Source organism: Schistocerca cancellata, chromosome 2 (assembly GCF_023864275.1).
Source record: "Schistocerca cancellata isolate TAMUIC-IGC-003103 chromosome 2, iqSchCanc2.1, whole genome shotgun sequence".
NCBI classification, from domain to species: domain Eukaryota; kingdom Metazoa; phylum Arthropoda; class Insecta; order Orthoptera; family Acrididae; genus Schistocerca; species Schistocerca cancellata.
The window spans coordinates 1,152,040,783-1,152,184,961 of NC_064627.1; the positions used below are offsets into that span (position 1 = coordinate 1,152,040,783).

Genomic DNA, 144,179 nt, shown 5'->3' on the forward strand with positions numbered 1-144,179 from the left:
CTCATTGTAAAAATCTGTTCAAAACATTGGGGATTTTAACTGCTCCATGTGAATACATTTACCAGCCAGTTGTGAACATCAGAAATAAGATTGGTAATTACTGCACAAACAGCTCTTTTCCATGACCATGCAACAAGAGACAGACTCAACTTACTTTTACCCAGAAAAAATAAACATAAAACTCAAAACAACATTTTCTACCAAGGAATAAAACTGTATAATAAATTACCAAAAGAGAAATTGGAAAAATACAGTTATTTAAAAAGGCAGCTAAAAAGTCCTGTTATGCAATACATTTTATACATTGAAGGATTACTTAGATAAAACAGAGTAGGGGTTTGATAAGAAAAGTTATACAAATAAATAATAATAATAATAATAATTATAAAACATCCAACATTCCACATAACACCTTCACTTCATGTTTCTTTCTTCTTTCTTCCTTTCTAGAAATACTTACCCCCAAGCTATGCATAGCACAATACTAACACCTTTTCCTCTTCCTGAGCTCAACATCTCACTCATTATGGAGGGATACTGACTCATTTTTTCAGGATAGCAAATGGGAAGTTGCTGTACAGAAAATGGCCCAGAGATCACCAGTGTGTGTGTGTGTGTGTGTGTGTGTGTGTGTGTGTGTGTGTGTGTGTGTGTGTGTGTAGTTAGTGAAGTGTTATGGAACAATGTGTGTATAGTGTGTGCAGTGACTGATAGTGAGATATGAGTGAACAGTGTGTCATTACATTATTTAATGAGTTATTTCTAAACAAATTATTGTATGCCTGGAGTAAGTCTAATGACTGTCTCTAACTATAAGTCTGTAAATATATGTGTATATGAATTAGCTTATTTTAAATTGATCTAAACCCATAAAAACTTTGATATGTCGTACATGCTTGTAAAAAGAGATCTATGGATTAATAAAGCTACTACTAGTAATATTACTACTACTATGCCTTGTAATGTAGTATCTGATTTTGAAATCTGTCTGACCATGGTGGAATCTAACTGACCTTATCCAAGTATACCTCCTCCTCATGTGATTCTTGAACAAAGTATTCGCTATTACTAGCTGAAATTTACCGCAGAACTCAATTAGTCTTTCTCCTCTCTTGTTCCTAGTACCAAGCCCATATTCGCCGTAACACTTTCTTCCAATCCCTCCCCCACAAATGCATTCCAGTACCCCATGACTATAAGATTTTCATCTCCGTTTACTTTCTCTAGCTCTTCATCATCGGCTTTTGACGTCAGGATTATACCTGAACAGTCGTCGGTGTTGGTTTGCTGTCGATTCTGACAAGAATAACCTTACGAACTAAACTGTTCATAGTATCTGACTCTCTGGCCTACTTACCCATTCATAACGAATCCTACTCCCGTTATACCATTTCTGTTGCTGTTGGTATTACCCTATACTCATCTGACCAGAAATCATTTCCATTTCACTTCAATGACCCTTACTATATCTAGATTGAGCCTTTGCATTTCCCTGTACACATTTTCTAGCTTCCCTGCCACGTTCAGACATTCCACATTTTGACATTCCACTCGTAGAACGTTATTCTTTCCTTTGTTATTATTCAAGCTTTTTCTCGTGGTAATTTCCCCCTTGGCAACCGCCTCTCGAAGACCCGAATGGGGGACTATACCGGAATCTTTTGCCAATGGAGAGATCATCATTACACTTTTTCATTTACAGGTCACATGTTTCTTTAATGCAGCGTTTTCCATTTCCTTTTGCATCTTCATGCCGTTTATCGTTGCTGATTCTTCCGCTTGCAGGGGCAGTTTCCCACCCCAAGGGAAAAGTAGTGCCCTGAACCTCTGTCCACTCCTCCGCCCTCTTTGACAAGGGCGTTGGTAGAATGAGGGTGACTCCTGAAGCTGGAAGTCTTCGGCCACCAATGCTGATGATTTTTATTCAAAATCTAAACGGGGCGTGGCTACAAATCTGAACCGGGGTTGTTTCAATTACTAACCCCTAGGCCAATGGTGCAAACACTTAGCCAGTGTGTTTTATAAGCTCGAGGGAACCTAGGATAGCACTTGGCTTCTGTCAAAGCCAACTTACGCCATATTTTCGACTACGCAGAATTGTATAGAGTTTCTAAAGAAATACCTTAGGTGTACAAGATGTGTAAAGGAAGCAATCACTTGAAACATAGAATTCTGTGTAGAGCAACGATGTTTGATCAAAGTTTGTTTAATGATTGGTGAACCCAAAGTGAATACTTTGCTGAAAGTCAGCAGGCATTCAAGGTATAGTTCAGGAATACCTGCGGGAACATCATGGGACGAATTTCATGTTCGACCTAATGAAGCACTTGTGCCATTTATCGTGTATTAAGAAACCACAAACCTGTGCTTTGCACCCACATGCGAATGGCCGTACTGGCAAGGAACCCCTTGAGTGAGAGATTGCAAAATGCCTATGATGTTTACGGTTTTCGACGCCCCACATATTGTCGCCCACGCAACCACAATATTGACCACTAATCGCAACAGGGGCCAGGACCGGAGGTATTCAGTGGTGAGCGTAGCGTGAGGCTGCAGAGAGCAGCTGACGTGTTTCGTCGACGAGTAACTCACAACAGTGCTGCAGTGCTAGTGGTGTCGATGTAAAGCAGAGCAATGGCAACGATAAACAATGGGAACGTTGCCTTATATATATATAGAATAATAATATCCAAAGTTGACATTTCGTAAGAAAAAAACGAAGGAATTTCGCAAAATGAGAAAGACGTGGGAGATGAAATACTAATAAAATTATGAGCAGCCGACCAGTTGCAATGGATAAAGAAATTCTTTACCTAGGTTTCGACAAATATAAATTTGTCTTCCTCAGAAGGTAGCAATTTTACATTAGTAAGGACTAATGTACCATCGCCGTTTTTACAATTGTCGGCATAGATCCATTTGTCAAAAATGAAAGATAGCCCTAAAATTAGGGTTTGTCACGTAGATACAAAATAGTTCATGGATATTGCAGAGTCGGTTGTGAGCCATCCTCCACCTTTTATTATCAATCATTGAATTCCTTGTGTTTATTGATGAAGTTCAACCAGCGATATTTTTCTGCCTAGTGGCCGCTAACGCCCCAGTTACCTGCCCTGATGTTAGTGTATTTTCGCAGCAGTGTACCTTTCCTCGCCTTGCTGCTGGTGTCCGGTAAGGCGTGTAGTCCGACACCCTCCTTGATTGTGGTTCGGACGTTTGCATCTTTTGCACTACTTTGGTCGTAATGGCTCCTTCTGCTTCTGGATGTTCTAACATCAGATTCAGAAGACGCAGTGCTGTCCGCCACTTCCGCCTTCCCTGGGTTATTCCATCGATGTGTTGGTTATCAGACGTTAGGTAGATGTTGCAAGAGTTTAAACTGTCACTAGTTTGAGTTGCCATCCTGTTAAGTGAATAAAACTCTTGGCTGCCTGTCTCATCGTTTACGAAACTGAGCGACTTTACGAGGTCGACCCTTGAAGCGCTGTCTGAGGCCCACTCCTCTCTTGATTTGATCAGATTGTGATGATTGTCAATAAGGCCTTCAGTCGTGAGTGGAATTTGTCTTAAGAACTTTTAAGTAGATAGTCTTAACAGTCAAATTTGATAATTGTTCCTTATTGTAAACCTTATATGCAATTTGTTCCAAATAAAGTGTACGTGATTGAAAAAGAAATAAACCTGAGCAAGTAACGGTAACTGAGTAAGGCCCTGTGCACACCTTTTCCTGCCTTCCCTGAGTAAACACGTCTCTAGTGTGTTCCTTTTCTGATGTAAATGGATAATCATCCATCTTTTGAAGTAGTCCTTCCATATAGCGATAATATTACATGATGGATTTCTGTGTTTCTATACCAGCGTTCTGTGACACAAACCACTGTGTACTTTAAAGATTGGAGCTCCACTTCAAGTTACTGTATTTTAATTATCTGTTGATTGCATATTTCGATGAAGGATTGTTAAGTCTGTCAAGCTTTCTCCGATGGTATCTTTTCTTTATACGTAGTAAGCGTGCAGTTTGGAATGTCAGAATTTGCGTTGTGAGTGCTTAGCACAAAATTTTTTAGACTGTGGTGGAAACTGTTTAGGCAGGGGAACATGTCCGGATTCATCCTAAACAGGACCTACTTATAGTACCCACGATGCACGCCTCATATTTTCCTGAATAAGTTGTACCAAACGTCGCTGCCCAGTCTTAATTACGTGACGGCCATACTTAATGGAACGTCATCTATCAGTGGTCTCGACTGGTATCGGAGCAGCATGCTCCAAATCGACAGCCAATCGAGCATTGATGATTCTTTTTACAAATCTATGCCCAAAATATTAAATTTATTTACGTTTATGGCCAACTACCAATCCCTGCATCAATCCTCTATCCTATACATGTCTTTCTCCATTTCGCTACAGTTTTCAGGCGTTGAAACTTTCTCGTAGGCAAGAGAATCGCTTCCAAACATCCTCAAGCAACTTCCTTTTGGCACTTTTCATTATTTTGGGTCGATTGCCAATTTTTCACCATGTAGATGTCTTATAAAATCGATTTGCATTTGGTTTCGATCTTCTGATGACCTCACTAGAAGATAAAACGACAGCATTATCTGCAAGCAAAATAAGACTATTCTCAGATCGTCGCATAATTCTTTTATGTACATAAGAAATAGTAGAGGGTCTGTAAGACTACCTTGGGGAACGCCAGAAATAAATTCTGTTTTACTCGATGACTTTCCTTCAATTGCTACGAACTGTGGCCTCTGCGACAGGAAATCACGAATCAAGTCGCATAACTGAGATGATATTCCATAAGCAGCCAATTTGATTACAAGCCGCTTATGAACAACGCTGTCAAAAGCCGTCTGGAAATCTGAAAATACAGAATCGATTTAAGATCCCCCTTTTTACTTCTTGCGAATAAAGAGTTCATTGTCTGTCACAAGAACGATGTTTCCTAAATCAGTGTTGACTGTGTCTCAACGCACCGTTCTCTTCAGGTAATTCACAAAGTTCGAACATCCTCAAGGAGCATCTGACGTGTTCCACTGGATCATCTATGTACTATTATCTGGTCGATTGCAGCTATTTTAATTCTCTACGCTCGTCGAATTATATCTCTTCCGGTGAATTTTCCGAGAAGAGGAAAAAAATTAGCATGGACTTACATTTTGAGAAATGATGCAGGGAGGGAAAGCCTAGGAAACACAGAAACACTTTCATTCATTACTCTTTTCCAGAGAAGGAACTGTCATAGGATGCATTGGCGGCACAAACCAACCACTCATGCTAAGGTGAAAAAAATCATGGGATACCTTCTAATATCGTGTAGGACCTCCCTTTGAACGGTTGTTGTTGTTGTGGTCTTCAGTCCTGAGACTGGTTTGATGCAGCTCTCCATGCTACTCTATCCTGTGCAATCTTCTTCATATACCAGTACATACTGCAACCTACATCCTTCTGAATCTGCTTAGTGTATTCATATCTTGGTCTCCCTGTATGATTTTTACCCTCCACGCTGCCCTCCAATGCTAAATTTGTGATCCCTTGATGCCTCAGAACATGTCCTACCAACCGGTCCCTTCTTCTTGTGAAATTGTGCCACAAACTCCTCTTCTCCCCAATCCTATTCAATACCTCCTCATTAGTTATGTGATCTATCCATCTAATCTTCAGCATTCTTCTGTAGCGCCACATTTCAAAAGCTTCTATTCTCTTCTTGTATAAATTATTTATCGTCCATGTTTCACTTCCATACATGGCTACACTCCATACAGATACTTTCAGAAACGACTTCCTGACACTTAAATCTATACTCGATGCTAACAAATTTCTCTTCTTCAGAAACGCTTTTCTTGCCATTGCCAGTCTACATTTTATATCCTCTCTACTTCGACCATCATCAGTTATTTTGCTACCCAAATACCAAAACTCCTTTACGACTTTAAGTGTCTCATTTCCTAATCTAATTCACTCAGCATCACCAGACTTAATTCGACTACATTCCATTATCCTCGTTTTGCTTTTGTTGATGTTCATCTTATATCCTCCTTTCAAGACACTGTCCATTCCATTCAACTGCTCTTCCAAGTCCTTTGCTGTCTCTGACAGAATTACAATGTCATCGGCGAACCTCAAAGTTTTTATTTCTTCTCCATGGATTTTAATACCTACTCCGAATTTTACTTTTGTTTCCTTTACTGCTTGCTCAATATACAGATTGAATAACATCGGGGACAGGCTACAACCCTGTCTCACTCCTTTCCCAACCAGTTTCCCTTTCATGCCCCTCGACTCTTATAACTGCCATCTGCTTTCTGTGCAAATTGAAAATAGCCTTTCTGTATTTTACCCCTGACACCTTTAAAATTTGAAAGAGAGTATTCCAGTCAACATTGTCAAAAGCTTTCTCTATGTCTACAAATGCTAGAAACGTAGGTTTGCCTTTCCTTAATCTTTCTTCTAAGATAAGTCGTAAGGTCAGTATTGCCTCACGTGTTCTAATATTTCTATGGAATCCAAACTGATCTTTCCCAAGGTTGGCGTCTACTAGTTTTTCCATTCGTCTGTACAGAATCCGTGTTAGTATTTTGCGGCTGTGGCTTATTAAACTTAAGTTCGGTAATTTTCACATCTGTCAATACCTGCTTTCTTTGGCATTGGAATTATTATATTCTTCTTGAAGTCTGAGGGTATTGTGCCTGTCTCATACGTCTTGCTCACCAGATGGTAGAGTTTTGTCAGGACTGGCTCTCCCAAGGCCGTCAGTAGTTCTAATGGAATGTTGTCTACTCCCGGGGCCTTGTTTCGACTCAGGTCTTTCAGTGCTCTGTTAAACTCTTCACGCAGTATCGTATCTCCCATTTCATCTTCATCTACACCCTCTTCCATTTCCAGAATATTGTCCTCAAGTACATTGCCCTTGTATAGACCCTCTATATACTCCTTCCACCTTTCTGCTTTCCCTTCTTTGCTTAGAACTGGGTTTCCACCAGAGCTCCTGATATTCATAAAAGTGGTTCTCTTTTCTCCAAAGGTTTCTTTAATTTTTCTGTAGGCAGTATCTATCTTACCCCTAGTGAGATAAGCCTCTACATCCTTACATTTGTCCTCTAGCCATCCTTGCTTAGCCATTTTGCACTTCCCGTCGATCTCATTTTTGAGACGTTTGTATTCCTTTTTGCCTGCTTCGTTTACTGCATTTTTATATTTTCTCCTTTCATCAATTAAATTCGATATTTCTTCTGTTACCCAAGGATTTCTATTAGCCCTTGTCTTTTTACCTACTTGATCCTCTGATGCCTTCACTAATTCATCCCTCAGAGCTACCCCTTCTTCTTCTACTGTATTTCTTTCCTCCATTTGTGACAATTGTTCCCTTATGCTCTCCCTGAAACTCTGTACAACCTCTGGTTTAATCAGTTTATCCAGATCCCATCTCCTTAAATTCCCACCTTTTTGCAGTTTCTTCAGTTTTAATCTACAGTTCATAACCAATAGATTGTGGTCAGAGTCCACATCTGCCCCTGGAAATGTCTTACAATTTAATACCTGGGTCCTAAATCTCTGTCTTACCATTATATAATCTATCTGATACCTTCTAGTATTTCCAGGATTCTTCCATGTATACAACCTTCTTTTATGATTCTTGAACCAAGTGTTAGCTATGATTAAGTTATGCTCTGTGCAAAATTCTACCAGATGGCTTCCTCTTTCATTTCTTTCCCCCAATCCATATTCACCTATGTTTCCTTCTCTCCCTTTTCCTACTCTCGAATTCCAGTCACCCATGACTATTAAATTTTCGTCTCCCTTCACTACCTGAATAATTTCTTTTATCTCATTATGCATTTCATCAATTTCTTCATCATCTGCAGAGCTAGTTGGCATATAAACTTGTACTGTTGTAGTAGGTGTGGGCTTCGTGTCTATCTTGGCCACAATAATGCGTTCACTATGCTGTTTGTAGTAGCTTACCCGCACTCCTATTTTCCTATCCATTATTAAAGCTACTCCTGCATTATCCCTATTTGATTTTGTATTTATAACCCATTTGCTACTGAGCATCTCTCTTGCAGAGTCTTCCACTGGAGTTTATTTCTCATCTCCGTAACGCTTTCACGATTACCAAATGATCAAGTAACGAAGCACGCTGCTCTCCGTTGGATCTCTTCTATCAACCCTATCTGGTACGGATCCCACACCATTAAGCAGTATTCAAGCAGTGGGCCAACAAGTGTACTGTAACCTACTTCCTTTGTTTTCGGACTGCCTTTCCTTAGGGTACTTCCAATGAATCTCAGTCTGGCATCTGCTTTACCGACGATCAACTTTATATGATCATTCCATTTTAATTCGCTCCTAATGCCTACTCCCAGATAATTTTATGGAATTAACTGCTTCCAGTTGCTGACCTGCTATATTGTAGCTAAATGATAAAGGATCTTTCTTTCTACGTATTCGCAGCACATTACACTTGTCTTCATTGAGATTCAATTGCCATTCCCTGCATCATGCGTCAATTCGTTGCACATCCTCCTGCATTACAGTACAATTTTCCATTGTTAAAACCTCTCGATATACTACAGCATCATCCGTAAACTGCGTCGGTGAACTTCCGATGTTATCCACAAGGTCATTTATATATATTTTGAATAGCAACGGTTCTACGACACTCCCCTGTGGCACACCTGAAATCGCTCTTACTTCGGAAGACTTTTTTCCTTTGAGAATGACATGCTGCGTTTTGTTATCTAGGAACTCTTCAATCCAATTACACAATTGGTCTGATAGTCCTTATGCTCTTACTTTATTCATTAAACGACTGTGGGGAACTGTATCAAACGCCTTGCGGAAGTCAAGAAAAACGGCACCGAGCTGGGAACCCGTGTCTATTGCCCTGTGAGTCTCATGGACAAATAGCGTGAGCTGGGTTCCACACGATCGTCTTTTTCGAATTCCATGCTGATTCCTACAGAGTAGATTTCTAGTCTCCATAAAAGTCATTGTACTCGAACATAATACGTGTTCCAAAATTCTACAACTGATCGACGTTAGAGATACAGGTCTGTAGTTCTGCAGATCTGTTCGACGTCCCTTCTTGAAAACGTGGATGACCTGTGTCCTTTTCCAATTTTTTGGAACGCTACGCTCTTCTAGAGACCTACGGTACACCGCTACAAGAAGGGGGTCAAGTTCCTTCGCATACTCTGTTTTAAATCGAACTGGTATCCGATCAGGTCCAGCGGCCTTTCCTCTTTTGAGCGATTTTAATTGTTTTTCCATCCCTCTGTCATTTATTTCGATATCTACCATTTTGTCATCTGTGCGACAATCTAGAGAAGCAACTACAGTGCAGTCTTCCCCTGTGAAAGAGCTTTGGAAAAAGACCTTTAGTATTTCGGCCTTTAGTCTGTCATCCTCTGTTTCAGTACCATTTTGGTCACAGAGTGTCTGGGCATTTTGGTTTGATCCACCTACCGTTTTGACATTAGACCAAAATTTCTTAGGATTTTCTGCCAAGTCAGTACATAGAACTTTACTTTCGGATTCGTCGAACGTCTCTCGCATAGCCCTCCTCACACTACATTTTGCATCGTTAAATTTTTGTTTGATTGCAAGGCTTTGGTAATGTTTATGTTTGCTGTGAAGTTCCCTTTGCTTCCGTAGCAGTTTTCTAACTCGGTTGTTGCACCACGGTGGCTCTTTTCCATCTCTTACGATCTTGCTTGGCACACACTCACCTAATGCATATTGTACGATGGTTTTGAACTTTGTCCACTGATCCTCAACACTATCTGTGCTTAAGATAAAACTCTCCTACATTTTTTAATATTTCTGTGTACGGTTGAAATCACCGATGGTGTAACCGCTTTTTGATCGCTGATTCCGTGTTCTGCGTTAACTGTTTCAAATAGTTCGGGTCTGTTTGTCACCAGAAGGTCTAATACGTTATCGCCACGAGTCGGTTCTCTGTTTAACTGCTCAAGGTAGTTTTCAGATAATGCACTTAAGAAAATTTCACTGGAGTCTTTGTGCCTGCCACCTGTTATAAACGTTTGAATCTCCCAGTCTATATCTGGTAAATTAAAATCTCCACCCAAAACTATAACATGGTCGGGAAATCTACTCGAAATATTTTCCAAATTTTCTTACAGGTGTTCTGCCACAACAGCTGCTGAGCCAGGGGGTCTATACAGACATATAATCACCATGTTTGAGCCAGCATTAACCATGACCTTCACCCAAATTATTTCACATTTCGGATCTCCGTCAATTTCTTTCGATACTATTGCACTTTTTATCGCTATGAAAACGCCTCCCCCTTCACTCTCCAGCCTGTCTCTGCGGTATACATTCCAGTCTAAGTTTAGTATTTCATTACTGTTTACATCTGGTTTCAGCCAAATTTCCGTCCATACTACTATGTGGTTTATTAATGAGAGCAGTTCTGGGACCTTTCTATAGACGCTCCTGCAGTTTACTATTACCACATTAATATTGTCGGGCCTATGGAGGGAATTCTCTAACCTAACAACCCACATGTGCACTCCACATGTACTCCACTACCCTTGTAGCCGCTTCCGGCGTGTAGTGCACGCCTGATCTATTCAGGAAGACCCTAGATTTCTCCACCCGATAGCGGAGGTCGAGAAATTTGCACTCCAGATCTGCGCAGAATCGTCTGAGCCTCTGGTTTAAGCCTTTCATTTGGCTTCAAACCAGAGGACCTCGATTGGTTCTAGGAACGAGCTCAGATTCCACCCCATGAGCGAGGCGTTCCGCCAACTCCGCCAAACACCTGTATGAACTGAGGATGATCTCTGAACCCAGACAGCAGGAGTCATTGGTGCCGACATGAACAACAATTTGCAGTCGGTTGCACCCAGTGCTCTCTATCGCCGCTGGCAGGGCCTCCTCCATTTCTCGGATGAGACCTCCTGGCGAGCAGACAGAGTGAACGCTGGCCTTCTTCCCCGACCTTCCCGCTATTTCCCTAAGGGGCTCCATCACCAACCTAACAGTGGAGCTCCCTATCACTAATAAACCCCTCCCCCCGTGTGCCTGCTCAGGAGTGGCCACATGTCCACTCACAGGCAGAGTGGCCATCCCACACAGCCAGCCTCCACATTGACCCTCCGCCTCGTGCGACGCGAACGCCATTGAATCCGCCATTGCCCTGGGGAGAGGGTAGCCTAATTGCGCCCGGTACCCACGGTTAATTAATCTTGTAAAAGTTTGCATTAAGAAAAAGGATTCCTTATACGATGTACTATGATGTTGTGAATTGTAAAATAGATAACTGTGTTATATGCTATAATGGATCATTGACCCTTAGATTATTTATGACAAATAAAAATAATAAAATCACACATCCAAAAAGTCTCTGTACAGTGCTGACCTATTATTTATTTAGCGTATGGCAAGTACAAATCACGTTTATAGAGAAATAAGCTGCTACAATAACTTTATAACTTTGGCACTAAAAAACAAGACATAAAGAATTAAATACAGTTATGTCATGAATAACATATATATGTAATTACAAATCAACATTTAGGTTTTTAATATATTGAACTGCACTTCGAGTCGCATCCAGGATGTCCGTTGTTTGACCTGAGTAGGCTCTCAGAGGGCACTCTGCAATGATGTGCCGGATCGTCTGCTTCTCAGCGCCGCAGTCGCACTTTGGGGATGGTGCTCTTCCCCGTTTGTGTAGAGAGTCCGCACATTGGCCATGGCCCGTCCAGATCCTGTTGAGGATGGTCGAGGTTTTACGTGGTAAGCCAAAGCCTGGAGGTCTGTTCGACGGTTTCAGTAAGGTGTTCACCTGTGGTGGTGCCGATTCTTCCCATTCCACTTTCCAGCGTTCTTCAAGACAGAAACCATTTTCCTCCAGATCTTTAGCCCTTATAAGAGGTGGATGTCTAGAGCGCAATCTATCTCTGTCAATGCCATTGCTCAAAGCGTGAATCGGAAGTTGCGGGTTGTCTTGTATTTTTATAAATTCTCTGAGAAGCGCATGTTCTCTTCGTAAGTGAGGTCGTGGTATGTGGCTCAGTACAGGTAGCCAGTGAATGGGGGTTCATTTTATTGTACCTGAAATAATCCTAGTAGTATGGTTCAGTACTGTGTCCACCATCTTGGTGTGAGCGCTCTGTTGCCAAACAGGGGAACAGTACTCTGCCGCAGAGTAGACAAGTCCCAAAGCAGAGCATCGCAAGGTAGATGCGAAGGAGCCCCAGCTGGTACCACGTAGTTTCTGAATGATATTGTTCCTAGTACGGATTTTTGCAGCAGTGTTGATGAGGTTTTGTTTGTAGCTCAGGGTTCTATCTAATGTCACTCCCACGTATTTTGGATTTTTATTATAAGGCAGAATATTGTTATCAAAATATATCTTAAGACGTCTGTTAGCCAATTTATTATTCAGGTGGAAACACGTAGCCTCAGTTTTAGTTGGACTAGGTTGTAGTCTCCATTCACGAAAGTACGTTCCCAGCAAGGACACGTCGCTTGTCAGGACAGTCTCAGTATGCTCCATCATCTCGATGTTGTGTAGCTATGGCCCAGTCATCTGCATATCCAAACTTCTCAGATTTAGTATTAGGCATATCGGCTATATACATGCTGAAAAGTAGCGGTGCCAGGACTGATCCTTGGGGCAAGCCATTATTGAGCTTCATTGTTTTGCTCCTATAATTTCCAAGTATCACCTGGAATGGTCTGTTGCAGAGCATCTCGTTGGTAAGGTTAGCCATTTTCAAACATGGCACGATGCGGAGTAGTTTGTAAATCAGGCCTTGCCGCTGTCAGGTCTATAAATACCACGGATGTTTTTTCTTGTCTTTGGAAGCCTGCCTCGATGTAGGAAGTTAGTGAGAGGACTTGATCCGTGCAGCTCCTGTTTGGCCGGAAGCCTGCTTGTTCCACAGGGATACACATCAGGATATCTGGACTTATTCTGTTACATATGTATCTCCAGTAGTTTGTAGATCATGCTAAGAAGGGCAATTGGGCGGTAGCTGTTTGGTTGGTCATTCGGTTTACCTGGTTTCAGTATCGCTATGATTTTTGCTTTCTTAAGGGTATTTGGTATTCTTCCAGTTTCCATCATGCTGGAGAAGAACTGTGCAAGCCATAATATTGCAAATTTACCGCAGTGAATCAGAAAATCTGAATGAATTCCATCAAAACCTGGGGCTTTCCGTGGCTTGATGTCTCTCAGAGCCAGTGTTATCTCTTCGATTGAGAAGGGCTGCGAGTGTAGTGAATTGTTTCCTACTAAAGATTTCAACTTTTTAAGCTCCTTTTTAACTTTTATGGTATGAGCTCGATCCCCTGGAGCACTAGAGGTTTTACTGATGTGCGCCGCAACTGAGTTTGGAGAAATAGAGCTGGTTGGTCGTTGGTTCCTGCTACTGCCACCAAGCTTCCGAAGTAGCGACCATGCCTTTCTGCTTGATTTTGTGAAGTCCATTTCCTCAACAGTCTCTATCCATTTAGTGCGCCTGGCAGCGTCCAGACTGTGCAATAAGTCATCTGCAATCTCACTATGCCCATGCTCTAGGAACTGTTTATAGAGGCGCTCACTCTCTTCATTCCACGCCGGCACGTATTCTTTTCTAAATCCCCGGGGACTGCTGTTCTTAGCTGAGCTGATGACTGCTCCCACAAATCTTTTGTAATTTTTATAAGTTGGAGGTATCCATCCAAGGTTTTTATCAAGTTTTTCTGAGAAAGTAGCCCAGTCCGCTTTCCCTAAGTTCCATCTGGGCCGAGGATACGAGGAAATTAGGGGGATAGTAAGGCCTATTTCTATGAGCACCGGACGATGTTGGGAGTGAGGGAAGTCCCCAAGTATTCTGCGGGAGGCTGGTATAGGTTTGTTATTGGTGTCAGCCGTAACAAAGCATAGATCAGGGTGGGTTTCAGTTCCCCATGCAGCTGACTTAAATGTACCTTGGTCTTTGGCGTCAAAGATTAGCTGTGTATTGCAATCTTCAGCCCATTTCACCAAGTCTTCACCATTCTGGTCAGATGTGCGGTATTTCCACAGTTCGTGGTGGCTGTTGAAGTCACCCACATATATTGTGGGGTGAGGCAGGGGTTGTAGAATTTGTGGAGGCCACGAGTGGCCTGGAGGTTTGTAGATGTTGTTTACTGTTAGTTCACCTACTTTTACAGTAACTTCATGGATATCACACGTGGTAGATGTAGAAATAAGGACTGCATCCTCTATGTCCTTTCTAACGTACGTTGCTGTACCATAATGCCTGTGGTGTGTAGCACCTATCAGGTCATAGCCCGTTATTTTACCTCTTGATCTTAGCTGCTCATCGTTTTCTGTATGGGTCTCCTGGATTGCAACTATATCAATGTTGTACAATGTTAAAATTTTATGCATGTATTGGCATTTGGCTTTACTTATGCCTTCAATATTAAGTTGGCAAACTCGTACGATCGGTCCGAGCTGCCTAGTCAAGTTGCCCTCAGAAGGACACTCAGCATTCCGTTTTCTGTGCGTCACCATGATTTGATTATGACCAGGAGATCGTTTACCGATTGTCTGGTCGCCAGTATGGTGCTAGTTCATTTAGCGTTACCCAGGCTGCATGTGTAGTTTTCAACTACGGACGCGAACTAGCTTTACACCCCTGCTGACCTATTAAATATATTTATCAGAAATCAGAATACAATATATTAAGAGAAGTAGCAAATCAAAGATGGGGTGAAGTGTGTAGAGAAACTAGAGTAAATTCGAAATTCTCTAAACTCTCACAAATGAGTAACAGCCAGTGTTAAGAAGCCCTCCCAAACCGTTAAGTAGCTCAGTTCCATGGCAAAGTGTCATAATGAAAGAGGGTGCTTAAAATTTTATCATAGGTACACAAAGATTTAGAGGAAGGCGTTGTTCGCTGCAAAAATATCGTTTAATGGGAAAAAAAGTATAAAATGCAGAGACTATATGCAAAGCACTCTGTGACGTCATTAAACAGGAAACAGGAAGAGACAAACGCATATTAACATGCCATTAAGTGGAGGGTTAGAGTTACAAGTGATCCACACCACTTACCAAATTATATGGATGAACATATTTCAAGTTATGTAGAGAAATTACAGTAAAAATTCCGAAAAAATACGTAGCACCTGTTAACAATTATGCACTAAGTGTAGTGAGGTTTCTACCGGCCATAGAATAGAAAGGCAGTAAAACTGTGCAATATCTAAAAATAAAAACGTTTGTAGGTTTAAATAAAGTACCAATATGTGTGTCGATACAAGGTTCCTTCACAAGCATAATAAATGAGTCACTTCTGTCTGGGGAATTTCCAGAATATTTAAAATAGGCAACAGCTGTTACCCCGCCAAAGAAATGTCATGCAGAAGACACACATAGCTACTGGCTTGCCCATATCCATGCTGTCATCATTCTCAAAAATAATAGAATTAGTTATGATAGCTTAAAGAATTATTTGTACAAATGCAATCTTCCATGTGAATCACAGTTTATATTCAGAATGGTAGAAGTATGGAATCGGCCACTGTGGACTTCAGAAAAGTGGTAGCTGATTCTTGTGACAAGGATAACTGCTTCATAGCCATAGTCTTTGACGTTCTTAAGGCTTTTGTTGCTGTTGACCACAAAATTCTATTAAATAAGTTAGAATCATTAGGAATAAAAGGAATAGGTAATGATTGATTATAATTATACACCCAGCAGATAAGGTACAAAGAGTACACACACCTATCACAAGGAAAATACATTAAATTTCCTCAGGGTAGAGTATTAGGACCAATACTGTTCGCGATATACATTAGTGAGTTTCCCAGTAGTTTTAGTTACGGGATAAAAATTCCATTTGTTGGTAACAGTAATATTATAATCACTTAAAAAGAAGAGAACTCCTAGCAGAGTAAGCAGATGAAACCCTCAAGAAGTTTACAACAGGTCAATATGAAATAATGCGACAGTGAACATAAGGAAAACAAATGCCACGAATTTTAGTTTGAAGAGGAAAAAAAGACACTTAAACTAAATATAGGCGGCATCTCTACAGACTGAATAACAAACACAGAATTTCTGCGGTTGAATACTGATTCTCAGTTTAAGTGGTTGAACAGACAAAGTTACCTGAAACAGGATGTCATCAGTATTTTATATTCTTAGAATCCTGTCATAATTATGTAACAGCCAGTATCTTTAAGTTACAGACTATTCAAACGTACACTCAGTTCTTAACTATGGAATTCGTTTCTGAACAATAAAGACACACAAAAAAAGAACAGTTTTCGAACGACAGAAAAGGGCCATAGTAGCAGAGTTTATTTTAAAGATATGTAAGAAACAGTGGAGATTTTAAAGACAGCGTGTGAGTACATAATCAGTTAGTTGCATGCATCACAAATAAACTCATTCATGATAATTACTGCACAAACAGCTCTGTCATGACCATGGAACGAGATCTACACTGAATTTACAATTACAAAAAGCCAATAGAAACCAGAAAACAGTTTTCTACATACGAATAAAATTGCACAATAGATTGACCAAGGAGATTAAAGAGATTACTAAGACTAACTTATTTAAAAAGGAGGTTAAAACACCTGTTAAGCAATGCATTTTATACAATGAAGGATTACTTAAATAACTCTGGTTAGGGATTTGACAAAAAATATAACACAAGTAGACAATTATAACGATAATAATACTAAAACCTGATTTCAAATAACACTTATACACTAACTTTGTTTTCTTTCGTTCTTCTTTTTCTTACCTGGAAATACTTGCTCTCAAAGGTGAACACTGTATAATACTAGTATTTCGTCCTCTTTCTAAGTTGAACATCTGACCCCATATAGAAGGACAGTGAGTCGGTTTTTGAGGCTAGCAAACGAGCTGTGGTACACAAAATGGAAACAAACATCATCACTAATGTCATGATGTCAGCTGATACTGTGTACATTGTTAGGAAATAATGTGTAGGTATTATATGTAGTGTGTGAAGTGTGTAAGTGTGTACAGTCAATGAGAGTGAGAAGTAGTGTTGTACAATGTGTAAATTATTAAATATCTTCTTTGAGAAATAGCATTTGTTCTAGGGATAAACCGAATAAGATAGCACTGCTTTAAACAATGTTTTGTCGACCACTTCTTTTCTGCATGAATTATACTTCCTAATTATTATTCCAATGAGTCTGAGCCAGTCTTGTACGCGGGAGAGTAAAAGAGTAAGTCTTAATATTACCATCCAGACTTTGTTTGTCCTTGTTTCCTCCAAACCACTTCAAGAAAATATTGCAATAGTTCCTGCTCTCAGTCCACGACCAACCACTCGTCCCATCCCTGTCAAACCAGATCTGTAATTAAATATAAATGTCTATACATATAAATCTTCTTATTTCTTAAATTGTAATGCCACAATATGTCCAATACCCTTGTACAGGTGATCTAATACTACTACTACAATATCGATGGTAAACCGCTGGAAACAGTACCAGCTGTAAGATACCAAGGAGTAACTGTCCGACCGGACAGACGTAAGTGGAACGGCCGCATAAAACAAACAGTAGAGGAAACAGTTGCCAAGCTGAGAGTCACTGGAATAAAAATTTGGAAATAGAATTCATCCACAAAATAAGCGGCTTTCAGAACAATTGTTAAACGTTTTGTTGAATGTTTTTCGTGAGTCTGGGACCATTTCCAGGCTGGATTAATAGAAGAAATTGAGAAAATGCAAAGAAGTGTGTCACGTTTTGTTATGGTATCGTTTAAGAAGAGCGAGGGCGTTGTGGAGATGTTTAGTAAAATGGAAGATTTTACAAGATAAGAGTTGAGTGTGAAGGAGAGGTTTACTATTGAAATTTAGAAAACAAACATTCCAAGTGGAAACAGCGAACGTATTACTTCCTGCTATGTTTCACGCGAATTGACTACAACAAGATAAGTTGGATAAATTGGAGCTGTAACAGAGGTTTACTGACTGCGGTTCTTCCCACTTGCAATTCAGGAATGGAAAGGAGAAGGGAGAGCAAACGATAGTGGAGCCGCAACTACCCTCCACAACGCACCGTAAGGTATTTTTCAGAATATAAGTGTACTACCTGACCACGATATCATTGTACCTGGACTCCCACGACTGTTGCCGAAAAGACGCGGGTACGTGACAGGCACGGTGGTGGCCAAGGAAACCGCATGGCACTGTGGATGTGTCCGGCACAGCTGTGCGTGTATTGTCAAGTGGTTCAGCGTGTCCTCGTGAATTATCGGGATAAAAACTCTCGATAAACTGACCGAAGGACCCTAACTCCCAGGTGCAACAACACTGTGGGCGAGTAATAGAGGCAGATCACATGCTTGATTACCAGAGGTGCGACAAAGCGTGGGACCATTACTATAGCAGGTACTTTCCAAGAGGAGTAATTTGAGAGCGGCGGACTAAATTTGTAGTTTACTGTGCGTATTCTGTGTGTAACTTGCATATTGCGAGGTGGTATAGTGGTTGTCAGACTCCACATGTCCGAGATTTAATCGTCAGGCGGCCTTCAGATTTCTCTGTTATCACAGCTTTCACATCTGCTGATGATGAAGCTTCACTGTAGTTGGGAGGCCACTGCAGGTATTTCTGTAGCTGGCTAGTTATTCGTCGAAAAATTGGAGAAAGGCAAAAACATATTCTCTTCAATGTAACAACGCCTAATAAAGCACTGCGGTGTTACAACGATCCTTCGAGTTGGAGACAGCTCTACTTTGTTCTTAAGATTCTCGTACAACATCGGAGTCATTACTTATTTACAGACCTCGAATTTGTGTGTGGCAAGTGTTGCACGTCAGCTGAAAAGTCCTCCACAGACTACCTGTGATCCCCTTCTGCTCTCATATTCTACAGAATGCAAGATGCTTGTGTTGGAGTAGTACCAGTCACAAATTTCTCATCATCGCGCTCTCTCGAGAGCCGTCGAACGAGGCAACTTGGCTGTCCAATTGTGTTCGGCGTCTGCGCTGCACGCCGAGCCAGCTGCCGCCCTTGATGGCCATCGTCAGACTGCTGGGGTCCGTCTGGAGAGTCGCCGGCGTTTCGGCGACGGCCACCAGGCTGAACCGCGACAGCAGGTGCACCAGCGCCAGCTTCACCTCCATCAAAGCGAACCTCTGGGCTGCAACAAGAAGGCCCCGGTCAGAAGCGTACTCTGTGCTCGTAATTTGCTACCTACTGGTGTTCTCAAGGAGTTGGTGGTATTAATTACTTTCCTATTCTTCAGTTGTGTAGAAGAAATAATTAGCCCGAAAAGAATATGTGTATCTTTCAGGAGGTGCTTACCGATGTTTCATTCTAGTATATCTCTAAAGATTAGCTATTTGTAGCTCGTCATCGTCTCCATTTAAATGAAACATTTCTCGGTACACACCATTTACCTAGTTTCTACGCTTCCACATGGTGATCCTCTGAGGACTGCGGTTTAAACTATCAGTCGAACGTATCTTGTAAAGACCTTTTTTTCGTTTCTCTCGATGCCGCAGTCATCTATAAAGTAAGAAATCTCGATAAACGAAACCGCCTCGGCTGCCCAAGCTCTAATTTATAATTCTGGACAATCACAATTAAACAGATGATCTCGCAGAGCCATTTACAAGTGTCTTCATCAGAATGTGCAGTCGACACATGAAGCATATGCGACGACTTCACAGCCACAGTAACGGTGGTCCAGATCTTCACGGCTGGCTGGTTCCGCTTGTGCTTGTGCAGAGTGTTACAGGAGAATTTTGGCAGCCGAGATGATTTCTTTACCAGAATTTCCTACTTCAGTATACTCACTTAACGCTGCATATGCTCGTACAGAGGTTGGACGAAAATATGGGAAGACTGCCAGAAATGCATTGTTACTCATAAATGCAGATGGTAGCCAAGCGTGAATCTTGCCTTGTTGTTGTTGTACCTGACAACAAATGGCAGCCTTGCTGTGTCCTCAGTACGGTACAAGTGTCAGTCGTGCCAACAACAGTGTTCTGTGTAAGAGCTGAGTGAATTCGAACGTGGGCAAATTGTTTCTGCTCGTATGATGGATGTTTCCGTGACAAAGGGAGCCAAAGTGTTTGGTGTTTCAAGAGCCACCGTATCCTTTATACCATATAGAGGGAAAGCGAAAAAATATCATCCGCCAAGTCGAAACACGGACGAGACTGTGCGTTGAGTGATCGTCACAGATGGTGATTGAAGAGGACTGTGACGAATAATAAGGGGACAACAGTAACAAGTCCACGCAGAAGTGGATGGCCCACTCGTGAACTATGTCAGCAGGAGCAAACTAGAACTGCAACGTCGCTCGTCACTGGCGGAAATGCCTGTAACAGAAAACATGGTGTCGAAGCGATAAAACCTCGACTATGGGGCAATGGAAGAAAGTCGTTCGGTAAGAGGAGTGTTTTTTCACACAGTTCCCAACTTGTGCCCGACTTTAGGTCCCAGGAGTGAACCAGATGGGCGATGATTTGGCCACCCATAACGTGACATTCCATGGGTTCCGTGGTTAATCTGGAAGGTCACGTTACTGCCAAGGTCTACATCACCTTTCGCTTATCAGGTCCATCCCACGGTAAAACTCCCCCTCCCCCTCCCTAGTGGCGGTGCTTTGTTCCAAGATGACAGGACCTCTATTCACTATGCTCACGTCGTCCAAAGGTGGATGAATTGTAGCATCCCCTGTGGCCGGAACAGACACCATATCTAATATTACTGAGCCTTTGTGGCTTACTTTGGAGAGATGGGTGTACCATCGTTTTCCACCTCCATTATCGTTACCTCAATTTGACAAAATTTCGCAGGACAATAAGATTCCCTTGAAAACCGTACGTGACCTGTCCCTTCTCAGACGACTGGGAGCTATTTTGAAAAGCAATTGGTCTCTTACTCCATATTAGGCATGGCAGTGTGTTGTGTTTTTGTTGTTTCCATATTTTTGGCGTACCCGTGTATATTTAACTCTCTCAAAGTTCACTATCAATCCTAGAAATTTCTTAACAGTACAAAAAAAATCTTATTTTCTTAACAGTTCGAAAAAAATCTTATTTCTGTGGACTTAACTGTCCAACATTTCTTAACTGCCAAAGTTTCGCTGTTTTTTGCCTACTCGGTACAGTCATTGTTTTGTAAAACATCTTTTTTTATCTTCAGAGCTAAGCACTATCTGTCGGCGAATTAAGGGAGCTATAAAGTTTCATTTAGTTGTACATTTGTTCGCTTGAGGCGCTGTTGACTAGGCGTCAGCGTCAGTTGATGCTAAGATGGCGACCGCTCAACAGAAAGCTTTTTGTGTTATTGAGTACGGCAGAACTGAATCGACGACAGTTGTTCAGCGTGCATTTCGAACGAAGTATGGTGTTAAACCTCCTGATAGGTGGTGTATTAAACGTTGGTATAAACAGTTTACAGAGAATGGGTGTTTGTGCAAAGGGAAAAGTTCTGGACGGCCGAGAACGAGTGATGAAAATGTAGCACGCATCCAGCAAGCATTTGTTCGCAGCCCAGGAAAATTGACTCGCAGAGCTAGCAGAGAGCTGCAAATTCCACAATCAACTGTATGGAGAGTCCTACGAAAAAGGTTAGTTTTAAAACCTTATCGTCTGAAACTGGTTCAAGCACTGTCTGCAGCTGATAAGATTAAAAGAATCGATTTCTGTGATTTTATCCTTGCTCAAATGGAAACAGAATTGGCTGTTCTCTCAGCTCGAACAAGAAGCACAACAATTCATATTTCAGCAGGATGGAGCGCCACCACATTGGCACTTATCTGTCCGTAACTACCTGAACGTCAACTACCCGAGGCGATGGATCGGCCGCCAGGCAGCCCGTGACAGAGCACTTCATCACTGGCCTCCAAGAAGCCCTGATCTTACCCCCTGCGATTTTTTCTTATGGGGGTATGTTAAGGATATGGTGTTTCGGCCACCTCTCCCAGCCACCATTGATGATTTGAAACGAGAAATAACAGCAGCTATCCAAACTGTTACGCCTGATATGCTACAGAGAGTGTGGAACGAGTTGGAGTATCGGGTTGATATTGCTCGAGTGTCTGGAGGGGGCCATATTGAACATCTCTGAACTTGTTTTTGAGTGAAAAAAAACTTTTTAAATACTCTTCGTAATGATGTATAACAGAAGGTTACATTATGTTTCTTTCATTAAATACACATTTTCAAAGTTGTGGTATTCTTTTTGAATCACCCTGTATTATGTTGAAAACGTCGTGCAAGATGTTGAAAATTCATCCATCAGTGATTTTTCATTTTTTCAGCTGTTGCCTCGATTACGGCGCCCTTGTCTTCGAGAACCCGGGCCCCCTCTTGCAAATCCCGGGTCTTCACGCTGAGTTTGTGTACCACTTCAGCAATTCAACTTCATCAACTCAAAAATGATCGTTCGAACGTTCTTCCCCTTAAAATGGGTTGCGCCATTTTCTTTTCAAAATTACAGTGGCGTGGCATGGTACAGCGATGTGAGGATTTCAGCGTTCACCAGTATTGCAGATACATAACTGCAACAACAAAAATAATGCAATAATTAAAACCTTATGACAACCCTCATACCTCCATATCCTAACAGAAACCTGTCTGTTGATGGCAAGTGGAATAGTAGCACCATGTTGTTGTCTTCAAAGCGCTCATATCTTGTCTCCGGCATTTACTTTTGTGTACCGTGACACACTGATTGAGCCAACCTTCCTCTGTACTTCTAGCGTCCATGACGGTGTAACGTGTTTGTTGCTCATCAGTTCGTGTTGTCCAGCACTGAAATGACACGTGATGCGCTGCACTGTGGCCTCTGTTAGAGTGTGCGACAGTTCAAGGTGGACCGTGAAACCAACACTTTGCAGCACATGGCACATGACTGTGTCGACGACACACAGTTCACCCTCGATACGACGGTGTGCGGTAGTTCCAGTCCTTGCAGACTCAGAGATGGAGAGCCTGCTTACTGCGCCAGGCAAAACCTGCCAGTATCATGCGTCAGTCTACGTCTGACGATAACCCAATCACATAATATGGCAAACCACTGTTTCTGCCGTGGAACAGGAGGTCTGCAATACAGCAGCTATCGCTGATTAAATACCTTATATTCATCATTATTGCCTGTTGTGTGGTCATTAGAAATTTGAAGATTGCCTCCTACTTGCGGATACTCATTGCTTTCGGCCACATAGCTGAAACACGTTATTCTGAACGCTGAGCGCTGTCATTTGTGTCGTTCCTCTTTTGAGGCAATCCTTTTTTTAATAAACAGCTGAATCTAAAGTTATATCCCAACTAGCTCCGTACATGGGAGAGGACATCGAGGAAATACATTATGAGATAAAATAAATTATTCAGTCAAGGAAGCTGAAAATTTAATAGTTATGGGGGGACTGGAATTCGATAGTGGGAAAAGGAAGAGGAGGAAAAATAGTAGGTGAATATGGACTGAGGAAAAGGAATAAAAGAGGAGACCACCTGGCAGAATTTTGCACAGAGCATAATTTAATCATAGCTAATACTTGGTTCAGGAACCATGAAAAAGGTTGTATACGTGGAAAAAACCTGGAGACACATGAAGGTTTCAGATTGATTGTATAATGGTAAGACTGAGGTTTCGGAAACAGGTTTTAAATTGTAAGGCATTTACAGGGGCAGATGTGGTCTCTGACCACAGTTTATTGGTTATGAACTGCAGATTGAAACTGAAGAAACTGCTAAAAGATTGCAATTTAAGGATATTGGACCTGTATAAATTGAAAGAAGCAGAGGTTATAGAGTTTCAGACAGAGCATTAGGGAACGATTGGCAAAAACAGGGGAAAGGGATACAGTAGAAGAAGAATGGGTAGCTTTCAGAGATGAAATAGTGAAGGCAGCAGTGGATCAAGCAGGTAAAAACACAAGGGCTTGTAGAAATTCTTGGTTAACACAAGAGACGTTGAACTTAATCGATGAAAGGAGAAAATATAAAAATGCAATAAATGAAGGAGGCGAAAGACAATAAAAACATCTAAAAACAGAAAGTGCAAAGTGGCTAAGCAGGAACGGCTAAAGGACAAATGTAAGGATGTAGAAGCATATGTCACAGGAAAATTAAAGAAACCTTTGCAGATAAGAGAATCACCTATACGAATACCAAGAGCTCAGATGGAAAACCAGTGCTAAGCAAAGAATGGAAAGCAGGAAGGTGGAAGGAGTACATAGATGGTTTATACAAGCGGTAATACTATGGAAATGGAAAAGGACGTAGATGAAGATGAGAAGGGAGATATGATACTGCGTGAAAAATTTTACGAAGCACTGAAAGACCTGAGTCAGAACAAGGCCCCGCTAGTAGGCAGCATTCCGTCAGAGCCACTGACTGCCTGGGCAGAGCCTGCCACGACAAAACTCCTCCATCTGGTGAGCGAGAGACGTGGGGCGGGCGGAATACCCTCAGACTTCAGGAAGAATAAAAAACTCCAATTCCAAAGAAAGTAGGTGCTGACAGGAGTGAAAATTACCCAGCTATCAATTTAATAAGCCACAGCTGCAAAATACTAACACGAATACTTTACAGCAGAATGGAAAACTGGTAGAAGTGAACCTCGGGGAAGGTCAGTTTGGATTCAGGAGAAATCTAGGAACACGTGAGGCAATGCTAACTCTACGACATCTCATAGAAGATAGTTTAATGAAAGGCAAACCTACATTTATGTCATTTATAGACTTAGAGAAAGCTTTTGACAATCTTGACTGGAATGCTCTCTTTCAAAGTCTAAAGATGACAGGTGTAAAATACAGGGAGCGAAAGGCTGCTTACAATTTGTGCAGAAACCAAATGGGAGTTATAAGAGTCAATGGGCACGAAAGGGGGAGCAGTGGTTGAGAAGGGAGTGAGACAGGATTGTAGCCTATCCATGATGATATTCAATCTGTATATTGAGCAAGGACTAAGGGAAACGAAAGAAAAATTTGGAGTAAGAATTAAAGTCCTGGGAGAAGAAATAAAAACTTTGACGTCTGCTGCTACACTGTAATTCTGTCAGAGACAGCAAAGGACTTGGAAGCGGAGTTGAATGGAATGGACAGTGTCGTGAAAAGAGCATATAAGATGGACATTAACCAAAGCAAGACTAGGATAATGGAATTTAGTCGAATTACATCAGGTGATGCTGAGGAAATTATGTTATAAAACGAGACACTTCAGGTAGTAGGTGAGTTTTGCTGTTTGGGAAGCAAACTAACTGATGATGGCCGAAGTAGAGAGGATATAAAATGTAGAATGGCAATGGTAAGACAAGCGTTTCTGAAGAACAGAAATTTGTTAACATCGAGTATAGATTTAAGTGTCAGGAAGACCTATCTGAAAATATTTGTACAGAGTGTAGCCATGTATGGAAATGAAACATGGACGATAAACAGTTTACACAAGAAGAGAATAGAAGCTTTTGAAATGTGTTACTACAGAAGAAAGCTGAAGATTAGATGGGTATCTCACGTACCTAATGAGGAGGTACTGAATAGAATTTCTCTTAGAAATTTGTGGCACAAGCTCACTAAAAAAAGGTATCGGTTGGTGGGACACTTTCTGAGGCATCAAGGTGTCACCAATTTAGTACTGGAGGGAAGCGTGGGAGGTAAAAATCGTAGGGGGAGGCCAGGAGATGAATACACTAAGCAGATTCAGAAGGATGTAGGTTGCAGTGGGTACTGGGAGATGAAGAAGCTTGCACAGGATAGAATAGCGTGGAGAGCTGCATGAAACCTGTCTTTGGAGTGAAAACGACGACAATAACACGACAAGGAGCCGAAGCAATATGTTAATTATATTTACGTTTGTCTAAGGAGCGTCATTCTACTTACGAGAAAGTTATTTGACCCATGTGTTCTTCGTGCTTGGTCAGTGAATTTACTTTCAATGTACCCCGTGTACTGAGCAATGAAAAAGTCACAATGCAAGAGAATATAATATAATCATTTTTTAATGTGGGTAAAAAGACTTCGGCAAACAACGCCACACTACTGCACCCCTTATCCCTGGACGTAAACCAGTGAACAAGCTGAGTTCACCAATATAAACAGTGACCAGACGATCAAGAAGTTTCATTAATAAAACATTCTCGGGTTTCAAGGCGCGTCAAGTGGTTTACTGCCCACGAGCTTTCGGCAGAGATATCCTCTGCCATTGTCATCCACTTGAGAATGTTTTAGTAACGGATATCGCCGCGAAAGCATGCATTCGTACAAGAAGTTTCATGTCTCAATAGTTCGTTGCAACACGAGAAAAATGCTTACCAATGCACATACGAGGCCCAGATCCGAAGGGGAGGTAACTGGACTTCTTGATGCTGCGCCTGTTCTCGGGGCTAAAGCGCTGCGGGTCGAAGCGCTCCGGCTGTGGGAAGTACCTGGGGTCGTTGTGGATGGCGTGCACAAACACCCAGACGTCGTCCCCGGGCCGCAGTTCGACCCCCGGGCAGTGCTCTGTGGTCGGCAGTCGGTAGGGTCGCACGCACTGGCGGTCGAGGACGAAGGCAGACGGGTACATCCGGAGCGACTCTGCGAACACACAACGGGTGGCACTGTTCTCGTCAAACACACGTAGACACTTTTGGAAGTTACGGGACGGCCACGAACCAAATATTTTAAGCAAAAGTAGGATAAGGTTAAACAGCTGCCTCGGGACGGAGAAAGGATGTTACGCTGAACGCGCTTGTTTGTTCAAGCACTTCTGCATCGCCGTGCACGATGTTATCAGCTAAGACAATGACGTATGTTACTATTATTTAATTTAAAAAGATCTTATCAGAATAATAATGTAATTACAAGTGGGATACGAGTAAGTAAACAAGCAGAAATTTTAAAAGATGATCAAAATTTTTCGAAATATTTTCCGCTTACGATCTAAGTAGCGAGAACCATTCCTTTTTTTTTTTTTTTTGCGCCAACAGGATTGTACACATATCTTCGCATGCCATTTGTTTACGGGTGATGGATTTACGACTCACTCGAACACAACCTCTTGCGCACCTCTACGACGTAACCATTTTCAGTGAAGAAACAAAACAGCGATGCAAGAGAGTTCAGTTAGTTTACTGCGTGTTTGAATCTGTAGATAAGCGTCCCCTTGCATTCAGTCAAGTAAACAGATCTGTGCGTCTTCAACGAGCGACAGCACTCGTTCTGATCACAAATTAACTGAAGTTATCACGAACTTCTCTGAACTGCGGAATGTTAACAAACTACAGATATTCTTCAGACTAGCAAGTCATAGGATTCCAAACATTCATCTGTCCTTCGAAAGATAAAAAGAAAACAACATAGACTCGTTTAGCAGCAGTGTATGTGATAGCGTACCCATGTTTTGGAGAGCCTATTCTTCCAGCAACACGAACTGAGTGAGGAGGCCCAGTCATTGTCACTGCACTCGCACCGTCCAGCCATCTGGACTAGCGTTTCCGCGATTTCCTCAATCGCTTTAACAAATGCTGGAGCTGCGTCTCTTAATGAGTTCGTCGCACGGGATTTTAAATCTTCCTCTCCCTTCCCGTGAATTTGTGTAGCTTACGCGTTGAATTCTACTGTTGCTGCTATTCTGTCGCATTACGGTTGTGAACACCCAGTATTTTTCGCTTTCTATCAGGTGAAGAAGCTGGAATATAACTGCACTAAGGCACTACTATAGAAAATTCCTTTGTCTCACATCAATTGGTTCTCAGGAGGAAGAGTGTTCATGATAATAACGGAGCATATTATATTTAAATGGTTGCTCAATTTTATGTACCCAATGGGCGATGTGAGTCAGTGAATTCCAGTTCAAGAGAATTCACCGATTACGTGGATGCTGACGAAAGCCAAGGAGAGTTACAGGCAACTGAAGACAATAATGAACAGGGAACGAAAAGTAAGAAAGTATTTTATTTATGAAGACATAGATGGGTTGTCACACAAAATCTCTGATAAAGGAAATAGTTGGGTAGTTACTCAAGAACAGCGTAATTTTACACAAGAGTAGTAACATTATTTGTTCCCCGGCCATTGTGTAAAGTAAACAACGAGTAGCAGAAGAGTACAAACGTTGTAGTGAACAAGTCGTAAATCTGATGTTCAACAATGTAACTCCTACAACGCGAAGATTAATTTGTGGAACGTGTGAACCACTGGAAGAGGAGCACGAGACTTTTGCTAGATTAGACTTGGGAATTATTGCAGAACAAGAAGGGAACAAATAGAAGCACGTTCGACCATTCCTCCACATACTAGGATATGGTTCAAATGGCTCTGAGCACTATGGGACTCAACTGCTGAGGTCATTAGTCCCCTAGAACTTAGAACTAGTTAAACCTAACTAACCTAAGGACATCACAAACATCCATGCCCGAGGCAGGATTCGAACCTGCGACCGTAGCGGCCTTGCGGTTCCAGACTGCAGCGCCTTTAACCGCACGGCCACTTCGGCCGGCTACTAGGATATCAAACATCTGTTAGAATGACAGAACTTTTGAAAAATTGTACGTAAAAGTTTAGTCACAAGTTGGGTTCATCGTCTAGATTAATTATTGATCAAGGGAGGAAATTTATGAGTTTTAATTTATGTTGATGATTCAGCGAGAAATACCAGAGGCGACGGAATCGTCGAGCGAACACGCTGAATCATTTTTAAGATTGATAACAATAAATACTAGCAAGAAGCATGAAAACTTGTATTTTGGTCTTCTGCATGCAGTACGACCGTAAGACGTAAAAAATGGGTACTTCCACTGGCCTGAGACCTTACCAAGTCATCTACGGCAGGAGGGTTAATCCATGTGTGGACTTTGTCCAGTCGACCTATAATATCAGTATCATGAGCAAATGAGATAAAGGCACATACCTAGCAGAAACGTGGTATCGTGTATCATTCCCCTTCGCCGTGAAGGTAGCGACGACGTGTCGTGCTGTGGACTCCTCGAGACACGAAAAGCAATGCGAGTGACCGTAACCCATGCTCACTCCTGTGACGCTCATTACTCTAGAAGGTTCTTGCTATCACTGTTCAGATCACTTACATCTCGCTCGATGGCGTCCAGTGTGTCTCAGTATACACTCATGGGAATGGAAAGTGTCACAACGTGTAGCAAAAGTCTGATATTTGTGAAACATTGTAGAGATGTTCATCACGTAACGGTTATTAGATGATTAAACTTCCATTCTATTCGGGACATATTCATCAAAACTAGTATGAACTCGGTCCCCCAAAGACACGAATTCACTGCAGTATTTGCTGTGCCACGGCGTCAAACAGCCTCCGAATGGCATCTTGAGGAATTTCTAACCATGCCTGAAGCACATGCCAATGATTCATGGTGATCGGTGACTCAAAGCTCCTACGGAAGCACACGTCTTCCCAGAAAGACTGTAAGGATGACAAATCGCAGGATCGTGTAGGACAGTCAGAAGCCAGTAGATTCCTTAAGGCATTTCTCCTGTGAAATGTATGGAGTCTTTCATTATCCTGGTTCAATATGACATTTTCTATCCCGGCATTGAAGGGTATGACAACAAGGTTTGCCATTATTGCCACCAGTTGAAGGGGAGTGAAGCCAATAGGGGAGCGCCAGGAACTAGCTTCCCTTCCCTACAACGTGAGATTTGATTCTCTCTCTAAAACAGGTTATTTTATGGGTTTTGACATGATGTATATTTATTTTGTAACTATACTCGGCGTCCAGTTTCGGATTATAATAATCGTATTCAAATCTTAAGTATTAATCCTCACCACTACTGCCACCTGGTGGCCTAATTGCCCTCCTGTACGGCGCAGTTGTCGTAATCATCCAGCTTGGCATTGTCTTATGGAAAAGATGGATGAGTCCATACCTATAAGTGATCACAAAAATCTTGGTATGGTTTCACACTGTATTTTGGTACATTTTTTCTCTTTGCTTTTAATGGTCAGTAACTACTATTATGCGTTATACACTCCTGGAAATTGAAATAAGAACACCGTGAATTCATTGTCCCAGGAAGGGGAAACTTTATTGACACATTCCTGGGGTCAGATACATCACATGATCACACTGACAGAACCACAGGCACATAGACACAGGTAACAGAGCATGCACAATGTCGGCACTAGTACAGTGTATATCCACCTTTCGCAGCAATGCAGGCTGCTGTTCTCCCATGGAGACGATCGTAGAGATGCTGGATGTAGTCCTGTGGAACGGCTTGCCATGCCATTTCCACCTGGCGCCTCAGTTGGACCAGCGTTCGTGCTGGACGTGTAGACCCCGTGAGACGACGCTTCATCCAGTCCCAAACATGCACATGCTCAATGGGGGACAGATCCGGAGATCTTGCTGGCCAGGGTAGTTGACTTACATCTTCTAGAGCACGTTGGGTGGCACGGGATACATGCGGACGTGCATCGTCCTGTTGGAACAGCAAGTTCCCTTGCCGGTCTAGGAATGGTAGAACGATGGGTTCGATGACGGTTTGGATGTACCGTGCACTATTCAGTGTCCCCTCGACGATCACCAGTGGTGTACGGCCAGTGTAGGAGATCGCTCCCCACACCATGATGCCGGGTGTTGGCCCTGTGTGCCTCGGTCGTATGCAGTCCTGGTTGTGGCGCTCACCTGCACGGCGCCAAACACGCATACGACCATCATTGGCACCAAGGCAGAAGCGACTCTCATCGCTGAAGACGACACGTCTCCATTCGTCCCTCCATTCACGCCTGTCGCGACACCACTGGAGGCGGGCTGCACGATATTGGGGCGTGAGCGGAAGACGGCCTAACGGTGTGCGGGACCGTAGCCCAGCTTCATGGAGACAGTTGCGAATGGTCCTCGCCGATACCCCAGGAGCAACAGTGTCCCTAATTTGCTGGGAAGTGGCGGTGCGGTCCCCTACGGCACTGCGTAGGATCCTACGGTCTTGGCGTGTATCCGTGCGTCTCTGCGGTCCGGTCCCAGGTCGACGGGCACGTGCACCTTCCGCCAACCACTGGCGACAACATCGATGTACTGTGGAGACCTCACGCCCCACGTGTTGAGCAATTCGGCGGTACGTCCACCCGGCCTCCCGCATGCCCACTATACGCTCTCGCTCAAAGTCCGTCAACTGCACATACGGTTCACGTCCACGCTGTCGCGGCATGCTACCAGTGTTAAAGACTGCGATGGAGCTCCGTATGCCACGGCAAACTGGCTGACACTGACGGCAGCGGTGCACAAATGCTGCGCAGCTAGCGCCATTCGACGGCCAACACCGCGGTTCCTGGTGTGTCCGCTGTGCCGTGCGTGTGATCATTGCTTGTACAGCCCTCTCGCAGTGTCCGGAGCAAGTATGGTGGGTCTGACACACCGGTGTCAATGTGTTCCTTTTTCCATTTCCAGGAGTGTACATTACTTGTGGTTCCTTACGGACTTTTTCATATTAATCTGATGATGCATAAATCTAAATACGTAATTAGAGAAAATGGTCACAACACAATTTATGACTTCCATGTATTTGTATAGGGTCCATAATGCCAGGGATACAACCCTCAAATCGCTTTGCATTTAGTCAGAACTGGTTTAGCAGGTGGTGAAAATTTCATCCGTATACTAGACAAAATTACGTAAATGATAAGATTCGAAAATAATGTCAGGGTCCTATGAAGAATTGGGCTTACCGGAGACGACCATGTCGAGGTACTGGCTGGCCATGACCTGCTCGTAGCCGGGCTGGCCGCCGCTCTTCCGCATCAGATCGTCCACCTCGTCCAGCAGGCGCCGCTGCACCTCCTCGTGCGTAGCCAGCAGGTAGCTGCAGAAGGCCAGCGCTGTTGACACGTTTTCGAAGCCACCGAAGAAAAATATCAGAGCCTGCGCCGCGATGTCGTCGTCATTCAGAGCTGCCGTCGCAAAAGAAAAACAAATAAAGATGCGCAACAGCAGGTCGAGAGTGCTGCCATCACCAGGATGCAGTACACTGAGGTGACAAAAGCCGTACACAGGTGGCCGTAGTGTCGCGTATATAGGGTACAGGGAGGGCGGCGCACTGGTGGGGCCGTCACTTGTACTCAGGTGGTACAAGTGTAAAGGTTTCCGACGTGATTATGACCGCACGACGGGGAGTAACAGACTTCGAACGCAGAATGACACTTGGAGCTAGACGCGTCAATAGTGCGCCGAGAATACCAAATTCTAGACATTGCATTACCTCTCATCGCGGACAATGCTGTGGCCGAGGCCTTCACCGAGAGTAGCGGCGTCTGCGTAGAGTTGTCAGCGCCAATAGACAAGCAACACTTCGTGAAGAAACTGCGGCAGTCAATGTGGGACGTATGATGAACATATCCATTAGGACAGAGCGGCGAAATCTGACGTTAACGGGCTGTGACAGCAGCCGACCGACGGGAGTACGTTTGCTAACAGTGCGACATCGCCTGCAGCGCCTCTCCAGACCTCTATACAGAGTGAACCTTAGAGGACCGGAAAACCGTGGCCTTATGAGATAAGTCCCGATATCATTTGGTAAGAGCTGATGGGGGGGGATTCAATTTTTGGTGTAGTCCCCGCGAAACCATGGACTCAGTTTGTCAACGGGGCACTGAGCAAGCTGGTGGTCGCTTCATAATGGTGTGGGCTCTATTTGCGTATCATGGACTGTATGCTGTGGTCCAACGCAACTAATCATTGACTGGAAATGTTTCTATTCGACTGCTTCGAGACCATTTGAAGCCATCCACGGACTTCATGTTCCCAAGCAAAGATGGAATTTTTATGAATGACAATGGGCCATGCCACCGGGCCAGAATTATTTGCGATTGGTTTGAAGAACGTTCTGCAAAATTCGAGCGTATGACTCGGCCACCCAAATCGCCCGACATGGTTCCTATCGAATATTTATAGGACACAGTAGAGCAGTCAGTCCAGTTCCTGATCTACGCTGAACGACAGGAGGTCCGACACGACTTCTCTCACCTTAACATATTTTAAGACTATCCCAAAAGACATGAGGCACAAATTACAGAATTAAGGATAATTGCAGAATGTGGTGCCACACAACGTGGCACCACACAAAACTGGCTCTAATAGCATCAGCACACAGGGAACACACACGACACAGATCTCTAAGTCCACGGTATTGGTGATAAGTCGAGAAAACCGTCCCGAAACACATGTCCTACAAAACGCCACTGTTTCCTGCGCATGTACCCCGACATCAATATGGGACATGATCACCATGCACACGTACACAAGCCGCACAAAAGGTTGGCATACTCTGGATCAGGTCGTCGAGCAGCTACTGGAGTATAGCCTCCCATTCTTGCACCAGCGCCTGTCGGAGCTCCTGAAGTGTCCTAGGGGTGTGAAGACGTGCAGCAATACGTCGACCGAAAGCATCCCAGAGGTGCTCGAAGGGGCTTAGGTCTGGAGAACAGGCAGGCCACTCCATTCGCCCGATATCTTCTGTTTCTGGGTACTCCTCCACGATGGCAGCTCGGTGGGGCCGTGCCTTATCATCCATCTGCAGGAAGGTGGGACCCAGTGCAGCCCTGAAAAGGCGGACATACTGGTGCAAATGGCGTCCTGATACACCTCACCTGTTACAGTTCCTCTGTCAAAGACCTGGAGGGGTGTACGTGCACCAATCATAATCCCAGCCCACACCATCAAACCACGACCTCCATACAGGTCCCTTTCAAGGACATTAATGGGTTGTTATCTGATTCCTGGTTCACGTCAGATGAAAACCCGGCGAGAATCACTGTTCAGACTACACCTGGCCTCGTCCGTGAACATAACGTGGGACCACTGTTCCAATGGCCATGTACTGTGTTCTTGACACTAGGCTTTACATGCTCTCCTGTGACCAGGGTCAGTGGAATGCACCTTGCAGTTCTTCGGGCGAATAAACCGTGTCTGTTCAGTCGTCTGTAGACTGTGTGTTTGGAGACAACTGTTCCAGTGGCTGCGGTAAGGTCCCGAGCAAGGCTACGTGCAGTACTCCGTGGCCGTCTGCGGGCACTGATGGTGAGATATCGGTCTTCCTGTTGTGTTGTACACTGTGGACGTCCCGTACTGTAGCACCTGGACATGTTTGCTGTCTGCTGGAATCGCTGCCATAATCCTGAGATCACACTTTGTGGCACACGGAGGGCCCATGCTACGACTTGCTGTGGTTGACCAGCCTCCAGTCGCCCTAGTATTCTACCCCTCATAACGTCATCGTTATGTGTTCTTTCTACGCACAGTCACGACCGAAAACGTCTGCACACTTATTCGTTGCACCGTACTCTGACATGCACCTACACACCTCTGCGTATGTAGACTGCTGCCAGCGCCACCGTGCGACGACCGCAGGTCAAATGCTCCGCATGGTCATACCCCGAGGTAATTTAAACCCTCAAACTGCCCACCAGAGCGCTGTTTCACCATGTATCAGCATTATCCTTAATTTATGAGCATGAGTGTGTATTAAATTATTTTCTTGTTGTATCTTTAAATTCAGCAATTCCACAAGATATCGAATTAGGTATTTCTTCGAAACCTGGCAGCCACTTGACGTGTGGCAAACCGACAACCAAAATTATTAACAAGAAAAACAGAACAGGATTATGAATGCAGCTTAAACAATGGGTGCAATTGGAGGAAAAAACAAGATACATAAAGGGAAAAACTTAAACTGAAATCAGCAAAGTTACGAACACATTAGACATATAGAAGCGCAGATCAAAAAAGACTTTCATACCAGAGAAACGAAACGAAACGTGATGAAAACACAGTTATCAGCCAGACACAAAAATGTCAAAATGGCCTACTATCAATAACAGAAGAAAAATATCTGTATAATAGTTTCACAGATTATTAATTCAAATGTAATAGCTCTGCATATATTATAAAGAATGTTACAAGCTTTAATATCAGGTACAAAGAGCATATCAGAACCCATTCCACATATTCAGAAGACCTAATTCAGGAAAACCATAGATTATATTCAGTCGGCAGTAAGTCAGTTTATCACACAGATATACAGGAACTCGGGTCTCTGAAATTTAACCATGTTTGTTTCCACACAGGTTGTATAGGCAATTCTACTCATCTGTTTCTCCACTTCATGTGTATTCTTTTGAAAGTTTTGCATTCTACATTCCTATTTACACTAGCGATGGGTCGCTCTAATTTTATTAATGCCGCAACACAACCCTGTGCTACTTTAGAACAGCTGCTATGGGATTTTCAACTTGTTTAAATAAGATTATTGTTACACGAGGGTGCGCTGGAAAGCAAAATTCCGAATTTTTATGTGAAAGCTCTTAAAATCATCTTAAAGAAAACCAGTGTTATTAACATTCTATATCTTTATTCTTTATGTCTACATATTTGCAGCCCTTTGCTGCTAGAGGAATGCGAATTGTAGCGTGTAACAAGGCGGTGTGTAGCGTAACTAGGTCTGTGGTGTAACTACGTCGGTGCGTGAGCAACAGCGTGCTGTAACAGACTTTCAAATTCGAAGAATTCGTCCACTCGTCCTCTCTTTCAGCGTGACAATGCCAAACGACAGACGAATGTCGCGACATGGAATATGAGTTTGCTGTCATCGATCATCCTGCATACATTCCCGACTTGGCCCCATCAGATTTTCATGTTTCCAAAACTTTGAGAACACCTTCGAGGACTTAACTTTGATGTTGATGAAGCGGTCCAAGCACAGATGAGGTTGTACTTGAAGATTTACAAAGTTAATAACGCTTTTTTATTTGAAATGCTATAAGAGTTTTCAGGTAAAAAATTCGGAGATGTTAATTTTCAGCATGCCCTCATCCTATAAACTCCCAGGTAAAATCGTTTCAGAGGAACAAAATGGCTAGCGCATAAATTCCGTTAGAAGTAATAGACTCACAAACCTTGGTTTCCTTCTTTTCTCATTCGCTGTCGATAACGTAAACATAACATAACTCTTCTGTAACTGTAATTACTCCATCATAATTTTCTTCATTGTTTTGAACACATTCTACCTATTGACATTATGGAAAGCTTCCTCTACACCCATAAACATTATTAATGTGATCTACTCATTCCTCACAAAGACTGCAAAACTTAATTTCTTCTTCAATAGTATCTATTAAACATTGCAAGGTCTACCGCTTCTTCCGGTCGCAGGTGCTGACAAAGATATTTATTTCTTGACAGATATATGTAGATATACAAATTATTTGTACCCAGAGTCTAATTAGGTCTTCTCAAAACAGAACTTTTCTTGGAGGCTTGGGATACAGTCTTTTTAGCTGCATCATTATTGTGAGACCGTCAGCAAGAGTGGAAATTTAGCAGCTTTACAAATACACTAAACGGCTCGGGAGAAACCGTAGTACGAGGGTTATTCGGAAAGTAAGGAACGATCGGTCGCGAAATGGAAACCAAAGTGAAAATCCGATGACGTTTTGCACAGGTGTGTTGGACAGTGTCTCTAGTATGGCCGTCGATCACGTTACGTCGTCTTTTTTAGTTCTGAGCACACAGGGAGCACATAAAGATACCCAGAACAGTAGTGTCTCCCGCCAAGAACGAGGGTCTGGTGAGAAATTTCGCCTGAAGCTATGCAGACAACATTACATAACTGTCGTGCGTTTTCTTCTTCAAGACAATTCTCAGCCGCATTCTGCAGGGATAATGAAGATCCTCCTGCATCGTTTTCAATTGAAATGTTTTATTACCCACTATACAGCCCTTAATTGTGTCCCTCTGAGTTTCATCTCTGCTCACACGAACCGCATGGCACAGACAACGTAGGCCAGCGTAGAGAATTGGCGGAAAGCACTGGGGGCTGCCTTCTGTAACGAGGGTATTGGATAGTTGGTACAGCCGCCCGGAGTGGCCGAGTGGTTCTAGGCGCTTCAGTCTGAAACCGCGCGACCGCTACGGTCGCAGGTTCGAATCCTGCCTAAGGCATGGATGTGTGTGTTGTCCTTAGGTTGGTTAGGTTTAAGTAGTTCTAAGTTCTAGAGGACTGATGACCTCAGAAGTTAAGTCCCATAGTCCTCCGAGCCATTTGAGCCAAAGTTGGTACAACGTTACGACAAACGTCTAAGTCGGATCGGCGACTATTGAGATCAATAGCTGGAAGTTGTAGCTAACTGCTGAAAATAAAACAGTTTTGATTTGTACTGTGACTTCCATTTCGCGATGCATCGTTCCTTACTTTCCGAATAGCCCTCGTATATGTGAAATTTCTATTTACTCGTAGTTTATTAACCTTGTGTGTTTTACTAGCCTTAAGATATAATTGATGTTTGTATCTAGCGGTGGGAGGAAGCAGCAATTTGTAGTACAATTTCAAACTGGTTACTTTAAGTTACTGAGAGCAGGTACTTCATTATAAATCTAAACACTTCTGCGAGCTAAAATACGTAAAGGCTTGGTGACACGAGAAATCAGCTACATTTACTGAAAAAAAACAGGTGTAGCGGAAATTTTACTCAAAATCTCAAGAAAAACTCCAAAGCATTGCGAAAAAACTTGTGAACTCAAGTGCTGTCACTTCGTGAAGATGTTACGGTCGTTGATGCTATGTACTTACTCAAAACATCGCGTTTTGTAGGTCCGATCTTCTCTTGTTCCTCAGAGCTTAGGTCATCTCGGCGTGTTTGCAGTAGCAAATTTATCACGTCCGCACGAACGATACCCTTCCTCTTTCTGGCCTGAATTGCGTCCGTTACCATTGACCTGAAGAATTGCACCGACTTTCGGTCGAAGAATGGGATGCCCAGCACCTACGATAACATTGTAAGACAAGGAAAGTCGGAAATCCGTGTAAGCACGACTAAGGCAGCTCAGTAGAGTGCTCGTCGAACCTACCTGCATGATCCTCGGCGATATGAAGTAGCCAGCAGCGGTAAGAGGGTTCACCTTCGTCAGTCTACGGCCCATGCGGTAAAAATTGTTGTCGCGGTCCATCAGCGAATCCACCTTGAGACCGAAAGCCGTCGTTGCGATTATGTCGTTCGCCACCCGGGTGAACAGGTCCTTCATGTCTACGGTGAAGATGTCTTCCTTTCTTGAGGAAGCTTGGACAAAGTTATAATTAACTGTCAGCAGGTGGATATAATTACTGTAAAGCTTTCAAATGTGGAAGACTGTTTTATTTTCAATCAGTTTAATGTATAATTCGAAGTGCACTGGTGTGCAAAACTTAAGAATGAAAGTTATCTTCGTACGACGTGACACTGTCAAGTAGTCTAGCTTGACGAAACTTGGACAATACACAGAAAGAACAGTTACTATATAGTACAGCAGCTAACCCAAATAGTTAATCAATGAGACGAGCAGGAATAACACTTTTATTTACTGAGAATAATTCGCGACTCTTGATGATTCCCTGGGCATTACAAAACGCGGGACACGGTTCTCGAAAGCGTGTGTGTTCAACATGGCCGGCAATGTACTCTCTGCAACGTGCCCCACGCTGACCCCATGACCGGTAAGCGCGTTCCGCGCCTCCGCCATCGCGGACGACGACTGCTGTGTGCTGCTGGTGCGAGTGAAGTTGCTGCAGTGCGTCTTCCCAACGGATCCCTCGTGTACTCGATGTGACTTAATTTGGAGCAGGGAAGGCCAGTCCATTCGACGACTGTCCTCTCGTTCCAAGAGCTCCTCCAGTTGAAAATGTTCGATGCGGTCGCACACTGTCAGTCATAAAAAGATGCAAATGGGGAAACAGTACAGTGTCGGAAAAACGATGACCGGCGAGTGTACCGATCTGGAGGTCAGTAAACCCATGCAACGTACTGCCTCCCTTCACCGTAACACCTGCACCGCGAAAGCGATCGTGTTCGGTAATACACGAAATGTATTCTGAGTTGCGAATATGCGCAACCGTCATCTGTATAGTGGATCGACGGGACGACTGTGAGAATTTGTAGCGGACCGGCACTCGAACGCGGGTTTCCCGCTCATCGCGGGCGGTCGCCTCACCATCTGGCCATCCGAATGGGACTCACGGCTTGACCCAAACTTCCACATGTCGTCAACCATGTGTCTACAACTTGTACTCGTACATCCATTATGTATATTCCCGTCCTGAGGAGTCATTTTACTTGAAAGTCGCTTGCCCGGTGTCGGCGGATAAATACGATACTGCAGTGCCTATTTCATTCCATATTACAGTGCACTGCTCCTTCGGACATGCATGCAAGTCGAGAGGAACACTGGCTCGTAATTCGGAATAACACAGACACTGCAATATCGCTTTTTCGATAGTCTTCCTGGATGCGTTACTTGTTCCCACCTCGCGCTACATAAGGGTACATAACGCACCCAGGAAAGGGTACATACTGCACCAGGTGGTACACTGTCGGGAGACATAACGTTACATGGGCGTACTGACCTCCAAATCTTTCAACACTGTACACTAAACAGTGAGACTGCACTCCTTCTCAATGTGCGTCTTTTCAGGGGTACATTCGGTCCTGGCTTAATTTTTTATTGATGACAATGCGTGACGAGGTGGAGCAACTTCTTGGAACTAGAGGAGGATATCCTGTGAATGGACTGGTCCGCGCGTCCCCCAACGTCAGTCCCACAGTGTGTTGGGGAGACGTCCACGTGCACCAGCGACCACCCAGCAGTCAACCGCGCTGGTGGAGGGGTGGAGTGCCCCACCACAGGAACCCTCACCCCTCTTGCGGCCAGCATGGCAACTCGCTGGAGATCAGGCACTGCCGTCCGTGGTGGTCAGTGTAAATCTTGTCTTTGAATAAAGTTGTCATTTCCGTTTGACTGCTTAATTCTTTCAGTTATCTTCTGTAGTGTAGCAGTTCCTTCCATTTACGTTCCAAGTTTCATCAGGCTGTTATTTGACAGTCCGCCCCGATAGCTGAGTGATTGCCGGTACGGTAGCTCAGCGTGTTCGGTCAGAGAGCTGGTTAGCCTCTGTAATTACAATTAAAAAAAAAAAGAAAAAGAAAAAACTCAGTGGATGGGTCAACAAACGAACTTTAACGGATGTCATGTGACGCCCGCAACGACCGAACCCAACGATCAACAACGAACAAAAATAAAAAAATAAAAAAAGTGGTTAGCGCGGTTGTCTGACACGCCAAAGGGCCCGGGTTCGATTCCCGGCTGGGTCGGAAATTTTCTCCGATCAAGGACCGGGTGATGTGTTGTCCTCATTATCATTTCATCATCATCAGTGGAAGGCAACGGGAAACCACCACTGGGATCACTTCCCTAGACGCTCATGCGGTGGATCTCTCTGACGTGGCCTCCCCCATGACAACACCTGCCGTAAGGCACAGCACAAAGATTTTAAAAGTTACTTGACAGTGACACATAATTCTACAGTTAGTTGCGGCCTTAATTTCGCACACCACTGTATTAGTAGAATTATTTGTGTCTCACTTACAACTCCTAGACTGGGAAAAGTATTTACCTATCGTGAGTAATTCATGATTGTGTTTCACAAGTTTCATAATAAGATTCTGAAGGTTCAAATACAGAATATATTTTAAGGCAACTGCAAGGATTCTCTGTGCTATATTTCACGCAGTTTCTAGTAAACGTTAGATCTGATTTGAAATTGAAGTCTAAAGAGTGGTAAGTATTGAGTGAGTGCAATCTAGATGGTTTGTTAGTGAATTGTTTATGTGTTCCATGGATTTTAATTGCCTTTTCTCACTACGATACGCAATGCATCAGGTTATCACTTTCCGCATAATTTCTCAATTAAAAATACGGTAACATGGTGATCAGTTACATGGTTGTCTTAATATACCATTTCTTTTTACTAGTTTTCGAATATACTATGTTACACTCTCTCTGTCTCTCTCTCTCTCTCTCTCTCTCTCTCTCTCTCTCTCTCTCTGTCTCAATCTGAGACTCACATACACATACACACACACACACACACACACACACACACACACACGTACGCACGCACGCACAGGCACATTATGCTATTAAACATACAGACACATTGAGCTCTCAAGCAGATATAATTGCCACTTATGTTTGAAATAATATAATTATCTAGTAGATCCTTTACATCACTGAGTAAATGGTCAAAGATTTTTTATTTGCGAATATCTCGCTTCTTCCCGTGCCACATGAACAAAGCGGAATGAAAGACAGTGTAAATCATTTCTTCTCCTGTATTATTTATATGAATATGGATGTTAGCTTTTTTTCGAGCTGTGATTGCTTGCTGCCAACAAGCTTCGTAAGGGATAAATCTACTGTGAAGCTGTTGTAGATATGTCCAGCTATTTAAATGCTCTCTACAAAACATTTATACAGTACACCATATATTGTCGTTATTAAAAGGTTCTGTGCAACGAAAAATCTCTTCCTCAGTGACAAGTTACCCAAAATAGGATACCATAAGATATTAGTTAGTAAAAATAGTAAAGGTAAGTCAATTTCTCAAAGTTCTATTCGTAAAATCTGCTGGTATCCATAATGTAACAGTTACACAGATTAGACGTTAATGACCACTTGTAAAAAGGGCCTACCAGTTCAGTTTCTTGTTAATGTCAACACCTAATATTTTAAAATATCCTTCATCCTTTATTGATTTCTCTTCAAGCAATATTTTAATGACGTGGTCCATCCTTATCCGCAACAGAACTGCAGTTATTGGATACACAACTTACGGTTTCATAAACCATTAGCGTTCTATATTACACAAGCTAACGAAGAAAATATCCGATTCAAAATTATTTCCATAACATTCGAATCATCCCAGTTCCTGACTGAAATCTATTTCTACATTCCTGCGTTCGGTCATTCAACCAATGAAAAATATTGTCAGAGGCCCAAATCTGGGAGAGATACCGTCAGACGTTCCACGTCATCACAACAATCGAGTTGCTACAAATCGCACAGATGAATACTCGGTGCCACACACGTCCGTGTGAGCGACAGGCATCCACTGGGCATAGCTCGACAAAATTTTCGTCCACAGCTCCACGGAAAAACGACAGCGTTGCTTACACACTAGTAATGTCCTGTTAGATCACGACAAAGTGTCAGCCTGGTGCAAAGATCGAGAGTTACAGTAGAGAGATGCAGACTTGTGATGTCCATGAAACGTTAGAGTGTGGTACGCTTTGACTTCCGGATTACTGAGACATTAGAATTAGCCATGCCATTTAAGTATTTGCAATTAGCATTAAATAGGTGTATGAAATGGAGAAACCACCTAATCTCAATTATAAGAAAAGCAAATGGCAGGCTATGAATCATTGATAGGAAAAATTGTCTACAAAAGAGGAGACATATATTACTAAGGCTGACACTTTAGTACCGCCGGTTCGAATCCTGCCTTCGGCATGGATGGGTGTGATGTCCTTACGTTAGTTAGGTTTAAGTAGTTCTGAGTTCTAGCGGACTGATGACCTCAGAAGTTAAGGGGCTCCGGAAAGGCTCAAAATCATTAAAAGTTCAATTTTTACTTTTTTGCGTTTTCTGAATCTTTTAATAGATATATAATTTATTCAATTCCGAAGACTACAACTATTTTAAAATTTTTTTTGAAATGTGTTCTACATGGGCGTGACCCACTGTGGCGCTGTTAAACTGCTGTCAAATGGTGTTATTATTAACGTCCGTGTTCATCAGGTACATTTTAGTGATGTGAGATAAAGTATGTGTTGTGGCTAACCTGTGATGGTTCAATATATATCGCTGGTGTGATTGTCGATTGTTTCATGTTTATTTACTCTGTCGTTATCTCGAAAATGTTCGTAATTAATTCTGTTTCTTGAGTCTCTGTTTTGTTGAAGTATAATAATGAGTAAAAGTAAAGTTATTAGAAATTCTCTGAAGGCTTTTAAGAAAAGGAGAAATGTTGGAAAGCCAAAGGTATGTGTTATTACTGTAAACAATAAAGACGATAACCAAGTGAGTGAACCTAACCTCTCAAGTACACCTGCCCATAGCAGTCAAAGTGGGAAAGAAAACACTTCACAGAAGAAGCTTGGTTCAATGAATGAAAACTATGAATGTTTTATGGGCGAATCGGATGTGAATGAAATATTTGATATGTCGGTTCTCAAAGGAATTTTTTCAAACTGTGTAAGATGTATTCATTGTAGTGAAGTTGGTCTGGAACTCTCCATAATAAAGCACGTAGGACTTGCTAGTGAAATACAACTGAAATGTGATAAGTGTTCATACATGACCACCTTTTGGAACAGTGTTGCAGTAACTGCAACTGAAGAAAATGGTAGCAAAATCTACGAACACAACATTAGATTTGTTTATTCCTTGCGTTCAGTTGGTAAGGGTGCTACTGCAGGTGAAATTTTCTGTGGCATCATGAATCTTCCAAATCCCCCAACCAAGTTTACGACCTATAATAAATTAATAGGGTCTAAAGTAGAAGATGTCTGTATAGAATCTATGAAGAACGCTGTGGAAGAGGCAGTAATGGAAAATAATGGTAACAGAGATTTGACTGCAGCGTTCGATGGTACCTGGCATAAACGGGGACACACATCTCTTCATGGTGTAGTATCTGCCACCAGTATGTATACAGGAAAAGTTTTAGATGTAGCAGTAATATCGAAGTATTGTAGATGTCCACAAAAATATAAAGGTACACATGAAAATAATTGCAAAGCTAACTATAGTGGCAGCAGTGGAGGAATGGAAGTGGCTGGTGTTGCCAGTATATTCCAGCGTTCTGAGGCGTGTGATAAAGTGCGATATGTTAATTACCTTGGTGACTGTGATTCTAAAAGTTTCAAACATGTTCAAGGACTGAAGCCCTATGGTGATGATGTTGTAGTGCAGAAATTTGAGTGTGTTGGACACGTACAGAAGCGGATGGGAACAAGACTTCGGCGACTGAAAGCTTCGTACAAAAAACAAAAACTCAGTGATGGTAAAGGGTTGGATGGGAAGGGAAGGTTAACTGACAGTGTAATTGACAAAATACAGAACTATTATGGAATGGCTATTAGGCAAAATACACAAAGTGTTGACGAAATGAAGAAGGCTGTTTGGGCTATTTTTTTTTTCATACTTCTTCAACCGATGAAAATCCCCAACATAGCTTGTGTCCCAAAGAAGAAGACAGTTGGTGTAAATATAACAAAGGATTGCTAACTGGTGAAGTGTACACTCATAAGCATAGTCTGCCTCATGCAATAATGGAGGTGATAAAACCTATTTTCAGAGACTTAGCAGCACCTGAACTGTTGAAAAAGTGTATTCACAGAAAAACTCAAAACCCCAATGAAAGTGTAAATAGTGTTATATGGTCGAGAATCCCCAAGACTGTATTTGTTGGAATAGAAACACTTCACTTTGGTGTGTATGATGCTGTTGCGACTTTCAATGATGGCAACATTGTAAGGTGCAAGGTATTTAGAAATATGGGAATGAAGATAGGTTCTAACATGGTACGAGCGATGCTTGCTTTAGACAAGGAACGCCTTCGGGCTGCAGACAGGGCTGTAAACAGTCTAGAAATACAAGCAAGAGTAAACAGGAGGAGGAACAAGAGGAAGCTGGAGGAGGAGTTTGCAGAGTACCTTCTGCATAATTTAACACAGCCTTTTTCCAAAAAACTGTATATTTTTGAATATATAAATAAAAAATTGCAAAAAAATGTTGTGAATTTTCATTACAATTGAAAAAAAAATCATCTTTAATAACTGAACTAAAATTTTGTAAAATCCCTGAGTTAAGTTGTAGCCCATATTCCAATAAATAATCTGTAAAAAGTTCAACTTCCTACCTCAAATACTTTGTGAGGAAAGATGTAATTTATAAGCGTTATTTTAACATTGCAAGTATAGGGCGTTCCGGAGCCCCTTAAGTCCCATAGTGCTCAGAGCCATTTGAACCAATTTAGTACCGCCCAAAACTATAGTAGTCTTATCATGATGGATTAACAGGAGACTTATAGCGTATAAAATGAAGGGCTATGCCAATGGTTACAGGTCTGTTTGATTGCCGAGACCGTTTAACAGATATAATGAACCATTTTAACTGCAGATACTCGAAAAAAGACGCTACATATCTCTCGAGAACCCTCTTAAAGAATTCAAAGAATCGTTTCTTCTGACTACTGGTTTGCACGTAGTGGTGAGAGGTCGGTGATACTTGTAATCTAATTTGTTAGGCCCAACTTACGGATGACTGGGTTCATAGATACTCTGATCAGCAACATGCTGCTGTGACGAGGCGTCAGACTCGTATTCGGAAGAATGGCGCCTCAGGTCCCCACCCTGCTGTCCGGAATTTGGTTGTTTACGTGGTTTTCCTTAACAATTTAAAGCAAATGCCGAGGTTGTGCCTTTGACGAAACTATTCAGACGTTAAGGGAGCCGAAAATTTAATAGTCATGGGGGACTGGAATTCGACAGTAGGAAAAGGATGCGAAGGAAAAGTAGTAGGTGAATGTGGAATGGGGGAAAGGAATGAAAGACGAAGCCACCTGGTAGAATTTGGCACAGAGCATAACTTAATCATAGCTAACACTTCGTTAAAGAATCTTGAGAGAAGGCTGTATACATGCGGAAGAGACTTGGAGACATCGAACGGTTTTGGATTAATAATATAATGCTTATACAGAGATTTAGGAACCAGATTTTGAATTGTAAGAAATTTCCAGAGGCAGATATGGTCTCTGACCACAATTTATTGGTTATGAACTACAGATTAAAACTGAAGAAACTGCAAAAAGTCAGGAACTTAAGGAGATGGAACCTGAATAAACTGAAAGCACAAGAGGTCGTAGAGAGTTGCAGAGGGAGCATTAGGCAGCGATTGACAAGAACAGGAGAAAGGGATACAGTAGAAGAAGAATGGGTAGCTTTGAGAGATGAAATAGTGAATGGGTAGCTTTGAGAGATGAAATACTGAAAGCAACAGAGGATCAGGTAGGTGAAGAGACGAGGGCCAGTAGATATCCTTAGGTAACATAAGAGATGTTGAATTTAATCAATTAAAGGAGAAAATTTTTAAAAAATGTAACAAATGATGCAGGCGAAATGAAATACAAACGTCTCAAAAACGAGATCGACAGAAAATGCTGAATGGCTAAGCAGGAATGGCTGGAGAACAAATGTAGAAGCATATATCACTAGAGGTAAGATAGATACTGCCTAAAGGAAAATTAAAGACACGTTTGGAGAAAAGAGAACCACCTGTATGAATATCAAGAGCACAGGTGGAAAACCAGTCCTAAACAAAGAAGGGAAAGCAGAGAGGTGGAAGGAAGGGAAAAGGAAACGGACGCAGAGGAAGATGAGAAAAGAGATATGATACTGCGAGAAGAATTTTACAAAGCCCTGGAAGGCTAGGTCGAAACAAGGGCCCAGGAGTAGACAGCATTCAGTTGGAGTTACTGATCGTCTTCGGAGAGCCAGCGACGACAAAACTCTTCCATCTCGAGAGCAAGATGTATGATACAGGCGAAATACCCTCACACTTCAAGAAGATTACAGTAATTCCAATCCGAAAGAAAGCAGGTGTTGACAGGTGTGAAAATTACCAAACTATCAGTTTAATAAGTCACGGGTGCAAAATACTAATACGAATTCTTTAAAGAGTAATGGGAAAACTGGTAGAACCTGACCTCGAGGAAGATCGGTTTGGAAACGGAAGGTAATACTGACCCCACGTCTTAACGTTTGATGACAGAAAGAGTCGAGGGACACTAAAGGGAAGAAGTGGTTTGGAAGGGAGCGAAACAGGGTTGTAGCCGATCGCCGATGTTATTCAATCTGTATAGTGAGCAAACAGTAAAGGCAACAAAAATTTGGAGCAGTATTCAATGTCCAGAGAGAAGAAATAAATACTTTACGGTTTGCCGATGACATTGTAATTCTGTCAGAAACAGCAAAGAATTTGAAAGATCAGTTGGATGGAGTGGACAGTTTCTTGAAAGGAGTATATAAGATGAGCATCAAGAAAAACAAAACGAGGGTAATGGAATGTAATCGAATTAAATTAGGTGATGCTGAGGGAATTAGATTAGGAAATGAGACATTTAAAGTAGTAAATCAGTTGTGCTATTTGGGGAGCAAAATAACTGATGGTCGAAGTAGGGTGGATATAAAATGTGGACTGGCAATGGCAAAAAACCATTTCTGAAGAAGTGAAACAGGGATAATAAGCAGTTTAGACTAGAGAGAATAGAGACTTTTGAAATGTGATACTACAGAAGAATGCTGACGATTGGAAGAGTAGATCACATAACTAATGAGGCTAGAAGAAGGGGTCGGTTGATAGGATACGTTCTGGACCACCTTTACAACGTACCTGGTTCTTAACGGGGTGCGACAGATCAAAATTGAACTGACCAAACATGTACCATCTTATCTTGTCAAAGGCGGATGTAGGGGGTCATTATGTATGACGGTCAGCCAGACACTTGCTGCCGTTGTGTCCAAGAAGGGCACGTCAGCTCGCCGACGACGGCTTACTTAAATTCCGATGGGTGAATCTATGCCTTGCGGGCGCGGTGGCCGAGCGGTTCTAGGCGCTTCAGTCTGGAACCGCGCGATTGCTACGGTCGCAAGTTCGAATCCTGCCTCGGGCGTGGATGTGTGTGATGTCCTTAGGTTAGTCAGGTTTAAGTAGTTCTAAGTGCTAGGGGACTGATGACCTCAGATGTTAAGTCCCGTAGTGCTCAGAGCCATTTCAGCCAATCTATGCCTCCTTCTACGGTGACGACCGTTCCTGTAAATTACGCCGAGGTTGCACGGGCGGCAGCCCTTTCCGACGCTGACCACATTCGTCCGATAGCCGCCCCCGATAGTGAGGTCGTGACGGAGTCCACAGTACCGGATCCGGCCTCTACAACGGCGCCCTCTCGAGGATAATCACCGACCGACCTCGCAAGAAAGCATGGATGCCAGGAGTGCGTAATAATTTTCTTTTAATCTCTTAACTGTTGCTGCAGGCAGTGCGATGTCGTCAGCGGTGGTCCGCGTGGACGATATGTGAAGTGAATCCTGGTTCGTAGCATGAAGATAATGATGGATCCACCTGTTTCATTAATATTCCGGTTACGGCGGTGGTCCACGTCTCCGTTGTAGTCGAATCAGCTGGCAGCACTGGCGCGATAACAATAGTTCCAGTGTGTGCGTTGTCGTAACGCGCGCGGCGTCTTATTATTAAAAGTTTATTAATCACGCGGTGCGAGTAGGTCGGAATTATGCAATGTCTTTAGTATTTAGTAAAGGTGGTTAACGCCAATATTTCGCACAGTTCTTTCACCGTGTTGCCACAGGAAAACAGTCACATGTGTTTATCACTATAACAGTCCGTTAAACATCAGTTCAATTCACTTCGTCGTCTTTAAGACAGTTTGGACGATATAATAAACGTTTCTTGATCAAATCACAGCACTGTTATTGTATTTAACATTTTGGTTTGTTCCACTTTCACGCAATTCTAACAGTTAGTGTCTCCACACGACAATGGTGTCTGACACGTGGCTAATTGTCACAAGTTCACACAGTTTGTAAAATCGTCACCGCAAACACTCGATATACTTTTCAGGTTTTACTGTTCACTTAATAATGCACGATCTCCTATTAACACAGCGGACGCACTGTTATTAATTGTTCATCCGCGTATCAACGTCTTTCACGCCGAATTTTGCCATGTTTTTCCACCCGCGAGCCGGCCACGTACCACAACAACTCGCACGCTCTCTATCGATAGTCGTTCGCTCTCTCACTCTGACACATTACTTCTCCTAGCCTAACCAAAGTTTTACAAAGCATATAGAACCAGAACATTCATATTCGTACAATGTTGTTGTGGTCTTCAGTCCTGAGACTGGTTTGATGCAGCTCTCCATGCTACTCTATCCTGTGCAAGCTTCTTCATCTCCCAATACCTACTGCAGCCTACATCCTTCTGAATCTACTTAGTGTATTCATCTCTTGGTCCCCCTCTACGATTTTTACCCTCCACACTGCCCTCCAATACTAAATTGGTGATCCCTTGATGCCTCAGAACATGTCCTACCAACCGATCCCTTCTTCTAGCCAAGTTGTCCCACAAGCTCCTCTTCTCCCCAATTCTATTCAATACCTCCTCATTAGTTATGTGATCTACCCATCTAATCTTTAGCATACTTCTGTAGCACCACATTTCGAAAGCTTCTATTCTCTTCTTGTCTAAACTATTTATCGTCCATGTTTCACTTCCATACATGGCTACACTCCATACAAATACTTTCAGAAACGACTTCCTGACACTTAAATCTATATTCGATGTTAAAAAATTTCTCGTCTTCAGAAACGCTTTTCTTACCATTGCCAGTCTACATTTTATATCCTCTCTAATTCGACCATCATCAGCTATTTTGCTCCCCGAATAGCAAAACTCATTTACTACTTTAAGTGTCCCATTTCCTAATCCAATTCCCTCAGCATCACCAGACTTAATTCGACTACATTCCATTATCCTCGTTTTGCTTTTGTTGATGTTCATCTTATATCCTCGTTTCAAGACTCTGTCCATTCCATTCAACTGCTCTTCCAAGTCCTTTGCTGTCTCTGACAGAATTACAATGTCATCGGTGAACCTCAAAGTTTTTATTTCTTCTCCATGGATTTTAATACCTACTCCAAATTTTTCTTTTGTTTCCTTTACTGCTTGCTCAATATACAGATTGAATAACATCGGGGAGAGGCTACAACCCTGTCTCACTCCCTTCCCAACCACTGCTTCCCTTTCATGTCCTGCCATCTGCTTTCTGTACAAACTGTAAATAGCCTTTCGCTCCCTGTATTTTACCCCTCCCACCTTCAGAATTTGAAAGAGAGTATTCCAGTCAACATTGTCAAAAGCTTTCTCTATGTCTAAAAATGCTAGAAACTTAGGTTTACCTTTCCTTAATCTTTCTTCTAAGATACGTCGTAAGGTCAGTATTGCCTCACGTGTTCCAATATTTCTACGGAATCCAAATTGAACTTCCCCAAGGTTGGCTTTTACTACTTTTTCCATTCGTCTGTAAAGAATCCGTGTTAGTATTTTGCAGCTGTGGCTTATTAAAGTGATCGTTCGGTAATTTTCACATCTCTCAACATCTGCTTTCTTTGGGATTGGAATTATTATATTCTTCTTGAAGTCTGAGGGTATTTCGCCTGTCTCATACATCTTGCTCAACAGATAGTAGAGTTTTGTCACGACTGGCTCTCCCAAGGCTGTCAGTAGTTCTAATGGAATGTTGTCTACGCCTGGGGCCTTGTTTCGACTTAGGTCTTTCAGTGCTCTGTCAAACTCCTCACGTAGTATCATATCTCCCATTTCTCCAACGTCTACTTCCTCTTCCATTTGCATAATATTGTCCTCAAGAACATCGCCCCTGTATAAACCCTCTATATACTCCTTCCACCTTTCTCCTTTCCCTTCTTTGCTTAGAACTGGGTTTCCATCTGAGCTCTTGATATTCATGCAAGTGGTTCTCTTTTCTCCAAAGGTCTCTTTAATTTTCCTGTAAGCAGTATCCACCTTACCCCTCATGAGATAAGCCTCTACAGCCTTACATTTGTCCTCTAGCCATGCCTGCTTAGCCATTTTGCACGCCCTGTCGATCTCATTTATGAGAAGTTTGTATTCCTTTTTACCTGCTTCACTTACTGCATTTTTGTATTTTCTCCTTTCATCAATTAAATTCAGTATCTCTTCTGCTACCCAAGGATTTCTACTAGCCCTCGTCTTTTTACCTACTTGATCCTCTGCTGCCTTCACTATTTCATTCCTAAAACTACCCATTCTTCTTCTACTGTATTTCTTTCCCCCATTCCTGTCAATTTTTCCCTTAGGCTCTCCCTGAAACTCTGTACAACCTCTGGTTCTGTCAGTTTATCCAGGTCCCATCTCCTTAAATTCCCACCTTTTTGCAGTTTCTGCAATTTTAATCTACAGTTCATAACCAATAGATTGTGGTCAGAGTCCATATCTGCCCCTGTAAATGTCTTACAATTTAAAATCTGGTTCTTAAATCTCTGTCTTACCATTATATAATCTATCTGAAACCTTCTAGTATCTCCAGGGTTCTTCCATGTATACAACCTTCTTTCATGATTCTTGAACCAAGTGTTAGCTATGATTAAGTTATGCTCAGTGCAAAATTCTACCAGGTGGCTTCCTCTTTCATTCCTTGGCCCCAAGCCGTATTCACCTACTATGTTTCCTTCTCTTCCTTTTCCTACTGTCTAATTCCAGTCACCCATGACTACTAAATTTTTGTCTCCCTTCACTACATGAATAATTTCTATTATCTCATCATACATTTCATCAATTTTTTCATCATCTGCAGAGCTAGTTGGTATATAAACCTGTAGTACTGTAGTGGGCGTGGGCTTCGTGTCAATCTTGGCCACAATAATGCGTTCACTATGCTGTTTGAAGTAGCTTACCCGCACTCCTATTTTTTTATTCATTATTAAACTTACTCCTGCATTACCCCTATTTGATTTTGTATTTATAACCCTGTATTCACCTGACCAAAAGTCTTGTTTCTCCTGCCACCGAACTTTGCTAATTCCCACTATATCTAACTTTAAGCTATCCATTTCCTTTTTAAATTTTCTAAGCTACCTGCCCGATTAAGTGATCTGACATTCCACGCTCTGATCCGTAGAACGACAGTTTTCTTTCTCCTGATAACGACGTCCTCTTGAGTAGGCCCCGCCAAGAGATCCGAATGGGGGACTATTTTACCTCTGGTATATTTTACCCAAGAGGACGCCATCATCATTTAATCATACAGTAAAACTGCACGCCCTCGGGAAAAATTACAGCTGTAGTTTCCCCTTGCTTTCAGCCGTTCGCAGTACCAAAACAGCAAGGCCGTTTTGGTTAGTGTTACAGGGCCATATCAGTCAGTGATCCAGACTGTTGCCCCTGCAACTACTGAAAAGGCTGCTGCCCCTCTTCAGGAACAACATGTTTGTCTGGCCTCTCAACAGATACCCCTCCGTTATCGTTGCATCTATGGTATGGCTATCTGTATCGCTGAGGCACGCAAGCCTCCCCACCAATGGCAAGGTCCATGGTTCATGGGGGGGAGGGGGGGGCATGGGGAGGCCACATTTTATATTCGTACAATATAAAATATAAAACAGTAGCAAAATGAATGAAGAAACAATGTGATGTATTAACAAATAAAGAATAGTTGAAATAAATGATACATACATACTATGACAAGGTAATGCACAAAAGAAAAAGAATATTATCGAATTTCGGGGAATGCAATTTCTTTACATGTGCCCCCCATTTTATCATGAGATGTTCCACAGAACATCTTAAGATAAAATGTCCTTACACATATAAGCCATATGCTACAAGTGATTTGTTTATCTTTAACTTTGGCACTTTATCAATTTGCGTTATAAATTGTCAATCCATATTAAAAGAGATGAACTTATCTAACAGCAAAAAAATTTACATAACTTTCACATTTTAAGCAAAACATATCTCTCACTGCAACAAATAACTAATTCGTTAGACTACGGAAATTTGACCATAATGAAAAAGAAGAAAAAACATTATGTGTTCAGTCCAAGAAAATATATATAGCTACAATTATACACTATGAACCTGAATATATACACATACGCGTTCGTATTTTGCCCACGCAAAGTCTTGTCATTGTATTACTGTTTTTTAAAGCTTGCTCCCTCTCTCTCTTTTCACATTTTGACTATAGTGTCATATTTTTTATTTACCCTCACTATCACAGATACAAAATAAATATGGTATATATTGCCTGTCATACATCAATTGAATATATTTCATATAAATAATCTTTTGGAGTGAGTATTCCCTAACTGTGTGTCATATCATTGAATATAATTTGCAAAATTACAGATTATTACATCATATTGTCTGTGTTCTTTGACATAAATTGGTTTAATTTGTTACAATATGGTCACTATTTAAAATATCATGGGCTCACATATGTATACATAAACTTTATCGTCTTACAATGTCATTAACATTTGACTCAGTTAAGCAGTTATAGGTCATATTCTACTTCTCACAAAATTATTTACTGACCAAATACTCAATTAAGGTTTCAGAGTCCTTGCCCTATAAGGCTTTAAATCCACTATACTTTTAGAGCAAACTTCTTTTTCGATTTTGGGTAAACCAGATAAAATGCATTCGGGTGGGGTATACTAGCCACCTCAAATGGACCTTTGTACACATCAAAGAATTTAGGAATCTCACTATCTATTTCTTTAGACTTCTCATATGTTTTAACTAAAACGTAATCCCCTCTTCTTAATTCAAGACCTTTTATTTTGTCATCATGTCCTTTGTTCCTTTTCAACAGTTTCTTCACTACCAGCTCTCTTACTCTTTTCTTCTTTTCGTCCCAACTTAATTCCTCCTTAGTAGGTAAAGATAACTTTTCCTCCACCAAACGTTTCTGTCTCTCACCTTCCACAATCTCCTGAGGAGTAAACCCTGTTACCTCATGATTAATAGTATGCATAACCTATTCAATATTTCCTACTATATCTCTCCAAGAACTGTGGTTACTGGTACTGTAGGTACAGCAGAATCTGCCAATCTCCCTCATATAACGTACTATGGGGTTCCCTTGTGGGTGATATGTTGAAGTATAAATTACTGTAACTCCCTGATTGGTAAGAACTTCTTTCCTCTTCTTACATGCAAACTGTGACCCATTGTCAAACAATATGGATTTAGGTTTCCCAAACTTCACAAAATAATCACCTTCCAACTTGCTCAAAACGGCTTTCCCAGTAGCTTTACGTAACGGATAAGTTTTATAAGTTTATAAAATACTTCTAAGACTACAAAAATGTACGCAAAACCTCCCTTAGTCTTCAGCAATGCACCATAAAGATCCACAGATAACAGTTCCATCACATCATTCGGTTTTATATTTTGTATAGGAAGCTTACATGTTTAATTTGTAACTTTTGCTCTTTGACATTTGTCACAGGTTTTGATTCGGTTGTTCACTCTCCTTTCCATGTTGTCTAAAGACACACTTTCCCTTAACTTCTGTACACACCTGTTAGCACCTACATGTCCAAAACTCAAATGTATATAATCTGTTATCTCATCTATATATTCCTGAGGCCAACACACTCTCCAGTCATCAGAATTTTCATCAGTTCGCCTAAACAATACCCCATCATAAATTTTGTAATATTTTGGCAATTCATTGTTACTATCCTTCCTTTCCAACTCACATTTCACCATCTTCTATATTTCATCCTGATTCTGGTAGCTTCTCATGTTTTTACAAATCCCTTCAATTCTTTCCCCTTGAACACCTTTTATATAAAATAATGTTACATGTTCCTCATCCATATCGTACCCCACCTCATTACCTTCACTCAACGGTAACCTGGACAAAGCATCTGCGGTTTTGTTCTGTGTACCTTTAACATACTTTATCCAAAAAGGAAACTGTTGTAAGAACAAAGTCCATCTTGTTAACTGTCTATGTACCAGCTGCAACGTTTTGAAAAATATAAGGGCTCTGTGATCAGTATAAATGATAGTTTTATTTCCCCATAGGTAATCTCTAAACCTTTGGAATCCTCAAACTGTTGCCAATGCTTCACACTCAGTCACAATGTAATTTCTCTCATACCTGGGCAATGACCTACTTGCAAAGGCTATCGTCCTATGAACTTCATTTTCCTCATCCCCAAAATTTTGAAACGATTCCACTCTAATACTGTACCCACTCGAATCAGTCCCCAAACAAAATGGTTTACTAAGATCAGGATGGTGTAAAATCTCTTCCTCTTTCAAAGCTTCCTTAAGTTCATTAAAGGCTTTCTGACACTCTTCTGTCCAAACATAGCTCACTTTAGGACTCAATAACTTCCTCAAAAATGGGTTGTTGAAAACTTGCCCTGACACAAAATTACGGCAAAAATTACACATGCTGTGGTGTGCGTACTGTAAGACCATCGGTACACACACCATCAGATTATTTGACTTGTCGCTCTAACGAAGTAGGCGAGTGTCAGCAATATGTCTCGTGGTCCTATCGTGGCGTGTTTATCTTCTGCTGTCAGGTCAGACGATAGAAATGCCACTTGCACGCTTAGAGTAGCAGACTGACGGTGACCAACTTTAAACAGAACTTGATTACTTTTCACACACATTTATTAAAATAATAACAAGCAAAAAAATAACTTAACTTGGTTCTGGATGCTATTTACAATTGACATTCTGAAGTTCCTTTGGTCTTGGTACGTTAATCTTATTCTCACATATCTCTGATACTTGACAAAGTGTCTATACATTTCTCTTCATGGCTATGTACAGGAATATTGTAATCTTATTAGGCGCAGACTGAAACTTGACTTCAGACTAATGCAGACTGGTACAGACAGGTGCAGATAAATGCAGACTCATACACACTAATGCAGACTGACTAATTGGAGGTCTGTACACTCGTTATAATAACTCACACGTTCAGGTATCATTGCACGAGTGTGATCTGCGAGGAGAAAAGGTTCTACGTTAGCAGCAATCTCATTGGCTGCGTTACATATTAATACGCGGATCGGCGGAAGCAGGATTTGGTCCGTCTCTATGTCAGCGCCATCTCGTAGTGCAGAGACGGACGAGCGCTGCGCCTGCGCTGTTGTGCATGGCGGGGCGCGCTCTAGTGGGAAAGTTGTGTATGTGCTGCCCATGCGGAGCTATGTACACAACACATACCCATAAAGATTTCAACTCTTTTCTATTCCTCGGGGATGGACACTCTTCAATTGCTTTCATTTTGTCTGGATCGACTTTAATACCAGTAGTAGACAAAATTCTACCCAAAAACTTTATGTCCTTGCGAACAAACTCACACTTTTTGAGTCTCAGGGTCATGCCCCCTATCCTTAAGGCTTGAAACAACTCATTTAATAAACAACAATGTTCTTCCCATGACTCAGTGGCAACTAATAGGTCATCCACATATATTGTTAGTTTTGAACTCAACTGTGGTCCTAATACTTGATCAAGGGCTCGTATAAAAACAGATACACTAATATTCGGCCCAAATGGGACAATAGTGTACTGATAACACTTCCCGTTTACCAAAAATGCTGTATACTTCCTATATTCCTTGGCAAGTGGCACCTGCCAGTATCCGGATGTCAGATCGAGACCATTCAGATAGTTTACTTTGTGATACCTCTGTACCATCCACTCCATATTTTCTGGCCTATCAGTTTCTCTCCTTACCACTTCATTTAACATTCTGGCATCAATAACTAGTCTCACACTACCATCTTTCTTGCCCATAACGAACAAATGTGAATTACATTCACTCTTCCCTCGCTCTATAACACCACAATCCAACATCCTCTCAATCTCTTTATTCACCGCTTCTCTCTGCACGAACGGTGTGGAGTATGGTTTTCTCGAAAAAGGTTCATGCGGTTTGATATCCAACTTACATTCAATATTCTTTACTATTCCAGCTTTGTCAGAAAAATCTTCTCTATTTACCCACAACACTTCTTTCAGTTCTCCTTTCTGGCATTCACCTAACCCTTCAACTTGAGACATTTGGTTCTCCAGTTCGTCTATCAGTCCATTTGTATCCTCCTCACTTCTATTATCCAAGTTCAGCTTAACGTTACCCAAACTAGTCCCTACAGGCATCATCTTCACTTTCAAATGCCCTAATAAGTTGTCCTTGTCTATAACCAATCCATCAAACTTCACACTGATCCTTGATCCATCACCCTTAAAATTAACAAAACTTTCCCCACAATTTATCTCTGCTTTGCACTCTCTCAACCAACCCATGCCCAATATAATAGTCACTGTTAACCCAGGTACTATGAAAAAAATTATATACTAGACCTATGTACCAAATGTCAAATTCCAGAATTATTTGGTGTTTAAGAACCTTACTTAATTTCCCTGTAGCACCCACTATCTTCAAACCTACTACTGGTACATTCATCACTTCATTATGCTCCTTTATGTTATTAAATAAACTTTCAGCAATAGCACTAATTTCTCTACCTGCATCCAAAAGAGCTTTTTCTTCCCAATCATACATTCCAATTCTCACAAAAGGTTGCTCAATCCTATCCTCCTCATCACTACTTTCTTCAGGTAACAAATCCTGCTCAATTTCTCCATGAACCCAGTCATCACAATTCAACTTTGAACTTTCATTCCCTTCTAAACATTTCTGAAGAGCACAAACACTTACTTCCTCCTTATCATCATCTGCTATTCCTACATCTCTATGAATACTAAAAACATTAAGTTCTTCCTCATTAATTACTCTCTCTTTATGGTTCAAAGCATGTGTATTCATCACTTCTCCATTGACCTCCGAAATTGACCGTTCTCCTAGCTTAATATCTTTTCTTAAATCATCACATTCATGCAAAGCACGCACCCTTTTCACTACTTTCTTTCTATCCTCCCCTACTGCAACCGTTACTTATATTCTTCCTTTCACTATTATCACTAGCATTTTGCAATATCTTCTGTTCCTTTATCTACCTCTTTTGCTGCCCTTCATATTCTTTAACTCCCTCATACACCTGGGACAATATTTCCATACATGGGTCCCGTAATTCCTTACCACCTTCACCATTAACTTCAGGTCCAATTTCTTCAATCACCAGACCATGATGACTACATACCCTATCACCATAATCATTACTAATACTATTACACATCACTGTATCCCTTACATTACCATGGTAATTTGAAAATTCAATAGGCCCTAACCTATGACCCGCACCAGCATGGGCGATCACTGTAGTGGGGTTCTGTTTCCCTCTCGTGACTCCCCTACTGTCTGATAACCTTGGCTATTTCCTCTGAAATTTCCTCGGCCTCGGCCTCTTCCTCTACCTCTAACATTTACTTGGTTCACTCTTCCTATTCTATCCTGATTCTCATGATGACCATCTACATGCCTGTTTTCATTGAATGAACAGCCCACTTGCCAACTGTCTACATCCCTCACTCTGTTCAGAAAATCTTTAATAGTATTAACATTTCCTATCAACCCACATCTTGTATTAGGAGGCAACTTCCCAATCAATACTTCTATAGTGTCTTTGTCACTCCATGGGCTGTCCAAATATTTCAGTTTACTGGTGCACTTCTCACAATATTCTCTCATATTCTCCCTAATCCTCCTGTCATACCATGGAGCCTTCTTAAAAGCTTCTATGACAGCACTTTGTTTTTCGTTTGACCAGTACTCTTTCAAAAACGCTGACACAAAATCCTCAAATGTTTCATATTTTTCTGGTGCATCAGCTCCCCAATCTAAATCTTCCAAGGCCACCACGACCATCTGGTTTTTGGAAGTGACTACAATTGTGTAATGGCGCCCAGAGACCAACTCCCATGACATAATCCGTCTCCGGAAATGGAGACGCTAATTCGAGACCTGCAGATGGTGGACACTTGGGAACATCTTCACGGTCACCGATCGGGATTCACACACTTCACGAGTCACTCTTCCAGTCACATCGACCGGATTTATGTCTCACGCTGTTGTGCCGCTGAGACACAGGATGCGGAACTGTGGCCTGCAGCTTTCTCGGACCACTCAGCTTACATCTGTGCCGTCACCCTGCGGCGGCAGCAAGTGTGGACAAGCTGCAGCACGTGGAAACTAAACATCGCTCATCTGTCGTACCCGGATTGCCGCCAAGCCGTTGAGGATACGTGGCATTCCTGTGAAAATCGCCTCCGTGCATATCCCACAACGATCCGCTGGTGGTTGGACTGCGCCAAACCGGCACTGAGGCGAACATAGATAACCTACGGTCGCGACCACGCTGCTTGGCATCGACATACACTCGATTTTTACTTCAGGGTACTGCGTGACTGCGGTGCTATGGCGCCGTCTGCGGAACGACAAACGGCGGTCTACCGTGCTAAGGCTCAGATCATCGCTAATATGCAACACCACCCAGAGGGGGCGGTCATCAGCTCGAGGACGAAGGATCGGATACCGAGCCAACGACCGTCGATGTTCCAAGTACCTCGTGAACGTAAACGACGCCAAAGAGCGCTGATACGCTTCATCGATACGGAGGACGTTCGTTGCCTCACCACGCAGCAAAACATAAACACAGCGTTCTACGATCTCAGACGATTTACGGCACCGTCACCCCCGGCAATCGAAGCGGTCTTGATGGAAGAAATTACAGAAGATGAAGTGATTTACGCCATTAGAAAAGGAGCTGTCAACAAGTCTCCGGGTCCTGATGGCATCCCCTTGGAATTTTACAAGACTTTTCAATATTTATTAGCCACTCGATGGACGGACATCTGTTGCGAACTACTATCCCTGCGGCCCTTGTGGAACGGATGGTTATTCCTATTCACAAACCGTCCGGTGGCTCACGGCTGCAGGACTACCACCCACTGACGCTATTGAACAGCGACTTTAAGATCTTTTCTCGACTGTTGGCGGCGTGCACACACCAGACCTTACGACACGTCATCTCACCGGATCAAACGTCATTAGGAGGCGACAATAATATTCAAACAGCACTCAGTGAATATCATGACTTGATGTCGTCTGAAGGGTGCGCTGGTGTCAATCGATTTCAGTGAAGCTTTCGATCGCGTGGACCAGGTCTGTTTGGAAGCTGTCCTCCAACATATGCGCTACCCACAGCCATTATTCACTGTCGTCATGCGACTACTCCGTGGCGCGACGTCCAGGGTGATCGTCAACGGCCGACCTACGCAGCCCCTCACCATTTCTCGGTCGATACGCCAAGGCTGTCCACTTTACTTTACGCTGTGGCCATGGAACCACTCCAATGCGGCCTGCGCCAACGACTAACGGGTATGACGTTACGAGGACACACTTTCCAATGTAAAGCATACTCTGACGACCTGGTGATTGTCATCCGCAACGGCGACGACACCGCCAGCGCATTGAATTGGATAGCGAAATATAGCATGGCCACTGGTAGTCATATCGACGTCGCAAAACCGGTGGCGATGAACATCAAGGTCGGAATGTCGGAGGGCAGAGTCACTCCCTTACAGCTCAGCGATACTTTGAAATGTCTCGGCATTGATTTCACAGACGATATACGACGAACCGCTGCTCACAACTTTCGACGGCTTTTACGAAATGTTCGGACTGGGATAGCCAGCAACCGCCTACGAGCCCTGGACATCGTCCAACGGACCCAGTATATCAACACACAATTAGCGTCACGCATTCTGCACATCGCCCAGATATTACCTATACCGGTGATGTTAGCTCGCCGTATACTTGCGGCTTTTGGGTCCTTCGTGAGTTCAGGAATGCTTTTCAAGATCAAATATCAGACTCTCACCCTTCCCCCGGATCGGGGAGGGCTTGGCCTTTATCACGTTCATGACAGAGCGGTCGCCCTATTTGTGAGCACATTAGTCAAACTATGGCACCGCCGTCCGGACAGTTTGACCAGTTTGTTAATAGGTGAACTAGCACCGCCCTCCCTGTTGCCGCCTGTGCCGATACACCACGTCCCCTCGTCACTCTTCTACATCGGTGTCTTTTACCTCGAACTACGTTACGTTCGACTTGTCTTACCAGCGATTCAGCGTGACGACAAATACGGTTTATCGGGTCCTGCAACGTGAACGACCCGATAGCGTCGTGGAGAGGAAGCACCCGAACGTCAACTGGCGAGTAGTGTGGAGGACAATTCACCACGTAACACTGGACACTGACGTCACGGCGATGTGGTATATCACTGTCAAAGGTAAGCAGGTGACCAGATCAAGGCTACGTGCGATCCACATGGTCGACTCACCCACGTGCACGAGCTGTGGCGTTCAAGACAACGATGAACACCGTCTTAGCTGTAGCGAGTCTGCGGCAGTGTGGCACTTAGTGAGGCAAATGTCAGCGTACTTCCTTCGAGTGACGCCGAATCATATCGACCCCAAGACTATCTTGTCCCTGATGAGACGTATTACCCACCCACGAAAACTAATGCCATGACGCAGCTTCGTGGACATGCAGTGCATTATTTGTTTCCAGACGGCACTAAGGACCCTTTAGACTTTTGGAACTACTTGCAGGAACGATATTACAAGATTCTCCGTAGCCCAAAGTATCGACAATATTTTTCCAATTATTTGTGGAGTACGTTCCACGACCCTCCACGTAGCTGGAACATCACGGGTAAGAGAAGCTAAAATTACAAGACGATGATAGAACACTACACGGTACAACGCGGGCTCTATCTTGGTCACTGCGAGAAGTCATACCTGGATGATGCAGCAGACAGAGAGCGTCATCGTGCCCCCTCGCACTCTGTAGCAGTATTTGCCCCATTTCCTCTTTTTGTCCCCGGTGCGAAACGTTCTTCGCAGTTTTTGTTTCCCATCCGGTGCAAGATGTAGTACCGTTTTTGTTTCATGGCTTCCTTAGCCTCACACTTCGCTCTCTTTCTTTATGCTCTTTGCTGCAACTATAAGCATGTTTTCAGTAATGTGCGACCCCACCTCGACGCAACTGAGTGTGCTTACTAGTTTCAGTTACTTTCTTACTGTTAAAAAAGAAAAAAAGTAAAAAGAAAAATAAAAGCCAAATAAAATAGCAAAAAACGTTCAAAACAATACACCCATTGCATCCTGTGTACCACTTCACATCCCCAGGATGGGAGGGAGGAGACGTAGTGGCCAGGCCTCGGGTTGCGACCCCTGCCCACCTTGCCTCCGCCACCCCACAATCTGATTCATTTCAATAAAAATAAAATAAATAGCAGACGGAGATACGTCTTTCATTCATAACCAAAACGCCTGCGGTCCCAGGTTCGAATCTCGCCGCTGCTGTAATTTTGATTAATAATCAGCATTGGTGGCCGAAGACTTCCGGCACAAGAAGTCACCCTCATTCGGATCTCCGGGAGGGGACAGCCAAAGGGCTGGCGACCATGGAAAAAAGATTGGACAACCAACGAAAGGATAACGTTCTACGAGTCTGGGCGTGGAATGTGAGAAGCTAGAAAAGCTGAAGCGGGAAATGCAAAGGCTCAATCTAAATATAGTAGGTGAAATAAGAAATGGAAACAAGACAAAGATTTCTTGACAGATGAGTACAGCGTAATATCAACAGCAGCACAAAATGGTATAAGGGAAGTAGGATTCGTTAAGAATAGGAAGGTAGGGAAGAGAGGGTCTTGTTGTGAACAGTTCAGTGAAAGGGTTGTTTTTATCAGAATCGACAGTAAACCGACACCGACAACGATAGTTCAGGTAGACATGCTGATGTCTCAAGTTGCAGGTGAAGAGAAGGATTGAATGGCTCTGAGCACTATGGGACTTAACTTCTGAGGTCATCAATCCCCTAGAACTTAGAACTACTTAAACCTAACTAACCTAAGGACATCACACACATCCATGCCCGAGGCAGGATTCGAACCTGCGACTGTAGCGTTGTAGGAGGAATGAGTAGAAGAAAAGGTTACAGGAGAATATGGGCTTGGGACAAGGAATGAGAGAGGAGGAAGACTAATTGAGTTCTGTAATAAGTTTGAACTAGTAACAGCGAATACTCTGTTCAAGAATCACAAGAGGAGGAGGTATACTTGGAAAACGCTGGATGATACTGGAAGATTTCAGTTAGATTACATTATGGTCATTGTCAGACAGAGATTCTGAAATCAGGTACTGGATTGCAAGGCGTACCCAGGTGCTTACATAGACTCAAATCACAATATAGTAGTGATGAAGAGTAGACTGAAGCTTAAGACATTAGTCAGGAAGAATCAATATGCAAAGAAGTGGATACGGAAGTACTAAGGAATGACGAGCTACAGTTCAATTTCTCTAAGGCAATAGATGCAGCAATAAGGAATAGCTCAGTAGGCAACACAGTTCCAGAGGGATGGACATCTCTAAAAAGGGCCATCACAGAATTTGGGAAAGAAAACATAGGTACAAAGTGGGTAACTGCGAAGAAACCATGGGTAGCAGAAGAAATACTTCAATTGATCGATGAAAGGAGGAAGTACAAAAATGTTGCAGGAAACTCAGGAATACAGAAAAACAGGTCGCTGAGGAATGAAATGAATAGGAAGCGCAGGAAAACTAAAGCGAAATAGCTGCAGGAAAAATGTCAAGAAATCGAAAAAGAAATCGTTGCCCGAAGGACAGACTCAGCACACAGGAAAGTCAAAACAACCTTCGGTGACATTAAAAGCAAGGGTGAGAACGGGAATTCCACTGTGAAATGCAGAGGAGAAAGCGGATAGCTGGAAAGAATACATTCAAACCTCTATGAGGGGGAAGATTTGTCTGATGTGATAGAAGAATAAATAGGAGTCGATTTAGAAGAGATAGGGTACCCGGTGTTAGAATCAGAATTTAAAAGAGCTTTGGAGGATTTAAGATAAAATAAGGCAGAAGGGATAGATAACATTCCATCAGAATTTCTAAAATCATTGGGGGAAGTGGCAACAAAACGACTATTCACGTTGGTGTGTAGAATGTATGAGTGTGGTGACATACCATCTGACTTTCCGAAAGGCATCATCCACGCTATTCCGAAGACGGCAAGAGCTGACAAGTGCAAGAATTATCGCAAAATCAGTTTAACAGCGCGTGCATCCAAGCTGCTTATAAGAATAATATACAGAAGAATGGAAAAGAAAGTTGATGATGCACTGGATGAGGATCAGTCTGGCTTTAGGAAAGGTAAAGGCGCGAGAGAGGCAATTCTGACGTTGCGGTTGATAGTAAGAGCAAGACTGCAGAAAAATCAAGACATATTCACAGATCTGTCGACCTGGAAAAAGCGTTCGACATTGTAAGATGGTGCTAGATGTTCCAAATTCTGAGAAAAATAGGGGTAAACTATAGGGAGCGACTGGTAATATACAACATGTACAAGAGACAAGAGGGAATAATAAGAGTGGATTACCAAGAACGAAGTATTCGGATTAAAAAGGGCGTAAGACAGCGATGTAGTTTTTCGCCCCTACTGTTCAATCTGTACATCGAAGAAGCAACGATGAAAATAAAAGGAAGGTGCAGGAGTGGAATTAATATTCAAGGTAAGAGGACATCAATGATAAGATTCGCTGAAGACATTGCTATCCTGAGTGAAAGTGAAGAAGAATTACACGATATGCTGAACGGAATGAACATCTAATGAGTACAGAATAGGGATTGAGAGTAAATCGAAGAAAGACGAAAGTAATGAGAAGTAGTAGAAATGAGAACAGCGAGAAACTTAACATCAGGATTGATGGTCACGAAGTAAATAAAGTTAAGGAATTCCGCTACCTAGGCAGTAAAATAACCAGTGACGGACGGAACAAGGAGGACATCAAAAGCAGACCGGCACTGGCAGAAAGGGCATTCCTGGCCCAGAGAAGTCTACTAGTGTCAAACATAGGCCTCAATCTTGAGGAAGAAATTTCTGAGGATGTACGTCTGGAGTACAGCATTGTATGGCAGTGAAACAAGGACTGTGGAAAAACTGGAACAGAAGAGAATGGAAACATTTGAGATGTGGTGCTGCAGACGAATGTTGAAGATTAGGTGGACTGATAAGGTAAGAAATGAGGAGGTTCTGCGCAGATTCGGAGAGGAGAGGAATATGTGGAAAACACTGATAAGGAGAAGGGACAGGATGATAGGACATTGTAAAGACGTGAGGTTCAAAAATGGCTCTGAGCACTATGGGACTTAACTTCTGAGGTCATCAGTCCCCTAGAACTTAGAACTACTTAAACCTAACTAACCTAAGGACATCACACACAGCCATGCCCGAGGCAGCATTCGAACCTGCGACCGTAGTGGTCGCCCGGTTCCAGCGCCTAGAACCGCTCGGCCACTCCGGCCGGGAAGACATGAGAAAATTACTTCCACGGTGCTAGAGGGAGCTGTAGATGGCAAAACCTGTAGAGGAAGACAGAAATTGGAATACATCCAGCAAATAATTGAGAACAGGTTGCAAGTGCCGCTCTGAGGAAAAAAAAACCTGAGCGAATACTCTCTCTGTAGTGACGAAAAAATTTCCAGAGATGGCGGAATAATACCATTGTACCTGGGTAGCAAACCCAAGTCCGGAAACAACTACCAACAGCTACAAAGCGGAACGTATTGTGGTATCACTGTGGTAGATGTTGGAAGTGTTCCAAAAATGAGTAGCATAGAGACAGAAGTGATGACACTTTCTGCAGGACCTGACCATAATTTTGCAGGACAATGCTCAAGCACGTATAGTGCAAGCTGTTGCTGATTTGTTTGACAGATGGGGCTGCTAAGTGCTATACCACCTACTGCACTCCCCTGACTTAAGGCCTAGTGAGTTCAACTCGATTTCTAAACTGAAAGAAGCACTTCACGGCATTCGCTCCAGAACTGCTACAAATTCGTCGGGCAATAGACCGCGCCGCTCGAACTGTCAACACAACTGCCACTGCTAAGAGTATCCTACGACTTCCACATCGCTGGCAACGGGTTATACACAATGCTGGTGACTACCTTGAAGGTCAGTAAAACTTTGAAACACGTATCTATTTTGTGTGGGCTGTAAATAAATAAATAAATAGTTGTCATTATTGAAGTTCCAACCTTCATAAAATATGTGACCACTGACGTCTTATTGGCTGACATTTGGACCTGTGCTATTTTCGGGCGGGACTATGCCTTTTGAACCCAGTCTGTACTCTTGTCTTTTCACTTCACAGTCACAACTATAGAACCAAGATTCATCGGCAGTGATGATGGCTTCCATCAATCGTCCCTTTCATCTTGGACACATAGTTTCCAAAAGTATCAAACGTCAACTGTGTTGTACTTCTGAGCGGGACTCACTATTCTGGGAATCCAGCAAACAGTCGTGACGTGTTTAACCGGTTCGTCAGACTGGTTTGAGCACATACCATCGGAATTTCCAGCATTTTTAAAAATTGTCTAACAATCACAAGAGAGTCCTCATACATGATTGCTGTCGCATTGTTGATTTTGGTGTGAGTAAGGACAGTCGTGGGGGCTGTCTCTCTTCTTTTCAACTCACAATGCCTGTTCCATTTTTGAAAGCCTTATGCCACCGGAAACAAGCAGCAAACCACGTTGTAGACTCACAATGAGCTCTGGGAAGATTTTGAAGCGTTTCTGAAGCAGTCTTCTTCAGCAGAACTAAAAAGTTATTTGCGCAATGTTGCTGTCGACTTTCTTCCATTGTGAACTTTACAGCCCGCTCAAGCTGCAACCGCATTCAAGACGCCACTGCCGAATAACGGTTGAGATCAGGCAGGGGTGGCGCCTGGTGGCAGTTGAGGGTACTCAGTAGTGCACAGAGCAGCTGCTAGATGGCAGTGCCTTTCAAACACCTCAAAAAATTAGTCTCGGTCTTTGGTGAACAACACTGGTAGATGGCTGTAGAGATGGGCCGAACTCGTTCATTCCCGTGAACTACTTCATTCATTTCACTCTTTGCCGTGAAGCGTTCAAACGAAGTAGTTCATTCATGAAGTACGGAGGCCTGGCGAAGTTGCTCAGTTCGCCGCGGCTACGCTCGCTTCGCCTCGCTCATACAATAAAGCTTCGTAATACTTCATAATTTTACCAACAGATGGCCGAACTATGCAGTAACATGCACGCAACGTTTTAACGCTCTTACAGCGTCTGAGTTAAATAGAGGATGGTCGAAGGGGACAAAGGAAAGATAAACAGAGAAGCCTGTCACATATAAAGAAGGTATTACATTTAATCTTGCTCGACATTTTCTCATGAAGCGCCCAAAATAGTCTTTATCTGCCAAATAAAACATTATTTGTTGTATTCATGGACTGAAAACTAGGGCTACCAACGAAATGCAGTACAATTTTATGTTCGTTTTAAAATTTAATCCAAAATAGAATGAGTATGTTCACCACTGTCACAAAATCTATATACCTAAGATAAGTAATTATTCAGAAGTTTTCCTGTAGATTTTATTTTTGTTGAGAATAATAATCCTCCAGATTCAAAACGTAAACTGTCACCTGTAGTCGTTGGTACGATTTCAGGTAAAATCCCTCTTTTAGTGTTATTAGTAAACCTTTTATTTTCATATTGGCTGTGCGTGCTCACACAGCCACCCTCTTCGTTTGTATCTTTAATATTCATTTGTCTGAAAGCGCAGCCAACTGTAGGCTACCCGTAGACGCGAAGTTTAACTGCACAAATAGTCACGGGTAATGATGTCTGCACTACAGGAAGCAGCTGACGCTGCCTTCCCCTCGCCCCTCACCTTCCAAACCCCTCGTAAACCTATCGTTCCCCACAAACACCGCGCGATTCGTCGACAGGCAGTAGAGGGAGAACTTATGGTTGACTGAAGTGAAGGGAGGGTGAGTGACGTAGAGCCGATGTAGTGGGGGAGGGAGAGGGGAAGAGAGTGAGTGAACTAGAAAAAAATGTGGAGTGTGCTATCTGTGAAGAGTTTGAAGTACCAGTTCATTGAAATTGAGTGGTTAGTTCACACTTCACTGGAGCGAAGCGTTCATTTGAACGACTCATTCACGAGCTCCCCATCACTAGATGGCTGTGTGTGGTGCGCCATGCCTTCTATACACGTTGTAGAGTTCGGCTTTATGCACCACCACATCATGAAAGTTCATTCGTGGTGTAGTGATGGGATCTTTTCTACAATTCCTTCAAGTCGCCACATCAAAACGTCTTACTGCACTGATTCCGTGCAGCGGACTGGTACATACAAACTTTACTGCCCTGCCGTTACGTTAGCGGTAGAGTTTCACAAAACCATTTACACACCACGCTGTCTAGGCCGCCTTCCCACGGTTCACGCGGCCACCCCCGTCAGAGGTTCGAGTACTGCCTCGGGCATGGGAGTATCTATTGTCCTTAGAGTAAGTTAGTTTAAGTTAGCGTAGGTAATGTATAAGCCTAGCGTCCGATGACCTCAGCAGTTTTGTCCCTTACGAATTTACCACAAATTTCCAAATTATCACGAATAACCATTTACACGCTCAAACCAAGGAGTTTAGAGTATCGCTCGTGAACATTTAATGTTCCCACAGAGATAGCTAGGAAGAGATGATCCTGCTTTCTGGTCAACTTGTACACCTAATTTGATTGTACTTCATTTGCTGTTAAGGGATCACGTGAAAAGTCTTGTGCGCAGCAAAACTGTTGAAAATTCAGAGGATCTCCTGACAAGAATTCTTGTGCCTGTGGTACCGTTCTAACATCATCGGCATTCCAGAATGAGATTTTCGCTCTGCAGCGGAGTGTGCGCTGATATGAAACTTCCTGGCAGATTAAAGCTGTGTGCCGACCGAGACTCGAACTCGGGACCTGTGCCTTTCGCGGGCAAGTGCTCTACCATCTGAGCTACCGAAGCACGACTCACGCCCGGTACTCACAGATTGGAAGTTTGGAAGGTAGGAGACGAGATACTGGCAGAAGTAGAGCTGTGAGGACCGGGCGTGAGTCGTGCTTCGGTAGCTCAGATGGTAGAGCACTTGCCCGCCAAAGGCACAGGTCCCGAGTTCGAGTCTCGGTCGGCACACAGCTTTAATCTGCCAGGAAGTTTCATCATCGGCATTGTTCCAACTAGTACAGCAGAAGTTTGTGCTATGACGTCAAGCCTACGTAGAAGTTAGAAGACGCATCTTTGAACAAGAGTTGGGAATGTTACACCTTGTGTAAATTGTGCAGATGGAAAATTAATACGAAAATGGGTCTGCTTGTGTTTTTACAATTAAGGACGACCAAGAGTAAACCATTACCATTTTAAAAAAATATTCGCTTACAACTTTCGAGGCAATCGTTTCTGGACTTGGAGCTCTACCTCAAATTGATACACTTGTCCTTCGCCACTGGAATCTTTTATCACGTTTACTGATACATCTCGCACATTCTCTAAGGCATGTCCCTACGAGACAAGTGCACGTACACTGGAATTTCCTTACACGGATGACCACATAGAATGCAGGGTGCCTCCACTAAGGGTCTCCTGGAGACACAGACGCAGAGGTCTACCCTGAGATAGTAGACGAATTTCCTCCACATGCTTCCTGAACCCCTGTAAGTTCAACATAAGTATGGGAGCCATCTATGACGGGGGTAGCACCTTCATGCTGTCTCTCCGACGGGGTGTGGAGGCTGCAGCAGGTGGAGGGGCAGTCGTAGGGCGAGATGATTGCCCCACACATATGTCGCACTCCATCAGCTCTGGGGAAGAGTCAGATGAAACTATCGATCTTACTCCCCTGAGCTACGAGGCTATACACTCCACAAAAAGAATGACCTGCGTGGAAAGAGAGCTAGAGGAGGCGTAGGTATTTTCGCCAGGACGGACTACCACTCCTCGCCTCTCTCGCTTACGACGAGTTTACAGGCCGCCGCTGTGTCCGTGCACGTGCGTCATCCACTGACTGTGTGTTCGCTTTACTTGCCCCCACATGATGCACTTGTTGAAGCGGCACTCACCGACCTTCTTACACAACTCCCCCAGCCGTTTATTATTTGTGGTGATTTGAATGTCCACAATGTACTTTGGGGCTTTGCAATTACCTCTCCCAGCGATAGAGCAATCGTGAGGCTTCTCCTATCCTGTGCCCACTTGCTCAATGCACGACAGAGCACTCACTTCAACACAGCGACTGGGTCGTTCTCTGCCACTGATCTCTCGCTTCGCTCTCCAGCTCTTGCCGCCAGTGCTCAATGGAAAGTGGTCGCTGACTTGCACGGCAGTGATCACTTCACGATCTGGATTCACCTGCCAGATGGCGCGGGCCCCGACAGGAGACCACCACGATGGGTGCTCAGTGGGGCCGAGTGGACACTTTACAGCCAGTTGGCCCAGTTCGAACACTGTGCGAGTGTTGAGGCGTGGGTGTATCATCTACATCTACGTCCATACTCCGCAAGCCACCTGACGGTGTGTGGCGGAGGGTACCTTCAGTACCTCTATCGGTTCTCCCTTCTATTCCAGTCTCGTATTGTTCGTGGAAAGAAGGATTGTCGGTATGCCTCTGTGTGGGCTCTAATCTCTCTGATTTTATCCTCATGGTCTCTTCGCGAGATATACGTAGGAGGGAGCAATATACTGCTTGACTCTTCGCTGAAGGTATGTTCTCGAAACTTTGACAAAAGCCCGTACCGAGCTACTGAGCGTCTCTCAAGCATAGTCTTCCACTGGAGTTTATCTATCATCTCCGTAACGCTTTCGCGATTACTAAATGATCCTGTAACGAAGCGCGCTGCTCTCCGTTGGATCTTCTCTATCTCTTCTATCAACCCTATCTGGTACGGATCCCACACTGCTGAGCAGTATTCAAGCAGTGGGCGAACAAGCGTACTGTAACCTACTTCCTTTGTTTTCGGATTGCATTTCCTCAGGATTCTTCCAATGAATCTCAGTCTGGCATCTGCTTTACCGACGATCAACATTATATGATCATTCCATTTTAAATCACTCCTAATGCGTACTCCCAGATAATTTATGGTATTAACTGCTTCCAGTTGCTGACCTGCTATTTTGTAGCTAAATGATAAAGGATCTATCTTTCTGTATATTCGCAGCACATTACACTTGTCTACATTTAGATTCAATTGCCATTCCCTGCACCATGCGTCAATTCGCTGCAGATCCTCCTGCATTTCAGTACCATTTTCCAGTGTTACAACCTCTCGGTACACCACAGCATCATCTGCAAAAAGCCTCAGTGAACTTCCGATGTCATCCACCAGGTCATTTATGTATATTGTGAATAGCAACGGTCCTATGACACTCCCCTGCGGCACACCTGAAATCACTCTTACTTCGGAAGACTTCTCTCCATTGAGAATAACATGCTGCGTCCTGTTATCTAGGAACTCCTCAATCCAATCACACAATTGGTCTGATAGTCCATATGCTCTTACTTTGTTCATTAAACGACTGTGGGGAACTGTATCGAACGCCTTGCGGAAGTCAAGAAACACGGCATCTACCTGTGAACCCGTGTCTATGGCCCTCTGAGTCTCGTGGACGAATAGCGGTCCCCAACGCCGCTGCAGCATCCATTCCACACTCCACAGGCCACCAAAAGAGACAACCTGTCCCTTGGTGGAGTGCCGAATGGCGTTCTGCAATCAGGACCAGGTGTGCGGCTCTGCATCGGTTCCAGGGTCGGCAGACTGCTGAGAATCTTGCAGTCCTTCGGGTGGCGAGGGCAAAATGTAGCCGCATTATTCGAGAGAGCAAGAAGAGGTCGTGGCAACAATTCCTGAACACCATTAATCGTTCCACCAGAAGTTCCATTGTGTCCGAGACCATCAGAAGAATTTCCGGGAGAGGAGGAGGTGCCCCATGGATTCTGTAATGGTTAACGCCACTCTCCACACGGATCCGGGAGACATTGCCCAGACTATGGCAGAGTATTTTGCCATGCTTACTGCAACAGCCAGTCAGGATCCGGGTTTCCAGCGCCATAGAGCGTTTGCTGGGATGTCTAGTCTGGACTTCCAGTCCACCTCTAATGAAGTTCACAACTGCCCATTTTCTATGTGGGAGCTGGATTCCGTTTCGTCTGCAGCTCGTGACACATATCCTGGTCACGACAGGATCCATTACAGTATGCTACAGCACCTCACAAGGCGCAAGAAAGAAATCCTCCTCGCACTTTTTAATGCCATTTGGGCGTCAGGTCACTTTCCTGACTCGTGGTGTGAGGCAGTTTTAATTCCTTTTTTAAAACCTGCGAAAGACCGCGCGAGCCCGAGTAGCTACCATAGTGTTGCCCTCATGGGAAAGACCTCGGAGCGGATGGTCAACCGCTGCCTCGTCTGGATGTTAGAATCCCGGCAACTCCTTAGTCGCTTTCAGTGTGGGTTCAGGAGGTTTCGTTCCACCTTCGGTAACCTTGCCCTCCTGGCTTTCCTATGCCGTCATCACCTTCTATGTGTATTTTTTGACATCGAGAAGGCCTCCGGTACCACTTGGAGGCCTCTCATCCTGGAGCCGCTTCACGAATGGGGTTTTCGTGGTTGTCTTCCACTTTTCATTCAGTCTTTCCTGTCGCCACGATATCTTAGATACAGAATTGGTGACGTCCTGTCTGACTGCTTTGAGCAGGAGAACGGTGTCCCTCAGGGTAGCGTTTTAAGTGTGACTCTCTTTGCCATTGCTATTAATAGCATTACGTCCATAGTGAAAAGTCGTGTCCAGTGTTCCTTGTTTGTGGATGATTTCTCTTTGTTTTGCTCTTTTTCAAGCCTCGCAACGACAACGCGTCAGTTGCAACTTACTCTTAGACGTTTGGATGACTGGGCGCAGAAGAGTGGTTTTAAGTTTTCCACCGAGAAGACCGTATGTGTTCTTTTTCACCGTTCTCGTCCGATTTTAACGTTTCCTGAGTTGAGGATGAGGGACACTGTCCTTAGTTTTAAAGACACGGTGAGATTTCTGGGACTCATTTTTGACTCGACGCTTACGTGGTTACCTCACCTTAAAGACCTGAAACGACGGTCACATAAGGCTTTAAGTATTTTAAAGTGTCTTAGCCGCAGTACACGGGGAACCGACAGGACTTGTCTGCTCCAGTGTTGTCGGGCGTTTGTGCGATCTCGGCTCGATTGTGGGTGCACGGTGTGTGGGTCTGCGAGGCCTTCTTACTTAAAGATGTCTGACGTTGTGCACCATGAAGGGCTTCGGTTGGCCACTGGGGCATTCAGAACTAGCCCCGTACCAAGCCTCTGTGCAGAGGCTGGTGAACCGCCACTTCATATGCGGCGACGGCTGCTTACCGTGCGCCAGGCGTATAAAACTTTGTCCACACCATACACACCTGCAGTTGCTCAGCTTCCTCTAGCACGGATATTTCATAACCGGCAACGAGCGACGCGGCCCTATGGGATTCGCGCACAGGATTGCCTCTCTGCAATGGATATGGCTGGCCTTCATGTTTTCCGTCGCCGTTGGAGCATATTTCCACCTTGGCTCCTCCGGAGACCCAGACTTATTTTAGATTTGACTAATTTTAAGAAAGATAGCACACCAGATTTTACATTACTACCTCAGTTTTTTGACATTTTAGATGTGCATCACGGTTTTACCGTCGTTTACACTAATGGCTCCGAACAAGAGAATTTCCTAGGCTGCTCTGTAGTATTCCCTGATCATGTTACCCGGATTCGCCTCCCTGATGAATGTACCGTTTTCGCAGCGGAGCTCCACCCGATCCTGGAGGCACTGGAGAGGATGAATCGTGTTCGGGGCAATCGATTTCTCCTCTGCTCCGATTCTCTTACTGCCTTACAATCACTGCAGAATCTGTACCCAACTGAGGAGATGGTCCAGCTGATATATGACCAACTGTACTTCCTGCAACGGCGGGCTAAGGAGGTGTCCTTCTGCTGGGTGCCTGGTCACGTAGGAATATGGGGCAACGAACAGGCTGATCGGGCTGCCAAGGAGGCCTGCAGGGGGCAGGATGTGGTCCAGTGTCCCATCCCCTTGCAGTCTGTCATTTCTGCACTCCACAGGAAGTGCATGCAGTTGTGGGAGGAAGAATGGCTGGCGGTGACGGCCAATAAATTGCAGTTGATGAAGTCAACAACTCGGCCGTGGCGTTCCCCCTGCCGGTTGCTCAGGCGGGAAGAAGTGACCCTCACGCGTCTTCGGATCGGGCACTGTCCTCTCACACGTAGCTTTCTATTACTGCGGGAGGATCCCCCGTTTTGTGATGCTTGTGGTGTGCACATCTCTGTCCGCCACATTTTAACAGACTGCATTTTATACCGTGATGCAAGGGCAGAAGCACAAGTTGATGGGGATCTGCCCTGTGTTTTAGCTAACGATGAGACGTGTGTGTCTAGGGTTTTAAAGTTTTGTGTTGTGTCTGGACTCTGGCCTAAACTTTTAGGCTGGAGGTTTTAGTGTATTGCAAAGTGGCTGACTCCTCCCTTTTTTCCTTGCGGTCAGCCAGCCACTTCCATCTGCTATATTGTTTTAGCTCCCTCTAGCACTTTCTTCTTGTGTTGTCCATGTTTTACTGCTGTCGGCATGCTTCGTCCCACGTTTCGGTGTGGGTAGGCACATATTTTTCCAACCTTGTTACCTGTGTTTTACGTCGTGTTTTACCTTACTCTTCTGAGTATTTTCTTGACACCCGTCTCAATCTGTTACTGAGCGGGCGCTGAACACCTTTCCGTCGTGCGCCCACACAACCCTCTCCATGTCCATCATCATCATCCGCTAAGGGTCGTCAGCAGCAGTTCTCTGGTATAGCCATAAAGCTAAATGATGATAGTGGGTGATAATTCACAAGTTGCAACTATTTTTAACACTCACTTTCTGAATATAGCAGCAAAAATATGGTTAAATGGTTGAGTTGAAGAAGCAAAAAAAAAATGTTAAAAATGTCATTCCCCAGGACTTTAGGCCTTTAGAAATAACACCAACATCCCCCACTGAAATTAATGGAATTATAAATATACTGAAAAATAAGAGCTCGTGTGGTGTTGGTGGAGTCTCTAACACAATTCTGAACTGTTATTCTAATATAATAAGTGGAGTCCTTACTGATATATGTAATCCTTCACTGGCACAACGAATTTTTCTAGACAGATTGAAATACGCAATTGTCAAACCTCTTCATAATAGAGGGGACAAGAGTGACTTAAATAATTGTAGACCAATTTCACTGCTGACTTCATTTCCTAAAATATTCGAAAAAGTTATATATTCAAGAGTAGTCTTACATTTAAGCGAAAATAATTGACTCAGCATGTCACAGTTTGGATTCCGGAACGGTAACTCTACTGAGAATGCTGTCTACACACTTACCGATCCAATAGTACAAGCCCTAAATAACAAATAATCGCCGGCTGGTATTTTTTGTGATCTATCCAAGGCATTTGACTCTGTGGGTCATGTCACACTCTTAGAAAAACTCAGGTTTTATGGAATTGAAGGCTATACACACAGATCGTTTAAATCATACTTAACGAACAGAAAGCAAAAAGTTGTTCTGAATAAGACAAATAATGTTAGGAGGGTGGTAAATTCTAGTGAATGTCGACTTATAAATTTTGGGTCTTCTGCACTTTCTTCTTCATGTGAATGACCTCACATTTACCAATCAGCAAGCAAAACTAATACTTTTTACAGATAACACGAGTGTTGTAATAAATCCCATTCCAACAAAAGCAGTTGAAGATATTGTTAAGGATGTCTTTCAAAGAATTATTAAGTGGTTCTCAGAAAATGGATTCTCCCTTGATTTTGGAGAAACTCACTATATCCAGATCTGTAGACCTGCACCGAATAGTCATACCGACAATTGATGTAGCATGTGAACAGTGCTCAGCTAACATGGTGATTTCTCCAAATTTTTGGGTGTTCACATTGATGACAACTTGAAATGGAAGAAGCATATTACTGAGCTTCTCAAACAATTAAGTTCAGCTTCTTTTGCTCTTCGTATAATCGCTAGTCTTGGTAATAAACAGATCAGCCTCCTAATGTACTTTGCATATTTCCACTCAGTAACGTCTTACTGAATAGTTTTCTAGGGTAACTCACCATTTAGACATAATGTATTGTTTGCACAAAAGGAAGCAGTGAGAATTATTAGTGGTGTTCAGCCAAGGACGTCATGTAGGCACCTGTTCAAGCAGTTAGTTATTTTAACTACACAATCAGAGTACATATATTCGCTAATGAAATTCGTTATAAATAATCCATCTCAATTCGCTTAGAACAGTGATGTTCACATGTACGACACTAGAGGGAAAAATGACCTCTCCTATGCGTTATTGAAGCTGTCAGTTGTTCAAAAAGGAGTACATTATTCAGGAACAAAAATCTCAGATCATTTGCTCAACAACATAAAGTGTCTGGTAGGTAGCAGATCAAGTTTTAAAATGTAGCTTAAAATCATTTCTTTTGGACACTCCTTCTATTCCATGGACGAGTTTTTGTTTCAGAACAGGTAAAAAAAATTAGCTCTAAATGTAGTCGCATTTGTAGAACTAAAAATTTCAGCCATATTCATATTAGCACTATTCAAGTGTGTATATATATCTTGTAATCTGACTTATTCCAACATCACATCAATAAAATAATCGTGAAAATGATCTACGGAACATGACATAACTAAACTAAACATCAGGTGCTCTATCAGATACTTGTAATTTCGTTTCTGCGTTGTCTAGCAGTAGTAAGGTGAAGCAAAGTGTTCATCATGTCTTCCATGCAACACCGAGTATCGACAGAGAGCGTCAGCTTGTTTCCCGTTACAGAGAAAATTATTTTTAAAGCAGAAGTTTACATGCTCATTCGATAGAGTTGTCCCAGGTTAGTCTAGACTCTAGACCAAGATTCGCTCTATCAGCTTGTATCAACAATGACAGTAAAACTCGAAGAACAACCGAGTACCCCAACAGCGACGGCACTGCCCCCTGGCCCGCTACTCAGCCGCTGCTGGACGGCTGCTCACTTCTCGTGTTTTACTGTCCCTGTTAATATATATCGATAAAACGAATATCGGACTAGACTAATTTTGGAGCGTTCTAGCGAATGGGCACGTAAACCTCCGATTTAAAAATAATTTTGTTTGCAGTGGGAAACAAACCGACGCTTCCAGTTGACACCGGGAAGCGCTTGAAAGACGAGACGAGAGGTAATTGTTTACGCTGACTCCAGCTACACAATGCAAAAACGAAATTGCGAATAACTGCCGAAACCCCAGAGAAAATGCTCCTGACGACTCCTGACCCGGTATAAAACAGGAGAGTTTGCTATGCTATGAAAATAACACTGTTCTCTGATTGTACAGTTACTTACCTGGATATTCGGCAATTTTCTTGTCTAGATAATCAGTCATCTGCTGGCAAATCTCTGACATCGGCATAAACATGCTCTTCATCTTCACTATGGAAAATGCAGGAGTTAATATGGTCCGCATATCACGCCATTCTGTTCCTAAAAAGTATGAAATAACTATACCTACTGAATATTTGTTTACAATGTGCGAAACACAAGATACAAAAACTTCTGAAACACTTCCCTCCTCTCGCAGAGTTAGTATGCGAACAAGCTGCGGAGAAAAATCGTACATGTCGTTATTTCGGTACAATTTATGGCGAGTGATTCATATGTTTGAAAACTTGTATAATTAAAAAAATTACATATAGTACAATTATCGACAAATTTCTAGTGGGCACACGATACATATCTATTAAATAAACGAATACATTAGTTTTTGCGTATTTAATTATCAGGTTCCGTAGTACCATGCAACCCATAGCAAAATTACGATACCATATGAGGTAACAGAGGGAAAACAACCAAAGTAAACAAGCCTTCGCCTAGAGGGTGAGAGACAATACAGATTAGTGCTACAGTACAGATGGCATCCTTCAGCTTCCATGCAAGGTCTTGACCGTAACATCTGCAAAAATCTTTCCATCTACCCTCAGTCAACAATTTAAAATGTTAGATTTCACTGATTGCTTCACTAGCTTGGGGTACTAATATTTCGCTTCTATGGGAGCTCCGTTTCAGAAACTGTAAGAATTGCGTTTTGTTAAAGGTAAGCATTAACTTGTTCTCTGAAAGCCGTATAGTGAGTTGAACAAATACATCCAGAGTTGTTGAAGACTTATAATGATTCTGTTTATTCATTTTTTTAGAGTTTAGAAATGTGACTATAAAATAGGAACGATGATTAATGGTTTAATGTACCGTCGACAACCGGATCATTAGAGAGAAGCACGACGATGTCTTTTTTAAGAAAATCCTCTCATCGTTCACTTTAATAAAATTTAGGGAAAGCATTGAAAACCTAAGATATCCCTAGATGAAATTAAACATCACTTCTCTTAAACACGAGTCCCATCTCATGTTCCACATGTTTTGGTATTGAATCTTCAGAATTCAAACGTGTCTGTACTTTTGTAGACAATCAAGGAAAACATGGAAAAAGTTACCCGCCTCATTAGCCGAGGTCGCTGTCGTACGCCTGAACTGTGGCGCTCGGTTCAGAGGTATTTGGTTTGAATCTTGATGGTGGCAAAAATTGCACCATGACAATTTGACAGGCCAGCGGAGAATTGTTGGCGTAAGGTTCCCAATCGCCAGACTTTTCCTTAATGTCCCAGGTTAAGTTCCAAACCTCTCTGCAGTTTCTCGTGGCGTAAGGGCATGTGCGCAGTTGCTGGTGGTACATCTGTCGGATGGAGACGTTAAGTTCGGCGACACCTTTAGTGCTGTTCGAGAGGAGCTGGCTTCTCCCATCACCATACAACACAAACATGACATTACACTACATAAAGTTATCACACTCAATAAGATAGGTATCTAGTGTTTCGCCCCTATGTTCGATCTATATATCGAAGAAGCAATGACGGAAACAAAAGAAAAGTTCAAGACTGGAATTAAAATTCTAGGTAAACGGATATCAGTGATAAGATTCGATTATGACATTGCTATCCTCATTTAAAGCGAAAAAGAATTACAGGTTGTGCTGAATGGAATGAACAGTCTAATGAGTAAAATTTATGCACTGAGAATAAATCGAAGACAGAATAAAGTAAGGAGAAGTAGCAGCAGAAGGAATTCTGCAGCCTAAGCAGTAGCAAAAATGGCATTCCTGCCCAAGAGAAGTCTGTTACGTTTGGAGTACAGCATTATACGGTAGTGAAACATAGACTGTGGGAAAACAGGAACAGAAGAATTTCGAAGCATTTGAGATGTGGTGCTACAGACAACTGTTGAAAATGATAAGCTGAGGAATGAGGAGGTTCTTCACGGAAACGGCGAGGAAAGGAATGTGTGGAAAACAATGACAAGAAGTAGGGACAATTCTTAAGGACATCTGTTAAGACATCAGAGAACAACTTTCTTGGTACTAAAGGGAGCTGTAGAGGGTAAAAATTGTAGAAGACAGAGACTGGAATACATCCAGCAAATAACTGAGGACGTAGGTCGCATGTGCTGCTCCGACATGAAGAGGTTGGCACAGGGGAGGAATTCGTGGCGGGCCGCATCAAACCAGTTAAGAGACTGATGACTTAAAAAAAATAAAAAAGCTCACTAGATACACCGACAAATCTCACACACCGCAAGGAAACATGTCAGTTAGGGCGGAGGACAAACCGACCCCTGTGGTCGCCCAACCAGCACTGCCTTGTGATTCTTCCTTTCTTTATCGAAAAAAGAAATGCAATAGTTTATTGTCCGCCGGATACTCAACGTTTATCATATAGTTGACGTCATTAACATATATAAATTATATTTATGATAAATTTATATTATACTTTCTGACCAAAAATAAGGAAAAAATTGTAGGTAGTGTTTTGGCTTCTTTAATAATATAATTGAAAGAATACAGCCCTCGGTCACTATTTTTTAACGAAATTAACCGGGTTTCGACACTGCTAGGAGTGTCTTCCTCAGAATTTAAATCAAAGAATGGTCTATAACATGGTCACAGAATTATGACTAAAAACGTATGATACATAGTATAAGTACAGAATCATCGTGAAAGATTGGCAGTACTTATATGTCATTTAGAAAATAATAAATACGCCAAAAGGGCATTAGTCACAAAGAAATTTAAGATAAAAAATTGTGATGGTGAGCCACTAAGGGCTGCTCGTTACTAGCGTGGTTACAGGTTGCAAACGGACTGAAGGTGCCCGCGTTGACAAATGCGGCCAGGAGAATACGGCACTGCAACGAACGCGCCATCTGGTAGCCGTAGAATAAACGTCCTTGACTTTACGCTTACCATAGAAACAAATAAAATTTCTTTCAATATATTCCGTAAAGTAACATATACCGACCAGATCGTTCCTGCATCTTCTACACATCCACAATCGTATAAAAAAGGTTCCTGTCATTCTGCTGTTCACAGAGTCATTTCCATCCCACTTTCTAAAGAAAAGTTCAATGACGAAATCTATTTACTTAAAACAACAGCAGTTAACAACGAGTATAAATCTAACATAGTAGATGACATCCTTAAAAAGAAAACTGCTAAAAGAATTACTACGCTAGGCACTTGTGCTATGGAGTCTAACTCAAAAAAATACTTGTCTATTCCTTTTGTGGGGCCTATCTCTTATCAGATCCAACGCATACTTCGAAAGAAATACGACTGCAACGTTGCTTTTTCTACTAATAACAATTTGAAAAAAAACTTTATTCATAATTTACATTCTATTCGTTCCCGTTTAGAAAATTCTGGTGTCTACAAAATTGTCTGTGATACTTGCTCCTCTTACTATATAGGACAAACTGGACGTGCCTTCCCTACCAGATATAAAGAACACCTGCTAATAAAAATGGCACTAGCCCCCAAAATTCGTCCTTTGCCGACCATCTTCTAATTACAGGTCATTCACCTGAAGCCATCTGCGATAGCAACATTTTGCACACCGAAAAGAAAAGGCGTACACTAGATATTCTAGAAGAATTAGAGATTTTCAAACATTTTGCTCGAAAGGATAGCCTCATCCTCAACGAACAGCTACAGCTACGTAACAAAAATTTTTTCAACGGTATAAAGCTGTTACTCGATATCTGACTTCGGGTCTCCTTGTGCAGGTTGCCGAAATGTTCTTTTCTTTCTAAGGTAGTCCTATGTTTTCCAATTATCAAATGTTTCTTGGCTGTATTTCACGTCAATATTGCTTTCTACAAGTTGTTATTCAGTCCTATCTACAGTTTCATGAGAATGTTTCATGTTTTATTTTACTGTTACCGGTATAAGCTTCGATGTAGACAAAATTTTACGTTGTATGCTACTATTAAGCAAACATTGCTTTCCACTATGTACCAAATACTGTTCTTTTATATTCTTTTCTGCCTATATTTCAATGTGAAGTAGCCTAATTGCATCTACGGCTACTAGATGGCGCGCTCGTTGCAGTGCCGTGTTCTCCTGGCCGCATTTGTCAACGCGGGCACCTTCAGTCCGTTTGCAACCTGTAACCACGCAAGTAACGAGCAGACCTTAAATTTCTTTGTGACTAATGTCCTTTTGGCATTTTTATTATTTTATAAATGACATTTAAGTACTGCCAATCTTTCACGATGATTCTGTACTTATACTATGTACCATAAGTTTTTAGTCATAATTCTGTGGCCATGTTATAGACCATTCTTTGATTTAAATTCTGAGGAAGACACTCCTAGCAGTGTCGAAATCCGGTTAATTTCGTTAAAAATAGTAACTGAGGGCTGTTTTCTTTCAGTTATAACTATTCACGGTCTCTGAACGTGCAGTCATGTACAAATTTTCTTTAATAATAATCCGATTTATTTTCTGACCATTTTGGTACTGTGGAAGAAACATGCGTTCACGACCTAGCATCAGAAATAGTTTTGCAACGGATAATCGTGTACTGACACGGATATAGGAGAAAACGTAAGGTTCGGAGGCACAGTCAAGGGTGGTAAAATACTAGGGGTTACCTGTGCCACAGCAGTATCATTTTTAAGTTAGAGAGAACAGAAAAAAACAAGTTTTAAGATTAAACCTTTAGTTTGAGAGAGATATCTAATACACTGCACCAGTGCAAACAGCTGTTGGCTAAAAATTTTCAACAATCACCAGAAATTTTATTGACACCTATTTGTATCGATGTGGAATGCTATCTATTTTACTGGATCAGAATATTCGTCGACTGAGTATTTTGCTAGATCAGAATATCCGTGGACTCAGGAGTGAAATTAGTGAACTACTTATTTCCACTGATTAATCAAAGTTGTTAATCTGCTGTGTCTCTGAACATCATGTGGCCATTCGTATACGATTGTTAAGTGCTACAAGATTTAGTTTACCATCTAACTTTCGTAAGGCGAAAATAGATAAAGGAAGAAATTTCACTTTCGCCAGGAATTATTATAAATTTAAAATATATGTGTGTTTAGAGCAGCATATGGAAACATGTGCAACAGAAGTACTATTTCATGCAATCTTTTAGAATACTGACTGTATACCAAACACCTGCAGGTGATTTTAATCTGTTCATGAATCAGATCGAAGCACTATTGGCCTCTTTAATTGTAAAAAAATGAAGAAATAGTTTACTACAGATTTTTTTTTACATCCCTTCAAGTAAGAATTTATTGTAATCAGTAACATCAACAGTCAGCTTAATTCATTCTGTAAACTAACCAACTACGGTGACAAATGCTCAAGAACAGCTACTGATTATATATTTATATAAAGGACAAAACTATGACCTCTCAGACCATGATATTCATTTTTTACATTAAAAATTAGAAAAGATAAAAATCGGTTTCTTAACCATCTAATTACAAATCATATATTTTCAAAATCGCAGTATGGATTTCTAAAGGTTTCCTATATTGAGAAAATTTATAGCAAGTATTGTATGCACTTAGTTCGTTAACTAATACACTACACGTTATTGGTATAGTTTGTGATCAGTCAAAGCCATATGTGTAAACCACAACATCCTTTTAAGTAAATTAGTATATAATGGTGTTACAGGAAATGCTGCAAAACGTTTCAGATCGTATCTGTCTGACGGGAAACAAAGAGTATCAACGGGGAAGAGTCTTACGTTAGTAATCAACGAGGAGCTAATTACATATAATGTCCCACAAACTTCCATCTTATTGCTCTTATCTTTTCTTGTTTCTATTAATAACATATCAGTGACTATTACCAGATGCCAAGTCTGTTCTGTTTGCAGATGATACAGACATTGCAATAGCTATGAAATCAAAAATAGTTTTAGAAAGATTCGTTAACGGAATTACTAAAAGCAGTGTTGAAATTGCAAGAGGTGCCCCCCAGAACAAGACCAAAATATGATAAGAAGGAGATAAACTAAGCTAACAGTGTTAAATTCTTGGGTTTACAACTTAGTCGTAAATTCAATTCGGGAGGATCATATCAAAGAAACAACTCTTCATGTGGATTGCAGATGTGGTCAAACAAAGGTAACATAAAAATAAAAACGCTAGCGTACTTCGCTTACTTTCATTCTTATTTATCTTATGTGACAATTTTTTGGAGAAACTCAACACGCCACGCTTAGTTTTTCCCAATCCAAAAGCGTTTAGTACGAATTACTTGTAGTGCGAACTCAAGAACATTCTGTGAAAGTCTGTTCAAGAAACTTTTGATACTTACAACCACTTCCAGACATAATTATTCCGGTGTGAAATTTGTTAAAAAGAATATGGCTGTTTTTCAAACGAACAGATTATTTCATGGAATCTATACTAGAAATAAAAATAATTTTCTCAAAGATTTAAAGTCTCTTACTTTGGTCCAGAATGATGTCCATTATTCGAGGACACACACTTTCAGTAACTTGCCAATACCCATAAAAAGTTTGATTAGTAATAAAGATCAGTTTAAGAGGAGCCTAAATGGTTTTTTTGATGGCCAACTCCTTCCATTCTGTTGACGAATTCGTTAGTAGGACCAACTGGTGTGTGCATGTTATTAATAATGTCAAGTAATGTGAATGTTGCGTAAAATATGACTTTCGCACATTTTCAGTATAGAGACGTGATCATGTAAATATGTGTTGTAAACTGATTTCCCCTTCCACGATGCGTAGCTACAGCAGCCAAACAATTATCTTATGCAGCTCAGTGTTCTGTATATTTACATGTTTTGTTACAAGTTTCTCATTACCTTTTAAATGTAAATACGTTTAAGATTTTTTGACTTACTTCACATCAGTCAGGACCACTTCTCTTGGAATGTGTGGAAGGTCATTAGTATACCGTCCTATTTTTTAAATATGTATTAAAGCTTTTTTTATTTTTAACATCTCCTCTTTCTGAATCTGTGGAACAAAACGTGCTTCTACTCTAACGTAATTAAAGACTGTTTAATTTGCCGGCAGGGCTGTGGCTACTTCTTTCGGGAAGCAAAAGCTATTTTCTTACGGATTACCTCGAAAAAGGTAGAACAATAACTGGAAAATATTACGCCTGGATTTATGAAACGCGTGTCTTATTTATCAGGTTTAGCACTCTCTAACGCCTAAGTAAATTTGGAACTGGAAATCATTATCAGTTTGATGAAGCTGTTATAACAGCTGCAGATGACTGTTCACAAACTTTCCAGACTCGTACAACTGTGATGGAATCTATTCACTTGAAAAATGTTAAGAGTATCTGCATTGGCAGAAGATCATTCGAAATGGAACACACTCTTCTGTTACTTAGGCAACTACAGGTTGTAGGGAGCAGCGATTGTTGATTGTTTGTGAACAATTATATCAGTACGGTGACTTGCTGCGCATCATAAAGGTACGAGGAACAAGTCCTTTGGCACGTGGTTAAAGTTGACTCTCCTTGTTCAACAACGTTCGCAGCCATTAAGCACAATTTCTTTTTTCGTTCCTTCTTGGCTCTAAGACTGATTCAGATTTTTGCACACACGGCATCACAATTATATTGTCAGAGTTTGCAATGAAACGTGGCCGAATAACTAGTCTACATCTACATCTACATCCATACTCCGCAAGCCACCTGACGATGTGTGGCGGAGGGTACCCTGAGTACCTCTATTGGTTCTCCCTTCTATTCCAGTCTCGCGTTGTTCGTGGAAAGAAGGATTGTCGGTATGCTTCTGTGTGGGCTCTAATCTCTCTGATTTTATCCTCATGGTCTCTTCGCGAGATATACGTAGGAGGGAGCAATATACTGCTTGACTCTTCGGTGAAGGTATGTTCTCGAAACTTTGACAAAAGCCCGTACCAAGCTACTGAGCGTCTTTCCTGCAGAGTCTTCCACTGGAGTTTATCTATCACCTCCGTAACGCTTTCGCGATTACTGTTCCTTCAATAAGCTCACAGACAACTCCATATTTTCCGGGGGTAAACAATACCCGTTGTCATAGCAATATCAAATCCGCTGTAGACTATCATAGACTCTGTAGGGAAACATTGTCACAGTAGAAACGTATATAACTATTGGCCAGGCCAATACACCGAGAGTTTTATTGAAGAGGTTCCGAGCAGGTGGTCAAACTGGGCATCTTATATTCGAATTAGCGCTACGTTTTTCTCTTACTAAAAACTGTTTTCGAAACGTTGTTATGCATCCGACATTCCAGACTGAGTTATAAAATTTATAAGCCTGTTAGCTTTTTACTTGCCACTTCCTGTTACAGTTACGACTTCATCCATCTTCCGATTTTCTGGAAACGTAGAATGGCAATAAACTTGTTAAAAAACTCGGCGGCGATCTCTTCCGTTCCTAGCATTCTGTGCTCTGTAACTTTCTTGTTTAGCAGTATACGCAGAATCGCTGTTATTTAGAGTTCAGAGAAATTATACGTAGTTATATCACCGAAATATTATTTTAGGTGCCTTCTTATGATGTTAATGCAGTCATCTGTCTGAAGCCTAATAAGAAATGAAACAAGATAATGTATTTAAGATTCGCACGACCGTACGAGAAGCAAATTCGCTTTTTTACTATATGAAACGTTTGCGTCAAGGCTATAACGGCAGATTACTGCTTATGTAATTCTTCTGGGTTTTTGCTTCTCCAGCAATAATAATTTGACAGAGTCCTGTTGTGAGTGAACTTTGGCTTTTGCGAAGACGGAGTACAGTCAGTCCTACATTCGGATCGTCAGTGTGAAGCACGACGGTGAATGGCTGCCACATGTCTGTGTTATCAGTATTAATATCGTCGTTGTCCCTAATATTCGGCCTTAATCAGTTCCTCTTTTCTTTATTAAAAACGAAAGTGGTGCCAAATTAGCATGTATTTCAAAATATTGTTTTTGCATGCCAATAAATTACAATTCATAAAGTGTGTGGGACTTATGTCACACAGCTGTTCTACAAATATCTAATCAATAGGTTACTTAAGGAAGCGAAAAATAATTCGACAAACACTATCAAACACGCCGGAGCTAACAGGTAAATGTCGGTGCTGTGACGGAAATTTTTCCCGTTTTAACTGCGTTGTATATATTTTTCGTAATCCAAGACTTTATGTAGGTTCAAATGTCTTTTTATACAAACAATATATGTATATAGGTATTTTTGTTGTATTACGTGTATGATAAAATGTAAAATTCTGTGTAAATATCATGTGTAAGTAGAAAATGCTGTGGACCACCAGAATAAAGTTCGGTGAGAGAGATGCGAGTTGGTCATTACCGCATTCGGAGCAGTTCACATTCGGAAATTCCAGAACGGATGAGCTTATTTCAAGTCAAATATCGACAGCAGCCAACAGCGTGAGACTAGATGGAGGCAAGATTTTAAAAAGCTTAGAGACTCAAACAGTTCAATGGAAATCATTGCAAGAGCAATGAAGAATCTTCCAGAGATATTACCTTTGTAAATAAAAACCGCCTTTTCTTTCTGCAACGTATTTTATTTTCTCCAGGCGCATTTCGCCTTTCACTTTAAGGCGTCTTCAGTGTAACGTAGAATGATGCGGTTTTGATATACGATATTTGTAGATTGTGAAACAGTTCACACCTTTTATTTTACGCAAATAATTGCTTACTTACAGTTATTCGCGCCTGTGGCTCGCAACTGCGTCTCTTATCAGCAGGTCACTTTCTGGAAGTCACACTATAACTTCACTTACGAAACAAAGGTGCGTTCTCATGTTACGAACTTTTTTCTTCACAATTTTCATATTTTTTTGCGCTAATTGCCGTGGAGCACTACTAATCTTCCGTCACTAGTTGTAGGCATTGATAATGGTGTCATGGTAATGAATCGTTAAATTTAAGGACAACACATAGAGTTTCGAAATTTCGTCGGAGGAGAGAACCTGACGAGGAAAGATACAGAAAATGGAGGACATAAGAACCGAAGATTTTAACAATTAGAGAGATGCTGAAGATGGTGGAAGAATCGAAAAATCCAAGACATCAGATGGGCAAGAATTGTGCGAGTTTCATCAAAGAAACGAGAATGAATTGCACATAGCAGCGACTTTGTACTGAGATGATAGCAGCTATTATTTTGACTAAGACAAGCGGATAAACAGTTACGGCGGATGTGCAGACGGTACACCAGTAACTGTTCAGCGAACTTTATGCCACTGAAACTAGTCTTGGAACAGTGCAATGTTTGTTAAAATGATGTACTGTGAAAGCCATAGCACACGTTGACCCTAAAATGTAAACTATAAATAAGGTGACGCCACGACATTCAAATAAATTAATGTTATCCAACCTAAGCAAATTCTAAATCTTTCTGTAATGTTGTATCTGTTTATCTACCAGCGACGGAGCGTGTGTAAACTCTGGTTTGAGTTGCAGGCGTAGACGTGAGGCGTGGCCACGGATTGGTTCCTTGTAGGCACGGCTCAGCTCTGATTTATTTTGGCGAAACAGCAGACAGTTGTAGAGACATCAATTCAAGTGTTGTTCGTTGACAGTTAGTGATAGAGCAGTCTTCCAGTGTTGTTTATCAATCAGTACAACATGTATTTGTAATTAAGCAGCTTTGGAAATAATGTCCATTATTGGATTTGATCCTCTTGTATCTCGCAGGTGACACCCAATAATGGCGATAAAATAGATGACTGTCATAAAAATGTCTCAGCCAACAAACACGTAAGGTATGCCCTGCCGTGTATCTTTAATAACCATTCGGATCTTATGACAGGCATATCTTAAACACTTAGCACACAGTACCAGGTACAGTTCAGAGGCAATGTGTGCTCAGATGTGGCAGTAAACAGTTTAATCGGAAATGTCTTTTCTTCTGATTGGCTAACAGGTTAATCATGTAATTTTTTACGTAAAATTCCCAGAAGGAGTAATGAGGACTTTGTGCTTGCCGTGCGACATACTTTATACACTGCGGCGCACTGCAACATTAAGTAAAGTAACAAAAAGTACTTCTTTTTTCGTCGTCAGCCTTATGGTTCGTTTGATGTGGTCCGCCATGCCTTCTCCTCTTCTGACAATCTTATTATCTCAGATGAGCAGTTACAGCCAAATCCTCAGTTATTTGTTGGCTATATTCCGATTTACAGTTTCTTTCCCATCTACGAGTCCTTCTAGTAATATAAACATCATTCCCTGATGTCTTAGCAACACCTATCATTCTGTCTCTATTTCTAATCAGTGTTTTCCACATATTTCTTTCCTCGCCTATTCTGCGGAGAATTTCCTCATTTGTTGCGAGTCGACCTAATTTTCAGTATATTTATGTAACGTCACGTAGCTCAAACACTTCGATTCTCTTCTTTTCTGGTTCTCGCAACGTCCATGATTCAATTCGAAACGCTGTATAAACCCTCCTCCGTAATTTTAGAAAGATCTAATGTTGGGTGAGAGATTTAACTTCAGCCACGAACGCACAGAACAACTAAGCTGTAGCCCAACTTTCAGTCCGGAACCGCGCTGCTGCTACGGTCGCAGATTCGAATCCTGCCTCAGTCATGGATGTCTGTGATGTCCATAGCTTAGTTATGTTTAAGTACTTGTAAGACAAGAGGACTGATGACCTGAGATATTAAGTCCCATAGTGCTTAGAGCCATTTTTTGTAGTCCAACTGTACTTGGCGTAACTGTTCTTGGCTTAGAATTAGCAATAAGGGCTGTTCAGGTTTATCTGAAATAAAAATGGCTTCCTTTAACTTGATTTATTTAGCTTCAGACAAAAGAGAAAGCTCGTAACTGCATCACACTCATTCCTTTGACGATATTGACATATTTTAAAGTTCGTGTGTTCCAAAAATGGCCACGGACGATTCAGCGTTGCTGTTCCCACTAAATATTTCCCGCAACGCGCCACTGTACACTTAATAACATTCAATTTAGCGTAATTCCGCCTCACAGCTCTTTTATTATGTGTTCAGTCAAGCGCGGACTGAGTCTCCCTCTCTACTGCCCTTGCGCCCACGCTACTAACTGGCATTGTTGACACAGAAGAGGTATATAATCAACAGAAAGAGACGTTAACAGCTCTCTGGGTAGCGGCAACAAGCAACACTGCCTTATTTTGTAACGCCAAGACATTGAACATATTAGTTATATGTGGATGGAAGAGAAGCTTCCGAAGTGTAACGTAAAAGTATTTTCTGAGTCATAAATTGTCGTCTGCGGCCCACTCGTCTAATATAGGGTGCCTATGAAGCTGTTTTCTCGGATAGTTAGACAAGAACTCAAGCAAATCATATTAATGGAGTTTACTACAGTAAATTGAATTGACAATACGTAACTTAAGCGGAGCTACAACGCGGTGCCGCAAGCAAATGGCGGCATGCAAATAATCAATGTCCTTCCACATATACAGTTTCCACACAGGCAAATAACAGGGTATACAAGTCACGGCTCAGCTTCCAGTAAGCCGCTTCTCGTGCTTCCTGTGGAGGCCGCCCCTCTCGTGGTGAAGTGCCAGCCGGCGTGCTTTTGGCTGACGTCGCCTCACAGCCTTCTCTAGGCTGTTACGGTCCAGGCCGACGTGCCGGCACTTGACTTCACGCCGGAACATTAATCATGACCGGTGCATGTTCGAAAAGGCAAAAGTGATGTTAAGAAATCGTCAAACTTTATACCTTTATGTACTGAGACAGTCGGGACGAGACCAAGTTTGTTTACTGGGTTTGATCCCGGTATGGCCGAGCGGTTCTAGCCGCTACTGTCTGGATCCACGCGACCGCTGCGGTCGCAGGTTCGAATCCTGCAACGGGCATGGATGTGTGTGATGTCCTTAGGTTACTTACGTTTAAGTAGTTCTAAGTTCTAGGGGACTGATGACCTCAGATGTTAAGTCCCATAGTGCTCAGAGCCATTTTTTATTTTGATCCCGTAACAGTGTCCTCTGAATTTAGACAGGAATGTCATTACTGCAGTCTGATAACGTTCCAGTTAAAACATTACATCACTTGCAGGTTACATCATTTGTGCAAAACTAAATCATTGGAACATCCGATGATTGTACACAAAGTTAATACTGTTTAAATGAAAATAATGGGTCTTTCTTGTACGTTGGCCTACTTAACGTAGAAACGTAGTCTCACCAACATTTCAGTGTCGAACAACTGTAGGCAGTAGCGGTTCGTGAGTATACATTCTGGGTGTTCGCGAATTTTTAGATTCAGATAAATCTGAGAGTGTGAAATTAATTGCATCTGCTGTATAGCAGTCATGCTTTTCCAGGACAAAGTCATAGCTAAACATGAACAGACTTTTTATACCGGATGTTACATGAAAATACGAAAGCATTTTGTCATTATTTTGTAAAGGAAAAACTAATTTTTGTTTATTTTCTTTTTGCATGGATACGAGTGCAACAAAAGGCATATTATATGAAAACGAGGAGCAGAGAATTAAAAGAACCTATTTATCCACCAGCGGGAGAGATTGACTATGCAGAGAAGATAAGAAATTTGCGCAACAGCTTGCGTGATTATGATTAGTAGCGTCTCTCTTGGCGTATTTAGCTTTCTTTCCTTTTTCCACACCGTTTCCCTAATAGAACATTTATTAATCGAAAGGACTCAAAAACCATACCAAACTTAGACTCATCAGTATAGTGTACATTATTACGAAAAATTGAATCATTTGCGTAGTAATACTTTCCTGCAAATTGACAGGAATTTATCGAAACGCGATTTCAGGTATAAAATTTATTTGCATAAAAATGTTTATACTGATTTTTATTAATTTTTTGACAGTTGCTAGCACGATCAAAATGGCTGACCACAAATTACCCATTGTTGATCGTAGTGCAAAACGTGCTATCGGCCAAGATGGTGACCATTTGCACGAACAGATAAATCAAAACAAAGCGCCAACCGAGCAGCTAGCAGAAAGCCGACATACTCGTAAATCAGAGATAGGTACCACAGAGCTAACAAATGGCAGCACAGATACACCGACAGATTATGACGATACTATGACGACTATCGATGAGACTGTTTCACAAATCCACAAATATCAATAATCTTTGCACCGGAATGTTCTGTGACTGTATATATACCGTATGTGTTCTGGCCGGGGGCAGTTCGCACCGCGCTCTTGTATGTGCAAGTGCTGAATAAACCTTCGGTAAGTGAAGTCAGTGTTCGTCATTCATATAATTACACCTCCTTCTGCGTGACGTTATTCTGGTGGAGACGCCGGGCACTGGAACTTGTGACGGCGCACATTACCGACGACGCAGTGGCTCCCATCAGGCCGCGACAGAGCCGCCGTTTCTACGTGGAGAGAAACCCGAGTTCGAGGCATATTCAACAGATCGCAATCTATCGGAGGCAGAAGAAGAAGAGGACGTTACGACGACAGCAGCTGTATACCACCACATGAGACATCCTTCCGGGTTCTCTGGTGACGATGGCCAAGATGCAAACAAGTGGCTGAAGGTTTATGAGCGCATAGCGAAGTTTAACAAATGGGATGACACCGTGTGTTTGGCTAACGAATTTTTCTACTTGGATGGCACTGCCAAGCAAAGGTATGAGAACAACGAGGAGAAGTTCACAAGCTGGGAAGTATTCCAGGCGGAACTGCGCAAGTATTTCGGCGACACACAACGACAGAAGTGCAAGGCTGAAGATAAAGTGCCGGGCACAGCGTTCAGGAGAAACTACGGCAACCTACATTCAAAACGTCTTGGAGCTGTGTAAAATAGTGGATCCCAGAATGAAGGAGGAATATGAGGTTGCACATCTCATGAAGGGCGTTGCTGAGGACACGTATCAAACCCTACTCATGAAGGAGGTTTCGACAGCAGACGACTTCATAAAATGGAGCCAGTAAATCGAGACACGCAAGAAGTTTGAACGGCTTCCAAACGTTGTATCGGTGTCTGTGATGCAGGAAGGAACTGATTCCACAAGTGTTCTTTGTCAGATAGTGAGAGAGAAAGTTCAGAAGGCACATGGATTGCACATGGAGGTCATAAGGGAGGAAGTGGAACAGACATTGAACCCAATCTCTCGTCCTTCATTTCTCTTTAAAACGCCGAAAAAGTCGAGTCCCAGGTGAAGTTACGTTCCTACAATGCCGCATGAGGAACCTGTTTGGCCACCGAGGAAGACTGACGTCTGGAGGACGCAGGATAACCAACCAGTATGTTTCCACTGCTGACGACCGGGTCTCTAACGCCGTTTAGAAGCTCCAGCCGATCACCTACCTAGCCGCCGCAACCTGGAAAACTAAAACGTGCGACCTTCCTTGGAGGTGAGGCAGCTGAAGGGAAAAATTCTCCGCCGTCGATCACTACAAAAATGATTGGAAACTACGTCGACAGCCTCATGGACGGCCGACCAGCCCAAGCTCTTGTGAACTCTGGAGCATCATATTCAGTCATTTCGGAGAAGTACCGTCACCAGTTGCAGAAAACCGTATCGTCGACAACAAAACATCTCTGCTGAAGGTGACTAATGGGAAATATGTAAAACCTACAGGAAGGTGTGTCATTCGTGTGGGTATAAGTGACCATACACAGCCCTTAGAATTCATCATCTTACAAGAGTGTAGTCTTGACGTCGTTGTCGCATGGGACTTCTTGAAAGTTTCTCAGGCAATTATAGATTGTGGTCGCTCGAAGATTATGCTAGACGAGATGAGATACTGTAAACAGAAAGATGCGCATCCGAGTGTGTGGAGACTATGTGTTCTGGATGAAGTGACGATTCCTGCAGTCAGCGCTAGAAAGGTAACTGTCATGTGTCATGCCATGGCCGGCCGGGGTAGCCGAGCGGTTCTAGGCGCCACAGTCTGGAACCGCGCGACTGCTACACTCGCAGGTTCGAATCTTGCTTCGGGCATTGATGTATGTGTTGTCCTTAGGTTAGTTAGGTTTAAGTAGTTCTAAGTTCTAGGGGACTGATGACCTCAGGAGTTAAGTCTCATAGTGCTCAGAGCCATTTGAACCATTTTTTGTCATGCCATGCATCAATCAATCCATGGATCTTCTAGTGGAACGTAAGACAAGCATACCACTGAAGAATAACTTGGTCGTCCCAGACTCTGTCGTCTCGTTTAAGAACGGATTCGGTGAATTGTGGATAGTTAACTGTCGCCAGAGAACAGCAGATCCTTCCAAGACACATGTGCGTACCAAACGCTGAGCCGTTAATTCCAGAACAGCTGAGCGTCATAGAAACCTCCCATGCCGAGTCTGTGGGCGAAATTAGCGCTACCACTACGAGACAAGATCTTCTAGCTCAACTATCACCAGATCTCACTAAGGAACAACAGAAGAAGCTTCTTGCCACTCTTCAAGAGTTGCAATAGTGACTGTGTGGACGATGCGGCCTGTTCTACACCTTATTTTAGATCTGTATGACGATGTTATGCTGATTACATTTACATGTTTTGACGATGCCATTATGGCCTTGTCACTTTAGCACATGGTGTAAAAAAGGTCTGAGGATGCTCATTACGGACTGAAACCAGTCATCGTCTAAAGAATTCATATTGTTATCAAAGACTGAAATAAAAAACATTTGACAGTATTGGATCACTGTTTGTATACGCGACCATGTCGCAGTTGGTGATACACTAGACTGTCTGAAGGGGGCTAAGTCATTCTCAACAATGGACATATACTCGGGATACTGGCAAATCAAAGTAGGTGAGGCTGATCGTGAGAAAACTGCATTCATCACCCCTGAGGGCCTGTATGAGTCTAAGGTAATGCCATTTGGTCTGTGTAATTCATCAGCAACTTGTGAACGGATGATGGATAATTTTCAAAGTCATCTGAAGTGGACGATGGTTCAAATGGCTCTGAGCACTATGGGACTTAATATCTGAGGTCATCAGTGCCCTAGAACTTAGAACTACTTAAATCTAACTAACCTAAGGACATCACACACATCCATGTCCGAGTCAGGATTCGAACCTGCGACCGTAGCGGTCGCGCGGCTCCAGACTGAAGCGCCTAGAACTGCTCGGTCACTACAGCCGGCGAAGTGGACGATGTGTCATTGTTATTTAGATTACATTATAGTGTTCTCAGAGACATTTTATGGACACAGAAGAAGGACGCCAAGATATCTCAAATTATGCTTGCCTTAAATCGGTCAGAGGATGTGAAAGGACAATTTAAGGATTACTTTGCAAGAAAAACTTTGATCCGTTTGGAAAGATGTGGCTACCAATGATTCCTAAACACATGCGGTGAGACGTTCTACTGAAATTCCATGACACACCTGAGGTCGGACATTTAGGATTTATTAAGACGTACGATAGAATCCGCAAGAGATTTTTGTTTGTTTAGGAGTGTCCGTCACTATGTGTCGCACTGTCGAGAGTGCCGGAGGAGAAAGGCAGTTCCTCAGAAACCACATGGCTGACTCATACCAATTCCACCAACCCAGACGCCTTTCCAGCGGGTTGGGATTGACCTCCTCGGACGATTTCCAACATCTGCTAGTGGCAATAGATGGATTATTGTTTGCACTGATTATCTGATGCGCTATGCCATTATAAAAGCCGTGAAAACAGCCGAAGCATTAGAGGTAGCCAAATTCATTGTAGAAGACATTGCATTAAAACACGGTGCCCCAAGGTCGTTAATTACGGATCGAGGGAAAGTTTTTCAATCAAATCTCGTGACAGAGATAAACCGTCTGTGCAACATTACTCCACATGACGACTGCCTACCATCCGCAAACTAACCGGCTTACTGAACACCTTAATAAGACAATATTCTTCTCGGGAGTGCAGCCGGATCATAACATCATCATGACAGTATCAAGTTGTCGTTATGATCCGGCTGCACGCCCGAGAAGAATATTGTCAATTATTACGCCGGGAAAGCCTTCGGAGTCAGGCCTTAATAAGATCTTGGCCGACATGTTATAAATGTTCGTCAATATTACACTGTGTTTCCGTTACATCCTGATGACGTGGACGACGACTACATCGGCCGGGTGTTAACGAGAGCTGAGGAAGGTCGACTCCGCACGCTGCAGGCTCAAGAAAACGATCGCCGAAGGTATGACGGGAGCCACTGCCCTCTTGTCTACCAGCCTGGTGACCTCGTCTGGACCTTCACTCCTGTTCGGAAGGTTGGTTTCTCTGAGAAGCTCCTCAGGCGCTATTTTGGACCTTGTAAGGTTGTAAGACAGTTGAAACTTCCTGGCAGATTAAAACTGTGTGCCCGACCGAGACTCGAACTCGGGACCTTTGCCTTTCGCGGGCAAGTGCTCTACCAACTGAGCTACCGAAGCACGACTCACGCCCGGTACTCACAGTTTTACTACTGCCAGTATCTCGTCTCCTATTTAGATGATAATAACCAAAAGAGCAAAAGCAGGTACCTTAGGAGAAAGTAGCGAAGTATATGTACACGCAGTAGAAGAGGCCGGCCATGGGGAAAAGTAGGTCAGGCTGCTAATATTCAACTACCTGTGCCCAAGACGGATGCGTGTAGTAGTTATCCACATCTTGTCACAAGGCCGACATCGAGCGCAAGTGAAGACTACGAAATTCGTAGCCGGCCGCGGTGGCCGAGCGGTTCTAGGCGCTTCAGTCAGGAGCCGCGCGACTGCTACGGTCGCAGGTTCGAATCCTGCCTCGGCCATGGATGTGTGTGATGTGGTTAGGTTAGTTAGGTTTAAGTAGTTCTAAGTTCTAGGGGACTCATGACCTCAGATGTTATGTCCCATAGTGCTCAGAGCCATACAAAATTCGTAATTTAACGACAGCAGTACCTACAGCACATGCTCCGCACACATGTAACAACATACCGATGTCAGATAATGCCGCATGTTTAACATCCATCTTCGCTGTGGAAGGGCTGCTTACACGCGGGTAGTTTCCCTCGTATTCGGCAGATGGAAAGTGGATGAGCCCGGTAGTTTTTATCATTGCGTTCCGCAATGTATTTCCGCGTAACCGCAAAGAGGCTCAAAAGATAAGATTTGTTCTTGGTTGCACCCAAGATGACGTTCTTTTGTGGGTCGCAAATGGGAGAGCGTTGTCACAGTTACGAGCAACATGAACGTACTTTCTTGAACAAGTACTGGTAGGAAGCCGTTCAAGAAATATTAAGACGTAAAATCTTTAACCCGCCTCCATTTAATAGGCAAACATGGAAGCTTGCGGGGTTATTTCGAAAAGTATTTGAATAAGGCCAGATATTGGACCAACCCCATATCACAAGTGAATGTACTGAAGATATTAAAGAACAGACTTCTGTCATACATAAGGCAAAAATTAGTAACCACAGTTTTGGTTTCCATTGACCTCATTTATGAAGAGGCACCGTGGCAACATAAAGCGGCAAATAAACAAACACCTCAGCCCGTCTTTGGAAACCAACCTGTAAATAATAATGTTGCTACACAACAGGCATGGCAACCGTATCCGACACAGTACATACAAAAAGGGAAATGGATATGGTAATGAAAATGGGACGAACAAAAGATTTAAGCGAGGTTATCAGAACAACAGGAACAATTATAACGGACAATTGAACTACGGTCCCCCAGTATAAGACATCCGTCGCCCGCCAGTGGAAACAGCCAGCCAGTGCAGTGGCAAGCGGTCGCCAACAGTCAAAAGCCAGCGCGGACTATAATATCGCAACTACCAACGGATATTAGCGCGAAGATGGGTCACGCGCTGCCAATGGTTCAAAAGGCTCTGAGCACTATGGGACTTAACATCTATGGTCATCAGTCCCCTAGAACTTAGAACTACTTAAACCTAATTAACCTAAGGACATCACACAACATCCAGTCATCACGAGGCAGAGAAAATCCCTGACCCCGCCGGGAATCGAACCCGGGAACCCGGGCACGGGAAGCTACCACACGACCACGAGCTGCGGACGCGCGCCGCCAATGGCACGAACTGGCGGAGCACAACGGGCTGTACAGCTCTCTGAAATCACTCCGGTCACCGAGGTCAACGCTCCTGCACCGACGGAAGACTCCAACCAGGCACAGAGAGACCCACGCTGCTGACAAGGGAAGGAGTGGGGGCAATACACTTACAAACACACGTTTTGGGAGATACGACGAACAAGATGACATGAAAGATGATTTATACCGACTTGGGGAGGAAGTTCAGGAAAACTTGTACGAAGAGCAGGTACAGGCAGTTACGAAGACAACGATATTTGACATGGAAGTACACTTAGTTCTAGTCACAGGTGCAACGACAAACTTAATGTCACCTGATGTTTTACAAGAATTAAATTAAAGAGGTAAAATTCCCAAGTTCCCAGTGCAAATTGTAGAATACGGACGGCCACTGGAAACTAACCAAAAGTATTGAGGTTACGAGCACTTATTCCATTGAAAATAGTACACTTTACAGTCAAATGTAATTTCCTCATCACTGACAAATTAATAGCGAATTGTTAGATTGGGATGGACACGTTTAGGACTTATAAGACGCAAATTGGCACTGAAAGTGGTAAATGCTACTTCAGTGAAAATGAACAGGTATTTTCTGTCGGTTTAATAAAAACGTTAGACAAGAAGGTCAAGCAGAAGGAGGAGTCTGGCGCGACAGTCCAGTTTGTATTTTCCACTGTATTATTTGCAAACACTCAGCATGATGAACACATGCCAGAATTGGATGTAAACTATGAAATGGTGGAGCAAAAGGTAAGTGAGTCCAGCACCTTAAGTGAACAGGAGGAACAGGAACTTACAGATGTGTTTTTTAAGTATGTACATGTATTTGCAGAACAACCCGGAGTTTTCAAGGATTATCAGTACAATATGGATGTTTACCCAAATGCACCTTTATGTGTATCATCATATGCCATTCCTTGGGCGAAAAAAGAGGCTCAGTTAACGCAAATACGCGTAGTCTCACCGATATGCAGAAAGATTTGTGTCTGTGCACAGACGCCTCCTCGCATGGTCTGGGGACATGTCTGTTCCAGATGAGACTGAAAAGGACTGTACTTGGTGTACATAATAATAATTTAATTTCTGTTTTATTTTGAATACTAATGTTAAGGAAAGATGTTTAGATATATGAGATTTTTACTTATATTTTGATATATATGAAGTAGCAGGTAAGTAAAATTGAGAGGGATATTAAACAGTAGAGCGCTTCGCTTGATGCGAAGAGCGGCGAACCAGAGTAGAACTTGCGACACGCACTGTGGTGTAATCGTAACTGTGAGATACGTCAGCAGACGAGGTGAAAGCAAGAAGTCGCGCGCATGCGCGTGTAAACACTGCCGCAGGAGATTTAGTTCTTAGACAGCCGACATGATAGACGACTGCCAGCGAACGCACACACGTATTTATAGGAATTATATACGTATAGGAAGAAAGAAGGAATAACTAGAAACTCTCTTAACACTCAGTTGTCTCTTTATAATATGTGTATGAACGTGATCATTATAAACAGCATTATCATTTCTACACGTCGAGTGACAACAACATCTATGGCAATTAAACAGGTGTCGTGAGTACTTAAATTAGACGTCGTCTTAAGTAAACAATGTCTATTTCATGTAGTAGGAGCATAACAAGAATCTACCACGAACAATGCTGATTGAGAGTCTTCTTGTAACACGGTATGAGTCATATACCCTTTCCTTAGTAATCAGATGGGCCGGTAGTCAAATAGATTCCTTCCTTCATTCCTAGAGGTGATGCTAAGCGTTGTTAGACAAGCATCGCTTAGTGTATTTGAAGTAGATGCCGATGCTTTCCCATCTGCTCCATAAATAAATAACAAGTTCGCATGAATAATGTGCAAGGAATTATGTGTAATGTTTCTTAAGTAAAGATTTGTGATAAACATACGGATGTATATATCTATATGAGAATGATACACGTAACTGAGGTTACACATGTTTATTCTATAATTTGAATGCAAGTGAGCCTGTTATTTACAAACTAAATTTATATGACTGTTTATGGAGTAAGTGTGAATGGAATGTCAGCAATAGTATGTAATATGTGAATGTATTAAAAATGGTTGAAATGGCTCTGAGCACTATGAGACTTAACATCTGAGGTCATCAGTCCCCTAGAATTTAGAACTACTTAAACCTAACTAACCTAAGGACATCACACACATCCATGCCCGAGGCAGGATTCGAACCTGCGACCCTAGCGGTCACGCGGTTCCACACTGAAGCGTCTAGAACCGCTCGGCCACATCGGCCGGCCGAATGTATTAAATCTAATTTTGTTAATAACAGTTGGTTTAAAAAGTAACAGCATAGAAAAGCAGACACTTTATGCAAAATAAGTAAGTGATTAATAGAGTTGGACGACAATGCGGCAAGAGACCTGTGTAAAAGTGATTTTTTTTTTTCAAAATTGAACGATTAGTACTCGTGTGCAAACCTACAAAAATTTTTACTAAACTATGTTCACCTCTGAATAAATGGAGAAGTGTTTTATTAGGAACTTACCTTATCGTTGGGTGCTCGTCGAAGGATTTCCTCTCTGCTCAATAAGCACGTTACGACAGGTAAACAATGGATCCCGGGGCGTAAAATTGGAGTCTTCTGTCACTGCATCGAAATTACCGCAAGCAAGCACACCGTTTCCACGTAATGAACAAATGTTTGTGGAGGAATACACTGTGAAACACACGGCGACTTCGCTGTTTCACTCCGCACGAGTTACAAGAATTCAGCGAGGACGCAACCGTTACAGTGCCACTGCCGTGCCGCCAACTACTTGCTACGCAAGTGGGCGCAACAGTGAACACGACTTGACCAAGCGTTGTCGAATACGCACAGTGCTCACCCCCTTTTTATAAACCGTTTTCCTTGTAATTATTTGTATTAATATATGTAGATATAATGTAAAGCTGACGTGTCCACTTAACATGACATTAGTCTTTCTAAAAGACCGAGAAATAAAATACTTAAAGGGCTTTGACCCCTCCTCCCCACCCTACTTCGGTACTGGATAGCAACCGATTAATGATACGATACTGACTAGCACTGTACACCCCCATACGATGTCAGGGTACAGTGGGGGCAATTGTGCAATGCCACCGCAGAAGACGGCAAAGATAGGCTTTCAAAATTCTCTTTGTAACAAAACAATTTTTGTCTCAATATCGCTTAGGAGTACTTGTGTTTTAGATCTCACACGAAAAGGATGTGTAATTTTTACTCCTGCGTCAACAATGAGTGTAGTGTATGCCATGTGTGATAAAAATCCAAAATGGAAAAATACATATCAATTAAGAGTTATCATAGATGCAAGAGTATATATATATATATATATATATATGCACGAACCGTCAAGATTTAATGGTTGGACTGTATAATCGGCAACCACAGAAAATTAGAAGTAAAGTCAGCGCAACTTCATATATATATATATATATATATATATATATATATATATATATATATATATATACTCCTGGTAATGGGAAAAAGAACACATTGACACCGGTGTGTCAGACCCACCATACTTGCTCCGGACACTGCGAGAGGGCTGTACAAGCAATGATCACACGCATGGCACAGCGGACACACCAGGAACCGCGGTGTTGGCCGTCGAATGGCGCTAGCTGCGCAGCATTTGTGCACCGCCGCCGTCAGTGTCAGCCAGTTTGCCGTGGCATACGGAGCTCATCGCAGTCTTTAACACTGGTAGCATGCCGCGACAGCGTGGACGTGAACCGTATGTGCAGTTGACGGACTTTGAGCGAGGGCGTATAGTGGGCATGCGGGAGGCCGGGTGGACGTACCGCCGAATTGCTCAACACGTGGGGCATGAGGTCTCCACAGTACATCGATGTTGTCGCCAGTGGTCGCCGGAAGGTGCACGTGCCCGTCGACCTGGGACCGGACCGCAGCGACGCACGGATGCACGCCAAGACCGTAGGATCCTACGCAGTGCCGTAGGGGACCGCACCGCCACTTCCCAGCAAATTAGGGACACTGTTGCTCCTGGGGTATCGGCGAGGACCATTCGCAACCGTCTCCATGAAGCTGGGCTACGGTCCCGTACACCGTTAGGCCGTCTTCCGCTCACGCCCCAACATCGTGCAGCCCGCCTCCAGTGGTGTCGCGACAGGCGTGAATGGAGGGACGAATGGAGACGTGTCGTCTTCAGCGATGAGAGTCGCTTCTGCCTTGGTGCCAATGATGGTCGTATGCGTGTTTGGCGCCGTGCAGGTGAGCGCCACAATCAGGACTGCATACGACCGAGGCACACAGGGCCAACCCCGGCATCATGGTGTGGGGAGCGATCTCCTACACTGGCCGTACACCACTGGTGATCGTCGAGGGGACACTGAATAGTGCACGGTACAACCAAACCGTCATCGAACCCATCGTTCTACCATTCCTAGACCGGCAAGGGAACTTGCTGTTCCAACAGGACAATGCACGTCCGCATGTATCCCGTGCCACCCAACGTGCTCTAGAAGGTGTAAGTCAACTACCCTGGCCAGCAAGATCTCCGGATCTGTCCCCCATTGAGCATGTTTGGGACTGGATGAAGCGTCGTCTCACGCGGTCTGCACGTCCAGCACGAACGCTGGTCCAACTGAGGCGCCAGGTGGAAATGGCATGGCAAGCCGTTCCACAGGACTACATCCAGCATCTCTACGATCGTCTCCATGGGAGAATAGCAGCCTGCATTGCTGCGAAAGGTGGATATACACTGTACTAGTGCCGACATTGTGCATGCTGTGTTGCCTGTGTCTATGTGCCTGTGGTTCTGTCAGTGTGATCATGTGATGTATCTGACCCCAGGAATGTGTCAATAAAGTTTCCCCTTCCTGGAACAATGAATTCACGGTGTTCTTATTTCAATTTCCAGGAGTGTATATGTATATATATATATATATATATATATATATGTGTGTGTGTGTGTGTGTGTGTGTGTGTGTGTGTGTGTAATAATCGAACAACTGACTTTTTGTTAGGCATCAAGTAAGCTGCAAAATACGGTTTGTGTAACTTCAGTATTGGTACGTTGCATCGTATTTTTCTTCGGCTGCGCGGAAGACCGTTCACGGAATCAGATTTAGTTTCAACAAGAATTCATGCTTTAATTCCAGTACTGCAAGTAGTAACTATCTCTCATTACATAAATTTCATGCCGTTTCATATTCTTTGTATTAGCTGTTGGGCTGCCTTCCAGCACTGCTAATCCAAAATCGGCCAACAAAACTAACACAAGCATTAATAATAATAACAGTATAATTATAACAATAATAATATGTGTAACTTGTCTGACAAAAGAAAGAATTGTTTTTGTGGAATTTTGTTGGTTTGTATATAATTAAGTACAGTTTAGGGCAATAGCAAAATAATGTGTTAGCTTTCGCAACTCTCCGTTTCGCATTTGTGTAAGTGGGAGTTTTCGTGCTTTTCCATTTTTAGGATAAATGTCCAAGATTCCTAAGAGATGTATCAGTTCACGAATTTACTTCTCGGCTGAAAATCAGATTTGTTGTGCTGAACCCGAACAAAACCTTGCTAACCGTTCGCTTGCAGTCACGCTTGTTTGATTTGGTCACTCTCTCAGTCAAAGGATCTGTTCACGGAGGCTCTAGTTCTTTTGCGCCTAACTTCTCCGTGTATTTTACTTTTCTGTTTCTAGAATGAGATTTTTTTCCCTGCTGCGGAGAGTACGCTAATATGAAAATTCCTGGCAGATTAAAGCTGTGAACCGGACCGAGACTCGACCCTGGTACCTTTGTCTTTCGCGGGCAAATGCTCTACCGACTGAGCTACCCAAGCACGAAGCACGACCCGCCCTCACAGTTTTATGGTTCAAATGGCTCTGAGCACTATGGAACTTAACATCTGTAGTCATCAGTCTCCTAGAACTTTGAAATACTTAAACCTAGCTAACCTAAGGACATCACACACATCCATCCCCGAGCCAGGATTCGAACCTGCGACCCTAGCGGTCACACGGTTCCAGACTGAGGCGCCTAGAACCGCACGGCCACACCGGCCGGCTCACAGTTTTACTTTTCTGTTAGCATTTAAAATAGACTCAACACAGTTCATGTTTACATTGCACATGAAAGCTGATTCCCGCACTGTAAGCAATCAGCTCCAAAGAGAAAGTACCATTTGTGGAAATGATGAAACTGAAGTAGTAATGTCTACCAACATGGTCACTTGAGTAAAATACAAATAAGGCGTTGAGATGCGTAAGAGCCTAAAGCACACCGCCGTCGATCCCACATTTAAGTAAATATGAGAGAAACCAGTGATACAGATTTTCCTGAATTTTCATATATGCAATATGGGCCTACAGCACAGGTAACCCTGACTCACTGTAAAGTCAAAAGTTTTCAGAAGTATTAATAAATGCTACACAATCGACGCCGATGTGCTTTACGCCCTTATGACTGATTCTCAGCGCCTCAAATAGATTACTGTACGACAAAATTTATAACATAGGTTACTTTCAGTACAACTTTTAACATATACCGACGTCCGATCTATAGCATATAGTTAGTGAATCAGCATGCCTGAAAAGTCTGCTTTATCATATAACAGGTTTTATGTCAAGGGAAAAGAGAGAAAAGTCTGCTGCAGTGTTCTACCATCTGGTGGCATTGACGTAAACTTCTAGTTGAGTGGCACATCGTGAGGCGTGCCTGTTGTTTATCAAATCCGTTTGTATTTGACCCTTAGTGCAATTACGTCACGCGAGTTGCGCATGCGCAAAAGCTCACTAAAACGTGCACATCAGAGGGTGTGCTCATGACCCTGTTGCCAAGTTTCACGAAGCCTAGAGGAGCACTAGCGCGTTAGATTTAAGTGCCGTGTGCAGCGCTAGAGTGGCAGCGCAGTTTAATGTGTCATGTCAAGGTTCGCGCGGCCCCTCCGCCGCCGATTCGAGTCCTCCCTTCGGCATGGATGTGTGTGTTGTTCTTAGCATAACTTAAGTAGTGTGTAAGTCTAAGTAAGTCTAAGTACCGGTGACCTAAGCTTAGGAATTCACACACAAGTGTTGTGTGTTTCAGAGTGCAGCATCTGTGTTACGTTTAACAGCGTTCAAAGGAAAATAACTAATAAATCCGCAAGGTGTCTAAAGTCAGGGCGTTCACGTGCTCTTGTGCTCATACACAGCAGCCGCCACTGACATTATTAAACTAGTCAATTACTGTATTGCATAAACGTGTTTTATTTAATTTCTCTTTATTCCTGTTAGCTTTTAAATAGAAATATTAGATTGTCAGCAGCGATTTTTTTTTAATTCAGTGCACAACGTACAGTAATATCATTCAGTTTTATTCATTATGAAATGGTTCTTGAAAGTCTGCGACTGTAAAAACAAAGATTTTGCTTGTTAAGCAGTAATACTTTCGTTTACACAATTACAGCAGCAAGCTGAGATCAGATTTGTGGTGTAGGGTAGGATGCTGAATCATCCAACAAGTTACACAAACGAATGAATTTTCAACCTCAATGATCTGATGATAGGGGACACGGTAGTTGCTCTTATCCGAGAAAGAAATCTCCAAACGCAATAAGAGATAAAACAATCAGTCCTGACTTCTGTTAGGGCTGCTCAAAGGCGCACGAAAGCAGCATAACAAAAAAAGGCTAGATCTCTGGAATTCTCAACAGCAATGTTAATTAAGCCTTCTAACTACATTTCAAAATTGCTTGTTTACTCGACTATTGTTTGCTTTCACTATAAATAGAAACTGTCTGTTAAACGTACCTCTGAAAAATATCCAAGACAGTGCTTCCGAGCGTGAAATGTCGTTCGAGTTATCAGTAGAATATCCGAATGTAAATCAATAAAGAAATTCGCCTGTATCTACGCGGAAATATACATCGGCAATTACAAAACTAAACTTGTTTGCATTACAGTAAAACCATGAAAATAATGTAGCAGCTCGCACCTCGTAAATATCACGCTTAAGATGACACATCACAAGATAAACACACTTCATAATGGAAATCATTTCCAAACGAGTCGTTTCTGTGAGTGACAGGAACAAATACCGTTGATTAACAAACATACGATTCCGTGCTAACAGGCGGCTAGTATCACCCAGCACGACGTTGCAAGATGAGGCGGCTAGGTTTCCAGTTGGCTTCAAATATGATGGCGCGTTGGCCAATCTGTGTTGCTTACGTAAACCGTTGTTAACGCAACACTACAATGCCCGTCCGCCGAAAAAGGCGGGAGACAGCAAAGAGTTGTGGAGGCTAAGGCTCGCCAGCTAGCAGCTGCTGCTAAGTAGTTCGCTGCCAGGATGTCGATCACTGTATCCTTACGACCGATCTGAAACAAACGTTTTTGTAAAGAAATGAACAGGCCGTGCAAAACCTTATGCCTCGCGTTTTTGACCACAGGACGTTTAACTGTGTGAGTACTATTTTGAACACTCCACTGGAATAGTTGGTCAGTGAATACAGGGTAGATGTCATCGATTCTCACAGACAATACTCTCAAGAAGTCGCGATTCTACAGCACGACAGACACAAGCTCAAACTCAAGGTGCAACATGGCTATTTTCAGAAATTTCCGTAACTATAACCAACTCTACCACTGTTGTTAGAGAACTACACTCCTGGAAATGGAAAAAAGAACACATTGACGCCGGTGTGTCAGACCCACCATACTTGCTCCGGACACTGCGAGAGGGCTGTACAAGCAATGATCACACGCACGGCACAGCGGACACACCAGGAACCGCGGTGTTGGCCGTCGAATGGCGCTAGCTGCGCAGCATTTGTGCACCGCCGCCGTCAGTGTCAGCCAGTTTGCCGTGGCATACGGAGCTCATCGCAGTCTTTAACACTGGTAGCATGCCGCGACAGCGTGGACGTGAACCGTATGTGCAGTTGACGGACTTTGAGCGAGGGCGTATAGTGGGCATGCGGGAGGCCGGGTGGACGTACCGCCGAATTGCTCAACACGTGGGGCGTGAGGTCTCCACAGTACATCGATGTTGTCGCCAGTGGTCGGCGGAAGGTGCACGTGCCCGTCGACCTGGGACCGGACCGCAGCGACGCACGGATGCACGCCAAGACCGTAGGATCCTACGCAGTGCCGTAGGGGACCGCACCGCCACTTCCCAGCAAATTAGGGACACTGTTGCTCCTGGGGTATCGGCGAGGACCATTCGCAACCGTCTCCATGAAGCTGGGCTACGGTCCCGCACACCGTTAGGCCGTCTTCCGCTCACGCCCCAACATCGTGCAGCCCGCCTCCAGTGGTGTCGCGACAGGCGTGAATGGAGGGACGAATGGAGACGTGTCGTCTTCAGCGATGAGAGTCGCTTCTGCCTTGGTGCCAATGATGGTCGCATGCGTGTTTGGCGCCGTGCAGGTGAGCGCCACAATCAGGACTGCATACGACCGAGGCACACAGGGCCAACACCCGGCATCATGGTGTGGGGAGCGATCTCCTACACTGGCCGTACACCACTGGTGATCGTCGAGGGGACACTGAATAGTGCACGGTACATCCAAACCGTCATCGAACCCATCGTTCTACCATTCCTAGACCGGCAAGGGAACTTGCTGTTCCAACAGGACAATGCACGTCCGCATGTATCCCGTGCCACCCAACGTGCTCTAGAAGGTGTAAGAACTACCCTGGCCAGCAAGATCTCCGGATCTGTCCCCCATTGAGCATGTTTGGGACCGGATGAAGCGTCGTCTCACGCGGTCTGCACGTCCAGCACGAACGCTGGTCCTACTGAGGCGCCAGGTGGAAATGGCATGGCAAGCCGTTCCACAGGACTACATCCAGCATCTCTACGATCGTCTCCATGGGAGAATAGCAGCCTGCATTGCTGCGAAAGGTGGATATACACTGTACTAGTGCCGACATTGTGCATGCTGTGTTGCCTGTGTCTATGTGCCTGTGGTTCTGTCAGTGTGATCATGTGATGTATCTGACCCCAGGAATGTGTCAATAAAGTTTCCCCTTCCTGGGACAATGAATTCACGGTGTTCTTATTTCAATTTCCAGGAGTTTAGATGTTATGTTCTACGTGCAGACATTAACCCTGAAAATTTCACCATACCTTTCAGTGCGAGAATCATTCGCTGCAGTAGTGGGTTGCACCCGTCGACGCTCATGAAATCGGCGTGATCGGTGAAATGGTCAAAATCGGTGGTGGTGATGGCGTGGGCGATTTCGGGATCCCTCACCAGCAACACTGGGCTCGCTAAATTGTAGACCCCCGCATAAGAGTAGGGCTCCAGCTGGCGGTACAGACGGGCAGCGACGTCGGCGAAGGACCTCCTGCCGAGCACCACGTCCAGCATGTTGCCCACCAGCGGCAACGGCGGGGCGCAGGGGACGCCGCGGCGCCAGAAGAACGTGCGGTAGCGCCGCCAGTGGTGCAGGGCCAGGGAGGCGGCCCCCACCGCCACCAGCAGCAGAGCAGCCGCAGGCAGCGCCATCTCCTGCCGAGCCCAGCCAGTCGCTCGTTCCGTTACAGGTCTCTCGAGAGTTGACGGCTTACGCCGTACTGATGTCTCGATCAACGTAAAATCAACGCGTCACAAAGAAGCAAACGTAAATAATGAAGCTACCGGTACCACAGGTCTGCTTTAACCATGACATCATTAAAATGGTGGAAATAAACACTCATCGAAACCAAACATTCGTGAAATACGTGCTATAACAATAACTTCGCAAGACCTGCCCCAGAAGTACCAGACCTAACAAAGAAAATACGAACAGTCTGAGATAAAAACATCTTTATTTTCCTGCATAGTCCCCTTTCAGCTCAATAATTTCCCAAAAAAGTTCAATAGCTTCAGTACCCTACTCACAATGAGGTGGTAAAAGTCGTGGGACAGGCCTACCTCCTAATATGGCGTCGAACGTCCTTTCACCCGGCATATTGCAGCTACTCGATGTAGCCTACTCTCAGCAAGTCATTGCAAGTCTCCTCCAGAAATGTTGTGCCCTTTTGCCTTTACAGCCACCCATAACTGCCAAGAGTTACCGTCGGAGGATTTTGTGCACAAACTAATTTCTCGAATATGTGCCATAAACGTTCGATGGGATTCATGTCGGGTGATATGGGTGGCCAAATCATTCGCTCGAATTTTCAGGATGTTATTGTAACACTCGAACGCCCAGAGGGGTCAAAATGACTCTTTTGAGTTTTTAAGTGCAAGCTGTGTTTTGAGGCGTGATTCAAGTGACATTTACTTTCGTGCCACTTATTTATTTGCGTGTGCTCTCATTATATTAAAAAAACAGTGCATTTCGCCTGACTGATAAGCACCTCTTTCCAGTTTTACCTTTAACGTCCAGAGGGGTCATATTGACCCCTTTAGAAGAAAGCTATAATTTTGTTTATAATAATGCCATACATTTACCTCATGCATCCTCAAGCCTCGGCTACTTTACTCTGTAGTGCAATAATTGACTTTAGTTCGTATTATTGCCGTATGAAATGACAAGAATGGACTTGGTTCACCATTTTAGTCATTCCCTTGTAAGAATCAGTCTTTCAAAGGTGACTGTGAACTGAAGATTAAAATGAATCAGAAAGAGTATTTACGGGCGGAACAGATTCTTGCTGAGTTACAAAGAGTTATGGAGTATGATTCAGATAGTGGCGAACTTTTTTCTGACGATTCAGAGGAAGACATTTTACCGGAGACATTGAGAGAAGATGATTCATCTAATACTAATGATTCTGATTCTTCAGATACAGATAATGGAAGTTTACAGTGTCGTAAGTATATTGTTATTATTATTATTGCTGCTAATTTATGATCATCATATTCTTATCTACATACAGTGTTACTGTACTTAATTTAAATTTTATGGTAGCTTTATTACGTTTGTTCTATTATTCGCGCTCTATAGATCGAGAAGAATCATGTAAGAGGAGATAATTTTGTTCCTCGGAGTGTAGAATAAGTGATTGCTTCTTCATCGTCTGATGAAAGACATAACATGCTCTGAAGTCCTTGAAGACTCCTCTGTATTCCACAAAAGTTTTAAAACACGATGATATTTCCTTGACAGTCTATCAAGGAAAGAAAGCAAAAAATGTGCTTGTAATGGCTTCTCCTTATCCTAGTGTTACCATAAATACAAATGAGAAAAAAAATTCCGCAAACTGTAGGCCTATATTAACACAACAAAATAAAATTTGGGGTTGACACAGTAGACAAAATGGCGAGCTAGTAATCACTCAAGGCTTCCTCAAGAAGATGGCCAGTGCACTCCTACAATATCCTTGATCTAGCAGGAATTAATGTAGATGTAGTATTTAGGGCCGTTACTGCGAAGAAGATCAAAAGAAGACATTTTATTCAGCAGGTTGCAGATGAACTGCGCTCTGAGTATGTGAAGACTCACTTTCCTTGTATAACAACAGTTAAGTAAGAAAAGAATAAAAATGAAGATGAAGACGAAATGTCACAGAATCGCCGTAAATGACGAGTTCTCAAATTCTGCAAATGTCATAAAACTATTTCCAAGTCCAGTGTTTGTAAGAAGATGGTCTGAGAAAAATGTACAAAGGAAACTGAATACAAATGTGTCCATTGTGTAAAACAATGAAGTAGCTGATGAAAAATTCAATTTTTTAAGAATTTAGAACAAAGTAAAGCCTGTGACTTGCTTACACTTGTTTGAGTATTACCAAGTTCAGTGAAATTTGTTTACATGTCAATAAATAATATAATTTCTGTCTGTTCTTTTTATTCACAACTATGTGTGTAAAATGACTATAAATCTTGTAAACAATAAAATATAATAAAGGCTTAACATTTCGAAATAATAGTTCAGAAACCTTTTTTTAAATCGTAGGGATTAGAATGACCCCTCTGGGCGCTCGAGAGGCAGGCAAAGCCTGGGCGTCCGACAGGAAAACCAGCCGCCACCAACTACTCTGGCCCGGTGACAGGCCGCATTGTCATCCATAAAAATTCCATCGTTGTTCAGGAACAAGTAGCCTAACACAGTCACTCCCAGTCAATGAACGGTTCAACTGGACCCAGAGACCCAGTGTGTTCCACGTAAACACAGCCCACACCATTGTGGAGCCACCACCAGTTTGTTGTGCCTTGTTCACAATTTGGGCCCGTAGCTTCGTGGGGACTGGGCCACACTCGAATCCTACCAACAGCTCTTACCAGCTGAAGTCTCGATTCATCTGATCGGGCCACGGCTTCCCAGTCGTCTGGGGTGCAACCGATATGGTCACAAGCTCCGGAGAGGCGCTGCGGGCGATGTTGTGTGAAGAAAGGCCGTCTGCCTCCACAGCCCATTAACGCCAAATTTCGCCTCACTGTCCTAACGGATTCGTTCGTCGTACGTCCCGCGCTGATTCCTGCTGTCGTCTCATGCAGTGTTCCTCGTCTGTTGGCAGCACTGACAACTCTGCGCAGATGCACCTGCCGCCACTCGTCAAGTGATGGCCGCCGGGCACTGCGCTGTCATCGGTGGGAGCTGATGGCCGAAATTTGGTTTTCTCGGCGGACTCGTGACGCTGTGAATCTCGCAATATTGAATTCCCTAACGATTTCCGAAATGGAATGTCCCAAGCTTCTAGCTATAACTACGATTCCGCGTTCAAAGTCTGTTAATTCCCTTGATGCTGTCACAATCACGTGAGAAACCCTTTCGCACGACGCAGCTGAGTACGAATGACAGCTCCCCCGATGCACTGCTCTTTCATATTTCGTGTAGGCGACACTACCGCCACCTGCATGTGTGCACATCGCTGCCCCAGAGCTCTCGTCACCACAGTGTGTAGTGGGAACCGTCGAGCTCCGCAACATTACCATCGACTGCAGACTCAGCGTCCTCAATGTTTGCAAATCTCTAAAACCGAGCCATTTCTTCAAGTTTGGCAACAGAAAGTAAGCAGAGGGGCTGAATCTGGCGAATAGGGTCCACGAGGATGCAAATTTTGGCCTACACGATAATGGATGTTTGTGAACTGGTGCATTTTCAAGATGAAACAAAACTTACGTTTTCCCTAATTGCGGCTATTTTTACTTGACTTCATTACTCAAACGCTGCACTAAGTACGCATAATAGTTACAATTAATTGCTTTATCAATTTGAAGATAATCAGTCAAAATTATACCACATGCATCCTAAAGAAAATATGCCATGATCTTGCCTGAGATGGGACTGTCTTGGCCTTCTTTGGAGCTAATTCTCCCCTTTAAGTCCACTGTTTTGACTGTTGGGATAATGCGTATGCGAATAGAGGAGGATGTGGATGTGGTGTGAGAAACGAAGAGTGAAAGGAAGATTACAGTTTACCATTCCATGGACGATGAGATGACGTATCAGGTGATGGGCCCATGTTTCATCTAGTTATGAATCGACACAAAAACTAGCCTTTATTGTAGCGAACCATCGCCAAACATTTGACAGAAATATCCTCAAGACGCTGTTTTCGTTCCATTGCGAGCAATCGCTTCGCCCATTTCGCACACAGCTTTCTCAGGTCCAAACTGACAGTGTGTGACGTGCAGCACTTTTGAAACGACTGGGATGTTTGCTGTCTCGTTACTTACAGTCGACGGTCATCTAAAACCATTTTGTGGATTTTTTCATTATTTCTAGTGCAGTCACCTTGTTTGGTGAGCCACAGTGATGTTCACCTTAACAGCACATATGGCCTCAGTTCCTGCCTGCGATGTAATATTTTAGCGTTGCAAACGAAGGAACAAACTCCCCCAGAGTCGAATCTAGCGTTAATATTATTTTGACTAAGACATTTAAAATAAAAGTATTGTGTCACATAACGATGATCAGTTTTACTGATGTTAAAAGGTTCCTGAGGGCGTTCACTGTTGGTGGCTACCGAACGAATACTAAACATCGTAGCATCGCCAAACATCAAACTTAAACTCTATAATGTTGGTACCTTCTACCACAGTCATTTGTTTACACAACAACCGCTATCTGTACGTCAGATCCGATATTTCTGGTTCAGTCCTCGTAGTTACCGTCATGACATCACATTCGTTGGCTTCGCCAACTCTCAAAGAATGAGCCACCTTGCAAGCTAACATAGACATCTGACTACGCTACAGGACACAACTAAAGTTTCGTACTGAGAGTCATTAGTTTCGTTAACTCACAAACCGACTGACGGCTTTCTACTTAACGTAGATCTTGGGCTACGACACAGTTCAGTCACCAAACCCTACAGTCCAAAAACATTATGTAGGAGCTTAATAATTATTGCCAATTAAACGTAGGCCCCCGCAGCCGCTGTCTCTCTCCATAAAATTCTTCAGGGTACAAAGTGACCCCACTGTCAGTTTATAAAATTCCTCCAGCGTTCCGGTCACTGCTGCAAAACAGCTTGAGGACGGCTCTTTGCAACGGCTGCCAAAACGTTGGAGGGATTTCATACACTGAGAATGCGATCACGTACCCTGAAGTGCTTTACGTTCGGTTCTGTCTCCATTGGTGCACAACGACCTCACACTCATCAGTATCATTGCGTCGAGGATCAAGCTTGTCGCCCGCTATCAGTCGGTAAAACCCACTCCAGAAAAAAGTATAGATAATTCCACACCTGTCGAAATGAATTTAACTGTAACCACGCTTCACTATAAACATTCAGCCCACTGTAAAGGGTTGAAGTGTAACGTGAGAGTTCCTTATTGCCTATCCGTTAAAATCTTGAAAGTATTGGTTCCCAGATAAGACAGGTAAAATACTTCTTGCTGCCACATACATCTGTCGCACTGAAAGTTGAAAAACTGAGGCCAATACCTATGCGAATAGAGAAGGGTGTGCATGTAGCGTGAGAAACGAAGAGTGAAAGGAAGATTACAGTTTACCGTTCCATCGATGAAGAGGTCATTAGTGCCGGAGCGGTAGCTCGGAATGGGCCAGTGTGTGAAAGAAAACTAGCAGTGCCCTTCCGGAGGAACCATCCCGGCATTTGTCTCAAACTTTCAAGGAAAATCATCTAAAAACTAAATCGATGTGGGGTGAGGATAGGGTTAAAGAGTAGGGGTGAATCAGTAATGTGCGTTATGTGTTCTCCGCCACACACCATAGAACGGCTTTCGGCATACAGTTGTAAAATATGAAGATGTTACGAACTGCACAATTAATTGGCATTGCGTCAACAACTCAAGGAACCATTACATTTCTTGTCTGTGGCGCTACTTGACCAGACAGGTCACTAGAACAACGAGTAAAAATACAGATCGACGTGTATTGAAGTTTAGTAACACTATCCTGGTTTTACATAATGATTAGTGCTTGAAATACCTGGACAAAGGAAAGTAAATCAGTAAACCACAAACATTGTGCTACTGCTAGGAAGTAAAATATCAGAATCGAATGATTAACCCTCCATTACAACGAAATGGACCGTGTGGGACGCCAAATTTGTACATCTAAAAATAATATTTTTCACGATACGATTTAAATAACGTGTTGACAAATAGGTTGAAGATCCAAGTGTCACATCAGGGCAGCTAAGGAAATGACCGAAGTTATTTCACAATCTAAGTAACCAAGTAGAACTCATTTGTCTCTTCATCCTTAGTAGAAGTTCGATTAGTGACATACGGTGATGCAATTGATTGTAGGTCTGACAAGAAATTTTAGAGTGAATATACATTTACGTGATTAGAAGTTTATACCGCTGTCCAACGAAATATACGTCGGTACCTAAGACATACGTGATAAATCGCGTAGCGTCTTTGAGAGAATTTGAAGTTAACAGGAACTATTGACTACTACAATCACTGTCTACACATTTTTTCGACAGCACTTCAGTCGATATTGAAAATCAGTGTCGTATAATTGTTGAGGTATATATACAATGATATTTACGTCCGTATAGAATTCAAGCACCGATCTATGATTGATATCATTCTCCCTATGTATTAACGCAGCAACTACAAAAAGAGTTGGTCTACTGCATGATACCATTCTTACTACCAATACGTTCCCCGGAGCAAAACTTCCAGCCTCTTGACAGATTCCGGGAGTGTGAGAGCAGACGGATCGCGACTACCAAGAGACTGTTCTGCACGCAGTTGCGGCACTCTCGCTGTACACCGGTGATCTGTTCATCAGGTGGCAGCACCTCATCCTGTCCTTCATTTAAAAAAATATCTTAACAAACATTTATAAATTAACAATGATCTTAAAAACACAAGTGTTTCACGATGGACGCATTCAAATTAGAACCCTGAAAAGCTAATGACATAAGTACTCGTATTTCTTACTGCAGTAACCTACATTTCCGCCGAGAGTGGCGAGTACTGTACGATTCAGTCTGCCGTAACAACAACAGAGTTCCGATACACACTATAGTTTAAAATGGAGACATCGTTGACTGAAAACACACAACGTCCTTTAATTTTTGAACCTCATGTTCATTTCTCTACGAGAAGACAGATCGTCAGAGTCTTTAAAGTGCCATAAGGTATTTGAAATGAAAAAAATTAGGTACTTTACCCTGTACGCGACACTCGACTTTTGCAGCATCAAGTCCTGAACAGAAGCACCTACACTCGACATAAAAGAATTTTAGATGTTGGTACCTCTTTGTCAAACAAATGTATACGAGAACACAATGAGCGACCGGCAGCGGAGAAACCGCAATTGCATTACGTCGGCGCTTACCTCTCTAAATGCAGTAACTGGAGTCGCCGAGTTGGTAACCACGAGGGGGCATCTACTGCGGTGTATGAACCGCAGTCGGGAGATAGTTATTAGGCTTTCATGGAGGGGATAAGATGGGAGTGGAGTAAGGGAGGGGCGGAGGGAGGGAAGGGCACAGAGAGAGAGAGAGAGAGAGAGAGAGAGAGAGAGAGAGAGAGACAGAGAGAGAGTAAAAGGAGAGAAAGTTGGCAAAGGGGACGGCTTGGCGTCAAACCGAGGTAATCCTGAGTCCTTCAGTTAGAGCGTCAACCTGCCAATTTTAATACCCACAATCCCACGAAGTACATACGAAGTAAACACGATGAACAAATTTAACACTCAGCATCAATATATAAACTGTATCCTATAATACAGCCACTCCGAATATGTCACCTATTTTCGCACTTTTATTGACTTAAAGGTTCCTGCCCACAGAACCACCCACTCAAAACTGTAAAAGTAATTTCCTTTTTGAAATTTATGTTCCTTAGTGTTAAAGATTAAGGAGAAGAAATAAAAACTTAGAAACTCGCCCATGAGTTATAATTTACTCGGCGATGGCCCAAGACTTGTAATATCTAATGAACGCAGTACATGTTACCTTGGAAACAGGTTCAACATGAACACAAAAAAAGTAAAATGATGGAAGGGGAGTGTAACAGGATTACGTCAGGTGATTCTGAGTGTATTATACCAGGAAATATGACGCTTTAAGTGGTAGACGAGTTTTATTGTTTGGGCAGTATAACTGACAACAGCAAAAGTATCTACATCTATTTCCATACTCTGCAAACCACAGGGAAATACATGGGCTCGGTTAGTGTACGACACCTCAGGGTCTTTGCTTAAACGTCTCTGTGTCTGTCGTAATTTGTCTAACTTTTTTCTTTTCTTCACGAGGGGTGGGGCTGGAGGGGGATGAAGAATATCACTAAATTCCTGACTTAACATTATGCTTTCGCGACATAATTGACGTCTATCTCAAAGAGCCTACCAGTTTAGTTTTTCAACATACCCACGACACTCTCCCGTAGTCAAACAAAGCTGTGGTCATTCGCCTTGTCCTACTTTATACACGTACAATTTCCCAAGTTAGTGTTATTTGGTATGGTTCCCTCTATAGCTACATTTTCTGCCAATGAATCGAAGACTGCCATCACCTTACTTAAAATTGAGACTCTGTGATTCTTCTATTTCATATCCCTCCAAACTATTACTCCTAAATATTCCAATTATGACTTACTGACTATGTAGTCATAGAATACTGCATTTCTGCGTTTTATGAAATGCACAGTTTTAGATCGCTGAACAGTTAACGGGAGTTGCCAATCTTTGCGTTTGAAATCTTGTAAATATCTGACTGGATATTTGTACAGTTTTTTTTAGATATTTCTTCGGTAGTTGCCAGTCTTTGCATTTCAAATCTTGTAAATATCTGACTGGATATTTCTGCACATTTTTTAGATATTTCTTCATTTTACTGCTGATATTGTCTGCCAGATGACTGATGTACAGTATCAACAGTAAGAGATCAAAACACTTCTCTCGGACACTCCTGAAGTTACTTCTACTTCTATCGATGACTCTCCATGCAAAGTAACATGCTGCATCCACTCCACCAAAATATCCTCAGTCAAGTCACACATTTTGTTTGATACCCTGTACAGTGTGTCCCAGGACGAATGGTCAGTATTCAGAGGTGTATGACAGGAACTATCATTCGAACCAAAAACACTGGTGAACATGAGCTCTCAAATGCATATCTTAAGAACTATGAGCACTTCTTCATCTTCGGTAATGTGAAACCAATCTCTTCTTCTGCAATTGTTTGCTTTCCATATTTTAGAAGGAGGTACTATGGATCAAAATAAGAAAAAACTTGTCTAGTAAACAATTTGCTCCATGCTACCACCTATCAAAACACGGACAGAAAAGAGCTTGCTTTGGAAGAGATTTGTTTCACATTTCCAAAGATGAAGCAATGTACATAGCTCTTAAGCGGCCTAGCATTTTAGTGCTCGTGTTTACTATACTTTTTTACTTCGAATGATGTCGTATCCCTCAATACTGACATTTCCTCCGGGGTCACCCTGTATGATAACACTTTCTGTTAAAATTGCTGTTGTGTTTCCGAGTCAGATCCTTTTCGGAATTCAAGAATTACTGAAATCACCTGATTGCGTTGACCCAGGGCTTTCAGGATATCATGTGAGACAAGCGCAAGCTGGGTTTTGCATAAGCGATGAGTCCAAAATTTTTGCCAGCTGCCATGAATGAGACCATTCTGTTCGAGTAACTTCATTAAGTGTGAGCTCATAACGCTTTTTAAGATTCTATAACAGTTGAACATCAGTGAAATATGACGGTAGGTTTGTGGGTCACTTCTGCTACATTTCTTGTAGGGGGGTGTGACCTGTGGTTTCTCCGAATCATTGGTGTATGGCTAAAATGAGAGGTAACTCACTTTGCTGCGTGTGATAGGGTTCCATAAGGATCTGCAGCCTTGTTTGATTTTATAGTTTTTGCTGTCTCTCAGAGCCATTAATTCGTGTCTTCACTCATCTTCGAGCCGCGGGGGGTACCGCTCGGTCTTGGGCGCCTTGCCACGGTTCGCGCGACTCTCTCCGTCGGAGCTTCGAGTCCTCCCTCGGGCACGGGTATGTGTGTTGTCCTTAGCGTAAGTTAGTTCAAGTTAGATTAAGTAGAGTGTAAGCCTAGGGGCCGATGACCTCAGCAGTTTCTTTGGTCCCGTAGGAACTTAGCACCACCACTCATCTTCGAAGTGATGCGGGAAGTAAACTGCTGCAGCAGTTCTGTGTCTTCCTCAGTAAAAGAATATTTGAAAGCATATTTCAGTATTTGCTCTGCTATCAACAATTTGGGTTCCTTTGTCAAGTCTGACTGTCAGTACCATTGAAAGCCGTTACGTGTGAACAGAATTTCTTCAGATTTTGTGAGAGATCTTACACTTAGATACTGCTACGATAATCATTGAAGGATGTAAAATGTAGCTGGTAATACCGATAAGTTTACCTGAAAAGAGAGATATGTTAATATCGAATACAAATTTAAGATTCAATGGGTATTTTCTGAAAATATTTGTCTGGAGCAGTGAAATCGGTAAAGTTCTTGTCGATGTCTTGGAGTATTTTCCAAATTTCTGCGAGTGAGACCTTTCGTGAATGCAAAATACTCAAAATGGTCCCATAATCTGAGTACAGCTTCCTCTGTGACCACAGTATAGACTACAGTGAGCACCAGGCAGATACATAAATTCTAGACTTTCATTTCTTACCTTACCACAGAATGATATTTTGAAGCTGGAAGACGGCCGATTCGTGACGAGTGCCTTTCATATACTGCACAGCTGTACCATGGTCGGCGTTAAGTCTCTTGTTGAGCACAATCAGTCACGAGTCGCCTCCATGGAGGTACCACCATATAATAAGCGGAGATGACGCTACAGACGTACGCTGTACGTTGTATTGAAGCAGGCGCCGCCATGTTAGATGCCCGAGTAATTAGAAGGCTACAGTTTACGATTGCTTTTTGTCCTTAGTTTCTGTCGTATGCACGCGACAGCTGCTTTAATTAGTTTACGTGAATAACACGGTATCAGATAAACAAGTCCAAATGCGTATATGATTCAATCATACGACGCATTTCGCTTCGCAAATGTAACTTTCTGTTTGTTGTAAATTTCTAATAACCAAGAAAAGAAGCATGTGATGTAAAAAGGCTGCTTTCGTTATCCAGTGTGTTCCTCAAAGTGACGTAACTGATGTTATGTCTAAGTCCCCTTTCCGAAAATGCTGAGAACATACGCTGCTACACTTGCTCGGTTTCCAGTCATTCCTTCTCAGAGAGTTCGTCTGGAGAACCTTTCACGAAGGGTTTATAGGAAACCAGAAGCCAAATTACAGAAATAAAACAATGACAGAAAATGTAAATTACAAATACAGACTTCGTATATGTGAAAGTATATATCGCTTGAACGAGTCCAGTTACGAACGAAATGTGATTCTTTTGCACTTTGGACAATAATCAGAATGGTCAGTATCCCCGTGAATGACGCAAGCTGGCATTTTCGATCAAAAGACTTCCACCAGAGTCCAGAAGCTAATGTTTCGGCCATCTAACATGGTAGATGTTGGCTTCACTTTTGTGGCATCATGACACGTCCCCTTATTATATCTCCGTGGTCGCGTCTGTCCGCGGGAGAGATTAATCTTTGCCAAACCAAAGAATTACTCATCGCGATGCAAAAGCTTTGACCGGAGCCGGCCAGTAAGAACGCTAGCCAGCAGAGTTCGTTTCAGTTCCGTAATGCTTTGAAACATAAAAGCACATTCTACTTTCTTGTCGTGACTCTCATCTCATCCTTTGGCACGACCAGATCTCAGCAGAAAGCAGTACTTCAGAAATTCGACTTTTGTTTTATGTAGAGGCATTCGAACACTAACCTAGGATGTATCGACGAACCCGTGGCAAACAAGAAGCGAGAACTTGAGTTGCATCCATACGACTGAGATTCATGACAACGTTGAAGTTAGTTAAAATCGTGTCTTATTGCGCTGTCTTTTACGGGAGGACGTCACGTGCAGAACGCCGGGTATTCTCATTTTAAACTTGAAACGGTACTGTATATACCGTTCCATGATTAAATACGATGTTTTGCAATCGTACCTTCTTAAAAGGGCAGCATCATCGATAGATATTCACGAGTGCGCCAACTTGCCGTTTTTCTCTCTCTCGTAACGCGGCCCCACCGTGGGCGCCACGAAACTACCGTGATGTAGGATGGAACGTTGATTTATTATGTTGTAGAATATTTGTTTAATGTTAATATGTTCACGTACGTGAAATATCGTTTACAACGTATTCTTATCTTTCCTGAAGCGATGTCAGCCATTAGTTTGTAAGCAGACAACTCTTGGTAGACTGTAGTAGTGCCAACTTTGTTTCCATGGGCTTGAGTGGCAGAGATCGACCACAGGCAAAACTTTGTCAAAGAGGATGTGAGAATATAGAGTTTAGCAGGGAGAGGTTGGTCAGGCTACCCCTCCACCGAATACCAGAGGCTCTCAGGAGCTCCGCCATGGTCAGTATGCTGCTCTGCGAAGGAAGGGTAAGCGAGTGGACGTGCCTTCAGCATGTCCGTCTCGGTTGGTAATGGAAAAAGGTATTGGAATACCAGATATTTGTGATTAACCCACTGTTTTTCAGCCCAGCGTTGAATAGCGAAACCAATGATTCCGCTCATGGTTATTTTGATTATTTTCTGTTGTATGATTTTTGTGTACTGAGAGTAATATACGTATGTCTTTGTGTTCACGCCACGGGGTAGGCAACGTTAGGCTTGGATAGTGAAATTGTCCATCTACACGATAGAGTTGGGTAACAAACCGTGTGACTTTCAATTTATTTATGTGTGTTAAGAATTTTTAAAGGGTTTATAGATTTTAAATGTGTGTTTTCTGTGTATTACAAATAGGGGCCACGTGCTCCACGTATGACGAACTGGTAACAGGGTAGTTACGCTCGCCTATAGAGAAACTCGAGTAGAAGCAGTAGATTATTTAAATAAACTGCTACCGCCTCACGGTAGAGGCATTTACACAGTTTCAACCGTTTGATTAAAATCTTGTAAGCATGTGGAAAGCCACTTTGAACACACGTGGTCATAGCACATGCAGTATCCTTTGATACTGATTAAATTCTAAGTGAAGTTGCTATACAGTACACAATAGGAGTATAGAAAAGAAAGCTTTATCGTCTAATGCCAAGCCGATCTCTGTCCTCAGCCCACTGCATGCTAGTATTGAAACTGTGCACTGGGTGCCAGTTGGAGCTCTTGTCTGTCCTGCCCTGTGTGTTTTAGTATTAAAGTAGCGGGAACATTACTAGCGGCTGATGAGGTGCAATCCCGTCTGTTAAGAATCCCACTTTTCCCAGAAATAGCGTGCGTGTTGAGTGCAGATGTGTAAAATAAAAAGAGGCTTCACCTGCACCTAACATTATATTAAATTAGGAGAAACATCTATGAAAGAAATAAAGCAAATTTATTCAGAATAACTTCAGTATGCTATGCTTGAACAGGTATGCTGCTTTCTATGACAGAAAACTCCTTCACTGATCCTTCCAAAAGAATCCGTTGCTCACTATTACCAATCAGGGCCTAAATATCGTCAGACACTGCCATAATTTCCGGCAGTCTTGTCGGTTTCCACTGGCCGTGGACCAGCGTGTCCAGTATCCACACCCATAGAGGGCTGTAATACAGATAAAGGAGGTTTCTGACAACCTATGACACAAAAGCAGTGTAAACTAATTGCAAAATTCTTCCTTGTCGTTGAAGAAAGTAAAATATCCCTAAATATACCTATAACTAAGAATAGATAATTTCCACACAAACAGATAACTTTTAATGAAGGCAGCTTCTGCCAGAATCTGTTTCAAGTGATATACCCCCAGCGACAGTCCCTTTTGAAGTTGCTTCGAAAACACGTGTGATCGGAACCTGCCTAGTCACCTGTGAATTCATGTAACTTACAAAAGCTTCACTTACTTGCAACCATGTTTTCAAGCGATTTGTAACGTTATTTCTTTTGTGTTTCCGAGATACGTTGTTCTGAAGCGTTGTTAGAAATCAGATTCGGTGTTTGCTCCACACTTAAAACTCATCATTTATTTATTTATAACCATGTATAGAGAACACTAGCTTATAAAACTGCAATTGTTTGTTTTAATACATTACCTTTTTAAGTTAGTCAGTCACAGTTTGGATTTAAAAGGGTTCCTCCACTGAAAATGCCATTTTCTGCATTACTGACCATGTTTCAAAATAAGAGAGAAACACGATTTCACGTATATGTCTTAAACGTCTGATTATGCAAAACATATTATTTTGGAGAAACTTAAAGTTTATGGTTTTTGAGGTATGTGAGTGGTGTCATATCAGATATCTCATGTAGCTCTGATGATGATTCTCCTTCAGAGTGGGGACACATTTATATTCTTAAATACAGTAAATCGGATCAACATTCAACATATAGTTCTCTTGCTGTGTATCCTCGCATAGTGCTACCATTAGCGATGGAAGCTGAAAGTATGAGGTTGAAAAAATGTTCAAATGTCTGTGAAATCTTATGGGACTTAACTGCTAAGGTCATGAGTCCCTAAACTTACACACTACTTAACCTAAATTATCAGAAGGACAAACACACACACCTATGCCCGTGGGAGGACTCGAACCTCCGCCGGGATCAGCCGCACAGTCCATGACTGCAGCGCCCGAGACCGCTTGGCTAATCCCGCGCGGCAAAGTATGAGGTTTTCCCATGAGGTGGTCACAAGTTTGCAAGTGGAAAAAAGTAATTGTACATTTCGAGCAAATTTTCTGCTACTGTCGATAAATTTGCAAAGCTCACAAACTGAAGGTATTATTTGACTATTTTCAACCATTGTTCGTTGTGTGCAATTTCAGATATGCTTTATCATAACGATAATAAAAATTCCATGTGTTGCACCTGAATTCATGTGCATGTGCCAAAAATATTTCGACAATCCATGCTATGCATCCTCAGTGGTATACAATATTTAAAAAAATTAATTATACATATTTTGATATGTCTGTAGTGATTCTTTGCAGGCCATTTAGATCTAACTATTGGTATCTGCAACTATCTGGGTTCTTTTTTTATTGCACTTACGTTTATTTTATGTCCTATTGTCCTATTCATGCTTCCATCGTTTCCGCGTGTACTAAATGCACGTAGTACAGGTTTCTTCCAGCTCATATGTCACATTCAAATACTTATCTACACGTAACGTAATCTGTACCACACTGCACATGTCCTTGCTCACATGCTACCAGGGCTGAGTGAGGGATCACGGGAGCTGTAGAGGATGAGAATGGAATGGGGCATTGGCATAGGGCTGGATAGTGGGTGGTGAGCCACTGTTTGCGTGCGTGTGTGTGTGTGTGTGTGTGTGTGTGTGTGTGTGTGCACAAAATGACACTCCATAACCTATGACAACCAACTCGTACACTGGTGCTGCCATCTGTTGAAAACCTTAACTTTTGACTAATGGTCACCGTCACCCTCGAAGTAATCTTGAAGTTTTCCCGGTGTATTGAATGTTCGATGAGATTTCGGGATTGCAGGCGGATCATGTTGACTTCTTCTCACGATATTTCAGCTGGAAGATTGCCAGCCGAAATATCGTGGCAAGAAGTCAACATGATCCGGCTGCAATCCCGAAGTCTCATCGAACACCCTCCCAGTAGTTCCCATCCACACGTACACACTGGTCCCAACGCTTCTGCCAGTGGTCAAACGTTTTCTGGAAGTCCTGTTCTTTGAGGGTGTTTATCACCGCCAGCGATGCTTCCTGAATCCTCTTTAGAGTGTCGAACCGACGGACTTTCAACTTGAGTTTCAGTTTTGGGAATAGTGTGAAGTCGCTAGGTGTCAAATCTGGCGAGTACGGTGGGTGGGGTACAACCGCCATATTGTTATTTGCCAAAAAGCACCCGGTGAGCAAGGATACGTGACAGGGTGCGTTGTCGTGATGCAGCAGCCAGTTCCCTTGACGCCAAAGTTCGGCCGTCGTCGCCGCACGTTTTCACGGAGCCGCCACAAAACGTCACAGTAGTACTCAGAATCCAGTGTCTGGTTGGGTGGGACGAATTCTCTGTGGGCAATTCCCTTGGTATGAAAGAAAACGATGATCAAGCTCTTCACTTTGCTCTTCACAAGGATTTAAAGTCACTTAGTCTTGTACAAAAAGGTGTGCATTATTCAGGAACACACATTTTCAATAACTTGCCAGCAGCCATAAAAAGCTTAACAACCAATGAAATTCAGTTTAAGAGAAGCCTAAAGGATTTATTGCTGGCCAACTCCTTCTACTCCATTGATGAATTTCTTAGTAAAACCAACTGATTTGTATATAAATACAACATAACTTCGGCACAATTTCAGTGCAGTAATGTGTTCACTGAAAATGTGTGTGTGTGTGTGTGTGTGTGTGTGTGTGTGTGTGTGTAAGTATAATCTAACTTCTGCACCATTTCAGTGCAGTAATGTGTTCATTGTAAATAAGTATTACAGTAGTTGTATTACATGTTTATTGCCTTATAAATAAATAAAAACTTTTTTATTTTAAATTCAGTGCATTAGTATTTGTAAAATGACTCTTAGTGTTCATTAAAAAATGACGATCATTCCACTTGGGACCTGTGGAATGGTACGTTAGCTTATTTGTTTTAGTTGTAAATATTTGTCATGTATTGTTGTTTTTCTGACATGTTCCACATCCTGGAGGACCTCCTCACTACGGATCAATTGGAATGAAAGTAAATCTAATCTAATCTAATCTCCCTTTTTTGGGTCTTGGAGAGTCCGGGCTCTTCCACTGGGACGATTGTTGCTTTGTCTCTGGATCATAACCGTAAATCCAGCTCTCGTCGCCGATGATAACCCGTGACAAGAAAGTTGGATCATCAGATGTGGTGTGACATAGTAAAATCGCCACACACCAAACACAGAGTATTACGGAAATGCCTGTGGACACACAACACGTCCTGCCAGCTGAATGCCACTCCGCACACTGACTCATCAGATATGGAGCTCTCGCCACCTGGCAATGGAAAGATCTATGGAAATATATACTACTGCTGCTTTGCAGATGGCAGCACTAGTTACGAGAATTTTGGATTCCACCTCGCATGCGCTTAAGACAAATGGCACTAACAGTAAGGTGGTTTTAGAAACGATCGGTACTGTAGTCGTAAATTGTCGTAGCTGTGTTGGGGAAGAACCAGAGCTCCACGGCCTAATAGAAAGCTCTCAAGCTCAAATAACTCCTGGAAATGGAAAAAAGAACACATTGACACCGGTGTGTCAGACCCACCATACTTGCTCTGGACACTGCGAGAGGGCTGTACAAGCAATGATCACACGCACGGCACAGCGGACACACCAGGAACCGCGGTGTTGGCCGTCGAATGGCGCTAGCTGCGCAGCATTTGTGCACCGCCGCCGTCAGTGTCAGCCAGTTTGCCGTGGCATACGGAGCTCCATCGCAGTCTTTTAACACTGGTAGCATGCCGCGACAGCGTGGACGTGAACCGTATGTACAATTGACGGACTTTGTGCGAGGGCGTATAGTGGGCATGCGGGAGGCCGGGTGGACGTACCGCCGAATTGCTCAACACGTGGGGCGTGAGGTCTCCACAGTACATCGATGTTGTCGCCAGTGGTCGGCGGAAGGTGCACGTGCCCGTCGACCTGGGACCGGACCGCAGCGACGCACGGATGCACGCCAAGACCGTAGGATCCTACGCAGTGCCGTAGGGGACCGCACCGCCGCTTCCCAGCAAATTAGGGACACTGTTGCTCCTGGGGTATCGGCGAGGACCATTCGCAACCGTCTCCATGAAGCTGGGCTACGGTCCTGCACACCGTTAGGCCGTCTTCCGCTCACGCCCCAACATCGTGCAGCCCGCCTCCAGTGGTGTCGCGACAGGCGTGAATGGAGGGACGAATGGAGACGTGTCGTCTTCAGCGATGAGAGTCGCTTCTGCCTTGGTGCCAATGATGGTCGTATGCGTGTTTGGCGCCGTGCAGGTGAGCGCCACAATCAGGACTGCATACGACCGAGGCACACAGGGCCAACACCCGGCATCATGGTGTGGGGAGCGATCTCCTACACTGGCCGTACACCACTGGTGATCGTCGAGGGGACACTGAATAGTGCACGGTACATCCAAACCGTCATCGAACCCATCGTTCTACCATTCCTAGACCGGCAAGGGAACTTGCTGTTCCAACAGGACAATGCACGTCCGCATGTATCCCGTGCCACCCAACGTGCTCTAGAAGGTGTAAGTCAACTACCCTGGCCAGCAAGATCTCCGGACCTGTCCCCCATTGAGCATGTTTGGGACTGGATGAAGCGTCGTCTCACGCGGTCTGCACGTCCAGCACGAACGCTGGTCCAACTGAGGCGCCAGGTGGAAATGGCATGGCAAGCCGTTCCACAGGACTACATCCAGCATCTCTACGATCGTCTCCATGGGAGAATAGCAGCCTGCATTGCTGCGAAAGGTGGATATACACTGTACTAGTGCCGACATTGTGCATTCTCTGTTGCCTGTGTCTATGTGCCTGTGGTTCTGTCAGTGTGATCATGTGATGTATCTGACCCCAGGAATGTGTCAATAAAGTTTCCCCTTCCTGGGACAATGAATTCACGGTGTTCTTATTTCAATTTCCAGGAGTGTAGTTACAGGTACTGAAAGGTGGCTAAAGCTGGATATAAGTTCAGCCGAATTATTTTCAGCGACCTAACAGTGTTCAGAAGGGGAGATTAAATACAGTTGGTGGTGGAGTATTTATTGCTATCAGAAGTTGTTTGCCTTGTAGTGAAACTGAAGTAGATAGTTTCTGCGAAATAGTAATGGTAGAGGCTATACTTGACAATCGGACTAAACTATTAATTAGATCGTTTTACCGACCCCCAGACTCAGAAGAAATAGTTGCTGAAGTTCAAAGAAAACTTGAGTCTCATTTCAAATAGGTACTCCACTCATACAATTTTAGTCGGTGGTGACTTCAGTCTACCCTCGATATGCTGAAAAAATTATACGTTTAAAGCTGGCGGCAGGCGTAAAACGTCATTCGAAATTGTACTGAATGCTTTCTCAGAAAATTATTTTGAACAATTAGTTCATGAGGCCACCCGAAGCGTAAATACTTGCGAAAGCATACCTGACCTCTAAGCAACAAATAATCCTGGACAAATGGGGAGTATCGTGACGATACAGAGATAGCGACCACAAGGCAGATGATGCTAGGCTGAACATCGTAACACCCACAACCACAAAACAGAAACGCAAAATACATTTATTTAAAAAAGCTGATAAAAATGTACTCACGCCTTTTTAAGAGACAGTCTTCACTCTTTCCGATCTGCTCATGTAAGCGTAGAAAAGCTGTTGAATGATTTCAAAGAGATAGTGTCGACGGCAATTGAGAGATATACACCACATGAATTAATAAACGATGGTACTGATCCCCCACGGTACACAAAACGGTCAGACCGCTATTGCAGAAGCAACGAAAAATGCATGCCAAATTTAGAAGGACGCAAAATCTCCAGGATTGGAGAAGTTTTGCAGAAGTTCGAAATATAGCACGTACTTCAATGCGAGATGCTTTTAATAATTTCCACAACGAATCTCTGTCTCGGAACCTGGTAGAGAAACCAAAGAGATTCAGGTCATACATAAAGCACACCAGTGGCAAGACGCAATAAATACCTTCACTACTCGATAACAACGGTGAAGTCACTGATGACAGTGCCACTAAAGCAGTGTTATTAAACACGGTTTTCCGAAACTCCTCCACCAAAGAAGACGAAGTAAATATTCTTGAATTCCAGTCAAGAACAACTACCAAGATGAGAAACATAGAAGTAGATCTCCTCAATGTAACAAAGCAGCTTAAATCATTTAATAAAGGCAAGGCTTCCGGTTCCAGATTGCATACCAGTCAGGATCCTTTCAGAGTATACTAATGCAATAGCTCCATATTTAGCAATTATATACAAGCGCTCGCTCACAGAAAGATCCGTACCTAAAGACTGGAAAATTGCTCAAGTCACAATAGTCAAAAAGGGAAATAGGAGTAATCCGCTGAATTACAGGCCCATATCACTAACGTCGATTTGCAGCATTCGAACATCATGAATTACCTCGATGAAAACGATTTATTGACACATAGTCAGCACGGATTCAGAAAATATCGTTCTTGTGATTGGCGACTAGCTCTTTACACTCATGAAGTAATGAGTGCTATCGACAGGGGGTGTCAAATTGATTCCATATTTTTAGATTTCCAGAAGGATTTCTACACCGTTCCTCACAAGCGTCTTATAACCAAACTGTGTGCCTATGGAATATCGCCTCAGTTGTGCGACTGGATTCGTGATTTCCTGTCAGAAACGTCACAGTCCGTAGTAGTAGACGGTAAGTCATCGAGTAAAACAGAAGTAATATCCGGCGTTCCCTAAGGAAGTGTTATAGGCCCTCTATTGTTTCTGACATATATTAACGACATAGGAAATACTCTGAGTAGCCCTCTTAGTTTGCTGATGACACTATCATTTACCTTCTTGTAAAGTCATTAGATGATCAAAACGAATTGCAGAATGATTTCGATAAGACATCTGTATGGTGCGAAATGTGATAATTGCCCCTGAATAAAGAAAAATGTGAAGTTATCACATGAGTACTAAAAGAAATACACTAAATTTCGATTACGCAATAAGTCACACAAATCTGAAGGCTGTAAATTCAACTAAACAGTTAAGGATTACAATTACAAATAACCTAAATTGGAACGATCACATAGATAATGTTGTGGATAGAGCTAACCAAAGACCGCGATTCTTTGGCAGAACACTTAATTAGGTGCAACAGGTATACGTAACGGTTCAAAATCTGCAGATGTAGAGGTAATTTCGGGAGTACCGCAAGGAAGCGTGATAGGACCTTTATTGTTTACAATATACATAAATGACTTAGTTGACAACATCGGTAGCTCCGTGAGGCTATTTGCAGATGACACGGTTGTCTACAAGAAAGTAGCAACATCAGAAGACTCGTACGTACTCCAGGAAGACCTGCAGAGGATTAATGCATGGTGCGACAGCTGGCAGCTTTCCCTAAACGTAGATAAATGTAATATAATGCGCATACATAGGGGCAGAAATCCATTCCAGTACGATTATGCCATAGGTGGTAAATCATTGGAAGCGGTAACGACCGTAAAATACTTAGGAGTTACTATCCGGAGCGATCTGAAGTGGAATGATCACATAAAACAAATAGTGGGAAAAGCAGGCGCCAGGTTGAGATTCATAGGAAGAATTCTAAGAAAATGTGACTCATCGACGAAAGAAGTAGCTTACAAAACGCTTGTTCGTCCGATTCTTGAGTATTGCTCATCAGTATTGGACCCTTACCAGGTTGGATTAATAGAAGAGATAGACATGATCCAGCGAAAAGCAGCGCGATTCGTCATGGGGACATTTAGTCAGCGCGAGAGCGTTACGGAGATGCTGAACAAGCTCCAGTGGCGGACACTTCAAGAAAGGCGTTACGCAATACGGAGAGGTTTATTATCGAAATTACGAGAGAGCACATTCCGGGAAGAGATGGGCAACATATTACTACCGCCCACATATATCTCGCGTAATGATCACAACGAAAAGATCCGAGAAATTAGAGCAAATACGGAGACTTACAAGCAGTCGTTCTTCCCACGCACAATTCGTGAATGGAACAGGGAAGGGGGGATCAGATAGTGGTACAATAAGTACCCTCCGCCACACACCGTAAGGTGGCTCGCGGAGTATAGATGTAGATGTAGATGTAGATGTATACTAAAGAGAGTGCTTACACCACCCTTGTCCGCCCTATTCTGGAGTATTGCTGTGCGTCGTGGGATCCACATCAGGTGGGACTGACGGATGACATCGAAAAAGTACAAAGAAGGGCAGCTCGTTTTGTATTATGGTGAAATAGGGGACATAGTGTCACAGACATGATACATGAATTGGAGTGGCAATCATTAAAACAAAGGCGTTTTTCGTTGCGATGGGATCTTCTCACGTAATTTCAATCATCGGTTTTCTCCTCCGATGGCGAAAACATTCTGTTGGCAGCCAACTACATAGGGACAAATGATTATCACGATAAAATAAGAGAAATCAGGGCTCGCACAGAAAAATTTAAGTGCTCATTTCTCCCGCTTGCCGTTCGAGAATGGAACGGTAGAGAGACAGCTTGAAGGTGGTTCATTGAACCCTCTGCCAGGCACTTTATCGTGAATAGCAGAGTAAGCACGTAGATGCAGATGTAGATGGAAAACTGTGACACAAGAGAAAGGTAAATACAACAGTTGGGGAATGTATGAATCAACATGTAACAACTGCAACTCTAATTATATTGGGATGATGACAAATTTTAAAATGAAGTGCACAGAACGAGGTACCTGAAAAGTGAATGTACCCCTTCCACATATGCAGAACATCTAATCACTCTGGGATAAAAACAGACGTGGCAATCTTATGTCACAACAAAAAAGAAAGGGAATACTCACTGTACACAAAGAATATTTCATAAAGAGGATCCCAAATAAAAATTAAAATACGGTCAGTGAACATAAGACCAATAACAGAATAACAATATTCAAACTGATTCACACGTTACCATAATACGAGATGTGTAGTGAGTCTTGGCAGCTCGTTTAGATCTGTTCCTACTTACAACTATATATATATATATATATATATATATATATATATATATATATATATATATATATATATATATATATATATATATATAGGAACAGATTATTTAAATGAACTGCCAAGAATCACTAGTCATCTCATATCAAAACAAGTGTAATTAAATAATTTTCTTTCTATTAATTTTGTAGTATGAACGGGTGAAATATGTTTAGTACACGCAAATAAATTCCATCGCAAAAGATGGGATTTTTCTTATCTGTACGATAAGGCTTAACTTAAGATAGGTTGATATAAATTAGGTATTTGTGCAGACCATTCTTTATAAGAGTTAAATTCTACAAAAGTTTTCTTTAGCCATTGCAAACAGAGAAAAATTATTTCTGTAAATTATAGGGTTAACGTTTTGACAGCACACATATCTGTGGAATCAAACATGTCAGTTGTTAAAATTGGGGCACTTTCCGAAAGAAGGATCCATAGGTGTACGTGCCCTGTTTCGGGAAAGTGTTTTAAATTAATCACCTTGTACGTAGATTATGCTTCCAAGCTTTCGTTTCATTATCTCAATGTTGAAGGTCAGGGCAGAGTTTTCTTGATGGATGCACCTCTCATTCAGTTTAAGGTAGAGAGAGCTTGTGAAACCTATCGCCAAGGGAACTATGTTTGAAATTCGGAAGTGTTTCATTCTGTGGCATTTAATTCAGCGAAATCAGAAAAATAAAAGGATGTCAGGGATTTATTTAAGCGCATGGATGATGAAAATAGTTCGTCATTACTCCATATGTTTATTTATAATTTAGACATTCATGCAGAACAGGAAGAAGGACAGGAACAAAAGGTCATTAGCTAGGAACTATATCAGAGAAACTGGCCATCAAAATGTATGGACGTCAGGACTACACAGCGATATTTTATTTGTATAGTTGTAATTATTTTCAATTTACTTTTTGTTATTTTGTTTATGTACGTTTCTGAAGATTCCATGATCTGAGGGTTAAATAACACTTTATGAAAGAAATGTTTGCTCATTATAACCTACTGCCACTGATACATCAGAAAAAGACCTATAAGTGTTTATCAGAAATATTATTTTTCACATTAAAACATAGTATTATAGAAAGATTTACTTAATAGTAGTACCCATTATATTCAGAAATACTTGCATATTAGAATCAGGTTGTTATTCAGACATATGAGAAATAAGTACACTACTGGCCATTAAAATTTGCTACACCAAGAAGAAATGCAGATGATAAACGGGTATTCATTGGACAAATATTTTACTAGAACTGACATGTGATTACATTTTCACGCAATTTGGGTGCATAGATCCTGAGAAATTAGTACCCAGAACAACCACCTCTGGCCGTAATAACGGCCTTGATACGCCTGGGCATTGAGTCAAACAGAGCTTGGATGGCGTGTACTGGTACAGCTGCCCATGCAGCTTCAACACGATACCATACTTCCTCAAGAGTAGTGACTGGCGTATTGTGACGAGCCAGTTGCTCGACCACCATTGACCAGACGTTTTCAATTGGTGAGAGGTCTGGAGAATGTGCTGGCCAGGGCAGCAGTCGAACATTTTCTGTATCCAGAAAGGCCCGTACAGGACCTGCAACATGCGGTGGTGCATTATCCTGCTGAAACATAAGGTTTCGCAGAGATCCAATGAAGGGTAGAGCCACGGGTCGTAACACATCTGAAATTTAACGTCCACTGTTCAAAGTACCGACAATGCGAACAAGAGGTGACCGAGACGTGTAACCAATGGCACCCCATACCATCACGCCGGGTGATACACCGGTATGGCGTTGACGAATACACCCTTCCAATGTGCGTCCACTGCTATGTCGCCAAACACGGATGTGACCATCATGATGCTGTAAACAGAACCTGGATTCATCCGAAAAAATGACGTTTTGCCATTCGTGCACCCAGGTTCGTCTTGAGTACACCATCGCTGGCGCTCCTGTCTGTGATGCGGCGTCAAGGGTAACCGCAGCCATGGTCTCCGAGCTGATAGTCCATTCTGCTGCAAACGTCGTCGAACTGTTCGTGCAGGTGGTTGTTGTCTTGCAAACGTCCTCACCTGTTGACTCAGGGATCGAGACGTTGCTGCTCGATCCGTTACAGCCATGCGGATAAGATGCCTGTCATCTCGAGTGCTAGTGATACGAGGCCGTTGGGATCCAGCACGGCGTTCCGGTATTACCCTCCTGAACCCACCGATTCCATATTCTGCTAACAGTCGTTGGATCTCGACCAACGCGAGCAGCAATGTCGCGATACGTGATAAACCGCAATCGCGATGGGCTACAATCCGACCTTTATCAAAGTCGGAAACGTGATGGTATGCATCTCTCTTCCTTACACGAGGCATCACGACAACGTTTCACGAGGCAACGCCGGTCAACTGCTGTTTGTGTATGAGAAATAGGTTGGAAAGTTTCCTCATGTCAGCATGTTGTAGGTGTCGCCACCGGCGCCAACCTTGTGTGAATGCTCCGAAAAGCTAATCATTTGCCTATCACAACATCTTCTTCATGTCGGTTAAATTTCGCGTCTGTAGCACGTCATCTTCGTGGTGTAGCAATTGTACTGGTCAGTAGTGTATTTACAGTTTCCTATCACAAATAACCATTTTGTGATATGCCCCTTTCTTTCCGAATATGCCTCAGTTGTAGAAAACACGTCTCATTAATTAAATCAGGGACGTCTATGAGTGGTTTAGTAAAACAGACCGGCTGCGACATACAAGACACTCCAAGCGATGGCAGACGGAGCGTGGATCAGCGGCGAGCGACCAAACTGTATTTCGTCATGAAGAGTAAGCCAGAGATTTACGCCGCCTTTCTACTGCACAAGCCTGTGTGGGATTCAGTCCTTCGGATGTGTAACCATTTATTTTCGGAGCCAATTTCACCTTGCCCGAAAACAAAGCAAAAAGCAAAAACAGTTTGAGAAGCGTTGCCTTCTCTCACAGGGAGGAGCTGTTACTACACTGCACAAACACTAAACACTAAATCCGATGCAACGCCTTGCGATAAATCTTCCTTCTAAGGCGCATATCACCTCCGCCTTTTGTTTAACTTCCGATGTAACGTCGCGTAGAAGGACTGTGAGCATTAAATGAATGACTGTCCACGTCCCTATCAGCACTTGTAGGTCGTTTTTAACAATGGCCAACTTGATGTTAAAGCCCTTTTACTTACGTGTATCAGAATATCGGGGGAAAACTTCACACAAAGTATCGTGCTAAGTGGTATCTAAGGTAACATTGGCCCTCTTTAGAAAAAAAAGTCTTAACAACAAGTAAATCCTTCTTACTAGCGACCTGAAACGATGATAAGGACGTGTCAGTTACCTTCCCCAATACCGCTTTGTTCAAAGGATGCTGAAGAAACTGCAAACAAATGTCAGCATTCGCCAAGCATCCTCACAGAACCAGAACCTTTTCTGTCTGTCTGTCACGTGTGCCCGTATCTAGTCCATTGCTGCTTTGCGTCATCTGCGGCCAGCTGAATTGACCTCGATGTAGCCCTACCTCCCCCCCCCCCCCCCCCCCCCCTGCTGGCACTGACGTGCGCGACGTAGGCCCTCCCACTGCAGACGAACGTCACGCACGCTGGGAGTCTCTCGTCTGCAGACGCGCTGTCGAGGTTAGTATTAATTTATTGTTTTTAGTAAGTGGTGATGTGCTTCTTGGGAGAAGTTGTTTTGAGCAAAATAACTCTTATTTAATGTGCAAAGCATAACGCTAGAATCCGTGAGTCTCATGCTGGAATATCAAATAACGTCTTACGGAATTCATTTCAGGCACAAAGACCATTTTATTTTTCCAAGTTGGATCTTATGAAATCCGCGGCCGTTAACGATAGCCGTGAATGACGCAACCAGCCACAAATACCATTTAAATCTTTTATTTCAGTGCCATTACCTGTTTCAGGCTAAGATATCTATCTTAAAATGATAAGATTTTTCCTTACGTAGATGTTTTGATCAACAACAATTCGTCTGTTCCAAACTGATAAAGTGGCACTAAATATTCATATATTCTTGTGCAGTGTGGAGCGTACGACACGCTGCTGCCGGCCAGAGTGGCCGAGCGGTTCTAGGCGCTACAGTCCAAAGCCGCGCGACCGCTACCGTCGCAGGGTCGAATCCTGCCTCGGGCATGGATGTGTGTGATGTCCTTAGGTTAGTTAGGTTTAAGTAGTTCTAAGTTCTAGGGGACTGATGACCTCAGAGGTTGAGTCCCATAGTGCTCAGAGCCGTTTGAACCATTTTGACACGCTGTTAATCAAAACATGTATGGCATGTAACGAAAAATATTAGCCATCCGAAAATGGGCGTGGTAGGCCGAAAATGATTATGGCACTAAAATAAATCATTTAAAAAGTATTTGCGGCTGGTTGCGCAGTTCACCAACAAGGACTATTTTTAGGTCGAAAGTGGCTTGTGTTGTGATAATTCACGTTTTTGTAATGCGCAGTGCCCCCTCCTGCACTAACCTTTTGACCTCGGAGCAGCACTAGAAAGGAACCAGCGTCTCTATTATTTGTTGAATGTATTCCAGTCTCTTGCGTTCTGCAGTAGTAGCTTTTTCCCTTCTACGGATCGCTCTACTCGCAAAGAAATTAATTCCCTGATGTCTTAACGTGAGTCCTATAAAGTTCTCCATTCTTCTTGCCAGAATTTTTCACGTATTCCATTCCTTGTCGAATTTGCGGAGAGCCCCCTGATTTCTTATCTTACGAATTAGCTTAATTTTCAGTCCCCTTAAGTAGCACCACATCTATAAGGCTTCATCCATGAATCACTTTCATACAGTGCTGGACTCCAAGCGTACATTCTCAGGAATCTCTTCCTCATATTAAGGCCTATGTTTGATAACAGTAAATACTCTCTTTGCTCATTCTAGTCTGCTTCTTATGCACTCCTGTTTTCGTGCTCCATGTGTTATTTTGCTTCTAAGCAAGCACAATTCCTTCCCTTCGTCTTCTAAGTGATCCCCAATTTTTATGTTAAGTTTATCGCTTGTCTCATTGCTGGTACGCCTCATTACTTCCGTCTTTCTTTGGTTTGCTTCCAGTCCATTTTCTGTGCACACTAACAGTTCATCCCACTCACGAAATACCGTAATTCTGCGTCACTTTTACTTGGAGCCCACACAGTTGTCTACCCACACTGATTTCACAGTGCAGTTCATCGTTAGTGAGAGTGTACTTGGACAATATGAGCGTGTCTCAAAGGAGCAGGACGATATTAAATAAGGCGTGATACGGACTCATCTGTAGGTGCAACATCAATTACAGCCATTGCCTAAAATTAACTACATATCGCAGAAGCATATTCGTAGCATTACGTCAGTTAGTCGTGCGTGGAATCTTTCCTATGTCAGCAAGACTTTGAGGCAATAGTATAATCAAGGTGGGGTACAGATCCGAAACATTTATGTAATACCGGACTGCAGACAGCGCTACAGGGTCGCATACAGCAATGACAAGATAACTTCAGAACAAGATGACAAGCAAAAGTAACTCTTTTGTACAACCCCAGTCCTGTAAGGCTCTCCACCACCATACCCGGTTGTGGGCCTTACTGGCGACATAGAAATATGAAACTCTGAGTGAATAGGTAAGTGACTTACAAAGAGGCTCACTTGAAACTGCTTGCCAAGTGAATGTTTTTCTGACTTGTCTAGTCAATTCAGTTTGTGTGTATTTTTCTTATCTCACTTCATTTGTAGAAATTAATCGAGTCACTGAAAGCATTTTCTTAATCATGAAAGTATGCAGTCAGAGCGCGACGAAATTGGTGTGCGTGAGAATCCAACGGCCCGCTTGGATTGTGTGCGTCGTGACTTCTCCTCTGGCAGCTTGGCGTAGGAACTCAGGTGAACATCAAGAGCTATGGCGTATGAAAAGTCGTGGTTTGAGTAGGTTTAACAACTAAAGTCGCTACAAAGATACATCATACTAAAGATATGAATGAGCTGAACATATTTAGTAGAGGAACTGCGCTACGTTTTAAAATTAAAATAACACTGAAACACATTAATAATGTAAACAATTTTGTCATTATTTTCGAATTCTTCATGTTATGGTTGCAAACAAAACTTCATTTCAAAGAAAAGATGAAATACGATCTATTAATGCAACCAACCACTATATTACAACATATTAGTTCACAGGACAGCATAGAAAACAGTACCAAAGTAATACGTGGTTAACTATGAGGGCATTAGAAACAGCAGCGCAGATAAAATTACAATGGCAGCGGAATCTGTTTAAGTATGAAACTTGAAAAACAGAATTACATTGTATACTATAAAAAACTTCCATTTTAGACATCTCATTACCCTTTAGCTAACAAATACAGTATTCGTCGTTCTTTAAAGAAAAAGAGGAGTCTGGTACAAGGACGATTGAAAACCGTGTATCATTTTGCCAAATTCTATTCTGAAAATGATACAATAATGTCACGTGGTTGAAGTTTGCCATCCGACAGCAGTGTTTGTTGTCCCCGTCAATCATAGATGCTGTAGTAAAATTGTTTCTGTTCTTAGTCTCTGTTCTTCTTGTAGATTGTTCCTTTTTCTAACTGCAAACAGATGCAGAAAGTTCCAGGTCGTGTCACTTCGCTGAGGCGTCTACATCGGCGTCTCTGTCACCACGCTGGCCGGGGTGGCCGAGCGGTTCTAGGCGCTACAGTCTGGAACCGCACGACCGCTACGGTCGCAGGTTCGAATCCTGCCTCGGACATGGATGTGTGTGATGTCCCTAGGTTAGTTAGGTTTAAGTAGTTCTAAGTTCTAGGGGACTCATGACCTCAGACGTTGAGTCCCACAGTGCTCAGAGCCATTTGAACCATTTTGAATGTGGTGCATACCCTGTGATGCAGTGGGTCTTGAGTGTCAACAAGGTCTTTTCCAGGCAGGAGGTTGCTTAGTTATGGTCTGAGTTGTCCTCACCATGTCCCACCTTGACCCAAGTGAGCGTTTGCGGGGACCATTGACAGTTACATGCTATGTGGACAATCCTGTAGACCTGTTGCGTCCCTTTCTTGGATGAGAGCACCCCAATGAACAGACCATGTTTCAACAGGAAAATACGACATGCCACTGGTGTTTTTGTGCATGTAGGTGGCTTGGTGAGCACTCCAATAGGTTTGATATTTGCTACCTAGATCACTCGATCTTAACCCAGTCGACCCTTCACGACCGTACTGTGGATGACCTTGTATGTTTCATGAATAGAAAATTAAATACACAAGAATAATTTGAGTGGTATGACAACATATGTGGAACAATATATCTTCCAACACTTCTTAGAATCCCTGCCTCAATGTGTTACTGCAGTTTTGAGGACTGCTGGATGAGTGACGTGACGTCACACCCAGCAGCTTTCCTATACCTTTAGCCACTCAGCTTGCAATGAAGTAGAAAACATTAGATCAGCTGTAGAACGTATTTCATTCTCAGACCTGAACCATTCCAGGATCGTCTCTCACAGCTGATAGCGGAGAAGCTTGACGAGTGTGTGATGTGGCTCATGTTACCTGTGGTCAACTAGGAAGTGAACCATCGTGAGCTAATGTCGGATCTCAGGAAACTGGCTGGGGACGAGGAACTGAGCACACGGTGGGCCAGAGTGCGTTGGTAGCAGACAGCCTATGTACCAGAATCACGTAGGTGTGACCACAGAGCCATGAGCGCAGAGACGAGCTCTGGGCATCGAGTGCAAGCTGTTTGCCACTTGTCGCTGCCACGAATGGAGTACACCGCCGAGACGAGCGCTGCGGAGTTAGGGAAACGAGTGCAGTTTGTCTGCCGTGTATGGAGTATGGCACCCACGTAGGGGCTGTGCTTGCCATGTTCCGAAAATTGTGGATGCGGAAGTGACAGGATCATATTATCATGCTGAAGCTTTAGTTTAAGAGAATAGTCAGGAAGAATCAATACGCAAAGAAGTGGGATACGGAAGTATTATCGAATGAAGAAGTACTCTTGGAGTTCTGCGCGGGTATAGATACTGCGATAGCCGGCTGCTGTGGCCGAGCGGTTCTAGGCGCTTCAGTCCGGAACCGCGCTGCTGCTACGGTCGCAGGTTCGAATCCTGCCTCGGGGATGGATGCGTGTGATGTCCTTAGGTTGGTTAGGTGTAAGTAGTTCTAAGTCTAGGAGACTGATGACCTCAGATGTTAAGTCCCACAGTGCTTAGAGCCATTTGAACCATTTAGATACTGTGATAAGGAGTATCTCAGTAGGCAGTTCAGCTGAAAAGGAAAAGGCATCTCTGAAAAGGGCAGTCACAGAAGTTGGAAAGAAAAACGCAGGTGCACAGAATATATCTGCGAAGAAACCGTGGGTAACACAAGAAATGCTTCAGTTGATCGATGAAAGAAGAAAGTACCAAAATATTCAGGGAAATTCAGGAATACAGAAATACAAGTCGTTTAGCAATGAAATAAAAAAAAAGTGCAGGGAAGATACGGCGAAATGGCTGCATGAAAAATGTGAAGAAAACGAAAAAGAAATGGACTGACTCAGCTTACAGAAAAGTCAAAACAGCGTTCGGTGATATTACAAACAAGGGGTCTTAACAATAAGAGTGCAATGGGAATTCCACTGTTAAATGCATAGGAGAGAGTTGATTTGTGAAAAGAATACATTGAAGGCGTCTATAAAGGGAAAGACTTGTCTGAAGTGATTGAAGAAGAAACGGAAGTCGAGATGGAAGAGATGGTTGATCCAGTATTAGACACAGAAATTGAAAGAGCATTGGAAGACTTAAGATCAAATAACGGAGAAGAGATAGATAATATTCCATCAGAATTCCTGAAGTCACTGGGGGAGGTAGCAACAAAACGACTGTTCACAGTGGTGTGTAGAATGTATGACTCTGGTGATATACCATCTGACTTTCGGAAAAATATCATCCAAAAAATTCCTAAGAAATCTAGAGCCAACAAGTGCGAGAATTAGCCCACAATTACCTTAACACCTCATACATCCAAGTTACTGACAAGAGTAATATACAGAAGAACGGGAAAAAATTGAGGATCTGTTAGATGGATATCAGTTTGGCAAAGGAAAGGTGAAGAGGAATTACCGGATGTGCTGAATGGAATGAACAGTCTAATGAGTAAAGAATATGGACTGAGAGTAAATCGAAGAAAGACGAAAGTAATGAGAATGAGCAGAAATGAGAACAACGAGAAACTGGATGTCAGGACTGATGGTCACGAAGTAGATGATGTTAAGCAAATCTACTACGTAGGCAGCAAAATACCTAATGACGGTCGCTGCAAGGAGAACATAAAAAACAAACTATCACTGACAAAAAGGGCATTCCTGACCAAGAGAAGCCTACTAGCACCAAACACAGGCCTTAATTTGAGGAAGAATATTTTGAGACTGTACGTTTGGAGCACAGCATCGTACGGTAGTGAAACATGGACCGTGGGAAAACTGGGGCGGAAGAGAATCAAAGCATTTGAGATATGATTCTACAGAAGAATTTTGAAAATTAGGCGGACTGATGAAGTAAGGAATGTGGAGGTCGTCAGCAAAAAGGAAAGGAATTTATGGAAAATACTGACAAGAAGAAGAGACGGGGTAATAGGACATCTGTCAAGACATTAAGGAGTTGCTCCCGTGGGACTAGAGGGAGTTGTAGTGAGTAAAAACTGTAGAGGAAGGGAGACATTGAAATACATCGAGTAATGAATTGCGGACGTAAGTGCTACTCTGAGATGAAGTGGTTGGCTCAGGAGAAGAACTCGTGGCGGGTCGCATTGAACCAGTCAGAAGACTGATGTCACCGGACTTAAGTGACTGTCAGCTTGTTCGCAGTGCTTCACCGTGGGTTCTGTAACGGTAGGGGCTACTTACCGTGTTTTGCTCCTTACTGGCGTGGGGTGGTGCAGCATTGTGACTGGTGTAAAATTCTCTTCCTTAGCGTTTGCATGATGTTGTTCCTTAGACATTATCGTTGATTGTTAGTTGGGTGACATCGCTGGTCATACATTGTGGTTGATCGTGTGGATGACCGACGTCGTTTTGCCTGTCACTCTGGTTGATTCTGTATACGGGCGACATTATTTGGCCTGTCATTGTGGTTCGTTACGGCGTTGTCTTTTTAGTTGTGTCTGTTAGGCATGTTTGTATAATTTGGTGGGTTGAGTTAATGTTGCCTCTTCATACGAGTTGTGTTCTTGTTAAATCGTGTATGTGAGCACTCTAGTGTATAGTATAAGTGAAGGGCTTGTTTTGCAATGTCAAGTTTACTTCTCGTTCGTCTCTCGTTTTAAAATTAGTTTTAAGTTTGGCTTGTCTTTTGTTTACATGTCTGTAACCGTAGGTATTTTAAGTGATATTTTATCGAGAAATTAAATTATGAAGCTTGCCCTCATTAGATTGCCTTTAAATGTTTACTGTAATGGTAGCACTTACTAGATTACTAGATTACTTTGTTAGACATTGATGGTTCTAAATATGTGAAGCTACTGATCTCAGATTTTCGGCACTTAATTCTGTAAAGTTAAGTGTTCCAGTTGCGTCAAGGTTATGTGAAGACTTCAATGTGTGCCAAGATAATTGTTTATTTAGAGAGTTTTGTGTGAAACATTTATTTTTAAGGACATTGCTAACTACTTGTAGATGTCTTTCGTGATTGTTAAGCAGAAAGTACTACCTGTTGCGAGGTTGCTGTCACCGTATCTTTCGATATTTGTCCTAAAATTCTTTGTCATGAAATTGTCATCAGGATATGTTTTTATTGTCACTCCCGCATTATGATCACCTATAGTGAAATTGCTCTTACAATGAAGTGCAATGTTCAGATTCCGTTGATGATGAATTAAAGATATATCCAGTAAAACCATCACACTCCACTCCCACCACCCACGCTTCTGCCGTATCAGTGTCTATCGTGTAACAAATGATTTCCTAGCAGATTTTTATAAAGAAAACATTCCCTGTTAATTTCCTTTCCAATTCACACAGTCAAATTAATCAAAAAATCTTCCCAAGATGGACCTTATAAAAAATAAGCTGAAAACTGGCAGAAACGCTCAGGATGATGTCTAGATCAAAATCCCAATGATCCCCAAAAATATACTTTACCTAAAGTCCGCCATCTTGAATTTTTTTCGTTTTAACCTGTGTAACTGATGAAGTGTGCGATTGGCTTCATTTTTGCGCCCAATTCCCGAGTAGTTGAAAGGAAAAGCATTACCTGTTTTACAGAAAATGATCATCAGGTTTTCAATGAAGCGTGGTACAAACGAGACGAAAGAATGAGAATCGTCGAAACAGCGGCAACAGTTTTCCGTGAGGACATTCGCTCCCAAGTTAACGAGTGTTTCACCTATCCAACGGTAGAACTAATTTGATCTGGAAATGCAGAACAGATACCGCCGACCCTTCAGAGTTCCCTGAAAGTTGTTCTTGAAACTCGGAAACCATTGGAAGAAGGCACTGTTGCGACAAGGAAGGTCACAACCGTCACTCATTCGATAGTTGCTGCTGCCCGCCCTCGTTCGTTCACTTCTCGATTGCAATTTGGAACAGGGATGATTCTTCATAGACGCTGTGGCTCGAAGCTCTTGCCTGATGTGCTTTCAGAACTTGGTGTACGCCCGTTGCTGCAGTCTCAAACACATTTTGAGACCGCCACTGCGCAGCAGAGTCAACCCAAAGTGAAAGAATATATCACATCCTGAGGGCATTGGATGGTCACAATACCTTTCACGCTAAAGGGAGGCATTTGCTGCATCACGCCTGCAAGGGTTGTTGAAGCAAGCGATCCGGTCCCAAGAAGCACCAAGCCACCTTCGACAGCAGAGTTAGAGCGTCTGAAGTTCACTCGATCTGTTACCGGTGCTTACGCTGTTAATAAAATATCAACATTTCGATATTTTTTACAGGATATGTCGATACGTATCGGATATGTCAATATAAATAGCAGATGTCGATATATAACGGCTATGTCATATATGTCGGATGTCACTTCAGCTTTACGTATATCGATATATCAATATCGAAATGCAACATCGAGGACCGATATTTTTATTTTGTTATATTTTTTCGCATATTTCGGTAATGTAGAGATTGTAGTAGAATACGTGAAAAAATAGCATACCAGGCGCGTGAAAAAACTATTTTTATCGCAGCTAGTGTGCTACTTCTTCACGTCGGTATTCTTCAAGAACAGTTGCTGAAAATTATGAACAGAAATCTAAATGACCAGACTGCTCTTTGCCGTGGTTGGAGACGTGTGAGGAGAAACTCTTAGATTAGATTAGATTAGATTAGATTAATACTAGTTCCATGGATCATGAATACGATATTTCGTAATGATGTGGAACGAGTCAAATTTTCCAATACAAGACATAATTAAGTTAATTTAACAACATACTTAAGTTAATATAACAACTTTTTCATTTTTTGTTTTTTTATTTTTATTTTTTATTTTTTTATTAATATTTTTTTGTTTTTTTTTTTTAATTTATATCCAAAAGTTCCTCTATGGAGTAGAAGGAGTTGTCATTCAGAAATTATTTTAATTTCTTCTTAAATACTTGTTGGTTATCTGTCAGACTTTTGATACTATTTGGTAAATGACCAAAGACTTTTGTGCCAGTATAATTCACCCCTTTCTGTGCCAAAGTTAGATTTAATCTTGAATAGTGAAGATCATCCTTTCTCCTAGTATTGTAGTTATGCACACTGCTATTACTTTTGAATTGGGTTTGGTTGTTAATAACAAATTTCATAAGAGAGTATATATACTGAGAAGCTACTGTGAATATCCCTAGATCCTTAAATAAATATCTGCAGGATGATCTTGGGTGGACTCCAGCTATTATTCTGATTACACGCTTTTGTGCAATAAATACTTTATTCCTCAGTGATGAATTACCCCAAAATATGATGCCATATGAAAGCAACGAGTGAAAATAGGCGTAGTAAGCTAATTTACTAAGATGTTTATCACCAAAATTTGCAGTGACCCTTATTGCATAAGTAGCTGAACTCAAACGTTTCAGCAGATCATCAATGTGTTTCTTCCAATTTAATCTCTCATCAATGGACACACCTAAAAATTTGGAATATTCTGCCTTAGCTATATGCTTCTGATTAAGGTCTATATTTATTAATGGTGTCATACCATTCACTGTATGGAACTGTATGTACTGTGTCTTATCAAAATTCAGTGAGAGTCCGTTTACAAGGAACCACTTAGTAATTTTCTGAAAGACAGTATTGACAATTTCATCAGTTAAGTCTTGTTTGTCAGGTGTGATTACTATATTTGTATCATCAGCAAAGAGAACTAACTTTGCCTCTTCATGAATATAGAATGGAAAGTCATTAATATATATTAAGAACAGCAAAGGACCCAAGACTGACCCTTGTGGAACCCCATTCTTGATAGTTCCCCAGTTTGAGGAATGTGCTGATCTTTGCATATTATGAGAACTACTTATTTCAACTTTCTGCACTCTTCCAGTTAGGTACGAATCAAACCATTTGTGCACTGTCCCTCTCATGCCACAGTACTTGAGCTTGTCTAGCAGAATTTCATGATTTACACAATCAAAAGCCTTTGAGAGATCACAAAAAATCCCAATGGGTGGTGTTCGGTTATTCAGATCATTCAAAATTTGATTGGTGAAAGCATATATGGCATTTTCTGTTGAAAAACCTTTCTGGAAACCAAACTGACATTTTGTTAGTACTTGTTTGTTACAGCACTCTGACGTAATCAGCGTTCGGCGCTACCAACAGAAACAGCAACGTTTAAATCCACCACGCAGTTTTGACACAACTGCTAGGTCGCTGGCTTTTGCAGAAATAATATTAAAAAAAAAAAAAAAACAGGTATGTTGACATGAAGTATATACGAGAAATCCGACATGTGACGAAACCGAACGACGGACCCATCGAACGTCATCTATTGTGCCACTTACATGCAATAACCATTGTTAGCAAAGTGGCTGTCGCGTAGTGTGAACGTGCCTCGTTTTCCTTTCAACTCTTGCTCTAAGGAGGATAATCAGGCTGCTAGCTTGCTAATGTACAGGATATCTAATAATGAATCAATACTTAAAAATACAGCACTAAAACAGGTCATATATTTATGTGTAGCTAATATTTTTACAGGCTGGTACGTCAATATGTTTGCCGTCGAAATGTCGACATTAATTTTCAATTTATCGATGACCGATTGTACTACTTCTTAAAATATCGATGTATCGGATTTCCGATATTTGTAAAATATCAACAGCCCTAACCTCAGACTCGGGATTGCACACATTGTTGTGCAAAACGTCAGCACCACAATTCCAGCACCCATAACAAAATCTCGTCTCATTAACGTTCTGTGGATGTCGCGGTGCCAGCCCCATAACACGCCAGGATGTGACTGGAATGGATTAATAGATGCAGT

At 42.6% G+C, this 144,179-nt stretch overlaps 1 protein-coding gene across 1 annotated transcript; it reads right to left on the minus strand.

Moving 5' to 3' along the window:
* Nucleotides 1-18,913: 18,913 nt before the first annotated feature.
* LOC126161288 (cytochrome P450 9e2-like) lies at nt 18,914-107,186 on the minus strand. Its single transcript, XM_049917027.1, has 7 exons — nt 106,805-107,186; nt 76,729-76,866; nt 37,815-38,023; nt 37,537-37,729; nt 31,643-31,864; nt 26,278-26,541; nt 18,914-19,149 (listed from the first exon to the last, which is right to left on the minus strand). Exons 1-7 carry the CDS (start codon nt 107,184-107,186, stop codon nt 18,914-18,916), a joined length of 1,644 nt encoding a protein of 547 aa, XP_049772984.1.
* Between the last annotated feature and the right edge of the window lie 36,993 nt (nt 107,187-144,179).

Bases quoted from the DNA above. Each gene is read 5' to 3' on its own strand.
- LOC126161288 (XM_049917027.1), bottom strand. From the start codon at position 107,186: ATGGCGCTGCCTGCGGCTGCTCTGCTGCTGGTGGCGGTGGGGGCCGCC. The intron at 76,867-106,804 runs GTATGGTGAAAT...CATACTTTTTAG, and splicing joins AATGATTCTCGCACTGAAAG to GAACAGAATGGCGTGATATG. The intron at 19,150-26,277 runs GTAAGCATTTTT...TTCTTGTTGCAG, and splicing joins TGGGCCTCGTATGTGCATTG to CCCAGAGGTTCGCTTTGATG.